This window comes from Mobula birostris, chromosome 7 (assembly GCF_030028105.1).
Source record: "Mobula birostris isolate sMobBir1 chromosome 7, sMobBir1.hap1, whole genome shotgun sequence".
NCBI classification, from domain to species: Eukaryota; Metazoa; Chordata; class Chondrichthyes; order Myliobatiformes; family Myliobatidae; genus Mobula; species Mobula birostris.
The window spans coordinates 2,282,968-2,404,863 of record NC_092376.1 but is presented as its reverse complement, the minus strand read 5'-3'; the positions used below and the strand labels follow the sequence as shown (position 1 = coordinate 2,404,863).

Below are 121,896 nucleotides of genomic sequence, written 5' to 3'. Positions count from 1 at the left end.
CCAGGTACCTCATCTGAGCATTGAAGGCATTGAGTTCATCCAGAAGCAAAGCCCTGATGTCTCCCATGCCCTTTAATTTAACATTGTTGTTAATTCCAGTTTGGTCTGGAATCTCCACTTTGCCAGTAAGTTGGTTTTCCGGACATCATACCTGCTCTTTGTACTTTGGTAGAAGGAATAAAGACATAGACTATTTTCTAAATGGGGAGAAAATGCAAAAATCAGAGGTGCAGATGGACTTGGAAGTCCTTGTACAGAATTTGCTAAAGGTTAATTTGCAGGTTGAGTCAATTACAAAGTTGGCATTAATTTCGAAAGGACTAGAACATAAAAGCAAGGATGTAATGTTGAGGCTTTTTAAGGCATTGGTCAGACTACACTTGGAGTATTGTGAAAAGTTTTGGCCCGTGATCTAAGGAAAGATGCGCTGGCATTGGAGAGGGTTCAAAAGAGGTTCATGAGAATGATCCTTGGAATGAAAGGGTTAACATATGAGGAACGTTTGTTGACTCTGTGCCTGTGCTTTCTGGAGTTTAGAAAAATGAGAGGGGGACCTCATTGAAACCTATCAAATGTTGTAAGGCCTAGATAGAGTGGATGTGGAGAGGATGTTTTCTACAGTGGGGGTGTCTAAGATCAGAGGACACAGCCTCAGCATAGAGGGACGCCCATTTAGAACAGAAATAAGGAAGAGTTTCTTCAGCCAGAGTGTGGTGAATTTGTGAAATTCATTGCCACACACAATTGTGGATGCCAATTCATTACATATATCTAAAGTGAAAGTTGATAGGTTTTCGATTAGTCAGGATGTCAAAGGTTACGGGGAGAAGGCAGGAGAATGGGGTTGAGAGGGATAATAAATCAGCCACGATGGAAAGGAAGCATAGACATGATGGGCCAAATGGCCTAATTCTGCTCCTATGTCTTATTGTCTTATGGTCTTAGGCAAAGAGTTGTGGTTGGGTTTGAATTAACTAGTAGTCGTGTGGTTATTTTTCTAACCTAAGTTAGTTGACCGAGGTAAGAGTCAACACTTAGCTTTCACCCCAGCAGGAACATATTCAAAGTTTAAAGTTCAAAGCGAATTTATTATCAAAGTACATATGTATATGTCACCATATACAACCTTGAGATTTGTTTTTTTGTGGGCATTCACAGTAAATACGAAGAAACGTAATAGAATCAATGAAAAACCGCACCCAACAGGATGGACAAACAAGGCAACAAACTGTAAAATGCCAAAAGAAAGAAAAATAAATAGTATTAATAATCAATACGAGGTAAATATCTAGAACATGAGATGAAGAGCTCTTGAAAGTGAGTCCATAGTTTGTAGGAACAGTTCATTGCTGGGACGAGTTAGGTTATCCACTCTGGTTCAAGAGCCTGATGGTTGAGGCATCGCAGAGGATGTAAATGCTACTGAACGATAGTCATCGAGGCAGGTTACCATATTCTTCTTAGGCACTGGTGAAATTGAAGCCTGTGCGAGGCGGGTGGGTACCTCAGACTGCTGAAGTGAGAGGTTAAAGATCTCAGTGAGCACTCCAGCCATTTGATCAGCACAGGTCTTTACCTTAAGACCAAAAGAGATAGGAGCAGAATTAGGCCATTTGGTCCATCCAGTCTGCCCTGCTGTCAATCATGGCTGATCCTTTATCTCTCCTCCTCTACCCCATTCTCTGGCCTTTTCCCCATAAATTTTGATGCCGTGTCCAATCAAGAACCTCTCAATCTCTGCCTTAAATACAGCCAATGACCTGGCCTCCACAGCTGCCTGTGGTAACAAATTCCACAAATTCATCGTCCTCTGGCTAAAGAAATTTCTCAGCATCTCTGTTTAAAATGGACACCTCTCTATCCTGAGGTTGTGCTCTTTTGTCCTAGACTCCTCCACATGGGAAACATCCTTTCCACATCTACTCTGTCTAGGCCTTTCAACATTCAAAAGGTTTCAATGAGATCTCCCCTCATCCTTCTGAATTCCAGTGAGTACAGACCCAGAGCTATTAAACATTCCTCACATGATAACCCTTTCATTCCCGGAATCATCCTTGTGAACCTCCTCTGGACCCTCTCCAATGCCAGCACATCTTTTCTTAGATGAGGAGCCCAAAACTGTTCACAATACTCAAGGTGAGGCCTCACCAGTGCCTTATAAAGCATCATCATCACATCCCTGCTCTTGTATTCCAGACCTCTTGAAATGAATGCTAACAATGGAATTTGCCTTCCTCACCACTGACTCTACTTGGAAGTTAACCTTCAGGTGTTCTGCACAAAGACTCCCAAGTCCCTTTGCATCTCAGATTCCTGGATTTTCTCCCCGTTTAGAAAATAGTCTGCTCATTTATTTCTACTATCAAAGTGCATAACCATGCATTTTCCAACATTGTATTTCATTTGCCACTTTCTTGCCCATTCTCCTAATCTGTCTAAGCCCTTCTGCAGTCTACGTGTTTCCCCAACACTACCTGCCCCTCCACCAATCTTCATATCATCTGCAAACTTGGCAACTTATTCCATCATCTAAATAATTGATATACAGCATAAAAAGAAGTGGTCCCAACACTGACCCCTGCAGAACACCACTAGTCACCGGCAGCCAACCAGAAAAGGATCCTTTTATACCCACTCATTGCCTCCTTCCAATCAGCCAATGCTCTAAACATCTTAGTAACTTCCCTGTAATACCATGGGCTCTTAACATGGTAAGCAGCCTCATGTGTGGCATCCTTAACAATTGACTCCAACATCTTCCCAACCACTGTCAGGTCAATTGGTCTATAATTTCCTTTCTGCTGACTTCCTCCTTTCTTAAAGAGTGGAGTGACATTTGCAATTTTCCAGTCCTCTGGCACCATGCCAGTGTCCAATGATTTTTGAAAGATCATTTCTAATGCCACCACAATCTCTAACAATACCTCTTTCAGAACCCTAAGGTGCAGTACATCTGGTCCGGGTGACTTAGGTCTTTCAGCTTTTTGAGCACCTTCTCCTTTGTAATAATAACTGCACTCACTTCTCTTTCCTCACACCCTTCAGCATCTGGCACACTGCTTGTGTCTTCCACAGTGAAGACTGATGCAAAATTCTTTAGTACTTGGCCAGGTAGTGTTTCTGCGTTCAGCCTCCTGAAGGTTACTCTCACATCGGTCTCAGAGACTGAAATCACAGTGTCCTGAATTCTCCCTATGTCACTTTTAAAAAGCCTCCCATTTGCGATGCATCTATTTATCTGCAAACAGACACCCACCCTCCCATTGAACTTAGCAAGTTTCTGTTCAACACCATCAAAATTACCCTTGGCTGAGAACTTTGATCAGAAAGTTAAAGAAATGAATGGGGACAGAGACGGCTGGTGGATTAGTAGGAAGTGAAGGTGAAATGTAGAGGCAAAGGGTTTAACAAGACTGAGAAAGAGGGACAATTCTAAGGAAGAGGTACTTTAAGGCACACGACAAGATAGGCTGAAGTCAGCATGGTTTCCTTAAGGGGAAACCTTGCCTGACCAATCTGTTGGAATTCTTAGGTACTTGATTAGCAAAGGTGTCAAAGGAGAAGGCTGGGTTGAGGGGGAAAATAAATAGTCATAATCAAATAGTGGAGCAGACTCGATGGGCTGAATGGCCTAATTCTGCTTCTACGTCTCATGGTCTTATGGATGATCCAGGATTGTACGGAGGGTATTAATCTGAAAAAGGTAACAGATAAAGAGGCGTAAGTTATTGGTAGACCTTGTCTAATCCGGCCAAGAATATGATAGATACTGAGTCCAGCAAAGGAGGACAGAGAGGATAGCAAAGCAAGTTAAAACGAACTGGGGATTTAAACACAAGAATTCCACTCAGTGTGCAGCAAGGTGAGAGAGAGCTCCAATTAACTCAGGTCTTTTGAAGAATGAAGGTGAGAAACCAGGTAGTTCAACAGATACCGTCCATCACTCTTTATGGTAGAAGATAAGTAAATACTTCTTTTGTACTGATGAAAGGGTCAGAGTTCAAAGGTCAAGGTAAAATTATAATCCAAGTATGTACATGTTACCATCTACTACCCTGAGGTTAATTTTTAACCTATCATGTTTAGCCTATCCCTCAATGTCAGCAAGACGAAGGAATTGGTTGTTGACTTCAGAAGGAGTAGCAGATCGCACGACCCAATTTACATCGGTGGTGCACAAGTGGAACAGGTCAAAAGCTTTAAGTTCCTTGGGGACAATATCAAAAATGACCTGACTTGGTCCAACCAAGCAGAGTTCACTGCCAAGAAGGCCCACCAGCGCCTTTACTTCCTGAGAAAACTAAAGAAATTTGGCCTGTCCCCTAAAGCCCTCACTAATTTTTATAGATGCACCGTAGAAAGCATTCTTCTAGGGTGCATCACAACCTGGTATGGAAGTTGTCCTGTCCAAGACTGAAAGAAGCTGCAGAAGATCGTGAACACGGCGCAGCACATCACACAAACCAATCTTCCGTCCGTGGACTCACTTTACACCGCACGCTGTCGGAGCAGTGCTGCCAGGATAATCAAGGACACGACCCACCCAGCCAACACACTTTTCATCCCTCTTCCCTCCGGGAGAAGGTTCAGGAGCTTGAAGACTCGTACGGCCAGATTTGGGAACAGCTTCTTTCCAACTGTGATAAGACTGCTGAACGGATCCTGACCCGGATCTGGGCCGTACCCTCCAAATATCCAGACCTGCCTCTCGGTTTTTTTGCACTACCTTACTTTCCATTTTTCTATTTTCTACTTATGATTTATAACCTAAATTTTTAATATTTACTAATTTTTACTACTTTTAATATATAATATTTGTAATCCAGGGAGCGGGAATCGCAGAATCAAATATCACTGTGATGATTGTACGTTCTAGTATCAATTGTTTGGCGACAATAAAGTATAAAGTATTTTCTTGCAGACATTTACAAAAAAGAAATACAATAGAATTTCTGGAAAACTATCCACAGATAACCGAAGTACAAGAGAAGTCAAACCGTGCAAATGAATGAACAACGCAAAGAATATAAGCTGCAAAGATTCCTTGTGCGGCTGCAGGTTGTGGAATCAGTTCATTGTTGAGGTGAGTGGAGTTATGCACGCTGGGTCAGGTGCCTGATGGTTGTAGGGTAACAACTGTTCCTGAACGTGGTGGTGTGGGGCCAAGGTCTCCTGTACCTCCTGCCTGACGGTAGCAGTGAGAAGAGAGCCTGGACTGAAGGTGGGGGCCCCTGACAATGGATGTTCCTTTCTCGTGGTTGTGCAGCTTGTAAATATGCTCAGTGGTGGGGAGAGTTTTGTCTGTGATGGACTGGGCTGTTATCACCACTTTCTGAAGATATTTCTGCTCCTGGGTATTGGTATTTCCATACTAGGCTGTGATACAACCGGTTAGTATACTTTCCCTTGTACATTTAGAGCAGTTCGCCGAAGTTTTCAGTGACATGTTGAATCTAAACAAACTTCAAAGTAGAGGTGCTGCCCTCCCTTCTTTGTGATGCCATTTACACGTTTGTCTCAGGACAGATCCTTTGATATGATAACACCAAGAAAATTAAAGCTACTGATCCTCACAAATGCATTAAGTTACCAGGGCAACATGGTCTGTTGAAGATGGCCTCTCCCACAGTGTGACCCTCCCTCAGTACCATCCCTCCCGCAGTGTGACCCTCCCTCAGTACCACCCCTCCCACAGTGTGACCCTCCCTCAGTACCACCCCTCAAACAGTGTGACCCTTCCTCGGTACCACCCCTCCCACAGTGTGACCCTCCCTCAGTACCAACCTCACCCACAGTGTGACCCTCCCTCAGTACCACCCCTCCCGCAGTGTGACACTCTCCTGGTACCACCCCTTCCACGGTGTGACCCTCCCTCGGTACCACCCCTCACACGGTGTGACCCTCCCTCACTACCACCTCTCCCACAATGTGACCCTCCCTCAGTACCACCCCTCCAAGAGTTACCCTCCTTCAGTATCACTCCTCCCACAGTGTGACCCTCCCTCGGTACCACCCCTCCCTCAGTGTGACCTTCCCTCGGTACCACCCGTCCCTCAGTGTGACCTTCCCTCAGTACCACTCCTCCCACAGTGTGACCCTCTCTCGGTACCACCCCTCCCACAGTGTGACTCTCCCTCAGTACCGCCCCTCCCACAGTGTGACCCTTCCTCAGTACCACCCTCCCACAGTGTGACCCTCCCTCGGTACCATCCCTCCCGCAGTGTGACCCTCCCTCGGTACCACCCCTCCCACAGTGTGACCCTCCCTCGGTACCGCCCCTCCCACAGTGTGACCCTCCCTCAGTACCGCCCCTCCCTCAGTGTGACCCTCCCTCAGTACCGCCCCTCCCACAGTGTGACCCTCCCTCAGAACCATCCATCCACAGTGTGACCCTCCCTCAGTACCACCCCTCCCACAGTGTGACCCTCCCTCAGTACCATCCATCCACAGTGTGACCCTCCCTCAGTACCACCCCTCCCACAGTGTGACCCTCCTTCAGTACCGCCCCTCCCACAGTGTGACCGTCCCTCGGTACCACCCCTCCCACAGTGTGACCGTCCCTCAGTACCTCCCCTCCCACAGTGTGACACTCCCTCAGTACCACCCCCCACAGTGTGACCCTCACAGTACCACCCCACCCACAGTGTGACCCTCCCTCAGTACCACCCGTCCCACAGTGTGACCCTCCCTCAGTTCCACCCCTCCCACAGTGTGACCCTCCCTCAGTACCAACCCCCCCACAGTGTGACCCTCCCTCAGTACTACCACTCCCACAGTGTGACCCTCCCTCAGTACCAACCCCCCCACAGTGTGACCCTCCCTCAGTACCAACCCCTCCCACAGAGTAACACTCCCTCAGTACCACCCCTCCCACAGTGTGACCCTCCCTCAGTACCACCCTCCCATAGTGTGACCCTCCCTCAGTACCACCCCTCAAACAGTGTGACCCTTCCTCGGTACCACCCCTCCCACAGTGTGACCCTCCCTCAGTACCACACCTCTCACTGCGACCCTCCCTCAGTACCACCCCTCCACAGTGTGACCCTCCCTCGGTACCACCCACCCACAGTGTGACCCTCCCTCGGTACCATCCCTCCCGCAGTGTGACCCTCCCTCGGTACCACCCCTCCCACAGTGTGACCCTCCCTCAGTACCACCCCCACACAGTGTGACCCTCCCTCAGTACCACCTCTCCCACAGTGTGACCCTCCCTCAGAACCATCCATCCACAGTGTGAACCTCCCTCAGTACCATCCCTCCCGCAGTGTGACCCTCCCTCAGTACCACCCCTCCCACAGTGTGACCCTCCCTCAGTACTGCCCCTCCCACAGTGTGACCCTCCTTCAGTACCACCCCGCCCACAGTGTGACCCTCCCTCTGTACCGCCTCCCCCCCCACAGTGTGACCCTCCCTCGGTACCGCCCCTCCCACAGTGTGACCCTCCCTCGGTACCGCTCCTCCCACAGTGTGACCCTCCCTCTGTACCGCCTCGCCCCCCCACAGTGTGACCCTCCCTCGGTAACGCCCCTCCCACAGTGTGACCCTCCCTCGGTACCGCTCCTCCCACAGTGTGACCCTCCCTCGTTACCACCACTCCCACAGTGTGACCGTCCCTCGGTACCACCCCTCCCACAGTGTGACCCTCCCTCAGTACCTCCCCTCCCACAGTGTGACCCTCCCTCAGTACTACCCCCCACAGTGTGACCCTCACAGTACCACCCCTCCCACAGTGTGACCCTCCCTCAGTACCACCCGTCCCACAGTGTGACCCTCCCTCAGTACCAACCCCCCCACAGTGTGACCCTCCCTCAGTACCACCCCTCCCACAGTGTGACCCTCCCTCAGTACCACCACTCCCACAGTGTGACCCTCCCTCAGTACCACCCCTCCCACAGTGTGACCCTCCCTCAGTACCAACCCCCCCACAGTGTGACCCTCCCTCAGTACCAACCCCTCCCACAGAGTAACACTCCCTCAGTACCACCCCTCCCACAGTGTGACCCTCCCTCAGTACCAACCTCACCCACAGTGTGACCCTCCCTCAGTACCACCCCTCCCACGGTGTGACCCTCCCTCACTACCACCTCTCCCACAGTGTGACCCTCCCTCAGTACCATCCAGCCCAGAGTTACCCTCCTTCAGTATCACTCCTCCCACAGTGTGACCTTCCCTCGGTACCACCCGTCCCTCAGTGTGACCTTCCCTCAGTACCACTCCTCCCACATTGTGACCCTCTCTCAGTACCATCCCTCCCACAGTGTGATCCTCTCTCAGTACCGCCCCTCCCACAGTGACCCTGACTCAGTACCGCCCCTCCCACAGTGTGACCCTCCCTCAGTACCACCCCTCCCACAGTGTGACCCTCCCTCAGTACCACCCCTCCCACAGTGTGACCCTCCCTCAGTACCACCCCTCTCACTGCGACCCTCCCTCAGTACCACCCCTCCACAGTGTGACCCTCCCTCAGTACCACCCACCCACAGTGTGACCCTTCCTCAGTACCACCCTCCCACAGTGTGACCCTCCCTCGGTACCATCCCTCCCGCAGTGTGACCCTCCCTCGGTACCACCCCTCCCACAGTGTGACCCTCCCTCGGTACCGCCCCTCCCACAGTGTGACCCTCCCTCGGTACCGCCCCTCCCTCAGTGTGACCCTCCCTCAGAACCATCCATCCACAGTGTGACCCTCCCTCAGTACCACCCCTCCCACAGTGTGACCCTCCCTCAGTACCATCCATCCACAGTGTGACCCTCCCTCAGTACCACCCCTCCCACAGTGTGACCCTCCCTCAGTACCGCCCCTCCCACAGTGTGACCCTCCCTCAGTACCAACCCCCCCCCACAATGTGACCCTCCCTCGGTACCGCCCCTCCCACAGTGTGACCATCCCTCGGTACCGCCCCTCCCACAGTGTGACCCTCCCTCTTTGCCACCACTCCCACAGTGTGACCGTCCCTCGGTACCACCCCTCCCACAGTGTGACCCTCCCTCAGTACCTCCCCTCCCACAGTGTGACACTCCCTCAGTACCACCCGTCCCACAGTGTGACCCTCCCTCAGTTCCACCCCTCCTACAGTGTGACCCTCCCTCAGTACCAACCCCCCACAGTGTGACCCTCCCTCAGTCCCACCCCTCCCACAGTGTGACCCTCCCTCAGTACCAACCCCCCACAGTGTGACCCTCCCTCAGTACCACCACTCCCACAGTGTGACCCTCCCTCAGTACCACCCCCCCCACAGTGTGACCCTCCCTCAGTACCAACCCCCCCACAGTGTGACCCTCCCTCAGTACCAACCCCTCCCACAGAGTGACCCACCCTCAGTACCACCCTCCCACAGTGTGACCCTCCCTCAGTACCACCCCCACACAGTGTGACCCTCCCTCAGTACCAACCCCTCCCACAGAGTAACACTCCCTCAGTACCACCCTCCCACAGTGTGACCCTCCCTCAGTACCATCCATCCACAGTGTGACCCTCCCTCAGTACCACCCCTCCCACAGTGTGACCCTCCCTCAGTACCCTCCATCCATAGTGTGACCCTCCCTCAGTACCACCCCTCCCACAGTGCGACCCAGCCTCAGTACCACCCCTCCCACAGTGTGACCCTCCCTCAGTACCACCCCTCCCACAGTGTGACCCTCCCTCAGTACCGCCCCTCCCACAGTGTGACCCACCCACAGTTCCACCCCTCCCACAGTGTGACCCTCCCTCAGTACCAACCCCCCACAGTGTGACCCTCCCTCAGTACCGCCCCTCCCACAGTGTGACCCTCCCTCAGTACCACCCCCCCCACAGTGTGACCCTCCCTCAGTACCAACCCCCCCACAGTGTGACCCTCCCTCAGTACCAACCCCCCCACAGTGTGACCCTCCCTCAGTACCAACCCCTCCCACAGAGTAACACTCCCTCAGTACCACCCTCCCACAGTGTGACCCACCCACAGTTCCACCACTCCCACAGTGTGACCCTCCCTCAGTACCACCCCCCCCACAGTGTGACCCTCCCTCAGTACCAACCCCCCCACAGTGTGACCCTCCCTCAGTACCAACCCCTCCCACAGAGTAACCCTCCCTCAGTACCACCCTCCCACAGTGTGACCCTCCCTCAGTACCATCCATCCACAGTGTGACCCTCCCTCAGTACCACCCCTCCCTCAGTGTGACCCAGCCTCAGTACCACCCCTCCCACAGTGTGACCCTCCCTCAGTACCACCCCTCCCACAGTGTGACCCTCCCTCAGTACCCTCCATCCATAGTGTGACCCTCCCTCAGTACCACCCCTCCCACAGTGTGACCCAGCCTCAGTACCGCCCCTCCCACAGTGTGACCCTCCCTCAGTACCATCCATCGACAGTGTGACCTTCCCTCAGTACCGCCCCTCCCACAGTGTGATCCTCTCTCAGTACCGCCCCTCCCACAGTGACCCTGACTCAGTACCGCCCCTCCCACAGTGTGACCCTCCCTCAGTACCACCCCTCCCACAGTGTGACCCTCCCTCAGTACCACCCCTCCCACAGTGTGACCCTCCCTCAGTACCACCCCTCTCACTGCGACCCTCCCTCAGTACCACCCCTCCACAGTGTGACCCTCCCTCAGTACCACCCACCCACAGTGTGACCCTTCCTCAGTACCACCCTCCCACAGTGTGACCCTCCCTCGGTACCATCCCTCCCGCAGTGTGACCCTCCCTCGGTACCACCCCTCCCACAGTGTGACCCTCCCTCGGTACCGCCCCTCCCACAGTGTGACCCTCCCTCGGTACCGCCCCTCCCTCAGTGTGACCCTCCCTCAGTACCACCCCTCCCACAGTGTGACCCTCCCTCAGAACCATCCATCCACAGTGTGACCCTCCCTCAGTACCACCCCTCCCACAGTGTGACACTCCCTCAGTACCATCCATCCACAGTGTGACCCTCCCTCAGTACCACCCCTCCCACAGTGTGACCCTCCCTCAGTACCGCCCCTCCCACAGTGTGACCCTCCCTCAGTACCAACCCCCCCCCACAATGTGACCCTCCCTCGGTACCCGCCCCTCCCACAGTGTGACCATCCCTCGGTACCGCCCCTCCCACAGTGTGACCCTCCCTCTTTGCCACCACTCCCACAGTGTGACCGTCCCTCGGTACCACCCCTCCCACAGTGTGACCCTCCCTCAGTACCTCCCCGCCCACAGTGTGACACTCCCTCAGTACCACCCGTCCCACAGTGTGACCCTCCCTCAGTTCCACCCCTCCTACAGTGTGACCCTCCCTCAGTACCAACCCCCCACAGTGTGACCCTCCCTCAGTCCCACCCCTCCCACAGTGTGACCCTCCCTCAGTACCAACCCCCCACAGTGTGACCCTCCCTCAGTACCACCACTCCCACAGTGTGACCCTCCCTCAGTACCACCCCCCCCACAGTGTGACCCTCCCTCAGTACCACCCCCCCACAGTGTGACCCTCCCTCAGTACCAACCCCTCCCACAGAGTGACCCACCCTCAGTACCACCCTCCCACAGTGTGACCCTCCCTCAGTACCACCCCCCCACAGTGTGACCCTTCCTCAGTACCAACCCCTCCCACAGAGTAACACTCCCTCAGTACCACCCTCCCACAGTGTGACCCTCCCTCAGTACCATCCATCCACAGTGTGACCCTCCCTCAGTACCACCCCTCCCACAGTGTGACCCTCCCTCAGTACCCTCCATCCATAGTGTGACCCTCCCTCAGTACCACCCCTCCCACAGTGCGACCCAGCCTCAGTACCGCCCCTCCCACAGTGTGACCCTCCCTCAGTACCATCCATCCACAGAGTAACCCTCCCTCAGTACCACCCCTCCCACAGTGTGACCCTCCCTCAGTACCCTCCATCCATAGTGTGACCCTCCCTCAGTACCACCCCTCCCACAGTGTGACCCTCCCTCAGTACCATCCATCCACAGTGTGACCCTCCCTCAGTTCCACCCCTCCTACAGTGTGACCCTCCCTCAGTATCACCCCTCCCACAGTGTGACCCTCCCTCGGTACCTCTCCTCCCACAGTGAGACACTCCCTCAGTCCCACCCCTCCCACAGTGTGACCCTCCCTCAGTACCAACCCCCCCACAGTGTGACTCTCCCTCAGTCCCACCCCTCCCACAGTGTGACCCACCCTCAATTCCACCCCTCCCACAGTGTGACCCTCCCTCAGTACCACCACTCCCACAGTGTGACCCTCCCTCAGTACCACCCCTCCCACAGTGTGACCCTCTCTCAGTACCCTCCATCCATAGTGTGACCCTCCCTCAGTACCACCCCTCCCACAGTGTGACCCAGCCTCAGTACCGCCCCTCCCACAGTGTGACCCTCCTTCAGTACCGCCCCTCCCACAGTGTTACCATCCCTCAGTACCATCCATCCACAGTGTGACCCTCCCTCAGTACCACCCCCCCACAGTGTGACCCTCCCTCAGTACCACCCCTCCCACAGTGTGACCTTCCCTCAGTACCTCCCCTCCCACAGTGAGACACTCCCTCAGTACCACGCCCTCCACAGTGTGACCCTCCCTCAGTACCAGCCCTCCCACAGTGTGACACTCCCTCAGTACCACCCCTCCCACAGTGTGACCCTCCCTCAGAACCATCCATCCACAGTGTGACCCTCCCTCAGTACCGCCCCTCCCACAGTGTGACCCTCCCTCGGTACCTCCCCTCCCACAGTGTGACACTCCCTCAGTACCACCCTCCCACAGTGTGACCCTCCCTCGGTACCACCCCTCCCACAGTGTGACCCTCCCTCAGTACCGCCCCTCCCACAGTGTGACCCTCCCAGTACCACCCCTCCCACAGTGTGACCCTCCCTCAGTTCCACCTCTCCCACAGTGTGACCCTCCCTCAGTACCAACCCCCCCACAGTGTGACCCTCCCTCAGTACCAACCCCCCCACAGTGTGACCCTCCCTTAGTCCCACCCCTCCCACAGTGTGACCCTCCCTCAGTACCGCCCCTCCCAGTGTGACCCACCCTCAGTACCGCCCCTCCCACAGTGTGACCCACCATCAGTACCGCCCCTCCCACAGTGTGACCCTCCCTCAGTACCGCCCCTCCCACAGTGTGACCCTCCCTCAGTACCACCCCCCCACAGTGTGACCCTCCCTCAGTACCACCCCTCCCACAGTGTGACCCTCCCTCAGTACTATCCATCCACAGTGTGACCCTCCCTCTGTACCACCCCTCCCACAGTGTGACCCTCCCTCAGTACTATCCATCCACAGTGTGACCCTCCCTCTGTACCACCCCCCCACATGTGACCCTCTCTCGGTACCACCCCTCCCACAGTGTGACCCTCCTTCGGTACCGCCCCTCCCACAGTGTGACCCTCCCTCAGTACCACCCCTCCCACAGTGTGACCCTCCCTCAGTACCTCCCCTCCCACAGTGTGACTCTCACTCAGTATCACCCCTCCCACAGTGTGACCCTCCCTCAGTACCGCCCCTCCCAGTATGACCCTCCCTCGGTACCACCCCTCCACAGTGTGACCCTCCCTCAGTATCGCCCCTCCCACAGTGTGACCCTCCCTCAGTACCGCCCCTCCCAGTATGACCCTCCCTCGGTACCACCCCTCCGATGGTGTGACCCTCCTTCAGTACCACCCCTCCCACAGTGTGACCCTCCCTCAGTACCAACCCCTCCACAGTGTGCCCCTTCCTCAGTACCACCCCTCCCACAGTGTGACCCTCCCTCAGTACCACCCCATTTTTTTTTACAAAACTACAAAAGTTTATTTACAACACATGTACAGAAGGTATAGACATTCAATATTTACAAGACGGTAAGTATAGTCAAATTAAAAAATGGTTACTACTATCTATAAAACAGTTAATACCCCGGGGGGACACTGCTCCCAGAAATCCCCCACTGTACCCATCGCGACCGCATGCTCCCTCTCCGAGGACAGCCGGGCACCGACGTATCCTCGGAAAAGGGGGGCGGGCAGGCAGTCGTCTCGGGCAGCAGCCTCCACTTTCCGCCACCTAGACCCATGAATGGTCATCTTGGCCAGACCCAGGCCCAAGCCCACCAGGAGATCCTCCCCACGCCCCGTCCCCTTCTGTACTGGGTGCCCCTATACAAGGAGCAAAGGACTAAAGTGCAGCCAGAACCTCAGCAGCAGCACCCTGAGAAACTCAAACAGGGGCTGAAACCTCTCACATTCCGTGTACACGTGATATACTGACTCCCGGCCACAGAATGGACAGGTGGACGGGGTGTCAGTGAACCTGCTCAGGAACCTGTTGTACAGTGCCCCACTCTCCCACAGTGCGACCCTCCCTCAGTACCAACCCCTCCCACAGAGTAACACTCCCTCAGTACCACCCTCCCACAGTGTGACCCTCCCTCAGTACCATCCATCGACAGTGTGACCCTCCCTCAGTACCACCCCTCCCTCAGTGTGACCCAGCCTCAGTACCACCCCTCCCACAGTGTGACCCTCCCTCAGTACCAACCCCTCCCACAGAGTAACCCTCCCTCAGTACCACCCTCCCACAGTGTGACCCTCCCTCAGTACCATCCATCCACAGTGTGACCCTCCCTCAGTACCACCCCTCCCTCAGTGTGACCCAGCCTCAGTACCACCCCTCCCACAGTGTGACCCTCCCTCAGTACCACCCCTCCCACAGTGTGACCCTCCCTCAGTACCCTCCATCCATAGTGTGACCCTCCCTCAGTACCACCCCTCCCACAGTGTGACCCAGCCTCAGTACCGCCCCTCCCACAGTGTGACCCTCCCTCAGTACCATCCATCGACAGTGTGACCTTCCCTCAGTACCGCCCCTCCCACAGTGTGACCCTCCCTCAGTTCCACCCCTCCTACAGTGTGACCCTCCCTCAGTATCACCCCTCCCACAGTGTGACCCTCCCTCGGTACCTCTCCTCCCACAGTGAGACACTCCCTCAGTCCCACCCCTCCCACAGTGTGACCCTCCCTCAGTACCAACCCCCCCACAGTGTGACCCTCCCTCAGTCCCACCCCTCCCACAGTGTGACCCACCCTCAGTTCCACCCCTCCCACAGTGTGACCCTCCCTCAGTACCACCCCCCCACAGTGTGACCCTCCCTCAGTACCACCCCCCCACAGTGTGACCCTCCCTCAGTACCACTCCTCCCATTGTGTGACCCTCCCTCAGTACCACCCCTCCCACAGTGTGACCCTCCCTCAGTACCATCCATCCACAGAGTAACCCTCCCTCAGTACCACCCCTCCCAGTGTGACCCTCCCTCAGTACCCTCCATCCATAGTGTGACCCTCCCTCAGTACCACCCCTCCCACAGTGTGACCCTCCCTCAGTACCATCCATCCACAGTGTGACCCTCCCTCAGTTCCACCCCTCCTACAGTGTGACCCTCCCTCAGTATCACCCCTCCCACAGTGTGACCCTCCCTCGGTACCTCTCCTCCCACAGTGAGACACTCCCTCAGTCCCACCCCTCCCACAGTGTGACCCTCCCTCAGTACCACCACTCCCACAGTGTGACCCTCCCTCAGTACCACCCCTCCCACAGTGTGACCCTCCCTCAGTACCCTCCATCCATAGTGTGACCCTCCCTCAGTACCACCCCTCCCACTGTGTGACCCAGCCTCAGTACCGCCCCTCCCACAGTGTGACCCTCCTTCAGTACCGCCCCTCCCACAGTGTTACCATCCCTCAGTACCATCCATCCACAGTGTGACCCTCCCTCAGTACCACCCCCCCACAGTGTGACCCTCCCTCAGTACCACCCCTCCCACAGTGTGACCCTCCCTCAGTACCATCCATCCACAGTGTGACGCTCCCTCGGTACCACCCCTCCCACAGTGTGACCCTCCCTCAGTACCACCCCTCCCACAGTGTGACCATCCCTCAGTACCACCCCTCCCACAGTGTGACCTTCCCTCAGTACCTCCCCTCCCACAGTGAGACACTCCCTCAGTACCACGCCCTCCACAGTGTGACCCTCCCTCAGTACCACCCCTCCCACAGTGTGACACTCCCTCAGTACCACCCCTCCCACAGTGTGACCCTCCCTCAGAACCATCCATCCACAGTGTGACCCTCCCTCAGTACCACCCCTCCCACAGTGTGACCCTCCCTCAGTACCATCCATCCACAGTGTGACCCTCCCTCAGTACCGCCCCTCCCACAGTGTGACCCTCCCTCGGTACCTCCCCTCCCACAGTGTGACACTCCCTCAGTACCACCCTCCCACAGTGTGATCCTCCCTCGGTACCACCCCTCCCACAGTGTGACCCTCCCTCAGTACCGCCCCTCCCACAGTGTGACCCTCCCAGTACCACCCCTCCCACAGTGTGACCCTCCCTCAGTTCCACCCCTCCCACAGTGTGACCCTCCCTCAGTACCAACCCCCCCACAGTGCGACCCTCCCTCAGTACCAACCCCCCCACAGTGTGACCCTCCCTTAGTCCCACCCCTCCCACAGTGTGACCCTCCCTCAGTACCGCCCCTCCCAGTGTGACCCTCCCTCAGTACCGCCCCTCCCACAGTGTGACACACCATCAGTACCGCCCCTCCCACAGTGTGACCCTCCCTCAGTACCGCCCCTCCCACAGTGTGACCCTCCCTCAGTACCACCCCTCCCACAGTGTGACCCTCCCTCAGTACCATCCATCCACAGTGTGACCCTCCCTCAGTACCACCCCTCCCACAGTGTGACCCTCCCTCAGTACCACCCCTCCCACAGTGTGACCCTCCCTCAGTACCATCCATCCACAGTGTGACCCTCCCTCGGTACCACCCCTCCCACAGTGTGACCCTCCCTCAGTACCTCCCCTCCCACAGTGAGACACTCCCTCAGTACCACGCCCTCCACAGTGTGACCCTCCTCAGTACTGCCCCTCCCTCAGTGTGACCCACCCTCAGTACCACCCCTCCCACAGTGTGACCCTCCCTCAGTACTATCCATCCACAGTGTGACCCTCCCTCTGTACCACCCCCCCACATGTGACCCTCCCTCGGTACCACCCCTCCCACAGTGTGACCCTCCTTCGGTACCGCCCCTCCCACAGTGTGACCCTCCCTCAGTACCACCCCTCCCGCAGTGTGACCCTTCCTCAGTACCACCCCTCCCACAGTGTGACCCTCCCTCAGTACCTCCCCTCCCACAGTGTGACTCTCAGTCAGTATCACCCCTCCCACAGTGTGACCCTCCCTCAGTACCGCCCCTCCCAGTATGACCCTCCCTCGGTACCACCCCTCCCATGGTGTGACCCTCCTTCAGTACCACCCCTCCCACAGTGTGACCCTCCCTCAGTACCAACCCCTCCACAGTGTGCCCCTTCCTCAGTACCACCCCTCCCACAGTGTGACCCTCCCTCAGTACCACCCCATTTTTTTTTACAAAACTACAAAAGTTTATTTACAACACATGTACAGAAGGTATAGACATTCAATATTTACAAGACGGTAAGTATAGTCAAATTAAAAAATGGTTACTACTATCTATAAAACAGTTAATACCCCGGGGGGACACTGCTCCCAGAAATCCCCCACTGTACCCATCGCGACCGCATGCTCCCTCTCCGAGGACAGCCGGGCACCGACGTATCCTCGGAAAAGGGGGGCGGGCAGGCAGTCGTCTCGGGCAGCAGCCTCCACTTTCCGCCACCTAGACCCATGAATGGTCATCTTGGCCAGACCCAGGCCCAAGCCCACCAGGAGATCCTCCCCACGCCCCGTCCCCTTCTGTACTGGGTGCCCCTATACAAGGAGCAAAGGACTAAAGTGCAGCCAGAACCTCAGCAGCAGCACCCTGAGAAACTCAAACAGGGGCTGAAACCTCTCACATTCCGTGTACACGTGATATACTGACTCCCGGCCACAGAATGGACAGGTGGACGGGGTGTCAGTGAACCTGCTCAGGAACCTGTTGTACAGTGCCCCACTCTCCCACAGTGCGACCCTCCCTCAGTACCAACCCCTCCCACAGAGTAACACTCCCTCAGTACCACCCTCCCACAGTGTGACCCTCCCTCAGTACCATCCATCCACAGTGTGACCCTCCCTCAGTACCACCCCTCCCTCAGTGTGACCCAGCCTCAGTACCACCCCTCCCACAGTGTGACCCTCCCTCAGTACCACCCCTCCCACAGTGTGACCCTCCCTCAGTACCCTCCATCCATAGTGTGACCCTCCCTCAGTACCACCCCTCCCACAGTGTGACCCAGCCTCAGTACCGCCCCTCCCACAGTGTGACCCTCCCTCAGTACCATCCATCGACAGTGTGACCTTCCCTCAGTACCGCCCCTCCCACAGTGTGACCCTCCCTCAGTTCCACCCCTCCTACAGTGTGACCCTCCCTCAGTGTCACCCCTCCCACAGTGTGACCCTCCCTCAGTACCACCCCTCCTACAGTGTGACCCTCCCTCAGTACCGCCCCTCCCACAGTGTGACCCTCCCTCGGTACCTCTCCTCCCACAGTGAGACACTCCCTCAGTCCCACCCCTCCCACAGTGTGACCCTCCCTCAGTACCAACCCCCCCACAGTGTGACCCTCCCTCAGTCCCACCCCTCCCACAGTGTGACCCTCCCTCAGTACCACCCCCCCCACAGTGTGACCCTCCCTCAGTACCACCCCTCCCATGGTGTGACCCTCCTTCAGTACCACCCCTCCCACAGTGTGACCCTCCCTCAGTACCAACCCCTCCACAGTGTGCCCCTTCCTCAGTACCACCCCTCCCACAGTGTGCCCCTTCCTCAGTACCACCCCTCCCACAGTGTGACCCTCCCTCAGTACCACCCCATTTTTTTTTACAAAACTACAAAAGTTTATTTACAACACATGTACAGAAGGTATAGACATTCAATATTTACAAGACGGTAAGTATAGTCAAATTAAAAAATGGTTACTACTATCTATAAAACAGTTAATACCCCGGGGGGACACTGCTCCCAGAAATCCCCCACTGTACCCATCGCGACCGCATGCTCCCTCTCCGAGGACAGCCGGGCACCGACGTATCCTCGGAAAAGGGGGGCGGGCAGGCAGTCGTCCCGGGCAGCAGCCTCCACTTTCCGCCACCTAGACCCATGAATGGTCATCTTGGCCAGACCCAGGCCCAAGCCCACCAGGAGATCCTCCCCACGCCCCGTCCCCTTCTGTACTGGGTGCCCCTATACAAGGAGCAAAGGACTAAAGTGCAGCCAGAACCTCAGCAGCAGCACCCTGAGAAACTCAAACAGGGGCTGAAACCTCTCACATTCCGTGTACACGTGATATACTGACTCCCGGCCACAGAATGGACAGGTGGACGGGGTGTCAGTGAACCTGCTCAGGAACCTGTTGTACAGTGCCCCACTCTCCCACAGTGTGACCCTCCCTCAGTACCAACCCCTCCCACAGAGTAACCCTCCCTCAGTACCACCCTCCCACAGTGTGACCCTCCCTCAGTACCAACCCCTCCCACAGAGTAACACTTCCCCTTTCTCACAGAAGGTGTGCCAGTCCGGACTTTCACCTCTGCCCTGTGCCTGGGCGGCCCTCCTGTTGCTGTGTGAGCCCTGGCTGGGTTGGGACCTGTTTTGTTTTCTTTCTCCCGCCCGCCTCTCAATTCTGATGTTCTGCCGACACCAAACGCAGAGCTGAGCCAGCAGAGTGTGCGTGAGAATAGCACTTTCCCTCCCTCCGCATTGTTCCTGATGTGATAAACATAGTGGCCTCCAGGTATTTCCTTCTGGTCTCCCTGGCGACGAGCGAGAGATCCTTTCCAGGTGAGCCACTCGTCTCGGGCCGCTGCCGCTGCCGGCTGGGTGACAGCTTCCTCTGTCTCGCTGCCGCCGGACTCGCCCCTCGCGTGGATGAGACCAGCAGCACCCTCCTGCCCTGCTAAATGGGAGTCTTCGAAAAAGGGGCCAGTTCTATGAAGAGAACAGACGGCACCGACCAGGAGGGGAAGACATCCGAGGCTCCTCAGGTGAGGAAAATTTCCATTTTCTCCAAAAACCTGCTTTAAACAGTAAATAAGTAACACTGAGAACGAGTTGTAAAGTCCTTGAAGGTGAGTCTATAAGTTGAAGAATCCGTTCAGTATTGAGACTGTAAGACATAGGATCAGAATGAGGCCATTCAGCCCATCAAGTCTGCTCCACCATTCCATCATGGCTGATTTACTATCCCTGTCAACTGAGTGAGGTTCAGGAGCCTGGCGAACAAGAATGGAATTGGGTGTTCAGACCAGGTGCTGGGACTGGGACTAGGACTGAGTGCTGGGACAGGGTCTGGGTGCTGAGACAGAGTCTGGGTGCTGGGACTGGGTGCCGGATCAGGGTCTGGGTGCCGGGAATAACTGGGTGCCGGGTCAGGGACTGGGTGCCGTGCCGGGACAGGGTCTGGGTGCCGGGACTGACTGGGTCTGGGTGCTGGGACAGGGGTCTGGGTGCTGGAACTGACTGGGACTGGGTGCTGGGACTGGGTCTGGGTGTTGGGAATAACGGGGTGCTGAGACAGAGTCTGGGTGCTGAGACAGAGTCTGGGTGCTGGGACTGGGTGCCGGATCAAGGTCTGGGTGCTGGGACTGACTGGGTCTGGGTGCCGGGACAGTGACTGGGTGCTGAGACAGAGTCTGGGTGCTGGGTCAGGGTCTGGGTGCTGGGACAGGTTCTGGGTGTTGGGAATAACGGGGTGCTGAGACAGAGTCTGGGTGCTGGGACTGGGTGCCGGATCAAGGTCTGGGTGCTGGGACTGACTGGGTCTGGGTGCCGGGACAGTGACTGGGTGCTGAGACAGAGTCTGGGTGCTGGGTCAGGGTCTGGGTGCTGGGACAGGTTCTGGGTGTTGGGAATAACGGGGTGCTGAGACAGAGTCTGGGTGCTGGGACTGGGTGTCAGATCAGGGTCTGGGTGCTGGGACTGACTGGGTCTGGGTGCCAGGACAGGGACTGGGTGCCGAGACAGAGTCTGGGTGCCGGGTCAGGGTCTGGGTGCTGGGACTGGGACTGCGTGCTGAGACAGAGTCTCAGTGCTGGGACTGACTGGGTCTGGGTGCTGGGACTGACAGGGTCTGGGTGCTGGGACTGACAGGGTCTGGGTGCTGGGACTGACTGGGTCTGGGTGCCGGGACAGGGTCTGGGTGCTGGGACAGGGTCTGGGTGCTGGGACTGGGACTGCGTACTGAAACAGAGTCTCGGTGCTGGGACTGACTGGGTCCGGATGCAAGGACTGACTGGGTCCGGGTGCTGGGACTGACTGGGTCCGGGTGCTGGGACTGACTGGGTCCGGGTGCTGGGACTGACTGGGTCCGGGTGCTGGGACTGACTGGGTCCGGGTGCTGGGACTGACTGGGTCCGGGTGCTGGGACTGACAGGGTCCGGGTGCTGGGACTGACTGGGTCCGGGTGCTGGGACTGACTGGGTCCGGGTGCTGGGACTGACTGGGTCCGGGTGCTGGGACTGACTGGATCTGGGTGCTGGGACTGACAGGGTCTGGGTGCTGGGACTGACTGGGTCTGAGTGCTGAGACTGACTGGGTCTGAGTGCTGGGACTGACAGGGTCTGGGTCTGGGTGCTGGGTCAGGGTCTGGGTGCTGGGACTGACTGGGTCTGGGTGCTGGGACTGACTGGGTCTGGGTGCTGGGACTGACAGGGTCTGGGTGCTGGGACTGACTGGGTCTGAGTGCCGGGACTGACAGGGTCTGGCTGCTGGGACTGGGTCTGGGTGCTGGGACTGACAGGGTCTGGGTGCTGGGACAGGGTCTGGGTGCTGGGACAGGGACTGCGTGCTGAGACTGACAGGGTCTGGGTGCTGGGACTGACTGGGTCTGGGTGCTGGGACAGGGACTGCGTGCTGAGACAGAGTCTGGGTGCTGGGACTGGATGCCGATCCTGTGCTGGGTCTGGAGGGGCCTACACTGAATCTTGTTGTCTGTGGGATGATTTCCCTCTGCTGCAGCCTCTGTCAATCTGAGAGCTGGGCGTCACTCACGTAACTGCAGAAGATGCTGAAAATCTTCACCAAGAAGGCAGCCCCTGGGAAGGACTGATAATTCGCCACAAAAATCTTTGACCATTGATATCGGTTTCCTGGTCCCTACTGTCTTGCCTTGGTGAAATATAAGTAGAGGCTTCCTCCCAAAGCCATGCCAAGAGGAATGGCTTTGGTCATTTTTCCAGGGACACAGGTGAAAACTGCTCAGGAACTGCTGTGACTTCTGAGAGCAGCCAGGAGCCCGGGCAGCTGCCACAAATGTTCTGAATCCAGACAGAAAGCTGGACAACTCTCGGGGAAACAGAGATGAGGTGGGAGGGCAGAGATGAAATTTGTGCTTCTGAATTAAAGTTTGGAATATAACAATACGTTGTATTTAGATGTCACAGTTCTCTGTCGAGTACAGAATCCGATAGTTTATCACTGGCATACTGTATGTAACCAAATTTGATGTTTCGTGGCAGCAGTGCTGTGCAGGTCATATAAGTTACTATAGGTTGTAATAAAATATATTTAAAAATAAATAGATAAGTAGAGCGAAAAAGAGAGCTAGCTGGTGAGGTAGTGTTGATGGGTTCATTGTCCATTCAGAAGTCTGGTGGTGGAGGGGAAGGAGTTGTTGAGTCTGTGCCTCGGTTACTGCGATGGGAAATGGCCACGTCCTGGACAGTGAGGGTCCTTAATTATGGATGACAGCTCTCTGAGGCATCACCTTTTGAAGATGCCCTCATGCTGGGGAGGCTGGTGCCCATGATGGAGCTGGCTGAGTTTACAGCTTCCTGCAGCCCTTTCTCATCCTGTGCAGTGACACCAGTGACCCCCCCCCCCATACCACAGTGCTGCTCTCCAATCAGAATGCCTTCACAACATACAGCATATTGGTGATAACAAATCTGATTCCAAACGATCGTACTGATTCCTCAGCTGGATGGCTATGAATGGCTGCTGGCGCTAAGGGTGGGGTCGGAGGAAGTGGTTAGAGAACTTGACTCGATTCTCATTGGTGGCCAAGACAGACGTCAATGTAATAGTGGGGGTAAACCAGTTGAACCACTGGCTGGTTCCTGTTTGTGTGCCTGTGGGTGGGTCTGACATCAACTGCAAGACCTGTACAAGCCCATCTGTCGTGACGAGTAGCAACAGGCTGAACTCAGTACATTGGCAGATGTCTCAGGGTCAGATTTGTTCCAAATCTTGCAACAGTTGTTCAGTCACTCAGTGGAACATTCAGCCCCTCTGCCTCTGTGGGGTCTGTGCTAAATTTTCAAGAATGCTCCAATCAGTCTCTCTTCCGTCAGCTCTTTCACACCTGCTTGCAAATATTTCCTACTCAATGACTTGCCAACCAGCTCTTGCCAGGTAAAGGACTCCCATCGCAGCAGAGATAGGAGAGCACGTTTGTGCTCTCTGCTCCACCCCGTAAAAACACCAGGGCATCTCAGTTCCCCACCCACATCACCAACACTGACTCGATACAGTCAATTTTACAGATTCCCCTCAGACACAGATTCCTAAAAATGTATTCCAGAGAACTTTATCAGAATCAGATTTATTGTCACCAACAAAAGGCAAGAACTCCTGGTGTCAACCACTTCAATTCCGCTTTCCATTCCCATTCTGACATAAGGTTCTGGTGCTTTTCTGGCATATATGACCAATAAACTCTTCTCGGGTCTCTGGCCAGCTACAGCTACCTGCTACTCTGCGCCCAACTGGGAGCCCGAGAAGAGCTTATTCACCATTCCGACACGTCAGAATTAGAAACGAGAGAAAATCTGCCGATGCTAGGAATCGGAGCAACAGACACAAAATACTGGGGGAACTCAGCGTCCATGGAAAAGAGTAAACAGTTGATGTTTCAGGGCGAGACCCTTCATCAGGACTGGAGAAAAAAGATGAGAGGTCAGAGCAAGAAGGTGGGGGAGGGGAGAAATAAGTACAAGGTAGTAGTTGATAGGTGAAACCGGGAGAGAGGGAGGGATGGAATAAAGAGCTGGGAAGTTGATTGGTGAAAGAGATGAAGGGCTGAGAAGGGGGAACCAGATAGGAGAGGACAGAAGGCCATGGAATAAAGGGAAGTTGGAGGAGGACCAGAGGGAGGCGATGGGCAGGAAAGGAGATAAGATGAGAGCGGGAAAAGGAGATGGGGAATGTGAAGGGGTGGGGTGCAATTACCTGAAGCTTGAGAAATCGATGTTCATGCCATCAGGTTGGAGGCTACCCAACAAAATATAAGGTGTTGTTCCTCCAACCTGAGTGTGGCCTAATCACAGTATTAGAGGAGACCATGGACTGACATATTGGAATATGAATGGGAAGTAGAATTAAAATGGGTGGCCACTGGGAGATCTTGCTTTTTCTGGGCAGATGGAGATGGAGAAGTGGTCTCCCAACCAACATCACCCTCCCCGTGGAAAGTGGAAAATGGTGGGGTGGTGGCAGGAGGGAAAGATGTTCTTGGTGGTGGGATCCCATTGGAGATGGCAGAAGTCCTGGATGCAGAGGCTGGTGGGGTGGGAGGTGAGGACCAGAGGAACCATATTACTGGTGGCGGGGGAGGGGTGGAAGGGGTGAGGGAAGACATGCACGAAATGGAAGAGATGCGGTTGACGGCAGCATTGGTGGTGGAGGAAGGAAAGCTCCTTTCTTTGAAGAAGGGGAACATCTCCTTAGTTCTAGAATAAAAAGCCTCATCCTGAGAGCAGATGCAGCAGAGAGGGAGGAATTGAGAGAAGGAGATGGTATTTTTCTAAGAAACAGGGTGGGAAGAGGTATAATACAGGTAGCTGTGAGAGTCCGTGTGTTTATAAAAGATATTAGCAGATAAGCTCTCTACAGAGATAGAACGTAGAACATAGAAATCTACAGCACATTACAGGCCCTTCGGCCCACAATGTTGTGCCAAGCATGTAACCTACTCTAAAAACTGCCTAGAATTTCCCTACCGCATAGCCCTCTATTTTTCTAAGCACCTTGCACCTATCTAAGATTCTCTTAAAAGACCCTATTGTATCCGCTTCCACCACTGCTGCCAGCAGTGTATTCCACGCACCCACCACTCTCTCCCTCTGAAAAACTTTCTCCTGACATCCCCTCAGTACCTACTTTCAAGCACCTTAAAACTGTGCCCCTTTGTGCTAGCCATTTCACCCCTGAGAAAAAGCCTCTGGCTGTCCACACGATTAATGCCTCTCATCATCTTACACACCTCTGTCAGGTTGCCTCCCATCCTCCGTCGCTCCAAGGAGAAAAGGCCAAGTTCACTCAACCTATTCTCATAAGGTACACCCTCCGATCCAGGCAACATCCTTATAAATCTCCTCTGCACTCTCTCTGTAGTATCCACATCCTTCCTGTAGTGAGGTGACCAGAACTGAGCACAGTACTCCAAGTGGGGTCTGACCAAGGTCTTGTATAGCTGTAACATTACCTCACGGCTCTTGAACTCAATCCCATGGTTGATGAAGGCCACCACACCATATGCCTTCTTAACCACGCTGTCAACCTGTGCAGCAGCTTTGAGTGTCCTCTGGACCCAGACCCCAAGATCCCTCTGATCCTCCACACTGCCAAGAGTCTTACCATTAATACTATATTCTGCCATCATATTTGAGCTACCAGAATGAACCACCTCACACTTATCTGGGTTGAAGTCCATCTGCCACTTCTCAGCCCAGTTCTGCATCCTATCGATGTCCTGCTGTAACCTCTGACAACCTTCCAGACTATCCACAACACCCCCAACCTTTGTGTCGTCAGCAAATTTACTAACCCATCCTCCAACTTCTATATCCAGGTCATTTATAAAAATCACAAAGAGGAGGGGTCCCAGAACAGATCCTTGCAGAACACCACTGGTCACTGACCTCCATGTAGAATACAAACCATCTACAACCACTCTTTGCCTTCTGTGGGCAAGCCAATTCTGGATCCACAAGGCGAGGTCTCCTTGAATCCCATGCCTCCTTACTTTTTGAAGGAGCCTCAAATGGGGAACCTTATCAAATGCCTTACTGAAATCCATATGCACTACATCTACTGCTCTACCTTCATCAATGTGTTTTGTTACATCCTCAAAGAATTCAGTCAGGTTTGTAAGGCATGCCCTACCCTTGACAAAGCCATGCTGACTATCCCTAATCAGATTATGTGCCTCCAAAGGCTCATAAATCCTGTTTCTCAGGATCTTACCCAATAACTTGCCCACCACTGAAGTAAGACTCATGGGTCTCTAAATTCCTAGGTTATCTCGACTCCCTTTCTTGAACAAGGGAACAACATTTGCAACCCTCCAATCCTCTGGTACTTCTCCTGTCCCTATTGATGATGCAAAGATCATCGCCAGAGGCTCAGCAATCTCCTGCCTCGCTTCCCACAGTAGCCTGGGGCATATCTCATCTGGTCCCAGTGACTTATCTAACTTAATGCTTTTCAAAAGCTACAGCACGTCCTCTTTCTTAATAACTATATGCTCAAGCATCTCAGTCCAGTGTAAGTCATCCCCACAATTGCCGAAGTCTTTTTCCCTGGTGAATACTGAAGCAAAGTATTCATTAAGTACCTCCGCTACCTCCTCTGACTTCATGCACTCATCTCCACTGTAGCACCTGAGTGGTCCTATTCTCACATGGCACATCCTCTTTGCTCTTCACATACTTGTAGAATATAGGGATCTTGGGTTTGGGGTTGGGGTGTTCCTTAACCAGGTTCATTTCTCAATACCAGATCAAGTACAGCTCACCAAAGCCTTCTCGTGGCACCTTGTGGCTCACTTAATTCCATTCTTAAGCTCCTTCCTAGCAACCTTGTCATTTTCTAGAGCTCTAATAGTACCTAGTTTCTTGAACCTTTTGTAAGCTTTTCTTTTCCTCTTAACTAGATTTTCTACATCCTTTGTACACCATGGTTCTTTTACCCTAACATCCTTCCCCTGCCTCAATGAAACACACCTATGCAGAGCGCCATGCAAATATCCCCTGAACATTGCCATATTTCTGCCGTACATTTCCCTAAGAACATCTACTCCCAATTTATGCTCCCAAATTCCTGCCTAATAACATCATATTTCCCCCTACCCCAATTAATTTTTTTCCCAAATTGTCTGCTCCTATCCCTCTCCAGCGCTATGGTGAAGGAGATAGAGTTGTGATCACTACCTCCAAAATGCTCTCCCACTGAGAGATCTGACACCTGACCAGGTTCATTTCTCAATACCAGATCAAGTACAGCCTCTCCTGTAGTTGGCTTATCTGCATACTGCATCAGTAAACCTTCTTGAACACACCTAACAAACTCCACCCCATCTAAATTCCTTGTGCTATTGAGATGCCAGTCAATATTAGGAAAGTTAGAATCTCCCATCATAGCAGCAACTCTATTATTATTATTGCACAGATAGAGACAGAGAGATTGAGAAAGGGAAGGGAAGTGCCGGAAATGGATCATGTAAATTTGAAGGTTGGGTGAGATTTGGAGGTAAAGTTGAAGAAGTCGATGAGCTCAGCCTGGGTGCAGGAAGCAGCACCAATGTAGTCGTTGATATGGCGTAGGAAAAGTTGGGGCGTGATTACAGTGTAGGCTGCATTCGATCTGGTTTGTTATCACTGACAAAAAAGTCAGATTTTCTGATAGTCACCCACTTAAATTTGATTTCCCTTTCCCATTCTGACATATCAGAATCAGGTTCATTATCACTGAAATATTTCATGAAGTTTATTTTTTGTGGCAGTAGTATTAGTAACAAGATTCACTGTTTTTTGAACACAAACACACAGCTGACACTAATTAGAAACTGTTCAGCAAGTCTCTTGTCCCGATTAACCAGCATAGTGTCCCAAATAAACAAAGGAAATCCCGGCTATCTTAATTATTTGATTTTGTCCTAAATAAGCAGCTTCTCCAATTAGCCAGAATCCACTGTATAAATAAGGTTTAAAAATATATTTTATCATCAAAGTACAAATATGTCATCATATACAACCATGAGATTCATTTTCTTGTGGGCATACTCAACAGATCTATAGAATATTACCCAAAACAGAATCAATGAAAGACTGCCCAACTAGGGAGTCCAACTAGAGTGCAGAAGACAACACACTGTGCAAACACAAAATAGGAAACAATAATAATAAATAAACAAGCAATAAATATCGAGAACATAGGATGAAGAGTCCTTGAAAGTTGAGTCCATTGGTTGTGGGAACATTCAGTGATGGGGCAAATGAAGTTGAGGGGAGTTATGCCCTTTGGGTCAGGAGCTTGATGGTCGAGGGGAAGTAACTGTTCCTGAACCTGATGCTGTGGGTTCTGCGGCACCTCTACCTTCTTCCTGTGAGAAGAGAGCGTAACGCAGCCTCAGAATTGAGGGGCATCAATTTAGAATGGAGATGAAGAGGAATTTTTTTTAGCCAGAGAGCAGTGAATCTGTGGAATTCGTTGTCACAGGCAGCTGTGGAGAGCACGTTTTTATATGTTCTTAAGGCAGAGGTTGATAGATTCTTGATTGGTCAGGGCATGAAGGGATACAAGGGAGAAGACAGGAGATTGGGGCTGAGAGGAAAATTGGATCAGCCTTGATGAAATGGCAGAGCAGACTCGATGGGCCAAATGGCCTAATTCTGCTCCTATACCGTATGGTCTTATGGTCCTGTGTGGTGGGGCACCCTGATGATGGATGCTGCTTTCCTGGGACAGCACTTCATGTGGGGAGGGGAGGACTTTACCCATGATGGATTGGGACATACCCACTACACTTTGTAGGATTTTCCATCCAAGGACTAAAATACGTAGTAGGTAAGTAATAAATAATAATTAAATTAGTGCATAAAGAGAGTGAAATCCCTGCTAGCAAGGGAGATGCTACGCTTGGCTCTCACCTCCATTCAGGGCCTCAGACACTTCCTCTGGGTGAGGCAACACTGGACCTGAAAATCTGCAAAATTGTATCTGGGGCTCCCGCTACGGCCTCCTCTTCATTGGTGAGACCCAACGTAAATTAGGTAAATGGTTTGTCGAGCACCTCTGTTCCATCTGCTAAAAATGGAATTTCCTGGTGGCTAGACATTTTAATTCCTATCCCCATTCCTGTTCCAACATATTGGTCTAGAAACATAGAAACATAGAAAATAGGTGCAGGAGTAGGCCATTTGGCCCTTCGAGCCTGCACCGCCATTCAGTATGATCATGGCTGATCATCCAACTCAGAACACCGCCCCAGCCTTCCCTCCATACCCCCTGACCCCCGTAGCCACAAGGGCCATATCTAACTCCCTCTTAAATATAGCCAATGAACTGGCCTCAACTGTTTCCTGTGGCAGAGAATTCCACAGATTCACCACTCTCTGTGTAAAGAGCTTTTTCCTAATCTTGGTCCTAAAAGGCTTCCCCTCTATCCTCAAACTGTGGCCCCTCGCTCTGGAAGAGGGCTTCCTCTTGTGCCATGTTGAGGCCACCCTCAGGGTGGAGGAGCAACACCTCACATTCCATCTGGGAAGCCTCCAGCCTGATGGCATGAACATCGATTTCTCCTTATGGTAAATTATTTTCCCTTCCCTCTTCTTCTTTTCCCTTCTATAGCCTGTTACCCCTTCTGCTCACCTGCCTGTCACCTCCCCTTCGTGCCTCCTTCTTCCCTTTCTCCCATGGTCCACACTGCTCTCCTATCAGATTCCTTCTTCCCCAGCCCTTTACCTTTCTCACCTCCCTGGCTTCACCTATCACATTCTAGCTATCCTCCTTCCTCGCCCCCCCACCTTTTTATTCTGCCGTTTTCCCTTTTACTTTGCAGTCCTGAAGAAGGGTCTCAGCACTCCTCCACAGATGCTGCTTGACCTGCTGAGTGCCTCCAGCAATTTGTGTGTGTTTCTCTGGATTTCCAGCATCTACAGAATGTCTTTTGTTTTATGAAGACAGTGAGGTAGTGTCCATAGGTTCATGGTCCGGTCACAAATCTGATGGCAGAAGGGAAGAAACTATTCCTAAAACAGTAAGGGTCTTTGGTGTGGTTATACATATTCTGATCATTATTGCTGTGATCTGCAGTCTGTAATTTACCTTTAAGAAATATACTTCCGATCCATCTGAATGCACTAGTGATTTTATAATCTCCTGAGAGATTTGGCGAACTTGACTGTCAGGAATGCAAGTACTGTACCGTACCTTGAAGGTCGGCCATTGCTGAAAGAAAGGGTGCCAGGGTGGATTTCAAAGCCTGGTTTAATATCACTGGCATATATCGTGAAATTTGCTCCAAATTACCTCTCTGTAGCATATTGCTGGCTAATACAGCCACTGGAGGGCAAGATAGAGGAGCAAAGGGCAAGATTGCTGTATTGGAGGGAAATGAGGGATTGCTGTGTTCTGCATTTCACGGAGAGATTGATCATTCCAGACACACCTGATATGGCAATCCAGCCCAACAGGTTCTCAATTGAACTACAGAACATTTGGGGAAGGCAAGAGGTGTGGGGCTATGCTTCATAATAAACTCTTTACGGAGTCAAATGTAGTGCCCACCATTCTGCTTACCGAGAGAGTTCTCTGTGATCCTGACGGCAGTTGATGGACTGCTAAAGGCTGATGTCAACCAGGCATTTGATGCACTGAGTGCCACGATTACCAAACAAGAAACCGCCTACCCTAAAGTCTTCCCAGTTACCATCAGCACACCCACTACAGCACCAGAGGATCTGTGAAAGCACCTAATCACTACTATATGACCATCAGGAATGTGTACCAGACCATAACCGGACCAGGTTTTGGGAAATCTGATCATCTGGCTGCCTTTCTCCTAGCTGCATATAGGCAGACACTAAACAGCAAGCCTCTGGAGGTACAGATAACAGAGATGGCTGTGCATGGCAGAGGAGTGACTACGGGATTGCTTTCAGTTGGTGAACAGGGCCATGTTCATCAGAGGATCTGAACGAATATGTCCTAAGACCATAAGACACAGGAGCAGAATTAGGCCATTTGGCCCATCAAGTCTGCTCCGTCGTTCAATCATGGCTGATCCTTTTTCCCTCCTCTGCTCCACTCCCCAGCCTTCTCCCCATAACCTTTGATTCTGTGGCCAATCAAGAACCAGTCAATGTCTGCCTTAAATAAATCCAACGACCTGGCCTCCACAGCAGCCTGTGGTAACAAATTCCACAATTTCACCATACTCTGAATCTCCGCATCTCTGTTTTGAATGCATGCCCCTCTAACCTGAGGCTGTGCCCTCTTGTCCTAGACTCTCCCACCATGGGAAACATCCTTTCCACATCTACTCTTTCTAGGCCTTTCAACATTCGAAAGGTTTCAATAAGATCCCTCCTCATCCTCCTAAATCCCAGTGGGTACAGACCCAGAGCCATCAAAGGTTCCTTGTATGATAAACCTTTCATTCCCGGAATCATCCTTGTGAACCTCCTCTGAACCCTCTCCAATGTCAGCACATCTTTTCTTAGATGAACAGCCCCGAACTGTTCACAATATTCAAGGTGAGGCCTCACCAGTGCCTTATAAAGCCTCAGCATCACATCCCTGCTCTTGTATTCTAGACCTCTTGAAATGAACGCTAACATGGCATTTGCCTTCCTCACCACTGACTCCACTTGCAAGTTAAGCTTTGAGGTGATCTACACAAGGACTCCCAAGTCCCTTTGCATCTCAGATCTTTGGATTTCCTCCCTGTTTAGAAAATAGTCTGCACGTGTATTTCTACTACCAAAGTGCATGACCATGCATTTTCCAACATTGTATTTCATTTGCTACTTTCTTGTCCATTTTCCTGATCTGCCTAAGTCCTTCTGCATCCTACCTGTTTCCCCAACACTACCTGCCTCTCCACCAATCCTTGTATCATCTGTAAACCTGGCAACAAAGTCATCTATTCCATCATCTAAATCATTGATATACAGCACAAAAAAAAGTGGTCCCAGCACCATCCCCTGCGGAACACCACTAGTCACCGGCAGCCAACCAGAAAAGGATCCTTTTATACCCACTCGCTGCCTCCTACCAATCAGCCAATGCCCTAACCATGCCAGTAACTTTCCTGTAATACCATGGGCTCTTAATGTGGTAAGCAGCCTTATGTGTGGCACTTTGTCAAAGGCCTTCTGAAAGTCCAAATATACAACATCCACTACATCCCCTTTATCCATCCTACTTGTAATCTCCTCAAAGAATTCCAACAGGTTTGTCAGGCAGGGTTTTCCCTTAATAATCATACTGACTTTGTACTGTCTTGTCCTGTGTCACCAAGTACTCCATCACCTCATCCTTAACAATTGACTCCAACATCTTCCCAGCCACTGAGGTCAGGCTAAATGGTCTATAATTTCCTTTCTGCTGCCTTCCTCCTTTCTTAAAGAGTGGAGTGACATTTTCCATTTTCCAGTCATCTGGCACCATGCCAGAGTCCAATGATTTTTGAAAGAATATTTCCAATGCCTCCACAACTTCTAACGATATCTCTTTCAGAACATTAGGGTGCAGTTTATTTGGTCTGGGTGACTTATGTACCCTTAGGTCTTTCAGCTTTTTGAGCACCTTCTCCTTGTAATAGGAACTGCACTCACTTCTCTTCCCTCACACCCTTCAACATCTGGAACACTGTTAGTGTCTTCCACAGTGAAAAGTGATGCAAAATACTCATTTAGTTCATTTGCCATCACCTTGTTCTCCATTATTATTTCTCCTGCCTCATTTTCTAGTGGCCCTATATCCACTTTCATACCTCTTTTATTTTTTACTTGCCTGAAAAAGATTTTACTATCCACTTTGTTATTTTTATTAGTTGCTAGCTTGCTTTCATATTTCATCTTTTCCCTTCTGACGATTCTTTTAGTTGCTCTCTGTAGATTTTTAAAAGCTTTCTAATTCTTCAGTCTTCCCGCTAATTTTTGCTTTGTTGTATGCCCTCTCTTTTGTTTTTACATTAGCTTTCACTTCCCTTGTCAGTTATGGTTGTACTATTTTGCCATTTGAGTATTTCTTCATTTTTGGAACACATCTGTCCTGCACCTTCCTCATTTTATCCGGAAACACACACCATTGCTGCTCTGCTGACATCCCTGCCAGCAGCTCCTTCTAATTTACTTTGGCCAACTCCTCTCTCATACCACTGTAATTTCCCTTACTCCAATGGAATACTGCTACATCAGACTTTACTTTCTCCCTATCAAATTTCAAGTTGAAGTCAATCACATTATGATCACTGCCCTCTAAGGGTTCTTTTACCTTAAGCTCCCTTATCGCCTCTGGTTCTTTACATAACACCCAATCCGTTATAGCTGATCCCATAATCAGCTCAATAACAACAGCTCTAAAAAGCCATCTCATAGGCGCTCAACAAACTCACTCTCTTGAGATCCATTGCCAAACTGATTTCCCCAATCAACCTGCATGTTAAAATCTCCCATGACTATCACTTCAGGAGGACACAGAGTGACCACTCTCCACTGAACATCGACAGCTCCTCCGTAGAGATCCTTAACAGCACCAATTTTTCATGGTGTTCACCTGGCAGAGAACCTCACCTGGTCCCTCAACACCAGCTCCATAGCAAAGAAAGCCCAGCAGCGTCTCTACTTTCTGCGAAGGCTGAGAAAAGTCCATCTCCCACCCCCCCATCCTCACCACATTCTACAGAGGTTGTATTGAGAGCATCCTGAGCAGCTGCATCACTGCCTGGTTCGGAAATTGTACCATCTCGGATCGCAAGACCCTGCAGCGGATAGTGAGGTCAGCTGAGAAGATCATCGGGGTCTCTCTTCCCGCCATTAGAGACATTTACACCACACGCTGCATCCGCAAAGCAAACAGCATTGTTTAAACTCACACACCCCTCATACAAACTCTTCTCCCTCCTGCCATCTGGCAAAAGGCACCGAAGCATTTGGGCTCTCACGACCAGACTGTGTAACAGTTTCTTCCCCCAAGCCATCAGACTCCTCAATACCCAGAGCCTGGACTGACACCAACCTACTGCCCTCTACTGTGCCTATTGTCTTGTTTATTATTTATTGTAATGCCTGCACTGTTTTGTGCACTCTATACAGTCCTGGGTAGGTCTGTAGTCTAGTGTAGTTTTTGTGCTGTTTTACGTAGTTCAGTGTAGTTTTTGTATTGTTTCATATAGCACCATGGTCCTGAAAAACATTGTCTCATTTTTACTGTGTACTGTACCAGCAGTTATGGTCGAAATGGCAATAAAAAGTGACTTGACTTGATTGCCCTTTTGACACGTCTTTTCTAATCTATGGTCCACATCCCAGCTACTGTTGGGAGGTCTGTATGTAACTGCCACCAAGGTCCTTTTACCCTTGCAGTTTCTTAACTCACCCAGAGGGATTCAACATCTTCTGATCCTATGTCACATCTTCCCACTGATTTGATGCCATTCTTTACCAGCAGAGCCACACCACCCCCGTCTGCCTACCTTCCTATCCCTCCGATACAATGTGTAACCTTGGACATTCAGCTCCCAACTGCAACAATCCTTCAGCCACGATTCAGTGATGCCACGACGTCATACCTGGCAATCTGTAATAGTGCAACAAGATCATCCACCTTATTTCTTATACTCCGTGCATTCAGATATAACACTTTGAGTACTGTATTTGCTACCCTTTTTGATTCTGCATCCCTAATACACCAATACTCACCCTGCTGGCTGCAATTTTGTCCTATCATCTGCCTGCCCTTCCTGACAGTCTGATTCCATGGTATCTTTGATTTTTTTTACCATCCATCCTCTCCTGAGTCCCTTTGTTCTGGTTCCCATCCTCCTGCCAAATTAGTTTAAACCCTCCTCAATAGCTCTAACAAACCTGCCCCTGAGAATATCGGTTCCCTTGGGTTTAGGTGCAACCCATCACTTTTGTACAGGTCATAAGTCTCCCAGTAGAGATCCCAATGACTGAAGACCATGAAGCCCTGCCCTCCGCACCAGCTTCTCAGCACTCTCTAAATTCTCTCTTCAGGACCTCATTGCTTTTCCTTCCTATGTCATTGGTACCAATATGTTCTCCCTCCCTCTTTAAAATGCTGTGGATGTGATCCGAGACGTCCCTGACCCTGGCACCTGGGAGGCAACATCCCATCCGGGTGTCCTGTTCACGCCCACAGAATCTCCTGTCTGTTCCCCTGGCTATTGAGTCCCCTATCACTACCACTCCCCTCTCTTCCCTCTTTCCCTTCTGCACCACGGACCCACGCTCAGTGCCGGTAACCTGGTCTCCGTGGCATTCCCCTGAGAGGTCACCCCCACAACAGTAACCAGAGCGGTATATTGAGGGGAATTGCTACAGGCGTGCTCTGCTCTAGCTGCCTATTCACATTTCCATTTTTCCTGACGGTCACCCAGCTACTTGCCTCCTACAACTTCCGGGTGACTACTTCCCTGTAACTCTGATCGATTATCTCCTCACTCTCCTGTACAAGCTGAAGGTCATCCAGCTGCTGCTCCAGATCCCTAACACGGTCTTCAAGGAGCTGCAGCCGGATGTACTTCACGCAGATATAGTTCCCCGGGAGACTCTGGGTCCAGCATCCAGCAAGAAGAACACATGATGTCCATTTACTACAGTAGGAATTGTAAGAGAGACAAAAGGGAACCTTAACAGAAAATTACCCAGAGCCAACACCTCTTTCGTGCTGAAGCCTCCTTTGAGCCTAAGCCTGACCCTCCTACTTTCACCATTTACCTACTCCCAACAATGGCTATCCGGACAATACCACCTTGCTTGTCCCTTCTGTTCTTTTACTTATTTTGCTGTGCCCTGCTCCCACCGCTGACTGGGCCTCCGGAACGTCCAAATGCTTGCGAAGCTCTGCTTTTAAACAAGTGTTGCTGACCCGTGTGAATTCTCATTGTTGAATATCGTGGCTGGATCATGGGAAAGCAGGTCATGGACTTCATAAAGACCCTTGTGGATGAGTGTGTCCCCACAAAATCACTCAGAGTCTTCCCCAAACGTAAGCCCTGGATGAACCATGAGATGCCAATCTGCTGAGGGCAGATCAGAGGCGTTCTGGTCTGGTGACCAAGTTAGATACAAGAGGTGCAATCTCTGAAAAGCCATTTTACAGGTGAAATGGCGATTCAGGACCAAACGTGAATTGACTGCTCTGGCAGGGTTTGAATACTATCACCTGCTACAAAGTGAAACCAAACGACACAGGTACAGTAACGTTTCACTCCCAGATGAGCTCAATGCCTTTTACGTTCACTTTGACTGACAGAACATGGAAGCAACTTCACAAACTCCCACATCCCCTGACGACCCTGTGATCTCAGTCTCTGAGGCTGACATGAGAGAATCCTTCAGGAGGGTGAACCCAGGGAAATCACCTGGCCCAGACAGGGCACTTAGCTGAATTCTGAAGACCTGTGCTGCTCAGCTGGCCGACGTGTTTAATGACATATTCAGCCTCTCACTTCAGCAATCTGAGATACCCACCTGCTTCAAGCAGGCTTCAGTCATATCAATGCTGAAAACGAATGAGCTAACCTGCCTCAATGTCTATTCCCCGGGAGCACTTACTTCAATTGTGATGAAATACTTCCAGACGTTGGTCATGAAGCTTATCAATTCCTGCCTCAGGAGAGACTCAAATTTGCCAACCATCACAACAGGTCAACATTTCATAGGCTCTTCACTCAGCTCTGGAACTTCTGCGCAGTGAAGATGCATATCTGGATGCTCTTCATTGACTAAAGTAAAGGCATCCATTAGTCTTGTGAGACCATGGATCTGCGCCTGGAAAGTCTTCACTCTGGGCAAGGTTGTATGGAAGACCAGCAGTTGCCCATGCTGCAAGTCTCCCCTCTCCACGACACCGATGTTGTCCAAGGGAAGGGCATTAGGACCCATACAGCTTGGCACCAGTGTCGTCGCAGAGCAATGTGTGATTAAGTGCCTCACTCAAGGACATAACACGTTGCCTCGGCTGGGGCTCGAACTCACGACCACTAGTCCAATGCCTTAACCACTTGGCCACATGCCCTCATTGACTACAGCTCAGCATTCAACACTATCATCCCCTCAAAACTAAACAATAAGTTCAAGACCTTGTCCTTGATACTTCCTGTGCAACGGAATCCTCAATTTTCTCACTTGCAGGCCCAGGTCAGTTCAAATTGGCAACAACATCTCCTCCATAATTTCCATCAGTACGGGTGCCCCACAAGGCTGAGTGGTTAGCCCCCTGCTCTCCTCAGTGTGGTGAAGGACAGCTCCAATGCCACATTTGAGCTTGCTGACGACACCAGTATTGCTGGCTGAATCAAAGGCAGCATATAAGAGGGAGATTGAAAATCTGGTTGAATAACAACAGCCTCTTACTTTACATCGGCAAAACCAAATACTGATTATTGGCTACAGGAGGGAATAAACAGATCTCCATGAGCCAGTCCTCATTAGGGTATCAGAGGTGGGGAGGGTCAGTCACTTTAAATTCTGTCCTGGGAACAGCACGTAACTGCCATTACAAAGGAGGCACAGCAACACATCTACTGTCTTAGAAGTTTGTGCAGATTTGGCATGTCATTTAAAACTTTGATGAGCTCCTGGAGATGCACATTGGAGAATACCTTGACTGGCTGCAGCGTGGTCTGGTATGAAAACACCAACACCAAAGAAAGCACAATCTCTTCAGCCAGATCTTTTGAACCTGATATACAGCACAAGAACAGGCCCTTTGCCCCACAGCATTGTACTGAATCAGCTAAAAAGTGAATCTAAAAACTGCAAGAACTAATCCCTCCTACCTACACAATGTCCATATCCTTCAATGTTCCTCATGTGCCCATCTAAATGCTTCTTAAAAACCTCTAATGTATTTGCCTCTACCACCATACCAGGCAGCACAATCCAGGCATCTACCACTCTGAGTAAAAACTTACCCCTCACATCCCCCTTGAACCAACCCCCTCTCACCTTCAATACATGCTCTCTGGTATTACACTTTTCAACCCTGGGAAAAAGATAGTCTTATAAACTGTATCAGATCTCCCTTTGATGCTCCAGAGAAACAACCCAAGCTTATCCAGCCTCTTGTGATAGCACATGCTCTCTCATCCAGACAGCATCGTGGTAAACATCCTCTGCACCCTCTCCAAAGCCTCTACATCCTTTCTACAGTGGGGTGGTCTGAACTGTGTGCAATACTCCAGATGTGGCCTAACAGGAGTTCTGTAAAGTTGCAACATAACCTCTTGACTTTTGAACTCAACTCCGTGACTAACAAAAGCAAACATTCCACAAACCTTTTGAACTGCCCTATCGACCTGTGTAGCCACTTTCAAGCAGCCAGAGTTTTCGGTGACATACCAAAGCTCCTCAGTGTGCCGATGAAATACATCTGCTGGCATATCTTCTTCGTAAATACATCATTGTGTTGGGCCCAGGGTAGATCCTCAAAGATGTTGACATCCGGGAACTTGAGGCTGATTACCCTTCCCTCGAAGAGGACAGTTGGGTGTTTCCTCAACTTCCCCTTCCTGAACTCCTTGGTTTAACAGACTTAACTGGTAGTTGAAGGGCAGATGGTTTTGGCCTATATAAGACCATAAACTATAGGAGCAGATTTAGGCCATTTGGCCCATCAAGTGTGCTCCGCTATTTCATCCTGACTGACCCACTTTCCCTCTCAGCCGCAATCTCTCGCCTTCTCCCCACATCCCTTCATAGAAACCTATAGAAAACCTACAGCACAATACAGGCCCTTTGGCCCACAATGCTGTGCCGAACATGTCCTTACCTTAGAAATTACCGAGGGTTACCCATAGCCCTCTATTTTACTAAGCTCCATGTACCTCTTCAGGAGTCTCTTAAAAGATCCTATCGTATCTGCCTCCACCACCGTCACCAGCAGCCTGTTCCATGCACTCACCACTCTCTGCGTAAAAAAATGTGCCCCTGACATCTCCTCTGTACCTACTTCTAAGCACCTTAAAACTGTGCCCTCTCGTGCTAGCCACTTCAACCCTGGGAGAAAGCCTCTGACTATCCACACGATCAATGCCTCTCATCATCTTATCTCTCTATCAGGTCACCTCTCATCCTCTGTCGCTCCAAGGAGAAAAGGCCAAGTTCACTCAACCTATTCTCATAAGGCATGCTCCCCAATCCAGGCAACATCCTTGTAAATCTCCTCTGCACCCTTTCTATGTTTTCCACATCCTTGTATAGTGAGGTGACCAGAACTGAGCGCAGTACTGCAAGTGGGATCTGACCAGGGTCCTATATAGCTGCAACATTACCTCTCAGCTCCTAAACTCAATCCCACAATTGATGAAGGCCAATACACCGTATGCCTTCTTAACCACAGAGTCAACCTGCACAGCTGCTTTGAGTGTCCTATTGACTCGGATCCCAAGACCCTCTGATCCTCTACACTGCCAAGAGTCTTACCATTAATACTATATTCTGCCATCGTATTTGATCTACCAAACTGAATCACATCACATTTATCTGGGTTGAACTCCATTTGCCACTTCTCAGTCCAGTTTTGCATCCTATCAATGTCCCATTGTAACCTCTGACAGCCCTCCACACTATCCACAACACCCCCAACCTTTGTGTCATCAGCAAATTTACTAGCCCATTCCTCCACTTCCTCATTCAGGTCTGTTATAAAAATCACGAAGAGTAGGGGTCCCAGAACAGATCCCTGAGGCACACCACTGGTCACCAGCCTCCATGCAGAATATGACCCGTCTACAACCACTCTTTGCCTTCTGTGGGCAAGCCAGTTCTGGATCCACAAAACAATCTCCCCTTGGATCCCATGCCTCCTTACTTTCCCAATAAGCCTTGCATGGGGTATGTTATCAAATGCCTTGCTGAAATCCATATACACTGCATCTACTGCTCTACCTTCATCAATGTGTTTAGTCACAACCTCAAAAAATTCAATCAGGCTCGTAAGGCATGACCTGCCTTTCACAAAGCCATGCTGACTATTCCTAATCATATTATGCCTCTCCAAATGTTCATAAATCCTGCCTCTCAGGATCTTCTCCATCAACTTACCAACCACTGAGGTAAGACTCACTGGTCTATAATTTCCTGGACTATCTCTACTCCCTTTCTTGAATCAGGGAACAACATCTGCAAACTTCTAATCCTCCGGAACCTCTCCCATCCTCACTGATGATGCAAAGGTCATTGCCAGAGAAGCAGCAATCTCCTCCCTCACTTCTCACAGTAGCCTGGGGTAGATCCCATCCGGTCCCAGTGACTTTTCCAACTTGATGCTTTCCAAAAGCTCCAGCACATCCTCTTTCTTAATATCTACATGCTCAAGCTTTTCAGTCTGCCTTAAGACATTCCTACAATTGCCAAGATCCTTTTCTGTAGTGAATACTGAAGCAAAGTTTTCAATAAGCACCTCATTAATTCAGGCCCTGACCAATCAAGAATCTATCAACCTCTGCCCTAAATATACATAAAGACTTGGAGTCCACAGCTGCTTCGGGCAAAGAATTCCACAGATTTACCAGTTCTGGCTGAAGAAATTCTTCCTTATCTCTGTTCTAAAAGGACACCCCTGTATTCTGAGGCTGTATCCTTGGTCTTAGTCTCTCCCACCATAGGAAACATCCTCTCCTCACCCACTCTATCAAGGCCTTTCATCCTTTGATAGGTTTCAATGAGGACACCGCTTATTCTTCTGAATTCTAGTGAATACAGGCCCAGATCCATCAAATGCTCTGCATGTGACAAACCATTCAATCCTGGAATCATTTTCATGAACCTCCTTCGAACCCTCTCCAGTTTCAGCACATCCTTTCTCAGGTAAGGGGCCCAAAGCTGCTCACAATACTCTCAGTGAGGCCTCACCAGTGCTTTATAACGCCTCAACATTACATCCTTACTTTTATATTCTTGGCCTATAATTGATAAATAGAGAGTAGAAATCTTGAGGTGGTGATCATGCGTTCATTGTCTGTTCAGAAATCTGATGGTGGAGTGTTTCTAAAACACTGAATGTTTGTCTTCGGGCTCCTGTACCCCCTCCCTGATAGTAGTGATGAGAAAAGGGTGTCTGCTGGATGGTGAGATTCCTTCGTGATATCTGCCGCCTTTTCGAGGCATCTTCTTTCAAAGGTGTCCTTGATTCTGGGGGGCCGGTGTCCATGATGGAGCCGGCTGAGTTTACAACTCTCTGCGGGTTTTTCTGGTCCTGTGTAGTGACCCCCTCCCACCCCACACCAGATGCAACGAGTTCCAATGTTCCATGTTACGTCTACATCCCCATGGAATGGAAGTTCTTCACTGATGTCAGTGATCCGAACAAGAAATTAAGTAGACAACACGCTGCTGTGGAAACAATTAAAAATAACTCGCGGTGCTGCCTTTTTTGGACCACTTTGATGCTGTCACAGGTTTCTCTTGAACCAGTTATTCTCCATTCCAAACAGATTATGAGGCCGACTTTGCACATTGAGAACACTGGAAGTCTCCAACTCAAAGCGCCAGCACTTAGTGTTCTACTCCAGAAGCTAGGTCCTAAAACAGGCCTACTGTATTACACTGCACTGAGGGAGGGTCATATTGTGGGGGGGGGCAGTACTGAGGGATGGGAACCTTGAAAGGAATTGAGGAGGGGGACAGATGATGCAAGAAGGGAAGATAAAAATTGTGGTCAGTGTAGTGCAGAAATGACAAAAATAGAGTCGACGCAGACAAAATTAATGGCATTGAGGGCAGGTAGCATTTGCGGATGGACAGCCAGAACTCTTGGAGCTTACAGAATGATGGCTCCAGAGTGGCTGCTGGACATTGCGAGGGGCTGGACACTGAGGAAGTAGAGGGGGATTTGCAAAGGAGCTGGGACAGCTCTGCTGGTGAATAAGGTGGTCAAGGCAATGGTGAGGATTGATCTTGCTCTGAGAGTGCCAGTGTAGAATTGGGATCAATTTGGGCACAGTGAGGATGTTTCCCATTGTCTGAGGATTCCAGGACTAGGGATCTATGCCTCGGGATATGTGGAACAAGGTTTAGACGCAGGATCAGGAGGAATTTCCCAGGGGGGATGAAACTGTGGAATTCTCTCCCACACAAGGTAGCAGCAAGCGTCACTGACTCTGTCGCATGTAGAGGAAGGTGCATTTCCCATGGTCAGAAGGATGAAGGGAGAGGGGAAGAAGGAGGGAGCAAGAGACTGGAGTAGTTGGTCAACCAGGAGGGTCTTCCTGCTGCCTTCTGTCTTTTAATGAGTCGTTAAAAATAGCAAAGGACAGGAAGTATTGATGGGGATTCATTACAAGCGTCTAAATTGTAACGGTAAGCACATGAGAGACTGCAGTTGCTGGCAGTCTTGCTGAGGTGAGGCCACACTCAGGCTGGAGGAGCAACACCTCATATTCTATCTGGGTAGCCTCCAACCTGACGGCACGAACATGGGTTTCTGGAAGTTATGGTAAATTTTTACCGCCTCTAACCTTCTATCTTCATTGTCCATTCTGGTTCCCATCCCCACTCCTCTTCTCATCTGCCCAGCATTTCCCACTGGGTCCCCCCCTCCTTCCCTTTCTCCCATGGTCCACTGTCCTCTCCTATCAGATTCCTTCCTCTTCAGCCCTTTACTTCTTCCACCTATCACCTCCCAGCTTCTTCCTTCATCCTCCTTCCTCCCCCACCCATCTTTTCCCTCAGCTGGTCTCACCTATCACCTGCCAGCTTGTCCTCCTTCCCTCCCTCCAGTTCTCATTCCAGCTTCCTCCCCCTTCTTTTCCAGTCCAGATGAAGGGTTTCGGCCCAAAACATCCACTATTCATTCCACTCCATAGATGCCAAGTTCCTCCAGCACTTTGAGAAAATTTTAATGGTATTAATGGGGCCAGCATAAATGAAGGATTTAGGGTGTGCAGAACAGATAATGTGGTAATCAACCTCTGAATTCAAAATTACTGCTATAAGCTGGAGGAGGAAAATGAAATGTGTTCAAGAGACTTTCCTGCATCAGTAGGTTGAGGAATAAAAGATAGGGTAAATGAAAGCGGGGTTTTTCCAGGTGAAATATTGTTTTAAACATTTTGAAAGTGAAATATTAAATGGGAAGCTGAAATGAACCTTCTTCTCTCTGAAGGTGGTGAGTGTGGAATGAGCTACCAGCAGAAGTGGTGCATGAGGGTTGGATTGCAACATTAAAAGAAATTTGGAGAAGTACAAGAAAAGTGGGGAGGGTATGAAGAGCTATGGTTTATGTGCAGGTCAACGGGACTTGTCAGAATAACAGTTCAGCACAGACTAGATGGGCAGAAAGGCCCGTTTCTGTGCTGTAAATGACTCTACAAATCAGTTAGAGAGTTGATTTAGATCTTGTTTGTGCAGCAAGAATTGAATCAAGGTCTTGTTGTCAAGGCCTTAGACAGAGAAGAACCATTTAAGGGTATGCTTTTGCATTGGGTTTCAAAGCGATGTGATTCAATGCAAAACTGGGATCTTAAATCTAAAGAGCGAACTTTGAAGAGAAGAGGGGAGTTTTGGCTGAGGTTAAATGGGAGAGCATTTGGTGACAAGTAAAGATTAGCCACTGAGGAAATTATCTGCTGGTTGAAGGAAATATGATCCTTTAAGCATTAGAACATTAAAGGAAAAGAGATTCATCATGACTGGCTAGAGAAATTAATAACAATATTAAATCAAAAGACGTATGAAGTTGCCAGAAATAGGAATAGAACACAACATTTATAAACTCATAAACAAGAGATTCTGCAGATGCTGGAAATTCAGAGCAACACACTCAAAATGCTGGAGAAACTCAGCAGGTCAGGCAGCATCTCTGGAGAGGAATAAACAGTCGACATTTTGGGCTGAGACTCTTCATCGGGACTGGAAAGGAAGGGGGAAAAAACTCCATCCAGAGATATCCAACCTGATTGCATGAATGTCAACTTCTCCAACATCTGGTAACTTAGCTATCCTCCCCCTTCTCGTTTTCCCATTCCCCATTCTGGTTCCCTGTTACCCCTCCCCTTTTTCTCACCCGCCCATCACCTCCCTCTGGTTTCCCACCTCCTTCCCGTTCTCCCATGGGTCCACTGTCCTCTCTAACCAGATTCCTTCTTCAGCCCCCACTTCTTCTACCTACTACCTCCCAGCTTCTCACTTCATTCTCCCTTCCCCCCCACCCATCCACCTTACCCCCTCCCTGGGTCTCACCCTTCACCTTCTTGCTTGTACTTCTCTCCCTCCCTCCACCTTCTTATCCTGGCTTCCTCCCCCTTCCTTTCCAGGCCCGATGAAGGATTTCAGCCCGAAATATCGACTCTTTATTCCCCTTCTTAGAAGCTGCCACACCTACGTCCTCCAGAATTGTGTGTATGTGTTGCTCTGGATTTCCAGCAACTGCAGAATCTCTGGTGTTCAAAGCCTGCCGTATATGTCAAAAACTCACGGGTCCAGGGAGAATAAAGGACTTCAGTGTTCATCAAACCCATACCAGGGAAGTTAGAGAGGCAGTACATCCCAAGGAAGGAGGTGATCTGCGTCCCAGAGCTGTGAAGGAGGTGGCTCTGGAGAAAGTGAGTGCTCAGAATCAGAACCAGGTTTATTATCATTGACATAGGAGCAGAATTAGGCCATTTGGCCCATCGAGTCTACTCCACCATTTCATCATGGCTGATCCAATTTTCCTCTCAGCCCCAATCTTCTGCCTTCTCGCCATATCACTTCATGCCCTGACCGATCAACTTCTGCCTTAAGTATACATAAAGGCTTGGCCTCCACTTATCTTTCTAAGATAATGGGCCCAGACCTGCTCACAATACTCGAAATGAGGCCTCACCAGTGCTTTGTAAAGTCAACATGACATTCTTGCTTTTATATTCTAGTCCTCTTGAAATTTGCCTTCCTCACCACTCAGCCTGCAAATTAACCTTTAGGGAATCCCGCACAAAGACTCCCAAGTTCCTTTGTCCCTCACTTTTTAGTATTTTCTCTCCATTTAGAAAATAGTCAATTTTCATGTTTGCACTTTATCCCATTGTAAAGCTCTTTGAACTACATTGTTTGTGTGAAAAGTGCTCGATAAATGGTTATATTTATTGGTGTGTGCATATATATAAAATATGAAAGAGAGCAAATATAGAAAACAGAATATTTAGGTAGTGTACATGGGTTCATGGACCGCTCAGAAATCTGGTGGTGAAGGGGAAGAAGCAGTTCCTGAAACGTTGAGTGTGTGTCTTCAGGCTCCTGGACCCTTCTCCCTGATGGTAGCAATGAGAAGAGGGGACGTCCTGGGTCGGCTTGTCTGTGAGTCTGGGGACAATGACTACATGTGAGTGGGTGGGAAAAGGGCTTGTTCTGCTGTTGTTTCCTGGTTTTGTCGTAGTTCTGCTCAACACTATCAGCATGCCCTGGTGGTGCTGGAATGTGTGACGACACTGGTGGGCATCCTTTGGAGCGTGGGGTAACACTGGCATCACACTTCACTGTATGCTTTACTTTACTTTATCCTTTATTGTCACCAAACAATTGGTACTAGAACGTACAATCATCACAGCGATATTTGATTCTGCACTTCCCGCTCCCTGGATTACAAATATTAAACATTAAAGATATTAAAAACAGTTAAAATTAGTTTTAGGGGACAAGCCAAATTTCTTTAGCTTTCTCAGGAAGTAAAGGCGCTGGTGGGCCTTCTTGGCAGTGAACTCTGCTTGGTTGGACCAAGTCAGGTCATTTGTGATATTGACCCCGAGGAACTTAAAGCTTTTGATCTGTTCCACTTACGCACCACCGATGTAAATTGGGTCGTGCGGTCCGCTACTCCTTCTGAAGGCAACAACCAATTCCTTCGTCTTGCTGACATTGAGGGGTAGGTTATTGTCTTCGCACCATGCCACCAGGTTCTTAATTTCCTCTCTGTACTCAAACTCATCATTACCCGAGATACATGTACATTGATAATATGGCCTGGATGACAGGGGTCCTTAATGATAGACGCCACTTGCTTTGAAGAATCGCCCTTCAAAGGTGTCCATTTGTCGCCATCCAGACGGTCCAGGTGAAAGGTCTCAACCTGAAACATTGACTGTCTATTTCCCTGACCCGCTGAGTCCACCCGGTGCCAATGAAGTGGGTTCATTGTGTTGAAATGGCTAACCCATCTTGCCGGGAATGTTGGAAACGCTCCACAAGTCAGGCAGCGTCTGTGGGGGAGAAGCATTTTGTGCGTCTGGCCGGGGAGACTGGACAGGGAAAAAAAGACGGGCTTTAGATTGCAGGGAGGGATGGAGAGGATGGGTTGGAGCTCCCTGATATGTCAAACTTGAAAGCAGAGTACAAGGCTAATGGATTAAACTTGAACCCTGATTCCTAGCAGAGTGGATCTTGGGGTCCACGCCCACTGAACGGTCAAAGTTGGTTACAATGAGCCACTGGCAGGATGTAGAGCTGGGCTGACAGGTGACAAATACAGTAGAGTCAACCTGGAAAAGCGCGATGTGATTCACTTTGGAATGTCCAATCTGAAGGCAGAATTCAGGGTTAATGAAAGAAATGGAGAAACAGAGGGATTTGGGGGTCTATGTCCACAGATTCCCCCAGAGTTGACGTTCAGGTTGATAGGGTGGTTAAGATGGTGTAATTCAGGGGATTGAGTTCAAGAGCCGTGAGGTAATGTCACAGCTCTCTAAAACTCTGGTTAGACCACACTTGGAATATTGTGTTCCGTTCTGGTCACCCCATTATAGGAAGGATGTGGAAGCTTTAGAGAGGGTGCAGAGGAGATTTGCCAGGATGCTGCCTGAATTAGAGAGAATGTGTTGTGAGGAGAGGTTGAGCGAGCTGGGGCTTTTCTCTTTGGAGTGAAGGAGGATGAGAGGTGACTTGATGGAGGTGTACGGAATGATAAGAGGCATAGATCAAGTGGACAGCCAGAGACTTACCCAGGGTGGAAATGGCTCATACAGGAAAGTTTAGAGGGGCAGAATTCAGAGGTAGTTCTTTACACAGAGAGTGGTAGGAGTATGGAATGCCCTGCTGGGGTGGTGGTAAAGGCAAATGCATCAGGGACATTTAAGAGACCCTTAGATAGGCACATGGATGATAGAGAAATGGAGGATATGTGGGAGGGAAGGGTTAGATTGATCTTTAAGTAGGTTAGATGGTTGGCACAAAATCGTGGGGGCCTGCGTTGTGCTGTACTGTTCTATGTGTGACTGTTGCTGTGGGGATGATCTGTGATGGAGGCACGGATCCACCGGGGCAGTAGTGGTTTTGGAATGTCCCAGTTGCTAAACCACGGGTCACCGTTGACGTCACCTGGAGAACTGGTTACACATACTGCACGTAAACGGCAACAGAAGTTTAGCTAAATTTAGAAACCTGTTAGAGAGGCACCCCTCCCTGATGCAGGACCAGTGACAGGGTAGGGTGTATGGCTCAGTTACAGAGAATCAGACTCCTAGAGTCATACAGCATCAAAACAGGCCCTTCAGCCCAACTAGTCCATGCTGAACTGATATTCTGCCTAGTCCCATCAACCTGCACCGGGACATTGCCGTCCATAACCCTCCCATCCACGTATCTATCCAAACTTCCTTTAAATGATACAATTGAACCTGAATTCACACTTCCGCTAGAAACTCGTTCTATACTCTCACTACCTCACCTTCCCCTCAAATATTTCACCTTTCACCCTTAAGCTATGACCTCTATGTACTGTGAGACTGTTGCTGTGGGGATGCACTGTGACAAATGCACTGATCCACTGGGGCAACAGTGGTTTTGCAATGCTAAACCACGGGTCACCATTGACGTCACCTGGAGAAATGGTTACACACAATTGATCTATATCAATGATCTGGATGATAATGTGGTTAACTGGATCAGCAAATCGGCAGATTGGGGATGCAGTGAACAGTGAGGAAGGCTATCATGGCTTGCAGAGGGATCTTGATCAGCTGGAAAAATGGGCTGAAAAATATCAGATGGAATTTAATGCGAGGAGTTGCACTTCAGTGGGACCAACCAGAGTAGGTCTTACACAGTGAACGGGAGGGCACTGAAGAAACATAGAAAAAACATAGAGAATGTACAGCACAATACAGGCCCTTCGGCCCACTAAGTTGTGCTGAACATGTCCCTACCTTAGAAATTACTAGACTTACCTATAGCCTTCTATTTTACTAAGCTCCATGTACCTATCCAAAAGTCTCTTAAAAGACCCTATCGTATCCGCCTTCACCACCGCTGCTGGCAGCCCATTCCACGCACTCTTCACTCTCTGAGTAAAAAACTTACCCCTGACATCTCCTCTGTACCTACCCCCCAACATGTTAAACCTGTGCCCTCTTGTGGCAACCATTTCAGTCCTGGGAAAAAGCCTCTGACTATCCACACGATCAATGCCTCTCATCTTACACACCTCTATCAGGTCACCTCTCATCCTCCATCGCTCCAAGGAGAAAAAGCCAAGTTCACTCAACCTGTCTTCATAAGGCATGCTCCCCAATCCAGGCAACGTCCTTGTAAATCTCCTCTGCACCCTTTCTATGGTTTCCACATCCTTCCTGTAGTGAGGCGACCAGAACTGAGCACAGTACTCCAAGTGGGGTCTGACCAGGGTCCTATATAGCTGTAACATTACCTCTCGGCTCCTAAATTCAATTCCACAATTGATGAAGGCCAATGCACCATATGCCTTCTTAACCACAGAGTCAACCTGCGCAGCTGCTTTGAGTGTCCTATGGACTCGGACCCCAAGATCCCTCTGATCCTCCACACTGCCAAGAGTCTTACCATTAATACTATATTCTGCCATCATATTTGATCTACCAAAATGAACCACCTCACACTTACCTGGGTTGAACTCCATCTGCCACTTCTCAGCCCAGTTTTGCATCCTATCAATGTCCCACTGTAATCTCTGACAGCCCTCCACACTGTCCACAACACCTCCAACCTTTGTGTCATCAGCAAAATTTGTGTCATCCCTCCACTTCCTCATCCAGGTCATTTATAAAAATCATGAAGAGTAGGGGTCCCAGAACAGATCCCTGAGGCACACCACTGGTCACCATCCTCCATGCAGAATATGACCCGCCTACAACCACTTTTTGCCTTCTGTGGGCAAGCCAGTTCTGGATTCACAAAGCAATGTCCCATAGTCATAGTCATAGTCATACTTTATTGATCCCAGGGGGAAATTGGTTAAATTGATCCCCTTCGATCCCATGCCTCCTTACTTTCTCAATAAGCCTTGCTTGGGGTACCTTATCAAATGCCTTGCTGAAATCCATATACATTACATCTACTGCTCTTCCTTCATCAATGTGTTTAGTCACATACTCAGAAAATTCAATCAGGCTCGTAAGGCATGACCTGCCCTTGACAAAGCCATGCTGACTATTCCTAATCATATTATACCTCTCCAAATGTTCATAAATCCTGCCTCTCAGGATCTTCTCCATCAACTTACCAACCACTGAAGTAAGACTCACTGGTCTATAATTTCCTGGGCTATGTCTACTCCCTTTCTTGAATAAAGGAACAACACCTGCAACCCTCCAATCCTCTGGAACCTCTCCCGTCCCCATTGATGATGCAAAGATCATTGCCAGAGGCTCAGCAATCTCCTCCCTCGCCTCCCACAGTAGCCTGGGGTACATCTCATCCGGTCCTGGCAACTTATCCAAAAGCTCCAGCACATTCTCTTTCTTAATATCTACATGCTCAAGCTTTTCAGTCCGCTACAAGTCATCACTACAATCACCAAGATCCTTTTCCATAGTGAATACTGAAGTAAAGTATTCATTAAGTACCTCTGCTATCTCCTCCGGTTCCATACACACTTTCCCACTGTCACACTTGATAGGTCCTATTCTCTCATGTCTTATCCTCTTGCTCTTCACATACTTGCAGAATGCCTTGGGGTTTTCCTTAATCCTGCCCGCCAAGGCCTTCTCATGGCCCCTTCTGGCTCTCCTAATTTCCTTCTTAAACTCCTTCCTGTCAGCCTTATAATCTCCTAGATCTCTAACATTACCTAGCTCTCTGAACCTTTTGTAAGCTTTTCTTTTCTTTGTGACTGGATTTATTACAGCCTTTGTTCAGCACGGTTCCTGTACCCTACCATAACTTCCCTGTCCCATTGGAATGTACCTATGCAGAACTCCACACAAATATCCCCTGAACATTTGCCATATTTCTTCTGTACTTTTCCCTGAGAACATCAGTTCCCAATTTAAGCTTCCAATTTCCTGCCTGATAGCCTCATATTTCCCCTTACTCCAATTAAACTCTTTTCTAACTTGTCTGTTTCTATCTCTCTCCAATGCTATTGTAAAAGAAATAGAATTATGATCACCATCTCCAAAATGCTCTCCCACTGAAAGATCTGACACCTGACCAGGTTCATTTCCCCAATACCAAATCAAGTACAGTCTCTCCTCTTGTAGGCTTATCTACATATTGTGTCAAGAAACCTTCCTGAACACATCTAATAAACTCCACCCCATCTAAACCCCTTGCTCTAGGGAGATGCCAATCGATATTTGGGAAATTAAAATCTTCCATCACGACAACTCTGTTATTATTACACCTTTCCAGGATCTGTTTCCCTATCTGCTCCTCGATATCCCTGTTACTATTGGGCGACCTATAAAAAACACCCAGTAGAGTTATTGACCCCTTCCTGTTCCTAACCTCCACCCACAGAGACTCTGTAGACAATCCCTCCAGGAGTGTGGTGGAACAGAGGGATCTGGGAATACAGGTACATAATTCATTGAAGCGGTATCATGGGTAAAATGGTGTTAGGGCTTTTGACACATTGGCCTTCATAAATCGAGTTATTGAATATAGATTGTGGGATGTTATTTTGAAGTTGTATAAGACATTGGTGAGGTCAAATTTGGAATATTGTGTGTAGTCTTGGTCACATACCTACAGGAAAGATGTAAACAAGATTGAAAGAGTGCAGAGAAAATTTACAAGGATATTGCCAGGTCTGGAGGACCTGAGTTATAAGGAAAGACTGAATGGGTTATGACAGTTTTCTTCAGAACACAGAAGATTGAGAGGAGATTTGAAAGAGGTATACAGAATTATGAGGAGTATAGATTGGGTAATTGCAAGCAGGCTTTTTACACTGATGTTGGGTGGGAAAACCAGAGGTCATGGGTTAAGGGTGAAAGGTGAAGGTTAAGGGGAACATGAGGGGAAAATTCTTCACTCAGAGTAGTGAGAATTTGGAACAAGCTGCCTGTGCGGTGGTGCATGTGAGCTGCATTTCAACGTTTGAGAGAAGTTTGGACAGGTAGGAGTGTGGAGGGCTGGGGTCCCAGAGCAGGCCGATGGGGGTAGGCAGTTTAAATGGCTTCTACATGGACTAGATGGGCCAAAGGGCCTGCTTCTGTGCTGTACTTCTCTAAGACTCTAGTTCTAGTTTTCACCCAACTGAGGGGAAAAGCCTGCATGTATCTACCCAATCTGATAATTCACAACCCAAAGGGAGACTGTTTGGCTCGGCTCGTCTGTGCTAGTCAAAAAATGAAAATCTGAATCGGAATCTGGTTTATCATCACTGACGTACATATGTCATGACATTTGCTGTTTTGTGGCAGCAGTGCAGTGTGATGTATAAAAAACTACCACAAGTTACATGAATGAATACATTAAAGGTACAGAAGCAGAGCCAGGAAACAGCAGCATTGTGACGTTGTGTTCGTGGGCTGATGAACCATTTAGAAAGCTGATGGAGGAGGGGAAGAAGCTGTTCCTGACCTGCCGGGCGTGTGTCTTCAGGCTCCTGTACCTCCTCTCTGTCAGCAGTAATGGGACTGAGGAATTTGAGGTGTGACGTAAGTGTGGTGTGAGACCGGTTGACAGACTGCATGTAGTGCAGGAACAGGCTCTTCAGACCATCACATCCATACTATCTCTCGAGGCTCTGGCAGACTGGGGAAGGTCTGACCTTCACAGGCCTACACCTGAACCCAAGGGGCTGAGGATGGGGCAGTTGGTTTACAGTACTTACTAAGCTGGTTTACCTGTACTGGGACTCCGAGCAAGGAGAGGCTGATGATAGGGAACACTTGCAGTCAACAGGATGAGTTGCAATGTAAAAGGTGGACAAAATCAAAAAGGGTGAATACAGGACTGAAGGTGTTATATCTGAATGTGCTCAGTATACGGTATAAGACTGATGAACTTGCAGCACATTTGCAGATTGGCATGTATGATGCTGTGGATATCACTGAATCATGAAGGTTATATTTGGAAGCTTAACATCCAAGGATACACCGCATCGAAAGGAGAGGCAGGATGACATGGTTCTGTTGGTAAAAAATGAAATCAGATCCTTTGAAAGAGTTGCCATAGGATCGGAAGATATAGAATCCTTATGGATTGAGTTAGAAACTGCAAGGGTAAAAAGACCCTTATGGGAGTTATATACAGGCCTCCGAAAAGTAGCAAAGATGTGAACTACAAATTACAATGAGGGATAGAAAATGCATGTCAAAAGGGCAATGTTTCGATAGCCATAGGGGATTTCAAATTGCAGGTAGATTGGGAAGATCAGGTTGGTGTTGGATCCTGAGAGGGGGGATTTGTTGAGTGCCAATAACATTAAACAAGATACAAAATGTTTTTCTCAGATATACTGTATAAGGAGTAAGAAAGAGACAAAGTGTAGATATCAAACTGCTAGAAAGTGATAGAATGAGGACAAAGAAAGCGAACATACTTTCTAAGTATTTTGCATAACTCTTCACTGTGGAATACACTAGCAAAAATGGGAGAGTGTTGGGACGGAAGTGAGTTGTATTGCTATTACTAAGGAGAAGCTGCGTGGGAAACTGAAACGTGAAGGTAGATAAGTATCTGAGACCAAATAGACTGTTTACTTAATTAAGAGTTTGAGTAGGTTCGACATGTTAATTAAAACTTTGACCAACATCTACAGGTGTGAGGTAGAGAGTGTATCGACTGGTTGCATCACAGCCTGGTATGGAAACACCAATGCCCCTGAAAGGAAAATTCTACAGAAAGTGGTGGATATGGCCCAGTCCATCAGGGGTAAAGCCCTCCCCACCACTGAGCACATCTACATGGAGTGTTGTTGCATGAAGGCAGTATCCATCGTCAGGGTACTGGAGCGTCAGGACCCAGAAACAGTTATAACCGCTCAACCATCAGGCTCTCGAACCAAACTTCAGTCACCGCTTCATTGAGCTGTCCTCACAACCTATGGACTCACTTTCAAGGACTCTTCATCTCATGTTTTCAATATTTATTTCTTTATCTATCTCTTTATTCTTTTGTATTTGCACTGATAATTGTTCTTGGACATTGATTGTTTGTCCATCCTGTTGGGTGCAGTATTTAATCGATTCTGTTATGTTTCTACTGTGAATGCACGCAAGAAAATAAATCTCAAGGTTGTATTATGGTGATAAGTATGCTATTTGATAATAAATTTACTTTGTACACCTCAGGGTTCTGAAAGAGGGGGCTGAAAAGAGTGTGGAGGCACTAGCAACTATCTTCCAAGAATCACTAGATTCTGGAATGATTTCAGAGGACTGGAAGGTTGTAACTGTCACTTCACTTTATAGGAGGGAGAGAGGCAAAGGAGAGGAAGTTATAGGCCAGTTAGCCTGACTTCAGTGGTTGGAAGGATGTTGCAGTCTGTTCGTAAGGACGAGGTTTTGGGGTGCTTGGAGGCAAATGACAAAACAGGCAGCGTGGTTTCCTTGAGGGAAAACCTTGCCAGACAAATGTGTTAGAATTGTTTGAGGAAATAACATGTAGGATAGACAAAGGAAAGTCAGTGGATGTTGTGTACCTGGTTTCTTAGAAGACCTTTGACATGGTGCTACACATGAGGCTAACGAACAAGATCAGAACCCATAGTGTCACAGGAGAGATGCCAGCATGGCTGGAGATTGCTGATTGGCAGGAGGCAAAGAGTGGGAATAGAGGGAGTCTCTTCTGGTTGGCTGCCACAGGGGCTGGTGTTGCGATTGTTTCTTTTTATGTTATATGTCAATGATTTGGGTGAAGGAATTGATGGCTTCGCGGCCAATTTTGTGGATGATACAAAGATACTGTAGGTGGAGGGGCAGGTAGTGCTGAGGAAGCAGGGAGTCTGCAGAACGACTTGGACAGATTGGGAGTATGGACAATGAGGGAGCAGATGGAATATAGTGTTGGGAAATGCATGGTCATGCACTGTGGTAGAAGAAATAAAAGCATACACTGTTTTCTAAATGGGGAATAAATTCAAAAATCCGAGGGGCAAAGGGACTTGGGAATCTTCGTGCAGGATTCCTTAAAGGTTAGCTTGCAGGCTGAGTTGGTGGTGAGGAAGGCAACTGCAATGTTAGTATTTATTTTGAGGGGACTGGAATACAAAAGCAAGGATGTAATGTTGAGGCTTGATAAGGTATTGATCAGTCCATACTTGAAGCATTGCGAGCAGTTTTGGACCCTTTATTTAAGAAAAGGTGCTGTGGCAATGGGGAAGGTCCAGAGGAGATTTACATAAATGATCCTGAGAATGAAAGGTTAACATACAAGGAGCACTTGATGGCTCTGGGCCTGTACTCACTGGAGCTTAAAAGAATGAGGTGGGGATCTCATTGAGACCAATCAAATATTGAAAGATCTGGACAGAGAGAGGAATGGGGAGGATGTTTCCTACAGTAGGGAGTCTAGGACCAGAGGGCACGGCTTCAGAATAGAGGAACGTCCATTAAGAACAGAGGTGAGGAAAACTTTCTTTAGCCAGAGGGTGGTGAATCTGTGGAAGTTATTACCACAGATGACTGCGGAGGCTAAGGACCCTCACCAGCAGGTTCAGGAGCAGATATTACCTGTCAACCATCAGGATCCTGAACCTGATGGGGTAACTTCACTCAACTTAACTTGCCCCATCACTGAAATGTTTCTACAACCTATGGACTCACTTTCAAGGATTCTTCATCTCCTGTTCTCAATATTTATTGCTTATTTATTTATTATTATCTATTTATATACTACTAAAACTCTAGTGCTCTGTCTGTCTGTCTGTCTGTGACCTCCAATTAGCGCAAACAGTGCATTACAGTGGCACTTCTTTTGGCTAAATTTAATTAAAACGCGCTAACTTACAGAATGCAGGCAAAGTTCGGGGTTATATATTCGTATAAAATTGCTCATTTGCCAAAAACCTACAGGCTGGCTTTCACCGGAGATCCGATCGGCCATCATGGAAATCGGGACGCGACAGCCCGACGCATGTGCACGGCCAGCCTCAGCAGCGCCTCCTACTGGAGTAAAAGGGCAGGGCAGCTCTATTTCGAGGGGTCACATTCTGCTAATCACATCAGCATGTGCAGGATTGGGACAGATCTAACTGCCACCCATCAATAAGAGATAATTAAATCTTATTGTAACGACATACTTCAAGACACCCATAAAACCCTTTGCTACAGTCAAAGGACAGTGGTGACTATATCACATCCATTTAGGAGAGCACCAACCACATCATCAAGAATAATCAGCATCCTTTGTTGTTACTGCTTCATATCTTCTATCCAGCATTAGGGTAAAAAAAATGGTCAGCCTAATTATGCTGCACGGAAAGGGAAGGGGGACATTATGGTCAAGAGATAACACCAAACGTTGTCAAGAAGCGGCAAGGAGAGGGAGAGAACAAGAATCGGATGAGGCTGTGGCCGTACGACTCCAGCATCAAAGAGTCAGGATAAAAAAAGATGAGAGAAGAAGAGACAGAGAAGCAGAGGCATGCACGTCTCCAAAATGACAAGAACTGGCATAGAAAGAGGAGAGACGAAGAGACAAAGGAGCAGAGAAATGCACGTCTCCAGGATCAGAGACAAAGAACAAAAAGCAGAAGAGCTGAAGGGATGGGGGATGAAAAGGCTGCATATCTCCAGAATGACAACGAGAGGCACAAGGGTGGCAGATAAACCAGAAGTGATGCCACCAAAAGTGTCCTTCGTTAAATGACGAACAGCTATATTTGCTTTGCTACACGTCGTTCTTCTTTAATAAACGGAGGTTTTCTACTTCAGTTTCCAAAGCAAAGCGATACCAATAGCATTCAGGAACATTTAATGTTCATTCTGGTCACATCAGACTGCACTACCCTTCTCTCAAAGGGTCACCCCGCTGTCTAGTTATTACTATTTCTTTCTATTTTATTTGCAGTTTGTTACCTTTTGCACGCTGGTCATTTGTTCCTCGTGTTGGGGGTGGTCTTTCATTGATTCTATTATTTTCCTTGGATTTACTGAGTATGCCCGCAAGAAAACAAATGTCAGGGTTGTATGTGGTGATGTATATGTACTGTACTTTGATAATACATTTTCTATAAATTTTGAAAGTTACAAACTTATCCAGTTCTATCATGGGCAGTACCTTCTCCAGCTTGAAGATATCTTCAAAAGGCAATGTCTCAGAAAGGCAGCGTGCAATATTAAGGTCCCCAATCACCCAGGATGTGCCCTCTCCTCATTGCTACCATCAAGGGGGAGGTACAGGAGCCTGAAGACACTCAATCAACAGTTCAGGAACAGCTTCTTCCCCCTCCGCATCAGATTTCTGAATGGACAATGAACCCATGTATACTACCTCATGATTTTGTTTTTTTTTGGGGTTTTTTTGCATTACTTATTTATCTTTTCTATACTATTATATTGTAAGTTATGTATTGCAGTGTACTGCTGCTGCAAAATAACAAATCTCACGACATATGCCAGTGATATTAAATCTGATTCCGATTCAAAGAGGCAGGTCATACCTCACGAGCCTGACTGAATTCTTTCAAATTTCAAAGTTGAAAGTAAATTTTATTATCAAAGTACATATATGTCAGACTGTACAGCACTGAGGTTCATTTTCTTGGAGGCACACTCCATAAATCCAATGACCATAATACAATCAACGAAAGCCAGCACCAAGAGGGTGGACAGCCAATATGCAAAAGACAACAAACTCTGCAAATACAAGAAGAAAAATAAAGAAATAATATCGAACAAATGCATTAAAGGAGCATTAAATATTGAGAACATGAGATGAAGAGTCCTTGAAAGCGAGCCCATGGGTTGTGGGAGCATTTCAGTGATGGAGTAAGTGAGGATGAGTGATGTTAAGCCCTCTTGTTCAGGAACCTGATGGTTGAGGGGGTAATAACTGTTCCTGAACCTGGTGATATGGCCCCTGAGGCTCCTGTACCTTCTCCTCCTTCCTGATGGCAGCAGGTACTGAGCGGTGGGGGCATTGATGATGGATGCTGACTTCCTTCAACAACGTTCTAAGTAGATGTGCTTAATGGTGGGGAGGGCTTTACCCGTGATGGACTGGGCTGTATCCACCTCCTTTTGTTGGATTTTCCATCCGGGGCATTGGTGTTTCCATCCCAGGCTGTGATGCAGCTGGTCAGTATCCTCTCCGTCACACATCTAAGGATGTAGCAAAACACAATTGATGAAGGTAGAGCAGTGGATGAAATGCACATGGATTTTGGATTTGTTTGAACCAAGACCTCCATGGTGTGGCTGATGGAAGATGACGACACACACCACGGCAGTGCAGGGAGAGTCCCCAGTCCACTAGTCCCTCACCCTGATCTCTCAAGGATCACACGGTGATGGCCTGTGCGTCAGCCTCCCCAAATTAAACTCAGTCACGCACAGACATTCTCACCCTTTGGGAGAACATCATTCTGCACTCTCTAACAATATGGATTTTTAGTAAGGTGTTGGTCAAGGTTCCCCACGATAGGTTCATTCAGAAAGTCAGGAGGCATGGCATCCAGGGAGCCATCTTGGCTGTGTGGATCGGAATTGGCTTGCCCACAGAAGGCAGAGGGTGGTTTTAGGTGGAATGCATTCTGCCTGGAGTTCGGTGACCAGTAGTGCTCCTGGGGAGCTGTTCTGAGACCCCTGCTCCTTGTCATTTTTATATAACTGACTTGGATTAGGAAATGGGAAACGAGAGAATCTGCAAATAACACACATAAAAGTTGCTGGTGAACGCAGCAGGCCAGGCAGCATCTCTAGGAAGAGGTGCAGTCGACGTTTCAGGCCGAGACCCTTCGTGTAGGTCCTGACGAAGGGTCTCGGCCTGAAACGTCGACTGCACCTCTTCCTAGAGATGCTGCCTGGCCTGCTGCATTCACCAGCAACTTTTATGTGTGTTGCTTGAATTTCCAGCATCTGCAGAATTCCTGTTGTTTGAGAATCTGCAGATGCTGGAAATCCGAGCAACACTCACAAAATGCTGGAGGAACTCAGCAGGTCGGGCAGCGTCTAGGAAAAGAGTAGAGTTGACGTTTCAGCTGAAACCCTTCGATTAGGAAATGTTAGGTGGGTTTGTATGTTTGCAGATGACATGAAGGCTGGTGGTGTTGAAGATTGTCGAGGGTTACAATGGGGCATTAACAGGATGGAGCGATGAGTTGAGAATTGGCAGATGGAATTCAACCGAGGAAAGTGTGAAGTGATTCATTTTTGAAGGTTGAAACTGAGGGCAGAGTTTTTAAGTTGTGAAGATAGAGTCTGGAACGAAGACCCAAAGACAGAATGGTTAAATGATGAAAAGCTGCTGGAACTTGCAGTAAAAGAGGAAGATTTATAAAGATGATAAGGAACACACTCTACACAGTCAGGAAGGTTCACCAATGCCTCTACGTTCTGAGGAGGCTGAAGAGAGCTAGACTATGAACTCACAGCACTTTACAGATGTGCAGTAGCGAGCATCCGAACAAGCTGCGTCACTGCATGGTACGGAAACTGCACTGCAACAGACAGGAAGCCTCTACAACGGACAGTCAAAACTGCCCAACACATCACCGACACCAGCCTACCCGCTATCAAGGACGTATATACAGAAGAGGGCCAGTAACATCATGAAGGATCCCACCCACCCTGCTCATGGACTGTTTGTCCCACTCCCATCAGGGAGGAGGCTATGTCACATCCACACCAGGACCACCAGACTCAAAAACAGAAGCGTTCCCCAAGAAGTGAGGCTGATCAACACCTCCGCCCACCACCACTATTCATCATTTCCTGTCAGAATCACTTTATGTACAGACACTCCATAAGACCATAAGATATAGGAGCAGAATGAGGCCATTTGGCCCATCGAGTCTGCTCCACCATTTCATCATGGCTGATCCATTTTCCCCTCAGCCTCAATCGCCTGCTTTCTCCCCGTATCTCTTCGTGCCCTGACCAATGAAGAATCGATCAATCTCCTCCCTTCTCCCCGTATCCCTTCATGCCCTGACCAATCAAGAAGCTATCAACCTCTGCCTTAAATATACATAAAGGCTTGGCTCCACAGCTGCCTGTGGCAATGAATCCCAGAGATTCACAATTCTTTGGCTAAAGAAATTCCTCTTCTCCATTCTAAAATTATGACCCTCACTTTATAGACGTACAATCTCTGTGTATAAGCTATCTTATGTATTTAAATTTACTGGTTTTTTATTGTTGTGTTCTTACCTTATTGTTTTTTTGTGCTGCATCGGATCTGGAGTCACAATTATTTCATTCTCCTTTACACTTGTGTACTGGAAATGACATTCAACAATGTTGAATTGAATCTTGCATTACATCGAAGCATGCAGTGAAACGTGTGATTTATGTCAATGGTGAACACAGTCCGAGAGTGTGCTGGGGGCAGCCCGCAAGTGAACACACACTTCCAGTGCCAACACAGCTTGCCCACGACTCACTGACCCTAACCTGTACGTCTTTGGAAAGTGGGAGGGAAACGGAGCACGCGGAAGAGAATCCTGCTGTCACAGGGCGAACGGACAAACTCCTTACAGACAGCGGCGGAAATTGAACCCGGGTCACTGGTGCAGTACAGCGTCGTGCTGACAACTAGCTATACAAGACCCATGTTAGGTCATTGGCTAATGTGAAATCTGTTGTTTTGCATCAGCAGTACAGTGCAATGCATTAAAAATGACTAAGTTATAAAGAGAAGTATAACAATATAAACAAGTAGCGGAAAAAGAGCAAAACAGTGTGGCAGGGATCATGGTCTGTTCTGAAATCTGATGGCGGAGGGGAAGAAGTTGTTCATAAGAAGATTAAGTTTGTGTCTTCAGGCTACTTGAGTAGTGAGAAGAGGGTGATGGATGGCTCTGTTTGAAGATGTCCTCGATGCTGACAGGCTAGTACTAATGATGGAGCTGGCCGAGTGTGCAAATTTTCTGCACCTCAATTTCCTTCCACCTCCATGTGCCTATCCGAGAGTCTCTATCACAGCAGTGTACCACCAGCCCGAGAGTCTCTATCACAGCCGTGTACCACCAGCCCGAGAGTCTCTATCACAGCCGTGTACCACCAGCCCGAGAGTCTCTATCACAGCAGTGTACCACCAGCCCGAGAGTCTCTATCACAGCCGTGTACCACCAGCCCGAGAGTCTCTATCACAGCAGTGTACCACCAGCCCAAGCAGCCGTCACTCTCTCTGCAAGGACTTACACCTTATTGTTGCACCCTTTTGGTCGTGTTACACTTGATTCTGTATGGTTATTGGTTTACCATGTCCCGCCTCAGGGCACTGTGTAGTGATCTGATCAGGATGAACAGAACGCAAGACCAGCTTTTCACAGTATCCTATTACAATAATAACCAATATCACAATAGTCACATTGACCAGTTCCTGCTTCTTGTACATCTTCTCCCCAGACACAGGCTTCCTGGACACTGAGCAATGGGACCGTGGAGAACAGTGTAGGGGCCCAGGATGGGAATGAAGCCTCGCCGCAGGCTCAGCCTCCAGCACCCGGTCCCGAGGCCCCCGACAGCCGGGGCAGCTGGGGGGGCAAACACGAGTTTCTGCTGAGCTGCGTCGGGTATTGCGTAGGGCTGGGCAACGTTTGGCGTTTTCCCTACCTCTGCTACCGCAATGGAGGAGGTGAGCTCCTGTTACCCACCCCGTCAACCTCTGCGTGTGTGTGTCTGACCCTGCTGTGTGTGTGTGTGTGTGTGTGTGTGTGTGTGTGTGAGTGAGACCATGTTCTCTGTGTCAGTGTGTGTCTGTGTGTGTGTGTGTCTGTCTGTCTCTGACCCTGCTCTGTGTGTGTGTCTGTCTCTGACCCTGCTGTGTGTGTGTGTGTGTGTGTGTGTGTGTGTGTGTGTGTCTGTCTCTGACCCTGCTGTGTGTGTGTGTGTGTGTCTGTCTCTGACCCTGCTGTGTGTGTGTGTGTGTGTGTGTGTGTGTCTGTCTGTCTGTCTCTGACCCTGCTGTGTGTGTGTGTGTGTGTCTGTCTGTCTCTGACCCTGCTGTGTGTGTGTGTGTGTGTGTGTCTGTCTCTGACCCTGCTGTGTGTGTGTGTGTGTGTGTGTGTGTGTCTGTCTGTCTGTCTGTCTCTGACCCTGCTGTGTGTGTGTGTGTGTGTGTGTGTGTGTGTGTCTGTCTGTCTCTGACCCTGCTGTGTGTGTGTGTGTGTGTGTGTCTGTCTGTCTGTCTGGCTCTGACCCTGCTGTGTGTGTGTGTGTGTGTGTGTGTGTGTGTCTGTCTCTGACCCTGCTCTGTGTGTGTGTGTGTGTGTGTGTGTGTGTCTGTCTCTGACCCTGCTCTGTGTGTGTGTGTGTGTGTGTGTGTGTGTCTGTCTGTCTGTCTGTCTCTGACCCTGCTGTGTGTGTGTGTGTGTGTGTGTCTGTCTCTGACCCTGCTGTGTGTGTGTGTGTGTGTGTGTGTCTGTCTGTCTGTCTGTCTGTGACCCTGCTGTGTGTGTGTGTGTGTGTGTGTGTGTGTGTGTCTGTCTCTGACCCTGCTCTGTGTGTGTGTGTGTGTGTGTGTGTGTGTGTCTGGCTCTGACCCTGCTCTGTGTGTGTGTGTGTGGGTCTGGCTCTGACCCTGCTCTGTGTGTGTGTGTGTGTGTGTGTGTGTGTGTGTGTGTGTGTCTGGCTCTGACCCTGCTCTGTGTGTGTGTGTGTGTCTGTCTGTCTGTCTGTCTCTGACCCTGCTCTGTGTGTGTGTGTGTGTGTGTGTGTGTCTGGCTCTGACCCTGCTCTGTGTGTGTGTGTGTGTGTGTGTGTGTGTCTGGCTCTGACCCTGCTCTGTGTGTGTGTGTGTGTGTGTGTGTGTCTGGCTCTGACCCTGCTCTGTGTGTGTGTGTGTGTGTGTGTCTCTGACCCTGCTCTCTGTGTGTGTGTGTGTGTGTGTGTGTGTGTGTGTCTGGCTCTGACGCTGCTCTGTGTGTGTGTGTGTGTGTGTGTGTGTGTGTGTCTGGCTCTGACCCTGCTCTGTGTGTGTGTGTGTGTGTGTGTGTGTGTGTGTGTGTGTGTGTCTCTGACCCTGCTCTGTGTGTGTGTCTGTCTGTCTCTGACCCTGCTCTGTGTGTGTGTGTGTGTGTGTGTGTGTCTGTCTGTCTCTGACCCTGCTCTGTGTGTGTGTGTGTGTGTGTGTGTGTGTGTCTGGCTCTGACCCTGCTCTGTGTGTGTGTGTGTGTGTGTGTCTGTCTCTGACCCTGCTCTGTGTGTGTGTCTGTCTGTCTCTGACCCTGCTCTGTGTGTGTGTGTGTGTGTGTGTGTGTGTGTGTCTGTCTCTGACCCTGCTCTGTGTGTGTGTGTGTGTGTGTGTGTGTCTGGCTCTGACCCTGCTCTGTGTGTGTGTGTGTGTGTGTGTGTCTCTGACCCTGCTCTGTGTGTGTGTGTGTGTGTGTGTGTCTGTCTCTGACCCTGCTCTGTGTGTGTGTGTGTGTGTGTGTCTCTGACCCTGCTCTGTGTGTGTGTGTGTGTGTGTGTGTGTGTGTGTGTCTGGCTCTGACCCTGCTCTGTGTGTGTGTGTGTGTGTGTGTGTCTCTGACCCTGCTCTGTGTGTGTGTGTGTGTGTGTGTGTCTGTCTCTGACCCTGCTCTGTGTGTGTGTGTGTGTGTGTGTCTCTGACCCTGCTCTCTGTGTGTGTGTGTGTGTGTGTGTGTGTGTGTGTGTGTGTGTGTGTGTGTCTGGCTCTGACCCTGCTGTGTGTGTGTCTGACCCTGGTGTGTGTGTGTGAGACCATGTTCTCTGTGTCTGTGTGTGTCTGACCCTGTTCTGTGTGTCTGTCTCTGACCCTGTTTCTCTCTGTCTTTCAGGCGTGTTTCTCATCCCGTACCTCATCATGATGCTGGTGACGGGGCTGCCGCTTTTCCTCATGGAGCTCAGCCTGGGACAATACGGCGGGGCCGGTCCCATCACTGTGTGGAAGTGCTGCCCCCTGCTGAAAGGTCCGTACATTGCGCCGCCCGTGGCAACAACGCTGGTGGCCACGGTCAGATGGGCACCGGAAGTGAGGAAGGTGGAAGGACCTGGCCCGAAGGCCAGTAGGCGGAAGCAATGAGTTTAGTTGGCAATTTGGGTTGGCACAGTTCTGTGCCGGGCAGTTCTATGTTCAAAATTACAATAAGAATGCATACAAAAATGTGCAAAATAGAGCAAAATATTGAGGTAGTGTTCATGGACCATTCAGAAATCTGATGGTTGAGGGAAAGAGGTTTTCCTAAATTGATGAGTGTGTGTCTTCAGGCTACTGTACCTCCCCGATGGTAGAAATGAGAAGTTACAGTAACTAATTATTTTTACAGTACAAACTTTTAGTATCACGAGCTGAAATTCCATCCCCTACTCCACTGACAGACCTCAAGCCTCTGAGTTCCTCCAGCACGTTGTTTGTTGATGTAGATTCCAGCGTGTGGTGCCCACGTCAGATGTCCAGATCTGCACCCAATGCTCACATCTGTCTGAAAGAGCCCATCCCACCGATAAACCATCTGTTGTCTCCGATGTCCACATCTGTCTGAAAGAGCCCATCCCACCGATAAACCATCTGTTGTCTCCGATGTCCACATCTGTCTGAAAGAGCCCATCCCACCGATAAACCATCTGTTGTCTCCGATGTCCACATCTGTCTGAATGAGCCCATCCCACCGATAAACCGTCTGTTGTCTCCGATGTCCACATCTGTCTGAATGAGCCCATCCCACCGATAAACCGTCTGTTGTCTCCGATGTCCACATCTGTCTGAATGAGCCCATCCCACCGATAAACCATCTGTTGTCTCCGATGTCCACATCTGTCTGAAAGAGCCCATCCCACCGATAAACCGTCTGTTGTCTCCGATGTCCACATCTGTCTGAAAGAGCCCATCCCACCGATAAACCATCTGTTGTCTCCGATGTCCACATCTGTCTGAAAGAGCCCATCCCACCGATAAACCATCTGTTGTCTCCGATGTCCACATCTGTCTGAAAGAGCCCATCCCACCGATAAACCATCTGTTGTCTCCGATGTCCACATCTGTCTGAATGAGCCCATCCCACCGATAAACCGTCTGTTGTCTCCGATGTCCACATCTGTCTGAATGAGCCCATCCCACCGATAAACCGTCTGTTGTCTCCGATGTCCACATCTGTCTGAATGAGCCCATCCCACCGATAAACCATCTGTTGTCTCCGATGTCCACATCTGTCTGAAAGAGCCCATCCCACCGATAAACCGTCTGTTGTCTCCGATGTCCACATCTGTCTGAAAGAGCCCATCCCACCGATAAACCGTCTGTTGTCTCCGATGTCCACATCTGTCTGAAAGAGCCCATCCCACCGATAAACCATCTGTTGTCTCCGATGTCCACATCTGTCTGAATGAGCCCATCCCACCGATAAACCATCTGTTGTCTCCGATGTCCACATCTGTCTGAATGAGCCCATCCCACCGATAAACCATCTGTTGTCTCCGATGTCCACATCTGTCTGAAAGAGCCCATCCCACCGATAAACCATCTGTTGTCTCCGATGTCCAGTCTGTCATGCTGAGCCTACACCCTCAGGATCAGTTTGAGCTCTGTGCTGTCCCTGTGTGCGATGTGCAGGGCTGCTGGTGATTGGGACTGTAATCAGCTCCCAGCCTTGCTGTACCTCTGACTGACAACCCTCTTCTTCCTGCTTTGCCAGGGATTGGAATCGGGATGCTGGTGGTGGCCTCCTTGGTCTCCCTTTACTACAATGTCATTATTGCTTGGACCTTCTACTACCTGGGCAGTTCCTTCCAGAACCCCCTGCCCTGGTCGTGTGAGGCCCCGGCCAACATTCAGTTGTGCCAGGTAAGTGGTCCTTCCCTCCCCACGGGGACGGTGGGAATTCCCGAGGAGAGTGAGCGAGGACGTAGAGTGGGATTTCAGAGTGGGACAGGAGGGTGGGATCGCAAGGGGTATGAGCAGGGTTGGGTGGGTAGGATTTGTGAGGGGAATGAGTGGGAACAGGAGGGTGGATTTAGCAGGGAAATGAGGGGGGATGGGATGGTGGGATTCCCAAGTAGAACGAATGGGAATTGGAGAGTGGGATTCCTGAGGGCAACAAGTAGGGATGGGAGTGTGAGATTCCCGATGGGAACAGAAGGGTGGGATTCTTAAGGGGAGTGAGTGGGGATGGCAGGATATCTGGGAGAGAAACACTGGGAGGACATCTCAGGTGCCAGACCAGAGGACAGAGGGATGGACACAGGCCAGGAACAAAACTCTGGTTGAGAGAATACAGAGGGGTTTTAGAATCGGAATCAGAATCAGGTTGAATATCACAGACATATGTCTTGAAATTTGTTATTTTGTGGGACCAGTATAGTGCAAGAAATAAAATAATTACCATAAGGTACAGTACAACAAAATATAAAAATATAAAACGTGGAAAAATAGAGGAAAAATGGTGAGGTAGTGTTCATTCAGCAGTCAGATGGCAGAGGGGGAGGAGCTGTTCCTGAGTCGTTGAGTGTGTGCCTGCTCCCTGATGGTAGCGATGGGAAGAGGACATGTTCCAGCTGCTGAGCGCATCGCTTGGATTGCGGCATTTCAGTTACAGCCAGAGACTGGGAGATTGGACAGGCTGGGTGCACTGTATCCGGTGCTCCCTTTGCAGCCTCCAATACACTGGTGAGGTCCAACGTAGACTGCAGGACCACTCTGTTTAGCACCTCAGCTCCATCAGCCAAAAGCAAAACTACCTGGTGCCAACCATTTTAATTCCGATCCACATTCCCAGCTCACATCCTCCACTTCTGCCAAAACGAGGCAACTCACAGGTCGGAGTAGCAACACCTTATATTCCGTCAGGGTAGCCTCCAACCTGATGGCATGAACATCGACTTCTCTAACTTCTGGTAATTTCTCCCTCTCCCCCCCCACTTGAATTCCCCACTCTGGCCTCTTGCTGCTTCTCCCCACCTGTCCGTCACCATCACCTCCCGCCTGTCCATCACCTCCCGCCTGTCCATCACCTCCCACCTGTCTATCACCTCCCACCTGTCTATCACCATCACCTCCCACCTGTCCATCACCATCACCTCCCACCTGTCCATCAGCTCCCACCTGTCCATCACCTCCCACCTGTCTATCACCTCCCACCTGTCTCTCACCATCACTTCCCACCTGTCCGCCACCTCCCACCTGTCTATCACCATCACCTCCTCCTGGTTCCCTCCTCCTTCCCTTTCTCCCATGGTCCACTCTCCCCTCCGATCAGATTCCTTCCTCTCCAGCCCCTTGCCTCTTCCACCTATCACCTCCCAGCTTTTTATGTTCTCCCCCGCTTACTCACCTGGCTTCACCTATCACCCTCGAGCTTTTCCTCCTCTCACAGCCCTCATCTTCTTATTTCCGGCATCTTCCCCCTTCCTTTCAGGTCCCGATGGCGGATCTTGGCCCAAAACAATGATTGCCTGACCTGCTGGGTTCCTCCAGCGTTTCGTGTGTGTTGCTCTGGATTTCCTGCATCTGCAGAATCTCTTGTATTTGAAGGTGACAGTGTGTCAGGAAGAAGGACTCAGGAGAGACGTGATGGAAATTTATGAGAGTCATAAACTGGCTCGACAGTCAGAGCCTTTAATTCCAGGTGGAAACGTGGAACTGGAGGACGTGCTTCAAGAGTGTGAGGGGGGAAGTTTACAAGAGATGTGCGGCTCAAGTTTTTGAAACCAACAGTTGTGGAATAGCTGCCAGGGAAAGTCAAATTGGTAAATTGGTTCACTATTGTTACACATACAATGGAAACCTTTGTTTCCCAAGCCATCCTGACAGGTCACATCATGACATCAATGTGGATTGATGTGGGGCAGGTGAAACAGTAACAGGCGCAGAATACAGTGCAGTGAGATTAGGTCACTGATAATGCGGTCGAGAGTCTGCGTGCTTCAGCTCGCTGACAGAAGGGTTTCACAGGCTGCTAGACAACGTGCACAATTTGTCTTTTATATATTGGTTGCTTGGCAGCCTTCGTAGTTTGTCATAAATTATTTATTTTCCTGTAAATGCCTGCACGGAAATGAATGGAGAACGTTGCAGCTGGCTGCATCACTGTCTGTATGGGGTGGCGGACACAGGACTGACGAAGGGTCTCGGCCTGAAACGTCGACTGTACCTCTTCCTGTGGATGCTGCCTGGCCTGCTGCGTTCACCAGCATTTTGTGTGTGTTGCTTAGATTTCCCAACATGCCGGTGATATGAAACCTGATTCTGATTCGGATCTCTAGGTAGTATCTGGTAACTGAGAATAATTCGTCTTGGACGGGAAGGGAACGGAATGACGTGGACCATGTCCAGGCGGACGGGATTAGTCAGATTGACATCGTGCTCAGTACAGGGGTGACGGGCTGTGTTCAACGTTGGGTGTGTGGCGATGAATGAGCTGAATTGCTGGTGAGGGAGTGAGGGGACGTGAACCTGGAGGGGCTGTGTTTGGTGACAGTTCTCACATTCCTCACAGAACCTAACGTCTAACCAGAGTGATCTGAGTGCCAGTGAAGTCTTCTGGAAGTAAGTCCTCCCTGCTTTACCACTTTACTCAATGGGAGCCTCGTCTCACTAGCTTCAAAAGCCTCTCACTGTAGGGTTATGGACTCACTGAGTATGGAAGTAGGCCAACTGGTCAATGCCGAACAATGTGCCCAACTCCCTCTGAACGTTTCCTATCCAGGGACCTGTCCAACGGTTGTGTAACAGTATTACGGCCCCAGCGACCCAGGTTCAACTTCCAGTGCTGTCTGTAAGGAGTCTGTACAAGCCGGGTGCTCCACTTTCCTCCCACAGTCCAAAGACCTACCAGTTAGTAGTTCAGTGCGTTGTGGGCATGCTATGGCGCCTATATGCTCAGGGGAGGGGGTTTGGGGTTTGTGCCCCCTGGCTGTGACACTTTGTCCGGTATCTCGGCAGTGAGCAAGTCCTGGGACTGACCGGAAGCACGGGTCTCGGAGACCCCGGCCCAGTACGATGGCAGCTGGCCATCTGCCTCCTAGCAGCCTGGGTCTTCATCTTCCTCTGCTGCCTGAAAGGGATCCGCAGCTCTGGCAAGGTGAGTCCGTGACGGGGGGTTGTGTTGGGGGTGGGGGCAACAGGGGTCAAAGATGTAGTAATGACAGGAAGAAGGATGGGGGAATGGGGACTGAGGAGGAGGTGGGGGGGCCAAGGGGGAATGGGGGCCAGTGACGGGGGAAGGAGGAATGTGGCGGCTGGGTAAAAGCAGACAAGGAGGTCGAAGATGAGAATGAGGGGGTGTGAAGGCGGGTCAGTAATGGGGCAAAGTCGGTCTGCGACGAGGTTGAGGTATCTGAGTGGCCCCTGCCTCCCCACCCCCTCTCCCATCACCCCCCTCCCATTCCCCCCCTCCCATTCCCCCCTCCCATTCCCCCCCTCTCCCATTCTCCCCTCTCCCACCCCCTCTCCCATCACCCCTCTCCCATCACCCCTCTCCCATCACCCCTCTCCCATTCCCCCTCTCCCATCACCCCCCTCCCATTCCCCCCCTCCCATTCTCCCCTCTCTCACCCCCTCTCCCACCCCCTCTCCCACCCCCTCTCCCACCCCCTCTCCCACCCCCTCTCCCACCCCCTCTCCCATCACCCCTCTCCCATCACTCCTCTCCCATTCCTCCCACCCCCTCTCCCATTCCTCCTCTCCCATTCCCCCTCTCCCATGCCCTCTCTCCCATTCCCCCCTCTCCCATCACCCCTCCCATTCCCTCCTCCCATTCCCTCCTCCCATTCTCCCTCTCCCATTCCCCCTCTCCCATTCCCCCTCTCCCATTCCCCCTCTCCCATTCCTCTCTCCCATTCCTCTCTCCCATTCCTCTCTCCCATTCCCCCCTCCCATTCCCCCTCTCCCATTCCCTCTCCCATTCCCTCTCCCATCCCCCTCTCTCCCATCCCTCCTCCCATCCCCCTCTCTCCCATCCCTCCTCCCATCCCCCTCTCTCCCATCCCTCCTCCCATCCCCCTCTCTCCCATCCCTCCTCCCATTCCCCCCTCTCCCATCACCCCTCCCATTCCCCCTCTCCCATTCCCCCCTCCCATTCCCCCTCTCCCATTCCCTCTCCCATTCCCCCTCTCCCATTCCCCCTCTCCCATTCCCCCTCTCCCATTCCCCCTCTCCCATCACCCCCTCTCCCATCACCCCCTCTCCCATCACCCCCTCTCCCATCCCCCCTGGCAGGGCGTTCCACACACCCGCCACTCTCTGTGTAAAAAATCTGTCTCTGAAGGGCCTGTAATGTGCTGCAGATTTCTATGTTCACTCGATGTTTTTCAAATGAAAAGTGATATGGATCATGTGCAGGCAGAAGAGATTTGTTTAATTTGGCACTGTGCCATGTACAGACACTGAGGGGCCTGGTCCGTGTACAGACACTGAGGGGCCTGGTCCGTGTACAGACAATGAGGGGCCTGGTTCGTGTACAGATACTGAGGGGCCTGGTTCGTGTAGAGACACTGAGGGGCCTGGTCCGTGTACAGACACTGAGGGGCCTGGTTTGTGTAGAGACACTGAGGGGCCTGGTCCGTGTACAGACACTGAGGGGCCTGGTCCGTGTACAGACATTGAGGGGCCTGGTTTGTGTACAGACACTGAGGGGCCTGGTCCGTGTACAGACATTGAGGGGCCTGGTTTGTGTAGAGACACTGAGGGGCCTGGTTCGTGTACAGACATTGAGGGCCCTGGTTTGTGTAGAGACACTGAGGGGCCTGGTCCGTGTACAGACACTGAGGGGCCTGGTTCGTGTACAGACAATGAGGGGCCTGGTCCGTGTACAGACACTGAGGGGCCTGGTTTGTGTAGAGACACTGAGGGGCCTGGTTTGTGTAGAGACACTGAGGGGCCTGGTCCGTGTACAGACAATGAGGGGCCTGGTCCGTGTACAGACACTGAGGGGCCTGGTTCGTGTAGAGACATTGAGGGGCCTGGTTCGCGTAGAGACACTGAGAGGCCTGGTTTGCGTACAGACACTGAGGGGCCTGGTCCGTGTACAGACACTGAGGGGCCTGGTCCGTGTACAGACACTGAGGGGCCTGGTTTGCGTACAGACACTGAGGGGCCTGGTTTGCGTACAGACACTGAGGGGCCTGGTCCGTGTACAGACACTGAGGGGCCTGGTCCGTGTACAGACACTGAGGGCCTGGTTCGTGTACAGACACTGAGGGGCCTGGTTTGCGTACAGACACTGAGGGGCCTGGTTTGCGTAGAGACACTGAGGGGCCTGGTTTGCGTACAGACACTGAGGGGCCTGGTTTGCGTACAGACATTGAGGGGCCTGGTCCGTGTACAGACACTGAGGGGCCTGGTCCGTGTACAGACAATGAGGGGCCTGGTTCGTGTACAGACAATGAGGGGCCTGGTCCGTGTACAGACACTGAGGGGCCTGGTTTGTGTAGAGACACTGAGGGGCCTGGTTTGTGTAGAGACACTGAGGGGCCTGGTCCGTGTACAGACAATGAGGGGCCTGGTCCGTGTACAGACACTGAGGGGCCTGGTTTGCGTACAGACACTGAGGGGCCTGGTTCGTGTAGAGACATTGAGGGGCCTGGTTCGCGTAGAGACACTGAGAGGCCTGGTTTGCGTACAGACACTGAGGGGCCTGGTCCGTGTACAGACACTGAGGGGCCTGGTCCGTGTACAGACACTGAGGGGCCTGGTTTGCGTACAGACACTGAGGGGCCTGGTTTGCGTACAGACACTGAGGGGCCTGGTCCGTGTACAGACACTGAGGGGCCTGGTCCGTGTACAGACACTGAGGGCCTGGTTCGTGTACAGACACTGAGGGGCCTGGTTTGCGTACAGACACTGAGGGGCCTGGTTTGCGTAGAGACACTGAGGGGCCTGGTTTGCGTAGAGACACTGAGGGGCCTGGTTTGCGTACAGACACTGAGGGGCCTGGTTTGCGTACAGACATTGAGGGGCCTGGTTTGCGTACAGACATTGAGGGGCCTGGTTCGTGTAGAGACACTGAGGGCAGAGGGCCTGGTTCGTGTACAGACACTGAGGGCAGAGGGCCTGGTTCATGTACAGATACTGAGGGGCCTGGTTCGTGTACAGATACTGAGGGGCCTGGTTCGTGTACAGATACTGAGGGGCCTGGTTCGTGTACAGACACTGAGGGCAGAGGGCCTGGTTCATGTACAGATACTGAGGGGCCTGGTTCGTGTACAGACACTGAGGGCAGAGGGCCTGGTTCATGTACAGACTCTGAGGGGCCTGGTTCGTGTACAGATACTGAGGGGCCTGGTTCGTGTAGAGACACTGAGGGGCCTGGTTTGTGTACAGACATTGAGGGGCCTGGTTCGTGTACAGATACTGAGGGGCCTGGTTTGTGTACAGACACTGAGGGGCCTGGTTCGTGTACAGACACTGAGGGGCCTGGTTTGTGTAGAGACACTGAGGGGCCTGGTTTGCGTACAGACACTGAGGGGCCTGGTTCGTGTAGAGACATTGAGGGGCCTGGTTCGCGTAGAGACACTGAGAGGCCTGGTTTGCGTACAGACACTGAGGGGCCTGGTCCGTGTACAGACAATGAGGGGCCTGGTCCGTGTACAGACACTGAGGGGCCTGGTTTGTGTAGAGACACTGAGGGGCCTGGTTTGTGTAGAGATACTGAGGGGCCTGGTTTGTGTAGAGACACTGAGGGGCCTGGTCCGTGTACAGACAATGAGGGGCCTGGTTCGTGTACAGACAATGAGGGGCCTGGTCCGTGTACAGACACTGAGGGGCCTGGTTTGTGTAGAGACACTGAGGGGCCTGGTTTGTGTAGAGACACTGAGGGGCCTGGTCCGTGTACAGACACTGAGGGGCCTGGTTTGCGTACAGACACTGAGGGGCCTGGTCCGTGTACAGACACTGAGGGGCCTGGTCCGTGTACAGACACTGAGGGCCTGGTTCGTGTACAGACACTGAGGGGCCTGGTTTGCGTACAGACACTGAGGGGCCTGGTTTGTGTAGAGACACTGAGGGGCCTGGTTTGCATAGAGACACTGAGGGGCCTGGTTTGCGTACAGACACTGAGGGGCCTGGTTTGCGTACAGACATTGAGCGGCCTGGTTTGCGTACAGACATTGAGGGGCCTGGTTCGTGTAGAGACACTGAGGGGCCTGGTTCGTGTAGAGACACTGAGGGCAGAGGGCCTGGTTCGTGTACAGACACTGAGGGCAGAGGGCCTGGTTCATGTACAGATACTGAGGGGCCTGGTTCGTGTACAGATACTGAGGGGCCTGGTTCGTGCACAGACACTGAGGGCAGAGGGCCTGGTTCATGTACAGATACTGAGGGGCCTGGTTCGTGTACAGACACTGAGGGCAGAGGGCCTGGTTCATGTACAGACTCTGAGGGGCCTGGTTCGTGTACAGATACTGAGGGGCCTGGTTCGTGTAGAGACACTGAGGGGCCTGGTTTGTGTACAGACATTGAGGGGCCTGGTTCGTGTACAGATACTGAGGGGCCTGGTTTGTGTACAGACACTGAGGGGCCTGGTTCGTGTACAGACACTGAGGGGCCTGGTTTGTGTAGAGACACTGAGGGGCCTGGTTTGTGTAGAGACACTGAGGGGCCTGGTCCGTGTACAGACAATGAGGGGCCTGGTCCGTGTACAGACACTGAGGGGCCTGGTTTGCGTACAGACACTGAGGGTCCTGGTTCGCGTAGAGACACTGAGAGGCCTGGTTTGCGTACAGACACTGAGGGGCCTGGTCCGTGTACAGACACTGAGGGGCCTGGTCCGTGTACAGACACTGAGGGGCCTGGTCCGTGTACAGACAATGAGGGGCCTGGTCCGTGTACAGACAATGAGGGGCCTGGTCCGTGTACAGACACTGAGGGGCCTGGTTTGTGTAGAGACACTGAGGGGCCTGGTTTGTGTAGAGATACTGAGGGGCCTGGTTTGTGTAGAGACACTGAGGGGCCTGGTCCGTGTACAGACACTGAGGGGCCTGGTTCGTGTACAGACACTGAGGGGCCTGGTTCGTGTACAGACATTGAGGGGCCTGGTCCGTGTACAGACATTGAGGGGCCTGGTTTGTGTAGAGACACTGAGGGGCCTGGTCCGTGTACAGACACTGAGGGGCCTGGTTCGTGTACAGACATTGAGGGGCCTGGTTTGTGTAGAGACACTGAGGGGCCTGGTCCGTGTACAGACACTGAGGGGCCTGGTCCGTGTACAGACAATGAGGGGCCTGGTTCGTGTACAGACAATGAGGGGCCTGGTCCGTGTACAGACACTGAGGGGCCTGGTTTGTGTAGAGACACTGAGGGGCCTGGTTTGTGTAGAGACACTGAGGGGCCTGGTCCGTGTACAGACAATGAGGGGCCTGGTCCGTGTACAGACACTGAGGGGCCTGGTTTGCGTACAGACACTGAGGGTCCTGGTTCGCATAGAGACACTGAGAGGCCTGGTTTGCGTACAGACACTGAGGGGCCTGGTCCGTGTACAGACACTGAGGGGCCTGGTCCATGTACAGACACTGAGGGGCCTGGTCCGTGTACAGACAATGAGGGGCCTGGTCCGTGTACAGACAATGAGGGGCCTGGTCCGTGTACAGACACTGAGGGGCCTGGTTTGTGTAGAGACACTGAGGGGCCTGGTCCGTGTACAGACACTGAGGGGCCTGGTCCGTGTACAGACAATGAGGGGCCTGGTTCGTGTACAGACAATGAGGGGCCTGGTCCGTGTACAGACACTGAGGGGCCTGGTTTGTGTAGAGACACTGAGGGGCCTGGTTTGTGTAGAGACACTGAGGGGCCTGGTCCGTGTACAGACAATGAGGGGCCTGGTCCGTGTACAGACACTGAGGGGCCTGGTTTGCGTACAGACACTGAGGGGCCTGGTTTGCGTACAGACACTGAGGGGCCTGGTTCGTGTAGAGACATTGAGGGGCCTGGTTCGCGTAGAGACACTGAGAGGCCTGGTTTGCGTACAGACACTGAGGGGCCTGGTCCGTGTACAGACACTGAGGGGCCTGGTCCGTGTACAGACACTGAGGGGCCTGGTTTGCGTACAGACACTGAGGGGCCTGGTCCGTGTACAGACACTGAGGGGCCTGGTCCGTGTACAGACACTGAGGGCCTGGTTCGTGTACAGACACTGAGGGGCCTGGTTTGCGTACAGACACTGAGGGGCCTGGTTTGTGTAGAGACACTGAGGGGCCTGGTTTGCGTAGAGACACTGAGGGGCCTGGTTTGCGTACAGACACTGAGGGGCCTGGTTTGCGTACAGACATTGAGGGGCCTGGTTTGCGTACAGACATTGAGGGGCCTGGTTCGTGTAGAGACACTGAGGGGCCTGGTTCGTGTAGAGACACTGAGGGCAGAGGGCCTGGTTCGTGTACAGACACTGAGGGCAGAGGGCCTGGTTCATGTACAGATACTGAGGGGCCTGGTTCGTGTACAGATACTGAGGGGCCTGGTTCGTGTACAGATACTGAGGGGCCTGGTTCGTGTACAGACACTGAGGGCAGAGGGCCTGGTTCATGTACAGATACTGAGGGGCCTGGTTCGTGTACAGACACTGAGGGCAGAGGGCCTGGTTCATGTACAGACTCTGAGGGGCCTGGTTCGTGTACAGATACTGAGGGGCCTGGTTCGTGTAGAGACACTGAGGGGCCTGGTTTGTGTACAGACATTGAGGGGCCTGGTTCGTGTACAGATACTGAGGGGCCTGGTTTGTGTACAGACACTGAGGGGCCTGGTTCGTGTACAGACACTGAGGGGCCTGGTTTGTGTAGAGACACTGAGGGGCCTGGTTTGCGTACAGACACTGAGGGGCCTGGTTCGTGTAGAGACATTGAGGGGCCTGGTTCGCGTAGAGACACTGAGAGGCCTGGTTTGCGTACAGACACTGAGGGGCCTGGTCCGTGTACAGACACTGAGGGGCCTGGTCCGTGTACAGACACTGAGGGGCCTGGTCCGTGTACAGACACTGAGGGGCCTGGTACGTGTACAGACACTGAGGGGCCTGGTTTGTGTAGAGACACTGAGGGGCCTGGTTTGTGTAGAGACACTGAGGGGCCTGGTTTGTGTAGAGATACTGAGGGGCCTGGTTTGTGTAGAGACACTGAGGGGCCTGGTCCGTGTACAGACACTGAGGGGCCTGGTTCGTGTACAGACATTGAGGGGCCTGGTCCGTGTACAGACATTGAGGGGCCTGGTTTGTGTAGAGACACTGAGGGGCCTGGTCCATGTACAGACACTGAGGGGCCTGGTTCGTGTACAGACATTGAGGGGCCTGGTTTGTGTAGAGACACTAAGGGGCCTGGTCCGTGTACAGACACTGAGGGGCCTGGTTCGTGTACAGATACTGAGGGGCCTGGTTCGTGTACAGACACTGAGGGCAGAGGGCCTGGTTCATGTACAGATACTGAGGGGCCTGGTTCGTGTACAGACATTGAGGGGCCTGGTTTGTGTACAGATACTGAGGGGCCTGGTTCGTGTAGAGACACTGAGGGGCCTGGTTCGTGTAGAGACACTGAGGGGCCTGGTTCGTGTAGAGACACTGAGGGGCCTGGTTCGTGTAGAGACACTGAGGGGCCTGGTTTGCGTACAAACACTGAGGGGCCTGGTTTGCGTACAGACACTGAGGGGCCTGGTTTGTGTAGAGACATTGAGGGGCCTGGTTCGTGTACAGACATTGAGGGGCCTGGTTTGTGTACAGACTCTGAGGGGCCTGGTTCGTGTACAGACACTGAGGGGCCTGGTTCGTGTAGAGACACTGAGGGGCCTGGTTTGCGTACAGACACTGAGGGGCCTGGTTTGTGTACAGACATTGAGGGGCCTGGTTTGTGTGCAGATACTGAGGGGCCTGGTTTGTGTACAGATACTGAGGGGCCTGGTTCGTGTACAGACACTGAGGGGCCTGGTTCGTGTAGAGACACTGAGGGGCCTGGTTTGCGTACAGACACTGAGGGGCCTGGTTTGCGTACAGACACTGAGGGGCCTGGTTTGTGTACAGACACTGAGGGGCCTGGTTCGTGTAGAGACACTGAGGGCAGAGGGCCTGGTCTGAGAGATTGCAGATGGCCTGTTACCACCTCACTGCTGGGGGCTGTTTCCCTGTTTCAGATTGTGTACATCACCGCTACGTTCCCCTACCTGGTGTTAATTGTACTGATCATCCGCGGAGCCACACTGCAGGGTTCCCTCCGCGGGGTCCAGTTCTACCTCAGTACCAACTGGCAGCGCCTGGGCAGTGCGCAGGTAGGCAGCGGCTCGCACACTCTCACACACCACACCCAGGGGCCAGGGGTCAGTGCGGAGGGCAGGAGAGGAGGGACGGACGCTGGGTATGGGAGTCACGGCAAGATTCCCAGCTCACTGCCGGCTCAGGAGAGATCGGCCGCTGGGGTTGGGGGGTCGCAGCCCGTCTCCAACCGCTGGGGGCACTCCGCAAAGTTTATACAGAGAGAGAGCAGTGGGAGAAGAGGGGAAAGAGGGGGAAGGAGGGAGGGAGAGTGTGAGGAGGAGCAGGAGAGAGAGGGAGAGAGGGGAAGTGAGGAGAGAGAGAGGGAGGGGGAGAGTGGAGGAGAAGAGAGAGGCAATAGGAAGGAAGAGGGTGAAGGGGAGAAAGAGAGCGACACAGTGAGAGAGAGAGTGAGTATGAGGGAGAGATGGGTAGAATATGAGAAAGAAAGGAAAGAGAGAAAGAAGGGGAGAGTGTGTGAATGTGAGCCATTCTGAACCCTTGACTCTCTCACCTACTGCCCTGATGTCATGATGCCGCCCCACCCCTCATGCCCTTCCCCTTCCCCGTCCGACTCCCTCCCCACCCCCAGCCGATGTCGCCATGTCACTCAGCTTCCCGTCGTTTCCCTCAGGTGTGGAACGACGCTGCTTCCCAGATCTTCTACTCGCTGGGCATCGGATTTGGGGGCCTGCTGTCGATGGCTTCTTACAACAAGTTTGACAACAATGTGGTCAGGTGAGAAACATCCCATCAGCCTTGGGTGGAGATCCCTCACAAGTCAGAGATCCCTCACAGAGTGGAGATTCTTCACAGGGTGGAGATCCCTCACAGGCTGGAACTCCCTCACGCATCAGAGATCCCTCACAGGGTGGAGATTCTTCACAGTGTGGAGATCCCTCACAGGGAGGAGATTCCTCACAGAGCAGAGATCCTCACAGGGTTGAAATCCCTCATGCTGGAACTCCCTTGCAGTGGAGCATAAGGTAGGGTCTCCAGTGTGCGGTCCCTTGAGGTGGAGATCCATCAAAGTGGGGATCCCTTTCCTGAAATCCCCATGTGGTATAACTCCTCTGCATGGGAGATCCCCCCAGTGCTTCCCACAGCCAGACCAGCCATGATGTTATCGACTGGTGGAGCCAGCTCGACAGGCCAGATGACCAATTCCTGCTCCCAGTTCTGTGGTTATGAAGAACTTGAAGCTTTCAGTCCTCTTGCCCTTAGCACCCTTGGTGTAGACAGGAGCATATGCACCATGCCCTCTCTCTGAGATCAATGGGCACCAATAGCTCAGTATCTCTGACAATTGTCAGTGACAGTGGGGAGAGCTGACCGCTGGCCAGGTCCATCAGTAACCTGGGTCATCTCTGCCAGGGACACACTGGTCATCGTTACCGGCAACTGTATCACGAGCTTTTTCGCTGGATTTGCCATTTTCTCCATCCTGGGACACATGGCGTGGAAGAAGGGCGTGGAGGTGAGCGACGTGGCAGACACAGGTGAGATAATGATTGTTGTCAGTCTTCAATGGAGAATCTGTGAGCTTCCTCCTCACCGTCCCACCACATACACCCAGGGTCAGACACAGAGTGAAACTCCCTCCACACCGTCCCACCACACATACCCAGGGTCAGACACGGAGTGAAACTCCCTCTCCACTGTCCCATCACACACTCCCGGGGTCAGACACAGAGTGAAGCTCCCTCCACACCCTCCCATCACACACTCCCGGGGTCAGACACAGAGTGAAACTCCCTCCACACCCTCCCATCACACACTCCTGGGGTCAGACACAGAGTGAAACTCCCTCTACACCGTCCTATCACAGGCTCCCAGGGTCAGACACAGAGTGAAGCTCCCTCCACACCCTCCCATCACACACTCCTGGGGTCAGACACAGAGTGAAACTCCCTCTCCACCGTCCCATCACACACTCCCGGGGTCAGACACAGAGTGAAGCTCCCTCTCTCCTGCTCCCTTTCTCCCATCCTGTTGATGTCTGAGCTGTCAAGGGAACATGGCCACGGATGGGCAGGGGCCTGGGGTGTGTGAAATGATCGGCAGTGTGGACTGTGTGGACTGTGTGTGCTGTCTGTGTCCCAGACACGTTTTCATCCGCTCTCTTTGTCCACCTCAGGTCCTGGCCTGGCATTTGTGGCATACCCAGAGGCCCTCGCTCTCTTGCCTGGCTCCTTCATTTGGTCGATCCTATTCTTCCTAATGCTCTTCACTCTCGGCATTGATACTCTGGTAATTAACACCATCACTTCCTGTGGATAAACACCTATGGACCAGCGCTGGACTTCTCAGTCTGGTCCTGTCGGTCTGCCTCTCTCCTCTTTTGCCTCCATGGGGGAAATTGCCGAGACCCTTCTTGAGATATTTGCTCTGTCGTTAGCCACTGGCAAATTTCTGGAAGACTGAAGAGTGGCTAATATTGTTCCATTGTTCAATAAGGGTCCCTTTATGGCAGGGAAAGGATGGTTGGGTGAAGGAATCATGGTTGACAAGAGATGTGGAACATCTAGTCAAGAGGAAGTAAGAAGCCTACTTAAGGTTTAGGAAGCAGGGATCAGACAGGGATCCAGAGAGTTACATGGTAACCAGAGCAGAGCTTAAGAATGGACGTAGGAGAGTTGGTGGAGGGTGGGCTGGGGGAGTCATGAGAAGGTCTTGGTGCTCCGGATTATGGAAAACAACCAAAGTATTCTGGAGGTATGTATAGACTAGAGTGAATGTAGGAGAGACCAGGGATAGAAGGGGAACCCATGCCTGGAGGAGGTGGAGGAGGTCATTAATGAATACTTTGCTTCAGTATTCACCAGTTAAGTCACAGTCATAGTCATACTTTATTGATCCCGGGGGAAACTGGTTTTCATTATAGTTGCACCATAAATAATAAATAGTAATAAAACCACAAATAGTTAAATAGTAATATTTAAATTATGCCAGGAAATAAGTCCAGGACCAGCCTATTGGCTCAGGGTGTCTGACCCTCCAAGGGAGGAGTTGTAAAGTTTGATGGCCACAGGCAGGAATGACTTCCTATGACGCTCAGTGTTGCATCTCGGAGGAATGAGTCTCTGGCTGAATGTACTCCTGTGCCCAACCAGTACATTATGTAGTGGATGGGAGACATTGACCAAGATGGCATGCAACTTAGACAGCATCCTCTTTTCAGACACCACCGTCAGAGAGTCCAGTTCCATCCCTACAACATCACTGGTCTTGATGATTGTGAGGACAGCATAGAACACACTGATTTGGTAAAACATATTGATGGTAAGAAAGATGATGTGCTGGAACTTCTGAAAAACATTGGGATATCCAAGATCTCGGGGCTGAATGGGACATACCCCAGGTTACTACAGGAAGTGAAGGAAGAGATTGCTGCTGGCAATGATCTTCACATCCTCACTGGTGACAGGAATAGCACCAGATGACTGGATGTGGAAAATGTTATTCGTTTTCAAGAAAGGCAGTAGGGATAATCCTGGGAATTACAGACCAGTGAGTCTTAGGTCTATGGTGACTCACAGACAGACACATAGATGATAGAAAAATACTGTAAGACTGTAAGAATAGGAGCAGAATTAGGCTATTTAGTCTACTGAGTCTGCTTTGCCACTTTATCATGGCTGATTCATTTTTCCTCTCAGCCCCAGTCGCCTGCCTTCTCCCCGTATCTGTTCATGCAACTATTCTAGAATCTAATAGAGGGTTATGTAGGAGGGAAGGGTTAGATTGATCTTGGAGTAGGTTAAAAGGTCGGCACAACATTGTGGGCTGAAGGGCCTGTATTGTTCTATGTTCTAAGTGCAGAAGTGTTCCGTTGTTTAAAAAAGGATCGAAAAGTAATCTGGGAAATTATAGGCCGGTGAGTTTAACGTCAGTAGTAGGTAAGTTATTGAAGGGAGTACTAAGAGGCAGAATCTACAAGCATTTGGATAGACAGGGGCTTATTAGGGAGAGTCAACATGGCTTTGTGCGTGGTGGGTCATGTTTGACCAATCTGTTGGAGTTTTTCGAGGAGGTTACCAGGAAAGTGGATGAAGGGAAGGCAATGGATATTGTCTACATGGACTTCAGTAAGGCCTTTGACAAGGTCCCGCATGGGAGGTTAGTTAGGAAAATTCAGTCGCTAGGTATACATGGAGAGGTGGTAAATTGGATTGGACATTGGCTCGATGGAAGAAGCCAGACAGTGGTGGTAGAGAATTGCTTCTCTGAGTGGAGGCCTGTGACTAGTGGTGTGCCACAGGGATCAGTGCTGGGTCCATTGTTATTTGTCATCTGTATCAATGATCTGGATGATAATGTGGTAAATTGGATCAGCAAGTTTGCTGATGATACAAAGATTGGAGGTGTAGTAGACAGTGAGGAAGGTTTTCAGAGCCTGCAGAGGGACTTGGACCAGCTGGAAAAATGGCAGATGGAGTTTAATACTGACAAGTGTGAGGTATTGCACGTTGGAAGGACAAACCAAGGTAGAACATACAGGGTTAATGGTAAGGCACTGAGGAGTGCAGTGGAACAGAGGGATCTGGGAATACAGATACAAAATTCCCTAAAAGTGTCGTCACAGGTAGATAGGGTCGTAAAGAGAGCTTTTGGTGCATTGGCCTTTATTAATCGAAGTGTTGAGTATAAGAACTGGAATGTTATGATGAGGTTGTATAAGGCATTGGTGAGGCCGAATCTGGAGTATTGTGTTCAGTTTTGGTCACCAAATTACAGGAAGGATATAAATAAGGTTGAAAGAGTGCAGAGAAGGTTTACAAGGATGTTGCCGGGACTTGAGAAACTCAGCTACAGAGAAAGGTTGAATAGGTTAGGACTTTATTCCCTGGAGCGTAGAAGAATGAGGGGAGATTTGATAGAGGTATATAAAATTATGATGGGTATAGATAGAGTGAATGCAAGCAGGCTTTTTTCACTGAGGCAAGGGGAGAAAAAAACCAGAGGACATGGGTTAAGGGTGAGGGGGGAAAAGTTTAAAGGGAACATTGGGGGGGGGCTTCTTCACACAGAGAGTGGTGGGAGTATGGAATGAGCTGCCAGACGAGGTGGTAAATGCGAGTTCTTTTTTAACATTTCAGAATAAATTGGACAGATACATGGATAGGAGGTGTATGGAGGGATATGGTCCGTGTGCAGGTCAGTGGGACTAGGCAGAAAATGGTTCGGCACAGCCAAGAAGGGCCAAAGGGCCTGATTCTGTGCTGTAGTTTCTATGGTTCTATGGATAGACAAGCTGTTGCAAATGCAGAACGACTCCCACAGGTGATTTTAATTTTCATGTGGATTTCACAGAGTTGACCAGCTCACGTTGGAAGAGAAATGAAATTTCCAGAGTGGGTCAGAATAGTTTGCAGTAAACTGAGTGATGAGGCTGAGTTGTGAGTCAGTGGATGGGCTGAACTCCCCCCCCCCCCCCCCCCCCATATGCAGTAAGTGCGGCAATATCAAAAGTTCATCTTTATTGTACAGGAGGTAAATTGGTTTATTAGTTTATTCCTGTCCCATGTATCAAGAGAACTTCGTCTCAGTCTGGAGACCTTTGTCCGGGTCTGGAGATCCTCGTCTCAGTCAGGAGACCTTTGTCCGGGTCTGGAGACCTAATCTCAGGCAGGAGACCTTTGTCCGGGTCTGGAGACCCTCGTCTCAGTCTGGAGACCCTCATTTCAGTCTGGAGATGCTCGTCTCAGTCTGGAGAACACATTTCAGGAAGGCTGCATTGGTTTATTGGTTTATTCCTGTCCCATGTACCGAGAGACACTGAGACACTTGTCTTGCATATTGGTCACACAGTGTATGAGGGTAGAACAAGGTAAAACAATATCAATGCAGAATAAATCGATGCAGTTACAGTGTAAGTGCAGTGTAGGTAGACAATAGGGTGCAAAAGTATAATGAGGTAGGTAGTCAGGTCACCACTCCATACTACAGACCCTTCAATAGTCTCATAACAGCAGGGAGGAAGCTGCCCTGAGCCTGGTGGTATGTGCTTTCAGGTACGTATGTATCTTCTGCCCATTGGGAGGCCTAGATAGAGTAGATGTGGAGAGGATGTTTCCTATAGTGGGTGAGTCTAGGACCAGAGGGCACAGCCTCAGAATAGAGAGACGCCCATTTAGAACGGAGATGAGCAGGAATTTCTTTAGCCAGAGGGTGGTGAATCTGTGGAATTCATTGCTACGATCAGCTGTGGAGGCCGCGTCATTGGGTATATTTAAGATGGAGGTTGATAGGTTCTTGATAAGTCAGGGGTCAAAGGTTACAGAGAGAAGGCAGGAGAACGGGGTTCAGGGGGATAATAAATCAGACATGATGGAATGGCAGAACAGATACGATGGGCCGAAAGGCCTAATTCTGCTCCTATGTCTTATGATTTTATGGCCTTATTGTCACAGGGAGAACATACAAACTTCCACAGGCAGCAGTGGGAATTGAACCCGGTTACAGGTTCTGTAATAGTGTTATGATAACCGCTACACTCCCGTGATTACACAGGTTGTTTTACTGAGGTTGAACTCAGAGGGACAAACCTTCACAACTGCCAGGCCAGAGACAATTTGTCCGCGTCCGCCTGAGGCCCTGGATTTCCTGTCAGCGGCTGGTGTGCTGCAGTTGCCTGTGTGTCCACCAGGTGGTAGCAGTGCTCCCCTCCACGCTCTGCCCCGAAAGTATGAACTGATGGATCACCTCCACTCCGTCGGCCAAAAGCCAGATTTCCCAGTGGGCAACCACTTTAAATCCTATCCCCATTCCCGTTCCAACGTGTTGGTCCATGGCCTCCCCTCGCATCACGACGAGGCCACTCTCAGCGTGGAGGAACAACACCTCACGTTCCGTCTGAGTAGCCTCCAACCTGGTGGCATGAATATCAATTTTCTGCTTCCAGTAAAATGCTTTTCCCTCCCCCTCCTCTCTTCTTCTATTCCCCACTCTGGCCTCTTACCTCTTCTCCTCACCAGCCTATCTCATCCCCCTCCTGCCCCTCCTACTTCTTCCCTTTCATGGTCCACTCACTTCTCCTGAAAGACTCCTTTCCCTCCAGCCCTTTACCCTTCCCACTCAGCTGGCTTCACCTATCACCTTCCAGCTTTTCCTCTTGCCCCTCCCTCACTTCTTTATTCCGGTGTCTTTCCCCTTCCCTTTGACCTGCTGTAGGGTCTCAATGCGAAACGTCAACTGTTTATTCATTTCCGTAGATGCTGCCTGGCCTGCTGAGTTCCTCCAGCCTTTTGTGTGTGTTGCTCTGGATTTACAGCGACTGCAGAATCTCCTGTCTTTACTGTTAACTGAGTGATTCTAGGGGCATGTTATCTCCCTGAACACCCTGACACTCGTGAAATGGCCAGAGGGAAGGGGGGCATTGTATGCAGAAAGACCAGTGGTATCCAGACCTACAGCCCTGCCTGAGGTAGAGAGGGTCAGGCTGTGGAACAAGCCGGCCGTGACTGTCCAATACTCCTATATCCTTGATATAGGCAATGAGTAAAATCCCTGTAGGCTACAGCCACGGTGAGGGGGCGGTGTGGTGAAGGGGCATTTACAGAGATTCACTCTGGTGAAAATCGCACAGGGTTCCAGGGTTCCATTCCAGAAATGGTCGTGTCAACCCTGTCAGTCCCTGCGAAATTTGGAGTCATCGAGCACTACAGCACAGAAACAGGCCCTTCAGCCCATCTAGTCCATGTCAAACCATAATTCTACCTAGTCTCATTGACCAACACCTGGACCACAGCCTCCGTACCCCTCCCATCCATGTACCTCTCCAATTCTCTCTTAAATGTTGAACTCAAAACTGACACCGACATCCCATTGCACACTCTCACCACCCTCTGAGTAAAGAAGTTCCCCTTAAACGTTTCATGTTTCACCCTCAACCAATGACCCGTAGTTTTAGTCTCACCTGACCTCAGTAGAAAAAGCCTACTTGCATTTACCTCTATCAAATCTCCTCTCAATCTACTCTCTAGCCTATTCAATCTTCCCCTGCAACTCAGGTCCTCAAGTCCCGACAACATCCTTGTCAATTTTCTCTGACACGATTCAACCTTGTTTATATATTTCCTGTGACCAAACTATACACAATATTCCAATTTAAGCCTCACCAATGTCTTACACATTTTCAACATAACATCCCATCCCCTGTACTTAGTACATTGATTTATGAAGGTCAATGTGCCAAAAACTTTCTTTACGACCCTACCTACCTGTGACACCACTTTCAATGAATTATGGACCTGTATTCCCAGATCCCTTTATTCTACCACATCCCTCAGTGCCCTGCCGTTCACTGTGTGAGACCTACCCTGGTTAGTCTGACCGAAATGCAAAACCTTGCACTTGTCTGCATTAAGTTCCATCTGCCATTTTTCAGCCCATTTTTCCAGCTGGTCCAGATCCATCTGCAAGCCATGATCACCTTCCCCACTGTCTATTACACCCTCAATATAGGTGTCATCTGCAGTTGGCCGCATTATCATCCAGATCATTGATATAAATGACAAACAACATCAGACCCAGCTCTGATCCCTGCAGCACTCCAGTAGTCACGGGCCTCCAGTCAGAGAGGCAACCATCTACTACCCCTCCCTGGCTTCTCCTATGAAGTCAATGTCTAAACCAATTTACTATCTCATCTTCAATGCCAAACAATTGAACCTTCTTGAAAACCTCCCATGCGGGACCTTGTCAAATGCCTTGCTAACATCCATGTAGACAACATCCACTGCCTTGCCTTCTTCAACTTTCCTGGTAACCTCCTCAAAAAGCTCCATAAGATTGGTTAGACATCATCTACCACACACAAAGCCTTGTCGACTATCCTTAATCAGTCCCTGTCTATCCAAATACTTATGTATCTGGTCTCTTCGAATACCTCCCAATAACTTTCCCATTACTGATGTCAGGCCCACTGGCCTGTAATTTCCTGGCTTATTCTTTAGAGCTTTTCTCAAACTACATTAGCTGTCCTCCAATCCTCCAGCACCTCACCTCTGGCTACGTCTGTCTTAAATATCTCAGCTAGGGCCCCCGAAATTTATACACCAACCTCCCACAGTGCCTAAGGGAACACTTTGTCAGGTCCTGGGGATTTAATCATTCTAATTTGCCTCAAGACAGCAAACATCTCCTCCTCTATAATCTGTATTGGGTCCATGACCTTGCTGTTGCTTTGCCTCACTTCGATAGACTCTGTGTCCCTCTCCCGAGTAAATACAGATGCAGAAAATCCATTTAAGATCTTCCCCATCTCCTTCGGCTCCATATACGGATTACCGTTCTGATCTTCCAGAGGACCAGTTTTGTCCCTTGCAATCCTTTTGCTCTTAACAAATCTGTAGAATCCCTGAGGATTCTCCTTCACTTTGTCCGCTAGGACAACCTTGTGCCTTCTTTTAACCCTCCGGATTTTCTTCTTAAGTGTTTCCTTCTCTTTCATTTCTTACACTTCATCAGCACCTGATTTGTTCCTGCCTACCTATACCTGCTATGCACTTCCCTCTTTTTTCTTAACCAGGGCCTCAATATCTGTCAGACGCCAAGGTTCCATAACCCTGTTATCTTTGCCTTTTATTTGACAGGAACACACGAACTCTGTGCACGTAAAATTTCACTTTCGAAGGGCTCTCACTGACCAGGTACACCTTTGCCAGAAATCAGCATTCAGACTCAGTAAATCCAAGAACCACAATAGAATCAATGAAAAACCACACCCAACACAACAAACAGACAACCAATGTACAAAAGACAACAAACTGCAAATACAAAAGAAATAATAATGAAAATAAATAAAAAAGCAAGAGATATCAAGAACATGAGACCAAGTCTCACTATGTCATAGTTCCACATGCTGGTCCATTCCCTAAGCTCACCACCTTTCCTACAATGCTCCTTGCATTGAAGTATACACTCTCAGAACATTAGTCCCACCATTTCTTCCCGTCAATGAAACATTACTGAACAGTACAAACCCTTCGGCCCACAATGTTGTTCTGACCAATCTAACCCTTCCCTTCATTTTTCTATCATCCGTGTTCCTGAATAAGAGTCTTTTAAATCTCCTTAATGTATCTGCCTCCACCACCACCCCTGTCAGCACATTCCACACACCCAGCACTCTCTGAGTAAAAATAACTACCTACTTTCCTCCAGTCATCTTAAAATTATGCCTGCTTGTTTTAGCCATTTTCGCCCTGGGAAAATGTCTCTGACTGCCGACTCTTTCGATGTCTCTTATCATCTTGTATACCTCAATCAAGTCACCTCTCATCCTCCTTCACTCCAAAAAGAAAAGTCCCAGCTCACTCAACCTCTCCTCATAAGGCATGCTCTCAAATCCAGGCAGTGTCCTGGTAAATCTCCTCTGCACCCTCTCTAAAACCTCCACATCCTTCCTCTAAATGAGGCGACCAGAACTTTGAGAGTGGATTTTGTGGGTGGGGGAGATTGTCTGTGGGCTGTGGGAGGGGATTCAGTGGGGAGGTGGGAGTGTCATGTACCCCGTGACAGGTTAATGAACCAGCAGAGATGGAAAGCACTTTGGAGTCCAGTATTGCTATTAACTAATAATATTTATTAGTAACTAGGCAATACAATAATATAAAATCAGATATATAAAACAGGTTAGCAATGCTTAGATATGTATAAGTGTGGAAATATATGAAAACCAAACTTCTTCAAGTCTAGGGGTAAACAGGTAGTCTTATGGTGATGAGTAAAGTTCAGTTCAGTTCGTGGTATTGAGTAGTGATGGAGAGAGAGAGAGGGAGAGATTTGAGTCTTCAGGTGAGCTGACGCCGTTGATCTTCCTGTTGTCCTCCAAAATCCTTCAGAAGTCACCGACTGTGACCACAACAAAGGGAACCGTTCTTCTGTGGTGGAATTATCAACCCAGGTGAGGGTTGTCCACACGAATAACTCCCCACCGGTCACACCCTTTTCACACTGTGAGAGCCACTGATCGATCCGCCTGATCGATCCTCCAAAACCCACCTTTCCTGCGGGCACAACAAAGCTCATCCAGTGTCCAAAACCATGTGTCTGTCAGTCTGTCAGCTGACCTTCTATTTATCTCACCACACTGAACACCAGCTGTCCATCAAGTAGCTCCTCCCTTCTCTCTCTGTAAGAACACAGAAGCTGACAGTGTCCTTGCAAAGTGTAAACATGCTGCAGAGAGACCATAACACCATCTCCAAGCAGTCTTCGCCTCTCTCTCTCTTAGTAACAAGGTGTTTGATATTGAACAACTCTCTCTCTCTCCCTTCTCAAAAGCACAGTTCATAGGGGTAATTCAGGACCCCGTCACAGGAGAATCCGCCATTTGGGAACGTGGGTGGGGAGAGAATCGGTGATGGGGGAGAGTACCCATGGGGTGTGGGAGGGATTCAGTGGGGGGGGGGAGTCAGTGATGGGGAGAGTACCCATGGGGTGTGGGAGGGATTCAGTGGGGGGGGGGAGTCGGTGATGGGGAGAGTACCCATGGGGTGTGGGAGTGATTCAGTGGGGGGGGGAGTCAGTGATGGGGAGAGTACCCATGGGGTGTGGGAGGGATTCAGTGGGGGGGGGAGTCAGTGATGGGGAGAGTACCCATGGGGTGTGGGAGGGATTCAGTGGGGGGGGGGGGAGTCAGTGATGGGGAGAGTACCCATGGGGTGTGGGAGGGATTCAGTGGGGGGGGGAGTCAGTGATGGGGAGAGTACCCATGGGGTGTGGGAGGGATTCAGTGGGGGGGGGGAGTCAGTGATGGGGAGAGTACCCATGGGGTGTGGGAGGGATTCAGTGGGGGGGGGAGTCAGTGATGGGGAGAGTACCCATGGTGTGTGGGAGGGATTCAGTGGGGGGGGGGAGTCAGTGATGGGGAGAGTACCCATGGGGTGTGGGAGGGATTCAGTGGGGGGGGGAGTCAGTGATGGGGAGAGTACCCATGGGGTGTGGGAGGGATTCAGTGGGGGGGGGGGGAGTCAGTGATGGGGAGAGTACCCATGGGGTGTGGGAGGGATTCAGTGGGGCGGGGGGGGAGTCAGTGATGGGGAGAGTACCCATGGGGTGTGGGAGGGATTCAGTGGGGGGGGGAGTCAGTGATGGGGAGAGTACCCATGGGGTGTGGGAGGGATTCAGTGGGGGGGGGGAGTCAGTGATGGGGAGAGTACCCATGGGGTGTGGGAGGGATTCAGTGGGGCGGGGGGGGAGTCAGTGATGGGGAGAGTACCCATGGGGTGTGGGAGGGATTCAGTGGGGCGGGGGGGGAGTCAGTGATGGGGAGAGTACCCATGGGGTGTGGGAGGGATTCAGTGGGGCGGGGGGGGAGTCAGTGATGGGGAGAGTACCCATGGGGTGTGGGAGGGATTCAGTGGGGCGGGGGGGGAGTCAGTGATGGGGAGAGTACCCATGGGGTGTGGGAGGGATTCAGTGGGGCGGGGGGGGAGTCAGTGATGGGGAGAGTACCCATGGGGTGTGGGAGGGATTCAGTGGGGCGGGGGGGGAGTCAGTGATGGGGAGAGTACCCATGGGGTGTGGGAGGGATTCAGTGGGGGGGGGGAGTCAGTGATGGGGAGAGTACCCATGGGGTGTGGGAGGGATTCAGTGGGGGGGGGGAGTCAGTGATGGGGAGAGTACCCATGGGGTGTGGGAGGGATTCAGTGGGGGGGGGAGTCAGTGATGGGGAGAGTACCCATGGGGTGTGGGAGGGATTCAGTGGGGGGGGGGAGTCAGTGATGGGGAGAGTACCCATGGGGTGTGGGAGGGATTCAGTGGGGGGGGGAGTCAGTGATGGGGAGAGTACCCATGGGGTGTGGGAGGGATTCAGTGGGGGGGGGGAGTCAGTGATGGGGAGAGTACCCATGGGGTGTGGGAGGGATTCAGTGGCGTGGGGGGGGGGAGAGAATCTGCTATCTGGGAACATGAACATGGATTGATGGTTCACATTGGGGGTTTGGGGGCGAGAGGATGGAACAAGTTTGCAAAGCTGCCCTCACTGACTTACCTTCCTGTTGTTTCCTCTTGTTCTTTATAGTTTGGGAACTTGGAAGGAATTACCACTGCCTTTCTAGATGAGTTTCCAGTGCTCCGGGAAAGGAAATGGAAGACTATATTCCTGGCCGTTCTCTGTTTCTCCTTCTACCTCCTGGGGCTGCTGCTCATCACTGAGGTCAGAGCCGTCCCAATACTGCGTCCCGTAGCAACACTAGACAGCCTCGCCATAGCAACCAATGTGATAGGGCTAATACCATCATAACAACCCATTGGAAAACAGAATCAACACCACAGCAGCCCATGGGAAGGTGGGGTCAACACCATCATAACAACCAATGGGAAGGTGGGGTCAACACCATCATAGCAACCAATGGGAAGGTGGGGTCAACACCATCATAACAACCAATGGGAAGGTGGGGTCAACACCATCATAGCAACCAATGGGAAGGCGGGGTTACCCTCCAACATGTAAACCAATAGAAACAAGTTCACTCATGGCCAATGCATGACTGTCCAACAATAGGGCTCAGGGACTACAGCATCATAGCGACCAGTAGAGATACAGAGTCAACTGAATCTTAGCAACTAATAGGAATGCAGGGTCAATCACATCAAAGCAACTAATGAGAAATCAGGATTATTGCAGGGCTTGGGAACCAATGGGAAAACAGGATCACCTCTGTATAGGAGCCAATAGGGATGCAGGGTCAATCTTATCATTGGAATGAAGAGGAATCTCAAATCTCCATAAGGACCCATAGATCGATATCAAGACCATAACAAATAACATCACAAGCCAATGCCAGGGTAGTATTGAAAGGAATTTCGGAGGTAACGCTAGACAGGAGACATAAGCAGGCCTTGACATCTACAAGACATAAGGGGGAGACATTTGAATCAGGCATCTTGAACTTAGTGACCCATGGAATTCCCGGGAATATCCTCAACAAAACGACTGGTGGGTGTGGTGGCTGAGGGTTCCTTCGCCAAATGGGACTTGTGTTGGTGTGGGTGAAAGCTCCGTCTCTTGTCTCTCCACACAGGGAGGCATCTACTGGTTCACATTAATAGACGCCTACAGCACCAGCTTCGGTCTCATCATTATAACCCTCTTCATGTGCCTGGGCATCGCCTTCTTCTACGGTAGGCTCTGCTGTGGTCTCTCACCTCAGGGCAGGCAGACTTCACCTGGTGAAGATTTGGGTAACAAGGGGCAAATGGTTAATCAGTTCTGAGGGAGGGTCATTGACTGGCTCTCTCTTCTCAGATGCTGCCTGACCTGCTGAGTCTCACCAGCACTCATATTTACGTTTCCGATTCCAGCCACGGTTCCCCGGATCTGGGAGATGTTCACTGGAGCAGCATTAGGGCAGATTTAACAAGTGCTACTGTGGAACATCAACAGGCAAAGGCTGTGAGTCTGAGTTAAAGGCAGGGAAACACTCAGCAGGTCAGGCAGCAACTACGGGGCAGGAACCAGGGTGATTACGATCATTCCTGGTGACACTGGTGAGGTCACTCCTGGAGCATTGTGTTCAGTTTTGGTCACCCTACTAGAGGAAAGATGCCATTGAACTGGAAAGAGTGCAGAGGATATTTACAAGGATGTCACCAGGACTTGAGGGACTGAGGTATGGAGAGAGGTTGGGCAGGTTGGAGCTTTATTCACTGGAGCACAGGAGACGGAGGGGTGACCATACAGAAGTGTATAAATGGTGAGTGCACACACTATGTTGGGGAACAAAGAACTAGAGAGCATAGGTTTTAGCTGAGAGGGGAGAGTTCAGGATATAGAACATAGAACATTATGGCACAGTACAAGCCATTCAGCCCACAATGTTGTGCTAACCCATTAATCTACTCCTAGATCAATCTCACCATTCTCTCCTACATAACTTAACATTTTTGTAATGCCAAGTGTCTATCTAAGAGTCCCTTAAATGTCCCTAAGCCCCTCTACCATCACCTCTGGCAGGATGTTCCATCACTCAGCACTCTCTGACATCGCCCTATACGTTTTCACCCCGGGGTAGTGGGTGTCAGAGGAAGTGTGAGGCAAGTACAATAACATTTGGACAGATACCTGGGTAGGAAAGGTCTAAAGGGATATGGGTCAAGAGAGGGCTTGGGTGGCCATCTTGGTCAGTGTGGACGCGTTGGGCTGAAGGACGATGACCATAACCTCAGATAATCATTGAGTCATAGAACACCACAGCATGAAAACAGGCCCTTCAGCCCATCTATCTGTGCTGAGTATTAATCTGCCTAGTCCCATCGGCCTGCATCTGGACTATAGCTCTCCAGACCCCTCCCATCCCTGTACCTGTCCAAACTTCTCTTAAATGTTGAAATGGAAGCCACGTCCATCACTTCCACTGGCAGCTCGTTCTACACTCTCACCACTCTCTGAGAGAAGAAGTTCCCTCCTAGGTTCCCCTTAAATATTTCACCTTTCACCCTTAACCCGTGACCTCTAATTCTAGCGTCACTCAACCTCAGTGGAAAAAGTCTGCTTGCATCTACCCTATCTGTACCCCTCATGATTTTATATACCTCTGTCAAATCTCCCCTCCTTCTATGTCCTGTGACATGTGTGGGGTGAACACACCAGATCCTGAATGACTCTCTATAACAGAGTTTATATTTTGGGTCATTAACAACTAATAATAACCATAGGCAATAATAATAATGATCTAATGTATTGATCATACAAAAATAGGATATCAAATTGGAGACAACCAAACAAGTTATACTTTGACACACTGTCTAGATATGGATGATTTGAAATGATACATTAGTTCAGCAGTAAAACTAAAGTAATTAATTCCGATAGTAGAACTATTCTCTAAAGATAGAAACACGAACTTTGGACGCGATAAGTGCAGAACATTAAACTTAAAGAGAGGTGCAGTAGAGCGAGTAGAATGTAAAACCGAGCAGCAGGAGTCCTGAAGAAAGGCCTCAGCTGAAACATCGACTGTTCATTCATCTCCATAGATGCTGCCTGATTGCTGAGATCCTCCAGCATCTTGTGTCTGTTACTCTGGATTTCCGGCATCTGCAGACTTTCTAGTGGACACAATACAACTGACGGATGAATATGAAACATATAAGAACAGAAGGAGGAAGAGGAAAAACACGTAAAACATTTACACAGTCAGATAAAACGCTTAAGGATATATTTTCATCAACAAAAACAGGATTCAGCACTCCACCTGAGCATGTGCAATTCTGATATGAAGTACACACCACTAAACTTAGATAAAAGCACAACCCAGAAAAATGCAGAAATGATCACTGCTGAAGAAAAGTTAACCAAAGGAAGAGCACGACCCTCCATGGGAGATAGTGCCACGATCTGTGCAGACTAGGAAGTGTCAAACGCCTGGCTCAGAGTTGGAGACCTTTTCCCATAAACAGAAGAGTTCCTTGTGGAAATATAGAACCAGGTGGTTCACACAAAAAAATGATCAAAATACATAATAAAATACCAGCAAGTTCAAGACGATAAATGGGAAAATGCCGAGGGAAACCAGGACCAATCCAACACATTACAAGATCCTGCAGCACACACAAAATGCTGGAGGACCTCAACAGGTCAGGCAGCGTCTGTGGAAGTGAATAAACAGAATCCTGCGGCTGTTTAACTCAATCTGATTACTTACACAAACACAGTCAAGTGGCAAATGTCATTCACCAAAACCTTGGTTTAAAATACAAACTCATAACAGACACCAGACCTTACAATAAATACAAGCCTAATTCAGTCAGAGTCCTACAAATTATATTACAACGAGTCCATTATTATATAACCATCTATATTATCTGTTAACCATCCAGATATAATATTACAGGATAAACAAGTACAAACAACTTATTTAATAGACACATATATATCACAGTATACAACTATAAGATTCGTTTTCTTGTGGGCATTCACAGTAAATCCAAGAAACACAATAGAATCAGTGAAAGACCACACACAACAGGACAGGCAAACAATGAGTTTGCAAAATGTGCACCAATACAAAAGAAAAAAATAATAATGATAAATAAATAAGCAACAAATATCAAGAACATGAAGAGTTCTTGGAAGTGAGTCCATAGGTTGTGGGAACAGTTCAATGATGAGGTGAGTGAAGTTATCCCCTCTGGTTCAAGAGCCTGATGGCTGAGGGGTAATAACTGTCCCTGAACCTGGTGATGTGAGTCCTGAGGCTCCTGTACCTTCTTCCTGCTGGCAGCAGTGAGAAGAGAGCGTGTGCTGGGTGGTGGAGGTCCCTGATGAAGGATGCTGCTTTCCTACGACAATGCTTCGTGTAGATCTTCTCAATGGTGGGGAGGGTTTTCCCCAGGGTGGAATGTCATTCAATACACCAGGAGACAATACAGGGATGGGCCAAGGTGTAAGAACATGAGAAGGAGATTAATTGGTGGCATAACTGAGAGCAGCAATTTCTGGTCTATGGCACTGTCTGTGTGGAGATTGCATGTTCTCCTTTTGGCCGAATGGGTTTCTCCTGGGTGCTCTGGTTTCCTCCCACCTCCCAATGTGAAGGTCAGTGGGTTACTTGGCTGTTGTAAATTGCCCCCGGTATGTGGGTGAGGGGTGGAATTGTCCCGGTATGTGGGTGAGGGGTGGAATTGCCCCGGTATGTGGGTGAGGGGTGGAATTGCCCCGGTATGTGGGTGAGGGTGGAATTGCCCCCGGTATGTGGGTGAGGGTGGAATTGCCCCGGTGTGTGGGTGAGGGTGGAATTGCCCCCGGTGTGTGGGTGAGGGTGGAATTGCCCCCGGTATGTGGGTGAGGGGTGGAATTGCCCCGGTATGTGGGTGAGGGGTGGAATTGCCCCGGTATGTGGGTGAGGGTGGAATTGCCCCCGGTATGTGGGTGAGGGTGGAATTGCCCCGGTGTGTGGGTGAGGGTGGAATTGCCCCCGGTGTGTGGGTGAGGGTGGAATTGCCCCCGGTATGTGGGTGAGGGGTGGAATTGCCCCAGTATGTGGGTGAGGGTGGAATTGCCCCGGTGTGTGGGTGAGGGTGGAATTGCCCCGGTGTGTGGGGGAGGGGTGGAATTGCCCCCGGTATGTGGGTGAGGGTGGAATTGCCCCGGTGTGTGGGTGAGGGTGGAATTGCCCCCGGTATGTGGGTGAGGGGTGGAATTGCCCCGGTATGTGGGTGAGGGGTGGAATTGCCCCCGGTGTGTGGGTGAGGGTGGAATTGCCCCCGGTGTGTGGGTGAGGGTGGAATTGCCCCCGGTATGTGGGTGAGGGGTGGAATTGCCCCAGTATGTGGGTGAGGGTGGAATTGCCCCGGTGTGTGGGTGAGGGTGGAATTGCCCCGGTGTGTGGGGGAGGGGTGGAATTGCCCCCGGTATGTGGGTGAGGGTGGAATTGCCCCGGTGTGTGGGTGAGGGTGGAATTGCCCCCGGTGTGTGGGTGAGGGGTGGAATTGCCCCAGTATGTGGGTGAGGGTGGAATTGCCCCGGTGTGTGGGTGAGGGTGGAATTGCCCCCGGTGTGTGGGTGAGGGTGGAATTGCCCCGGTGTGTGGGTGAGGGTGGAATTGCCCCCGGTGTGTGGGTGAGGGTGGAATTGCCCCCGGTGTGTGGGTGAGGGGTGGAATTGCCCCCGGTATGTGGGTGAGGATGGAATTGCCCCCGGTGTGTGGGTGAGGGTGGAATTGCCCCGGTGTGTGGGTGAGGGTGGAATTGCCCCCGGTGTGTGGGTGAGGGTGGAATTGCCCCCGGTATGTGGGTGAGGGGTGGAATTGCCCCGGTGTGTGGGTGAGGGTGGAATTGCCCCTGGTGTGTGGGTGAGGGTGGAATTGCCCCGGTGTGTGGGTGAGGGTGGAATTGCCCCCGGTGTGTGGGTGAGGGTGGAATTGCCCCGGTGTGTGGGTGAGGGTGGAATTGCCCCCGGTGTGTGGGTGAGGGTGGAATTGCCCCGGTGTGTGGGTGAGGGTGGAATTGCCCCCGGTATGTGGGTGAGGGTGGAATTGCCCCGGTGTGTGGGTGAGGGTGGAATTGCCCCCGGTGTGTGGGTGAGGGTGGAATTGCCCCGGTGTGTGGGTGAGGGTGGAATTGCCCCCGGTGTGTGGGTGAGGGTGGAATTGCCCCGGTATGTGGGTGAGGGGTGGAATTGCCCCGGTATGTGGGTGAGGGGTGGAATTGCCCCGGTGTGTGGGTGAGGGTGGAATTGCCCCGGTGTGTGGGTGAGGATGGAATTGCCCCCGGTGTGTGGGTGAGGGTGGAATTGCCCCCGGTATGTGGGTGAGGGGTGGAATTGCCCCCGGTGTGTGGGTGAGGATGGAATTGCCCCCGGTGTGTGGGTGAGGGTGGAATTGCCCCCGGTGTGTGGGTGAGGGTGGAATTGCCCCCGGTGTGTGGGTGAGGGTGGAAACGGGGGCACGTTAGTGACAGTGTGAGGAGAGTGAGATGGAGTTGATGTACATGGACGACAGTCAGCACAAACTCAGTTGGCCAATGTCTGCATGAGCAACGCGTGGAGCTCAGGGGCCTGTGTGACTGAGCTGCCACACGGTGCCACAGCAATGTAACTCTGCCTCGCCCTGCCCTCCTCTTCACACAGGGGTCAACCAGTTCTGTGAGGACATTATCGACATGCTTCGTCTCTGCCCCCCCTGGTACAGCAGACTTCTGATCTACTTCAAAGCCTGCTGGGCTCTCTTCACTCCCCTCCTGCTATTGGTAAGATGCAGACCTGCTGCCCTTCCCTATCCCCCTCTCCCCTCTCCCCCTCCTCTCCCCTTCCCTCCTCCTCCCCTCCTCCTCTCCTCCCCTCCTCCTCTCCTCCCCTTTTCTCCTCCTCTCCTTCCCTCCCTTCTCCTTCCCATTCCCCTCTCTCCTTCCCCCTCACCTCCCCCTATCTCTCCCACCCCTCCCCATCTCTCCACACCACCGTTCCTCATTGTGTTGGTGGGTTAACTGACTGTGATGTTAAGCCCTAAGTGTGTGGGTGAGGGGTAGTGTCGGGAGTGGAGATGGGAATACGGGGAATGGAATGGGGTTGGTGTGAATGGGTGGCTGGTGAAAGGACTGTGTTTCTGCAATACAACTACTCAGGACATCGTAGTTCGAGGATTCAGGGAGGGGCGGCTAAAGTCACAGAATAGTAGAACCCTTTGGCCCTTCTCCCGAACTTCATCCCATCTCCTGTACTCAACACGGTGAAGCCAATGTGCCGAAAGTGAAGCCAGTGTTCTACAACATGCTGCATGAAAAGGTGGCGGCTCTTCATGTCTTATCACGTAAGGGTAGAGTAGTCTGCCTGGGTTGGTGTTGGAGGGAGCAGGTGCTGAGACCCTGATGGAGATGTTAACATTGTCACTGTTCACAGGGGAGGGCTGGCGGTCCGGAGAACAGCACATATTCCAGGAGGGAACGGGGGTAAGGCAGATCAGTGGAAATGGTTGGGAATTCTCAGAAAAGATTCTGAGGGCCAGGATTAATCTGTACTTGGGATAGTTCGCACGGATGTGTTAGAGTGGAATCCGAGGAAATTCCCAGACCCCCACCACCAGAAACAAGATCTGCCCTGTTCAAGTCATGTATGGGTACAGTCAGACCACACAGCACGGAAATGGGCCCTTCAGTCCAAAACATTCATCCCAATCATCCATCCCGATCGTCCATCCTGACCATCCCTCCGATACGTCCATGATCCATCCGACACATCCATCCCGATCATCCCTCTGACCATCCGTCCCGGACATCCGTCCAACACCTCCATCCCAATCATCCGTCCGACACATCCATGCCAATCATCCGTCCGACACATCCATCCCGATCATCTGTCCGACACATCCATCCCGATCATCCGTCCGACACATCCATCCCGATCATCCGTCCGACACATCCATCCTGATCATCCGTCCGACACATCCATCCCTATCATCCGTCCGACACATCCATCCCGATCATCCGTCTGACACATCCATCCCAATCGTCCATCCCAATCATCCGTCCGACACATCCATCCCTATCATCCGTCCGACACATCCATCCTTATCATCCGTCCGACACATCCTCCCTATCATCCGTCCGACACATCCATCCCGATCATCCGTCCGACACATCCATCCCTATCATCCGTCCGACACATCCATCCCGATCATCCATCCATGCTGATGATGGTGCCTTCTGCATCCAGTCCCATGTTCCTGTGTTTGACCCAGACCCCCCTCAGCCTTTCCCGTCAGGAGCCTGTCTGAGTGCCTCAGTCTGCATCAGGTTTATCATCACTGTCAGGTGTCATGAAATTTGTTGTTTTGAGGCAACAGCAGAATGCAATAGATCAATCACTGTAAATTATAATAAGAATATATATTAAAATAGTGAAAAAGAGAGCAGAATGGTGTTTCTGGGTTTGGGGATCATTCAGTACTCAGATGGTGGAGGGGAAGAAGACCTCCAGAAGTGTGACTTCAGGCTCCTGTACCTCCTCCCGGATGGCAGTGATGAGAAGAGGGCATGCCCTGGGTGCTGGGGTCCTGGGTGATGGATGCTGCCTTTCTGAGACTTGAGCCCAACGTTATGTCAACCAGGATTCCCATTCATTCACACCACCCTGAATCTTCCCTGTCCATGCAGATGGCCAGTGTCTTTAGAACATTATAATTGTAACCACCTCCACCATTTCCAATGGCAGCTCGTTCCAAACACTTACCACCCCCTGGGTGGAAAAGACTGACCCTCAGGTCCCCTTTAACCTTTCCCCTCTTCCCCTCACCCTCTCTGACTGAACAACAGAGCTGTACGGAGTTCTCCAGGCGCAGTCTCACCAACATCTCGTAGGCCTGTAACGTGGTTATACCAGCTCCTGTACTCAGTTCATCAAGCTCCTGTTGTAACCTTCCAGAACCTTCTTTGCCATCCACCACAGCACCACCCTTGGTGCTGCCATCAAGTTTACCAACCCTGCCACCTGAGTTATAGGAAAAGGCTGAATAAATTAGGACTTTATTTCTGGAATGCAGAGATTGAGAGATTTGATAGACGTATACAAAATTATGAGGGGTATAGATAGGGTAAATGCAAGCAGGCTTTTTCCACTAAGACTACAACGAGAGGTCATTGGTGAAAGGTGAAATGTTGAAGGGGAACATGATCTCTGAGGATCTAACCTGGGCCCAACATATCAGTGCAGTTACAAAGAAAGAACAACAGCTGTTACAATTCCATTAGGAGTTTGAGGAGATTTGGCACGTCACCAAAGACACTCGCAACTTTCTAAAGATGTACCGTGCAGAGCATTCTAACAGGCTCCATCACCGTCTGGAACGGGGTGGGTCACTGCACAGGATTGAAATAAGCTGCAGAGTTGTGACCTCAGTCAGCTCCATCGTGGGCACAGGTCTCTGCAGCACCCAGGACATTTTCAAGAAGGAACACCTCAAAAGGACGACATCCATCATTAAGGACCCCCATCACCCACGACATGCCTTTCTCTTTACTACCAACGAGGCATCAGAAGAATGAGGGATGACCTCATTGAAACCTATCGAATGGTGAAAGGCCTTGACAGAGTCGATGCAGAGAGGTTGTTTTCTCTGGTGGGAGAGTCTAAGACTAGACACAGCCTCAGAATAGAGGGGTGTCCTTTTAGAACCAAGATGAGGAGGAATTTGTTTAGCCAGAGAGTGGTGAATCTGTGGAATTCCTTGTCACAGGCAGCTGCGGAGGCCAAGTCTTTATGTACAGTGCCTATAGGAATTGTTCCTCCCCCTTGGAAGCTTTCATATTTTATTGTTTTACAACATTGAATCACAATGGATTGAATTTGGCTTTTTTTTGACACCGATCAACTGAAAAATACTCTTTCATGTCAAAGTGAAAACAGATCTCTACAAAATGATCTAAATTAATTACAAATATAAAACACAAAATAATTGATTGCATAAGTATTCACCCCCTTTAATATGACACACCAAATCATCACTGGTGCAGCCAAATGGTTTTATAAGTTACATCATTAATTAAATGGAGATGACTGTGTGCAGTCAAGGTGTTTCAGTTGATCATAGTAAAAATACACCTGTATCTGGAAGGTCCAACTGCTGGTGAGTCAGTATCCTGGCAAAAACTACACCATGAAGACAATAGAACACTCCAAGCAACTCTGTGAAAAGGTTATTGAAAAGCACAAGTCAGGAGATGGATACAAGGAAATTTCCAGTCACTGAATATCCCTTGGAGTACAGCTGAGTCAACCATCAAGAAATGGAAAGAATATAGCACAGCTGTAAATCTGCCTAGAGCAGACGGTCCTCAAAAACTGAGTGACCGTGCGAGATGGGGACTAGTGAAGGAGGCCACTAAAAAACCTATGACAACCCTGGAGGAGTTACAAGCTTCAGTGGCTGAGATGGGAGAGTTTACGCATATAGCAGACTGTTATCCGGGTGTTTCACTGGTCACAGCTTTATGGGAGAGTGGCAAAGAGTGGCACTGTTGAAAAAAACACATGAAATCTCGGCTACGCAAACACGAACAATTCTGCAGATGCTGGAAATTCAAGCAACACACATCAAAATTGCTGGTGAACGCAGCAGGCCAGGCAGCACCTCTAGGAAGAGGTACAGTTGACATTTCAGGCCGAGATGCTTTGTCCTGACGAAGGGTCTTGGCCCGAAACATCGACTGTACCTCTTCTTAGAGATGCTGCTTGGCCTGCTGCGTTCACCAGCAACTTTGATGTGTGTTGCTTGAAATCTCGGCTAGAATTTACCAGAAGATGTGTGGGAGACTCTGAAGTCAGCTGGAAGAAGTCTATTATCTGATGAAACCAAAATTGAGCTTTTTGGCCATTAGATGAAACGCTATGTTTGGTGTAAGCCAAACAGTGCACGTCATCAAAAACACACTATCCCTACCACCAGACAGTCAGCCATTCTTGTCTGGCGCGTGGTGTCAGGATCGGTCTCCTTTCGGATTAACCGGGTCACGATATGAACGTTCCTGACTTGACACTTTTTTTTTACGAGGCCGAGTGGCTAGCTCGACTCTCGAGCCGGCACGATGGAAAGCATGCTCGGTGGGGGGGCGCAGGGTGGCCCAACTTGGATTCGAACTCAGGAGCCTTCGCTCCGGAGTCCGGCACTGATGCCATTGTGCCAGCAGCTGGACCATCCCTACCGTGAAGCATGGTGGTGGCTGCATCATGCTGAGGGGATGCTTCACTGCAGCAGGACCTGGAAGGCTTGTGAAGGTAGAGGGTAAAATGAATGCAGCAAAGTACAGGGAAATCCTGGATGCAGTCTGCAGGAGAACTGTAACTTGGGAGAAGATTTGTTTTCCAGCAAGACAGTAACCCCAAGCATAAAGCCAAAGCTACACAGGAATGGCTTAAAAACAACAATGTCCTGGAGTGGCCAAGTCAGAGTCCAGACGTCAATCCAATTGAGAATCTGTGATTGAACTTGAAAAGAGCTGTTCACTCACGATCCCCACGCAATCTGACAGAGCTTGAGTAGTTTTGTCAAGAAGAATGGGGAAAAACTGCAGTGTCCAGATGTAGAAAGCTGGTAGAGACCTAATCACACAGACTCAAGGCTGTAATTGCTCCCAAAGGTGCATCTGCAAAATACTGACTTGAATGGAGTGAATACATATGCGATCATATTTTGTGTTTTATAATTGTAATAAATTTAGACCAATTTGTTTTCACTTTGACACGGAAGAGTCTTTTCTGATCAGTGCCAAAAAAACCAAATGAAATCCACTGTGATTCAAAGTTGTAAAACAATAAAACATGAAAACTTCCAAGGGTGGTGAATATTTTTTATAGGCAGTGTATATTGAAGGCAGAGGTTGATGGATTCGTGATTGGTCAGGGCATGAAGGGATACAGGGAGAAGGCAGGAGATTGAGGCTGAGAGGGAAATGGATCAGACATGGTGAAATGGAGGAACAGACTCGATGGGCCAAATGGCCTGATACTAATCCTCACAGCAGCTGAAATGCCTACTTATTTAACATTGCTTTTAATGAACAACTTTTTGTCTTATTTTCATGTTAATTTTTATTTTTGATTTTATTTTCATGTTTGTACTTTTATTCCATTGTAAAGCAAATGCTTCATTTCACTCTGTTCCGATGTACAGGAGCGAAGCAGAGTGAGGGGTGATCTTGTTGAGGAGTGATGGCACAGTAGCGCAGCATTTAGCGTAACAATGACAATGCCAGTGACTTGGGTTCAATTCCTGCTGCAGGCTTTAAAGAGTTTGTACGTTCTCACCATGACCACATGCTCCACTTTCCTCCCACACTCCAAGCAAGTATGGGTTAGAGTTTGTCAGTTTGGGTCATGCTATATCGGTGCCTGACGTGCTGACAATTGTGGGCTGTCCATTGCTCGTGGTTAGACTCTGTACATCATTGACACAACAATTCATTGTGTGTTTTGATGTACGTGTGACAAACCAAACTATTTACTGCATAAGACCATACGACATAGGAGCAGAATTAGGCCATTCAGCCCATCGATTCTGCTCCACCATTCCATCATGGCTGATACCGGATCCCACTCAACTCCATACACCTCCTTCTCGCCATATCCTTTGATGCTCTGACTGATCAGGAAACAATCAACTTCCACCTTAAATATACACACGGACTTGGCCTCCGCCGCAGTCTGTGGCAGAGCATTCCACAGGTTTACTACTCTCTGGCTGAAAAAACTCCTCCTTACCTCTGTTCTAAAGGGTCGCCCCTCAATGTTGAGGCTGTGCCCTCTAGTTCTGGATACCCCACCACAGGAAACATTCTCTCCACATCCACCCTATCTAGTCCTTTCAACATTTGGTAGGTTTCAATGAGATCCCCCTGCATTCTTCTAAATCCCAGTGAATACAGGCCCAAAGCTGTCAAACGCTCCACATACGTTAACCCCTTCATTCCTGGAATCACCATTGTGAACCTCCTCTGGACTCTCTCCAATGGCAACACATCCTTTCTGAGCTATAGGGCCTAAAACTGTTGACAGTACTCCAACTGTGGCCTAACTGGAGTCTTATAAAGGTTCGGCATTATCTCCTTGCTTTTATATTCTATTCCCCTTGAAATAAATGCTAACATTCCATTTGCCTTCTTTACCACAGACTCCACCTGTAAATTAACCTTCTGGGAGTCTTGGACACAAGGACTTCTAAGTCCCTCTACACCTCTGATGTTTGAACCTTTTCCCCATTTAGATAATAGCCTGCACTATTGTTCCTCTTACCAAAATGCATTATCATACATTTCCTAACACTGTATTCCATCTTGCACTTTTTTGCCCATTCTTCCAATTTGTCTAAGTCCTGCTGCAATCACATTGTTTCCTCAGCACTACCTGCCCCTCCGCCTATCTTCATATCATCCACAAACTTTGCCACAAAGCCATCAATTCCATTATCTAAATCACTGACAAACAATGTGAGAAGTAGCGGTCCAAATACTGACTCCTGAGGAACATCACTAGTCACTGGCAGCCAACCAGAAAAGGCCCCTTTATTCCCACTCACTGCCTCCTGCCTGACACCCATTCCTCTATCCACGACAGTATCTTTCCTGTAACACCACAGGATTTTATCTTGTTAAGCAGCCTCATGTGAGGCACCTTATCAAATGCCTTCTGAAAATCTAGGTAAATGACATCCTCTGCCTCTCCTTTGTCCACCCTGCTGGTTACTTCCTCAAAGAACTCTAACAGATTTGTCAGACAAGATTTCCCTTCACGGAAACCATGCTGACTTTGACTTATTTTATCATTAGTCTCCAAGTACCTCGAAACCTCATCCTTAATAACTCCAACACTTTCCCAATCACTGAGGTTAGACTAACTGGCCTATAATTTCCTTTCTTTTGCCTTCTTAAAGAGGGGAGTGACATTTACAATCCTCCAGTCCTCCGAGACCATGACGGATCACATGATTCTTGAAAGATCATGATCATTGCATCCGTTATCTCTTCAGCAACCTCTCTCAGGACTCTGGAATGTAGTCAATATGGCCTAATTGACTTATCCACCTTAAGACCTTTCAATCTGCCTGGCACTTTTTCCTTTGTAATAACAATGTCACTCACTCCTGCTCCCTGACACTCTGGCGAGCTAGTGTCTTCCACAGTGAAGACTGATGCAAACTACTCATTAAGAGCATCTGCCATTTCTTTGTCCCCCATTACTACCTCACCAGCATCATTTTCCAGTGGCCCAAGATCAACCCTCACCTCCCTTTTACTCTATGTAACTGAAAACACTTCTAGTATCCTGCTTTATGTTATTGGCCAGTTTGCCCTTGTATTTCATCTTTCCCCTTCATATAACTCTAAGCTGTCAATGTGACACCTTGTCAGAGACCTTGTAAAAGTTCACATAGACAACATCTACCACCTTGGCCTCATTAATTCACTTGGTTATATCTTCAGAAAACTCAACCACGGTGGTGGGGGCACGGCTTTCCGCACCCAGAGACCTGTGGGCTGTGATAAGAGTTCTGTGGGTGTGATATGCTGTGTATCGTATTGAGTGGGTTTCCAGTGTAAAACCACCTTTATCTAACTCCATCTCTCCATTACAGTTTATTTTGATGTACATCTTCATCGAGATGTACAACACAAGCCTGCACTATGGAACCTACGACTACCCGGTGTGGGGGAAGGCACTCGGTGTGTGCCTGGGGGTTGTCTGCTGTGCACAGATCCCTCTCTGGGCTGTAGCTGCAGTGGTGAAGGAGTCGGGAACACTACGAGACGTAAGAATGACTTCTCAAATCTGCCTTTTCCCTCCAGCAGCCCATAATAACAGATCATTCCAGAGAAATGGATGCTGGCTTTCAAACTGCCCCTAAGGGGCCCATGGGCACTAATGAAGGGGTCACGAAGGAAGGCTTCACCCTCACTGTAGAGTGCGTCACTGCCTAAGAGAAGGAACTTCTGAACCTTAGCACTGCCCCTCCCACTGTGAGACCCTCCCTCAGTACCACCCCTCCCACACTGTGACCCTCCCACAGTGTGACCCTCCCTCAGTACCACCCCTCCCACAGTGTGACCCCCCCTCAGTACCACCCCTCCCACAGTGTGACCCTCCCTCAGCACCGCCCCTCCCACGGTGTGACCCTCCCTCAGTACCGCCCCCCCCACTGTGTGACCCTCCCTCAGTACCACCCCCCCACAGTGTGACCCTCCCCCAGTACCACCCCTCCCACAGTGTGACCCTCCCTCAGTACCGCCCCCCCCACTGTGTGACCGACCCTCAGTACCCGCCCCTCCCACGATGTGACCCTCCCTCAGTACCACCCCCTTCCCACAGTGAAACCCTCCCTCAGTACTACCCCTCCCACAGTGTGACACTCCCTCAGTACCATCCATCCACAGTGTGACCCTCCCTCAGTACCACCCCTCCCACAGTGTGACCCTCCCTCAGTACCACCCTTCCCACACAGTGACCCTCCCTCAGTACCACCCCTCCCACAGTGTGATCCCCCCTCAGTACCACCCCTCCCACAGTGTGACCCTCCCTCAGTACTGCCCCTCCTGCGGTGTGACCCTCCCTCAGTACCGCCCCCCCCACAGTGTGACCCTCCCTCAGTACCACCCCCCCACAGTGTGACCCTCCCTCAGTACCGCCCCCCCACTGTGTGACCGACCCTCAGTACCACCCCTCCCACAGTGTGACCCTCCCCCAGTGTGACCCTCCCTCAGTACCCGCCCCCCCCACTGTGTGACCAACCCTCAGTACCCGCCCCTCCCACAGTGTGACCCTCCCTCAGTACCGCCCCCCACTGTGTGACCCTCCCTCAGTACCGCCCCCCCCACTGTGTGACCCTCCCTCAGTACCGCCCCTCCCACAGTGTGACCCTCCCTCAGTACCACCCCTCCCACAGTGTGACCCTCCCTCAGTACCGCCCCCCACTGTGTGACTGACCCTCAGTACCACCCCTCCCACAGTGTGACCCTCCCCCAGTACCACCCCTCCCACAGTGTGACCCTCCCTCAGTACCGCCCCCCCACTGTGTGACCGACCCTCAGTACCGCCCCTCCCACAGTGTGTCCCTCGCTCGGTACCACCCCTCCCACAGTGTGACCCTCCCTCAGTACCACCCCTCCCACAGTGTGACCCTCCCTCAGTACCGCCCCCCCACTGTGTGACCTTCCCTCAGTACCGCCCCTCCACTGTGTGACCGACCCTCAGTACCGCCCCTCCCACAGTGTGACCCTCCCTCGGTACCACCCCTCCCACAGTGTGACCCTCCCTCAGTACCGCCCCCCCACTGTGTGACCGACCCTCAGTATTGCCCCTCCCACAGTGTGACCTTCCCACAGTGTGACCCTCCCACAGTGTGACGCTCCCTCAGTACCGCCCCTCCCACAGTGTGACCCTCCCTCAGTACCACCCCTCCCACAGTGTGACCCTCCCTCAGTACCACCCCCCCCATAGTGTGGCCTTCTCTCCCTCACTACTACCCCTCCCTGCATCTCTTGGATTTGATCTCAGGACCTGGAGTGTGTACCACTAACCAATGGTCAGTGAGACCTGTGCCCTATGCCCTGTGCCTGATCCTTGCTGCTGTCCAGCAAAGGGTCCGGCCAGGCCTAGCCTCTGGCCATTGGTGCGGGACCAAGCTACTGACGTCTGATATCAGTTCTCCTCTTTCCGCAGCGCTTTCAGAAAGCTATCCGGCCCCTAAACTCCTGGAAAGTGACCGGCGGAGACCGTACCTTCACCCTGGAAACCATCGACGTTCCCTTCTCCGTGACACTGACCGACCATGACTTTACAGAAGTGTGAGGTGCCACTCTCACTGGCGGCAGAGGGAACCTCGCTGGGTGAGGGTGTGGACTCCCTCAAGCCCCAGGCCCAGCAGGGACAGAACTAGTAGCTGCTCACACGGTGACGGAGCAGCCGTGCGGTCCTGTAGTGACCTCTCCAGTCCAACTGGTCACCGCACGCTCCTACCTACACCCGAAAACGACAACCATGCTCCAGCAAGTCCGACTTCTGCCCTGCGCTCGCTGACACTAGACCAGCAGGTCACTGCTTTGGAAAAGATTTGGCATTGGATGGGATTATTATTGTCACATACAGAGAAAACTCGCCTCTCGCGCTGTTAATTTATTGTTTTTATGAGATACAGTTTGGAACAGGGCCCTTCTGGCCCAAAGAGCCACAGCACCCAGCAGCCGGCATATTTAACCCTGGTCCAATCACAGGACAACTTACAAGGGTCAGTATACCGTTGGACTGGGAGGCAGTCATCAAACGGTACAAGGGAAAGCCATAACGGATTGTACTACAAGGTGCAGTGCAGGGAGGGCAATAAAACCATCAGACACAGGCCACTCGGTCCATCGAGCTGCTCTACCATTCCGTCACGGCTGATTTCAGACTTCAAGACTTAGGAGCAGATTTATTTTCCTTCTCGACCCCCTCTCCTCTTAATCTTTGACACGCAGACTAACCAAGAACCTATCAACCTTCACTTTAAATCTACCTAATAAATGGCTTCCACGGCTGTCTGTGGCAATGAATTCACCACCCTCTCTTCCACACTCGGTTGTCACCCTCCCTCAGAACGGCCCCTCCCACAGTGTGGCGCTCTCTCAATACTGCCCCCCCAATACAGTCAACCCCCCCCCAAAATCTGACACTCTCTCAGTACTGTCACCCTCCCTCAGTACTGTCACCCCCCACAGTGTGACCCCTCCCTCAGTACTGTCACCCCCACAGTACTGTCACCCCCCTCACAGTGTGACCCCCTCCCTCAGTACTGTCACCCCCCACAGTGTGACTCCCCCAGTACTGTCACCCTCCCCAACGGTGTAACCCTCTCTCCATAGTGCCCCTCCCGCCGTTCTCCCTGTGTCTGTCAGTCGATACCCCTGCCCCTGCCCGTGCCCCCACCCTCTCCCCAGACTCTGGTGTTGCCAGCTGATCCCATCCAGCCGCTGGGCACCGAGCCTGGTGAAGCTGGTGATGGGTTACCGAGGTGCTGTGCTCCCTGCGGATCAGCCCGCTACCCGGTGCACTGAGGCAGTCCGAGGGTTAACAACAGGGTGCAGAATGAAGTGTCGCAGTTACGGAGAGAGAGTGCGGTGCAGGTCGATTGCAGACTGGGGGACCGTGTGTCTCCTGCTCCGGCAGCTGGAAATGTGGGCTGGGGAGTGTCCGATGGAGCGATGGTGTGTGGGGAGATGGAGGGCAGGGGGAGGGGTGGAGGGAGAGGCAGGGGACGGTGGACGGGGGAGGGTCTCAGTGGGCGGGTAGGGTAGCAGGGGCAAGCCGTTAACGATATTCCGCAGCGGCTGCCGTCTACCGGGGAACGACCGCGGTTTGGGGTCAACACTGCGGAAACGGGATTGGGTGAGAATGGGCCGCGTTGATCGGCAGAATGGTCTGCGGGGTCCTTGCATACCTCACCCCCACCCAGCCAGATTCTGCCTCCACCCCCCCCCCACGACACACACAAACCCAGAGCCTGACTTCTGCATCTCTTGTATTTGTAGCAAAGATTTTCCATCCAGATTTCGGCAGTCTTCATTTCTCCCACCCCCGGGGAGCCCCGCTCCCAAGGCGAAGCATTGGCAACAACATCTGCCAAGCATCATGAAAAACAATTAAAGGAAAGGCTGTTCCCCTCGGGAGGGTGACGGACGCGAGGCGTTGGCCTCGCCCTGCTCCCCGCTACACCTTGCTGCTACACCGACTGCCTCTGCTGGAGATAACCTCCAGTTCAGTTTATTGTCATCAACCAGGCACATGTACACCAGCAAACAAAACAATGTCCCCCCCCCCCCCCAGACCAGGGTGCACGACACGGTACTTGTAACTCACACACAACACATAAAGCAATGCACACGCAATGCTGACGGAACTCAGCAGTATCTATGGAAATGAATAAAGAGTTAATGTTTTGGGTTGAAACTCTTCATCAGGTTGCATAAAGCAATATTACCACAAATAAATAATAAACAATAAGGTGATATATGAACGTAAACCAGCAACTTTGAGGTGATATATGACACAAGTGAAAAAGTAGACAATATGATAGCACTGCTGCTTCGTGTGTGAGGAGACCCGGGTGGTGTCAGGGAGCTCAGTAGTCGTGGCCTGGGGGAAGAAGTTGTCCTTGTCCGAATGCTGCGGTACCTGCAGCCTGACGGTAGGGGTGAGAGAGATTGCTGGATGGATGGTGGTGGGGGATGACTGGCAATGCTGAGGACCCTGCGGACACGGCACTCCTGCAAAGTATCTCTGACGGACGGAGAGAGGCCCCGAGGATGTTGTCGGCAGAGCTGGGTCGCTGGTTGGCAGAGAGGGTGCGGTGGGGGAGGCGGGGGACACAGTAAAGAGGAATTGCTCCTGGAATTGCCTGAGGAGGGGCAGTGCTGTGTCCTGTTGGTTCGGGCTGGTCACTGAGATGCAGGGAGGAGAGTGGTGGGTTGGAGGGACATTGTTCAGCAGGTTTAAATGTGCCCCCACCCCACAGCCATTCCCCCACCACTGATGGTCGTTGTGCTTACAGTGGCCTTGGCAATGCCCTAGGTTTGAGGGGTAGCTTCAAATGGTGTACAGAGTTGTGAACACAGTTCAACACATGACAGAAACCAACTCTGTCTCGACTTCTCAGTAAAGCAAACAGCATCATCAAACAGCCCCATTCTCTCTCCCACCAACTTCCTGCCTGCAACTGTAACCATAATGCTTTATTCTGCACTCTGTTGTTGTTCTACTGTATTCCTCCCTGGTGCACTCTGTGATGATCTGATCTGTATGAACAGTTTGCAACACAAGCTTTTCACTGTATCACATTTCCACAGTGATAGATTCATAGAGAGACAAGCCCTTCAGCCCATCTAGTCTATGCTGACCTAGTATTCTCCCTGGTCCCACCTACCTGCACCCAGACCATACCTCCATCCATGTGCTTATCCAAAAGTCTCATCCATGTGCTTATCCAAAAGTCTCTTAATCGAACTTGCATCCACCATTCCTATGGCAGAAATTCCACACTCTCACCACCCTCTGAGTGAAGTGCCCCCTCATGTTCCCCTTAAACATTTCACCTTTCACCCTTAACCCATGACTGCTAGCTGTTCATAATCCCAACCCACCTCAGCAGAAAAAGCCTGCTTGCATTTATCCTGTCTGTTCCCCTCATAATTTTGTACACCCCTATCAAATCTCCCGTCAATCTTCAATGTTCCAGGGAATGAACTCCTAACCTATTCAACCTTTCCTTATAACCCAGGTCCTCAAATCCCAGCAACATCCTCGTAAATTTTTCTCTGCAACTCTTTAAATCTTATTTACATCTTTCCTGTAGATAGATGATTAAAACTGCACACAGTTTGTACTCCAAGTTAGCCACACCATCATCTTGTACAACTTCAACATAACATTACACTACTTTACTCAACAGCAACTCACACAAAATGCTGGAGGAGCTCAGCAGGCCAGGCAGCATCTATGGAAAAGAGTACAGTCGACGTTTCAGACCGAGACCCTTCCTCAGGACTGGAGAAAAAAGATGAGTCAGTGTAAGAAGGTGGAGGGTTGGGAGGGAGAGACACAACGGGTGCAATGGGGGGGGAGAGGGGTGAAGTAAAGAGCTGGGAAGTTGATTGGTGAAAGAGAGACAGGGGTGGAGAAGGGGGAATCTAACAGGAGAGGACAGAAGGCCGTGGAAGAAAGAAAAGGGGGAGATACATCAGAGGGAGGTGATGGGCAGGTAAAGAGACAGGGTGAGAGAGAGAAATGGGAATGGGAAATTGTGACGGGGTCATTACCAGAAGTTCGAGAAATTGTTGTTCATAGTAGTCATAGTCATACTTTATTGATCCCGGGGGAAATTGGTTTTCGTTACAGTTGCACCATAAATAATTAAATAGTAATAAAACCATAAATAATTAAATAGTAATATGCAAATTATGCCAGGAAATAAGTCCAGGACCAGCCTATTGGCTCAGGGTGTCTGAACCTCCAAGGGAGGAGTTATAAAGTTTTATGGCCACAGGCAGGAATGACTTCCTATGATGCTCTGTGCTGCATCTCGGTGGAATGAGTCTGCCATCAGGTTGGAGGCTACCGAGACAGAATATAAGCTGTTGCTCCTCCAACCTGAGTGACACTTCATCATGACAGTGGAGGAGGCCATGGACTGACATGTTGGAATGGGAATGGGAATTGGAAATAAAATGGGTGGCCACTGGGAGATCCCGTTTGTTCTGGTCAAGTGGAACACAGGTGCTCAGTGAAGCTGTCTCCCAGTCTATGTCGGGTCTTACTGATATGCAGGAGGCCACTCCGGGAGCACTGCATACAGTAGATCACCCCAACAGACTCACAGGTGAAGTGTCCTCTCACCTGGAAGGACCGTTTGGGGCCTTGAATGGTAGTGAGGGAGGAGGTGTAGGGGCAGGTGTAGCACTTGTTCCGTTTGCAAGGATAAGTGCCAGGAGGGAGATCAGTGGGGAGGGACGAATGGACAAAGGAGTCGTGTAGGAAGCGATCCCTGCCGAAAGCAGCAAGTTGGGGTGGGAGATTGGGAAAGATGTGCTTGGTGGTGGGATCCCATTGAAGATGGTGGAAATTGTGGAGAATTATGTGCTAGATGTGGAGGCTAGTGGGGTGGTAGGTGAGGACAAGAGGAACCCGATCCCTGGTAGGGTGGCAGGAGGATGAGGTAAGAGCAGATGTGTGTGAAATGGAAGAGATGCGATTGAGGGCAACGTTGATGGTGGAGGAAGGGAAGCCCCTTTCTTTGAAGAAGGAGGACATCTCCTTAGGTCTGGAATGAAAAGCCTCTTTCTAAGACCAAGGAATTGAGAGAAGGGGAGGGCGTTTTCACAAATAACAGTGTGGGAAGAGGTATAGCCCAGGTAGCTGTATGCTTATAATAGGCATCAGTAGATAAGCTGTCTCCAGAAATAGAGACAGTGAGATCAAGAAAGGGGAGAGAGGTGTTGGAAATGGACCAGGTAAATTTGAGGGCAAGGTGGAAGTTGGAAGTAAAGTTGATGAAGTTGACGAGCTTGGCACGGGTGCAGGAAGCAGCACCAATGCAGCTGTCGATGTAGCGTAGGAAAAGCGCAGGACGGTCACCAGTGTAGGCTGAGAACATAGACTGTTCCACGTGGCTGACGAACAGGCAGGTATAGCTGGGACCCACGTGAGAGCCCAAGGCTACACCTTTTGTTTGAAGGAAGTGAGAGGAGCCAAAGGAGAAATTATTTAGAGTGAGGACACGTTCTGCTAGTCGGGGGAGAGTAGTGTTGGAGTGGAACTAGTTGGGTCTGGTGTCCAGAAAGAAACAGAGAGCTTTGAGGCCTTCCTGGTGGGGGATGGAGGTGTATAGGAACTGGACATCCATAGTGAAAATAAGATGATTAGGGCCAGGGAACTTGAAATCATTGAAAAGATCAATGATTCAATACATTGTACAACAATACATTGATTTATGTAGGCCAATCTGCCAAAAGCTTCCTTTCTGACCCCATCTATCTGTGATGCCATTTTCAATGAATTACAGACCTGTATTCCCAGATCCCTCTGTTCTATCACATTCCTCACCATGTAAGACCTACCCTGGCTGGTCCTTCCAAAGTGCAACACATCACACTTGTCTGCATTAAATTCCATCTGCCATTTTTTCAACCCATCTTTTCAGCTACAGTACTCCAGATCCCAGTCTTCCTCGCTGTCCACTATCCAATCTTTGTGTCATACATAAATTTTTGGATCCAGTTAACCACATTATCATCCAGATCATTGATACAGATGACAAGCAATAGACCCAGCACTGATCTTTGCAGCACCAAACTACTCACAGGCCTCCATTCAGTGAAACAACCATCTACTACCACACTCTGGCTCCTCCCGTGAAGCCCATGTTGGATCCAGTGTACTAACTCATCTTGAAGTTCAAGTTTATTGTCATTTAACTGTATCCAGTGCATATATACTGCAAAACAATGTTCCTTCAGACAAGGTGCACAACACAGTGCATGTAAATCACACACAACACAAAAGTAATATGATCGCAAATAAACTAACAAATAATAATGTCAAAAAGTAAACAAGTGTAACACTGCTGGCACTTCATATGTGATCAGACCTGGGTGGCGAGGAATGCCAAATGATGGAACCTTCTTGACCAGCCTCCCATGGAGGACTTTGTCAAAGGCCTTGCTAAAGCATTCTGTCTGCTTTAAATCCCGCCTGCCATTTTCAGCCCATTTCCCCAGCTAGTCAACTCCAATCCCAATTCCAATTCCAATCCTAGTCCCAATTTCAATACAAATCCCAGTTCTAGTTCCAGTTTCAATAATAATCCCAACACCAAATTCCAAACCCAATTCCAATCCCAATTCCAAACCCAATCCTACTTCCAAACCCAATTCCAATTCCAATTCCAATCCCAATCCCAAATCCAGTCCCAAAGCCAGTTCCAATTTCAATCCCAATACTAATCCCAATTCTAGTTCAAATTTCCAACCCCAATTCCAATTCCATTCTAATCCCAATTCCATTTCCAACCTCAATTTCAAACCTAATCCCAATTCCAGTCCCAATACCAATTCAAATTCGAATTCCAATTCCAATCCCATAAGAGCCAGAGAAGGCTACTCTGCCTTATAACAACCGATACTAATCATTGCCACATTCTTACTGATTCCAGTAACATCCCTGTCCTCATTTACCAGAGATCTCCCCCCTCCCTGACTCAAAAGATCCACAGTCCCTTGAATCACTTGCCTTTGAGGAAGAGTGTTCTAAAGACTGGGAATGTGGGAGAGAACAGATTACAGGGAGGTCGGTGTGCGAATGAGATGGCATGTGTTGGGACATGGAGAGAGGATCCAGTTGCTTGAGGAAGCCAGCAGGTTGAGCAGTGGCTGTGGAGGCAGAGACATGGTCCACACTTTCGATTGAACACCTGGATCAAAGCTGGATGGGAGTGGGAATGGAACAGACAATGGGCTGAATGGCCTCTTTTTTGTCATATAAAATATGTAAATAAATACAGATTTCTGAGAGGAATAATTTCATTGTATGATTCTTTAAACACTTGCTCCGAGCTCCAGGGAAGGCACAAGAGGACATATTTAAGAGGTATATAAAACTATGAGGGGTATAAATGGAGTAAATGCAAGCAGGTTTTTCCCACTGAGATTGGGAGAGACTGCAACGAGAAGTCATGGGTAAGGGAGAAAGATAAAATGTTTATGGGGAGCATGAGGGTGAATTTCTTCACTCAGAGGGTGGTGAGAGTGTGGACAAGCTGTCAGCACAAGTGCTGGATGCAGGTTCAATTTCAACACTTTGGAGAAATTTGGCTAGATACATGGGTGGGAGGAGAGTAGAAAGCTATGGTCTGGATACAGGTTGATGGGATGAGGCAGAATAACATTTTGGCATGGACTAGATGGGCTGAAGGGCCTGTTTCTGTACTGTAGTAATCAATGACAGATTGTTTATTGGCCTGGTTTCTGGGCTCTCCTGTGAGGAGACCTCTCCAAGTCCATCGTGAGTGTTTCCTCCGGGGTGCTCTGGTTTCCTCCCACAGTACGAAGACATACCGGTTAGTATGTGAATCGGTCATTCTAAATTGTCCTGTAATTAGGCTAGGGTTAAATAGGTGGGTTTGCTGGGTGGTGCTTCTCGATGGGCCAGAAGTGCCCGTTACGTGCTGTATCTCTAAAATAAACAGAGAGGTGGAAATGTGTCAGTCTACACGGGAGATCAGTCACCGGGAATGTCCACAGGACTCAGTCCAATACAATAGACAATAGACAATAGACAATAGGTGCAGGAGTAGGCCATTTGGCCCTTCGAGCCAGCACCACCATTCACTGTGATCATGGCTGATCATCCACAATCAGTACCCTTCTCCTGCCTTCTCTCCATATCCCTTGACTCCACTATCTCTAAGAGCTCTATCTAACTCTTTTTTTGAAAGAATCTGGAGAATTGGCCTCCACTGCCTTCTGAGGCAGAGCATTCCACAGATCCACAACCCTCTGTGTGAAAAAGTTTTTTCTCAACTCCGTTCTAAATTGTCTACCCCTTATTCTTAAACTGTGGCCTCTGGTTCTGGACTCCCCCAACATCGGGAACATGTTTCCTGCCTCTAGCATGTCCAATCCCTTAATAATCTTATATGTTTCAATAAGATCCCCTCTCATCCTTCTAAATTCCAGAGTATACAAGCCCAATTGCTCCAATCTTTCAGCATATGACAGTCCCACCATCCCGGGAATTAACCTCATGAACCTACGCTGCACTCCCTCAATAGCAAGAATGTCCTTCCTCAAATTTGGAGACCAAAACTGTACACAATACTCCAGGTGTGGTCTCACCAGGGCCCTGTACAACTGCAGAAGGACCTCTTTGCTCTTATACTCAATTCCCCTTGATATGAAGGCCAACATGCCATTAGCTTTCTTCACTGCCTGCTGTACTTGCATGCTTGCTTTCAGTGACTGATGAACAAGGACACCTAGATCTCGTTGTACTTCCCCTTTCCCTAACTTGACACCATTCAGATAGTAATCTGCCTTCCTGTTCTTACCACCAAAGTGGATAACCTCACATTTATCCACATTAAACTGCATCTGCCATGCATCTGCCCACTCACCCAGCCTGTCCAAGTCACCCTGCATTCTCATAACATCCTCCTCACATTTCACACTGCCACCCAGCTTTGTGTCACCTGCAAATTTGCTAATGTTACTTTTAATCCCTTCATCTAAATCATTAATGTATATTGTAAATAGCTGCGGTCCCAGCACCGAGCCTTGTGGTATCCCACTAGTCACTGCCTGCCATTCTGAAAAGGACCCATTAATCCCTACTCTTTGTTTCCTGTCTGCCAACCAATTTTCTATCCATGTCAGTACCCTGCCCCCAATACCATGTGCCCTAATTTTGCCCACTAACCTCCTATGTGGGACCTTATCAAAGGCTTTCTGAAAGTCCAGGTACACTACATCCACTGGCTCTCCCTTGTCCATTTTCATGGTTACATTCTCAAAAAATTCCATACATTATGGACACATCCCTGCCCATCGGGAATATCTACAGGACTCAGTCCATCCAGACACATCCCTCCCCATTGGGAATATCCACAGGAATCAGTCCAATACATCACGGACACATCCCTCCCCATCGGGAATATCCACAGGAATCAGTCCATCCGGACACATCCCTCCCCATCGGGAATATCCACAGGACTCAGTCCATCCAGACACATCCCTCCCCATTGGGAATATCCACAGGACTCAGTCCAATACATCACAGACACATCCCTCCCCATTGGGAATATCCACAGGAATCAGTCCAATACATCACGGACACATCCCTCCCCATCGGGAATATCCACAGGAATCAGCCCAATACATCACGGACACATCCCTCCCCATCGGGAATATCCACAGGACTCAGTCCATCCGGACACATCCCTGCCCAGCATCTACAGAAGGTGCTGCCTTTGGAAATCAAAGACCCCCCCCACCACCCCGGGCCGGGCTATTGTCACTGGCCAGCAGGTAAAGAAGTCCCACACCACCTGGTCCAGCAACAGTTATTTACCTTCAGCCATTCAGTTCTTGAAGCAACCGACACAACCCTAATCACTAATTTCAGCTCTGACCACGTTGGACTATAATGGTCTTTGTTCCTCACCTGGAAGGACTGTTAATTATCAATTATACACAATCTTTACAAGGAAGAATTGTGCTCTTTCTTGTAAACATTATGGACAAATTACATTTAACAGTTCTTCCAGATTTGGCAACACTTCACCAGTGAGTCTGTTGGGGTCATCTACTGTAACTGGTGCTTTATGTAGCCTTTATGTAGCAGAAGAAACGTTACAAAGACTGCCTGAAAGCGTCCCTCAAAGGCCTGGGTGTCGACATCAACATGTGGGAGACACTTGCCCTCGACCGTCCAGTTTGGCGCAGCAAAATCACCACAGGAGCCCATGCAGCTGAAGTCAGGCGCATCATCGAGGCGCAATGAAGGCGTGCTGTGCGCAAGGCCCGAGCAGCATCCACTGCCACGACAGCACTCACCCACTTGTGTCCCACATGTGGGCGAGCCTTCAGGGCCCGGATTGGCCTCATCAGCCACCTCCGGACCCACAGCCACCAATCTCCCATTTGACTTTGAAGCCATGGTCATCTTCGACTACGAAGGACGAACAACAACAACAACAACATGTAGCCTCCTCTAGATGAGTAGACCCAGCGTCGACTGGATCAGAGAGACCCATTGTAGACTGGTGAACCACTTGGTCCAGCTCCTTGGCTCTCTCACAAAAAGCAGAATTTTTCAGTGGCTATCCATTTCAATTCAACTTCCCATTCCCAGTCTGACATGTCTGTATGTGGCCTGCTCTACCGCCTTGATGAGGCCAATCTCACGTTGAACAAGCAAAGCCTCATATTTCATCTGGGTAGCCTCTAACCTGACTGCATGAACATCGATTTCTCCAACTTCCAGTCATTTTTCCACTCTGCTGTCCTATCGGATTTCTTCTTCTCCAGCCCTGTATCTTTTCCACCAATCACCTCCCAGTTTCTTACTTCACTCCCCCCCCCCCACCCACCTGGCTTCACCTGTCACCTTCTAGTTTGCCCTCCTTCCCCTCGCCAACCTTTTTATTCTGGCTTCCTGCCCCTTCCTTTCCAGTCCTGATGAAGGGTGTCAGCCTGAAATGTCGACTGCTCATTCCTCTCCACAGATGCTGCCTGACCTGCTGAGTTTCTTCAGCATTTTGTGTGTGTTACTTGTGTTTATATCTAATTATGTGTTTTTTTCCCTGTGACTGCTGTGTATCTGACACTCTGTGACCGTGCTGCTGCTGTGAGTGAGTTTTTCATTGCAGCTGTGCACTTGTGCAGATGACAATAAACTCGACTTTGACTTTGGCGATACACCATTTGAGCTGTAAATCCTCAGAAGGCCATGCAGCAACAATGGTGAGAGAAACTGACAGGGCCAGTTTGTGTCTTTACAGGTTCACAGAACGTCCTGCCTTGTTATTCAATGCATTGCCTGCCACAACACGGCAGCTGAAAATAATATTTGACTAAAAAAAACATGTTTATATGTTTTGATCTCAGAGGGAAAGCACTATCCCTGCAGTGCACAAGCATGTGGCAGATCTCAGTGCAGATGACACGTCACCCAGCTGTCGTCAGGCAAGGCCTAGTAAAGTGAGCTCAGCCATGCAGCCTGGCTCGCTGAGGTGTGACAGACTGTTAGTGGAGCCACCCCACTGTGGGTGGGCTGGGGGAGATCACGCGGAAAAGGACAGAAGAGGGAGGAGGGAATAACAAGACAGAACAGTCCCCTAAACATCAACTGTCCATTTTGTGGACACAGTTCAGTTCATCATGGGAACTAGTCTCCCCTCCACGGACTCTGTCCACACTTCTCACTGCCTCAGTAAAGCAGCCAGCAAAACCAAGCCCCCACCCACCCCAGACATTCTCTTGTCCCCCCTCTCCCATCCGGCAGAAGATACAAAGGCCTGAAAGAACCATGTGTCCCAGCAGGCACAAGGACAGATTCTACCCCGATGTTGAATGGTCCCCGAGTACGATAAGACGGACTCTGGAAGTCACAATCTATCTTGCACCTTGTGATTTGCCTGCATTGCACTTTCTCCGGAAATGTAACACTGCTCATTGATGTAGGACAAGGTAAAGCAATAACAGAACGCAGAACAGTTATCTGATCTGTATGGATGTGTACAAGACAAGCTTTTCACTGGATCTCGTACGTTTGACACCGGTGAACCAATTCCGGTTTCCTCGGCAGATGCTGCCTGACCTGCTGAGTTTCGGCAGCTGCTGATTTGTGAGAAAAAGTAATGACTTCCCCAGCCCTGCCTGCTCTGATCCCTGCTTTCTGCTCAACGACACGAGCCCTCTCACAGCCTCCCCACCCCGCTTTATACCTCCCTCCCCAGCCCTGCCCGCTCCGATCCCTGCTTTCTGCTCGACGACACGAGCCCTCTGACAGCCTCCCCACCCCGCTTTATACCTCCTTCCCCAGCCCTGCCCGCTCCGATCCCTGCTTTCTGCTCAATGACACGAGCCCTCTGACAGCCTCCCCACCCCCTTTATACCTCCTTCCCCAGCCCTGCCCGCTCCGATCCCTGCTTTCTGCTCAACGACACGAGCCCTCTCACAGCCTCCCCACCCCGCTTTATACCTCCTTCCCCAGCCCTGCCCGCTCCGATCCCTGCTTTCTGCTCAACGACACTAGCCCTCTCACAGCCTCCCCACCCCGCTTTATACCTCCTTCCCCAGCCCTGCCCGCTCCGATCCCTGCTTTCTGCTCAATGACACGAGCCCTCTCACAGCCTCCCCACCCCCTTTATACCTCCTTCCCCAGCCCTGCCCGCTCCGATCCCTGCTTTCTGATCAACGACACGAGCCCTCTGACAGCCTCCCCACCCCGCTTTATACCTCCTTCCCCAGCCCTGCCCGCTCCGATCCCTGCTTTCTGCTCAACGACACGAGCCCTCTCACAGCCTCCCCACCCCGCTTTATACCTCCTTCCCCAGCCCTGCCCGCTCCGATCCCTGCTTTCTGCTCAACGACACGAGCCCTCTGACAGCCTCCCCACCCCGCTTTATACCTCCTTCCCCAGCCCTGCCCGCTCCGATCCCTGCTTTCTGCTCAACGACACGAGCCCTCTGACAGCCTCCCCACCCCGCTTTATACCTCCTTCCCCAGCCCTGCCCGCTCCGATCCCTGCTTTCTGCTCAACGACACGAGCCCTCTCACAGCCTCCCCACCCCCTTTATACCTCCTTCCCCAGCCCTGCCCGCTCCGATCCCTGCTTTCTGCTCAACGACACGAGCCCTCTCACAGCCTCCCCACCCCGCTTTATACCTCCTTCCCCAGCCCTGCCCGCTCCGATCCCTGCTTTCTGCTCAACGACACGAGCCCTCTCACAGCCTCCCCACCCCGCTTTATACCTCCTTCCCCAGCCCTGCCCGCTCCGATCCCTGCTTTCTGCTCAACGACACGAGCCCTCTCACAGCCTCCCCACCCCGCTTTATACCTCCTTCCCCAGCCCTGCCCGCTCCGATCCCTGCTTTCTGCTCTACGACACGAGCCCTCTGACAGCCTCCCCACCCCGCTTTATACCTCCTTCCCCAGCCCTGCCTGCTCCGATCCCTGCTTTCTGCTCAACGACACGAGCCCTCTGACAGCCTCCCCACCCCGCTTTATACCTCTTTCCCCAGCCCTGCCCGCTCCGATCCCTGCTTTCTGCTCAACGACACGAGCCCTCTGACAGCCTCCCCACCCCGCTTTATACCTCCTTCCCCAGCCCTGCCCGCTCCGATCCCTGCTTTCTGCTCAACGACACGAGCCCTCTGACAGCCTCCCCACCCCGCTTTATACCTCCTTCCCCAGCCCTGCCCGCTCCGATCCCTGCTTTCTGCTCAACGACACGAGCCCTCTCACAGCCTCCCCACCCCGCTTTATACCTCCTTCCCCAGCCCTGCCCGCTCCGATCCCTGCTTTCTGCTCAACGACACTAGCCCTCTGACAGCCTCCCCACCCCCTTTATACCTCCTTCCCCAGCCCTGCCCGCTCCGATCCCTGCTTTCTGCTCAACGACACGAGCCCTCTGACAGCCTCCCCACCCCGCTTTATACCTCCTTCCCCAGCCCTGCCCGCTCCGATCCCTGCTTTCTGCTCAACGACACGAGCCCTCTCACAGCCTCCCCACCCCGCTTTATACCTCCTTCCCCAGCCCTGCCCGCTCCGATCCCTGCTTTCTGCTCAACGACACGAGCCCTCTGACAGCCTCCCCACCCCCTTTATACCTCCTTCCCCAGCCCTGCCCGCTCCGATCCCTGCTTTCTGCTCAACGACACGAGCCCTCTCACAGCCTCCCCACCCCGCTTTATACCTCCTTCCCCAGCCCTGCCCGCTCCGATCCCTGCTTTCTGCTCAACGACACGAGCCCTCTCACAGCCTCCCCACCCCGCTTTATACCTCCTTCCCCAGCCCTGCCCGCTCCGATCCCTGCTTTCTGCTCAACGACACGAGCCCTCTCACAGCCTCCCCACCCCGCTTTATACCTCCTTCCCCAGCCCTGCCCGCTCCGATCCCTGCTTTCTGCTCAACGACACGAGCCCTCTCACAGCCTCCCCACCCCGCTTTATACCTCCTTCCCCAGCCCTGCCCGCTCCGATCCCTGCTTTCTGCTCAACGACACGAGCCCTCTCACAGCCTCCCCACCCCGCTTTATACCTCCTTCCCCAGCCCTGCCCGCTCCGATCCCTGCTTTCTGCTCAACGACACGAGCCCTCTCACAGCCTCCCCACCCCGCTTTATACCTCCTTCCCCAGCCCTGCCCGCTCCGATCCCTGCTTTCTGCTCAACGACACGAGCCCTCTGACAGCCTCCCCACCCCGCTTTATACCTCCTTCCCCAGCCCTGCCCGCTCCGATCCCTGCTTTCTGCTCAACGACACGAGCCCTCTCACAGCCTCCCCACCCCGCTTTATACCTCCTTCCCCAGCCCTGCCCGCTCCGATCCCTGCTTTCTGCTCAACGACACGAGCCCTCTCACAGCCTCCCCACCCCGCTTTATACCTCCTTCCCCAGCCCTGCCCGCTCCGATCCCTGCTTTCTGCTCAACGACACGAGCCCTCTGACAGCCTCCCCACCCCGCTTTATACCTCCTTCCCCAGCCCTGCCCGCTCCGATCCCTGCTTTCTGCTCAACGACACGAGCCCTCTCACAGCCTCCCCACCCCGCTTTATACCTCCTTCCCCAGCCCTGCCCGCTCCGATCCCTGCTTTCTGCTCAACGACACGAGCCCTCTGCCAGCCTCCCCACCCCGCTTTATACCTCCTTCCCCAGCCCTGCCTGCTCCGATCCCTGCTTTCTGCTCAACGACACGAGCCCTCTGACAGCCTCCCCACCCCGCTTTATACCTCCTTCCCCAGCCCTGCCCGCTCCGATCCCTGCTTTCTGCTCAACGACACGAGCCCTCTGACAGCCTCCCCACCCCGCTTTATACCTCCTTCCCCAGCCCTGCCCGCTCCGATCCCTGCTTTCTGCTCAACGACACGAGCCCTCTGACAGCCTCCCCACCCCGCTTTATACCTCCTTCCCCAGCCCTGCCCGCTCCGATCCCTGCTTTCTGCTCAACGACACGAGCCCTCTCACAGCCTCCCCACCCCCTTTATACCTCCTTCCCCAGCCCTGCCCGCTCCGATCCCTGCTTTCTGCTCAACGACACGAGCCCTCTGACAGCCTCCCCACCCCGCTTTATACCTCCTTCCCCAGCCCTGCCCGCTCCGATCCCTGCTTTCTGCTCAACGACACTAGCCCTCTGACAGCCTCCCCACCCCCTTTATACCTCCTTCCCCAGCCCTGCCCGCTCCGATCCCTGCTTTCTGCTCAACGACACGAGCCCTCTGACAGCCTCCCCACCCCGCTTTATACCTCCTTCCCCAGCCCTGCCCGCTCCGATCCCTGCTTTCTGCTCAACGAC

At 50.8% G+C, this 121,896-nt stretch overlaps 1 protein-coding gene across 2 annotated transcripts; it reads left to right on the top strand.

Moving 5' to 3' along the window:
* Positions 1-19,434: 19,434 nt before the first annotated feature.
* slc6a7 (solute carrier family 6 member 7) lies at positions 19,435-106,458 on the top strand. Of its 2 annotated transcripts, XM_072262435.1 has the most exons (15): positions 19,435-19,925; positions 60,605-60,833; positions 62,998-63,129; positions 64,852-65,000; positions 67,651-67,700; positions 68,097-68,235; positions 76,254-76,388; positions 77,006-77,109; positions 77,746-77,870; positions 78,509-78,621; positions 89,402-89,536; positions 90,405-90,504; positions 95,951-96,069; positions 103,941-104,114; positions 106,022-106,458. In XM_072262435.1, the coding sequence occupies exons 1-15, from the start codon at positions 19,842-19,844 to the stop codon at positions 106,148-106,150; spliced, it is 1,917 nt and encodes a 638-aa protein (XP_072118536.1). In that variant the 5' UTR covers positions 19,435-19,841; the 3' UTR covers positions 106,151-106,458. The 2 variants fall into 2 exon arrangements, with proteins under 2 accessions (XP_072118536.1, XP_072118537.1); XM_072262436.1 differs by lacking the exon at positions 76,254-76,388.
* Positions 106,459-121,896: the final 15,438 nt, after the last annotated feature.

Coding starts and splice junctions, on each gene's coding strand:
- slc6a7 (XM_072262435.1), top strand. CDS start 19,842: ATGGGAGTCTTCGAAAAAGGGGCCAGTTCTATGAAGAGAACAGACGGC. Junction 77,110..77,745: donor TTTGACAACAATGTGGTCAG/GTGAGAAACATC, acceptor CATCTCTGCCAG/GGACACACTGGTCATCGTTA. Junction 78,622..89,401: donor CTCTCGGCATTGATACTCTG/GTAATTAACACC, acceptor TGTTCTTTATAG/TTTGGGAACTTGGAAGGAAT.